Source organism: Scyliorhinus torazame, chromosome 2 (assembly GCF_047496885.1).
Source record: "Scyliorhinus torazame isolate Kashiwa2021f chromosome 2, sScyTor2.1, whole genome shotgun sequence".
Classification (NCBI taxonomy): Eukaryota; Metazoa; Chordata; class Chondrichthyes; order Carcharhiniformes; family Scyliorhinidae; genus Scyliorhinus; species Scyliorhinus torazame.
This window is the reverse complement of record NC_092708.1, coordinates 380,839,867-380,981,924: the sequence shown is the minus strand read 5'-3', so window position 1 is coordinate 380,981,924 and position 142,058 is coordinate 380,839,867. Positions and strand designations below refer to the sequence as shown.

General features: G+C 50.3%; 2 protein-coding genes across 3 annotated transcripts in view; both read left to right on the top strand.

Annotated features, from left to right (window-relative positions):
- Positions 1–19,039, top strand: part of LOC140405135 (serine palmitoyltransferase 2-like) — a 150,808-nt gene extending 131,769 nt beyond the window's left edge. Inside the window, exons 11-12 of the mRNA XM_072493586.1 lie at positions 730–859; positions 12,172–19,039. Coding sequence (XP_072349687.1) covers positions 730–859; positions 12,172–12,288 — 247 coding nt within the window. The 3' untranslated portion in view covers positions 12,289–19,039. The remainder of the gene's footprint in view (positions 1–729; positions 860–12,171) is intronic.
- A 27,605-nt stretch (positions 19,040–46,644) lies between these two features.
- On the top strand, positions 46,645–139,663 carry ism2a (isthmin 2a). Of its 2 annotated transcripts, XM_072493583.1 has the most exons (6): positions 46,645–48,215; positions 76,049–76,300; positions 83,795–84,110; positions 119,783–119,923; positions 122,460–122,537; positions 123,941–139,663. In XM_072493583.1, the coding sequence occupies exons 1-6, from the start codon at positions 48,090–48,092 to the stop codon at positions 124,456–124,458; spliced, it is 1,431 nt and encodes a 476-aa protein (XP_072349684.1). In that variant the 5' UTR covers positions 46,645–48,089; the 3' UTR covers positions 124,459–139,663. The 2 variants fall into 2 exon arrangements, with proteins under 2 accessions (XP_072349684.1, XP_072349685.1); XM_072493584.1 differs by lacking the exon at positions 122,460–122,537.
- The last annotated feature ends 2,395 nt before the right edge of the window (positions 139,664–142,058 follow it).

Genomic DNA, 142,058 nt, shown 5'->3' with positions numbered 1-142,058 from the left:
GTGGATAACACAATTGCTTCACAGCTCCAGGGTCCCAGGTTCGATTCCTGGCTTGGGTCACTGTCTGTGCGGAGTCTGCACATCCTCCCCGTGTGTGCGTGGGTTTCCTCCGGGTGCTCCGGTTTCCTCCCACAGTCCAAAGATGTGCAGGTTAGGTGGATTGGCCATGATAGATTGCCCTTAGTGTCCAAAATTGCCCTTCGTGTTGGTGGGTTACTGGGTAATGGGGATAGGGTGGAGGTGTTGACCTTGGGTAGGGTGCTCTTTCCAAGAGCCGGTGCAGACTCGATGGGCCAAATGGCCTCCTTCTGCACTGTAAATTCTATTCTAATCTATTTACTGGCCATGATAACCAAATTTGGTCTATCCTGTTAGGTGGTTTGTTCGCGAAAGAAAAACTGTTATTTGGGGCAGAGGAAGCTTTATTGTGTGATTCCTATTACAGTTTTTAGTCCCTTCATGGGTGTCATCAAGTTCTTTGCAAGTATCCTAAAAAACTATCTCAACGTTGGACCTCCTATGATGTCAGCACCTTAGTGGTTCTTGTGCTATATTTTTTTAAAAGGCTGCTGCAAAGGAGGTAACCGCTTCAGAAAAATAAGCTAATTTATAGCAGTTTTGCTTTTAACATCTCCTTACTCTCTGCACCCCTCCACAGACCCACAACCTTGCTGCTCGCTCCCTGTTTTATTGTGACTCACTTTTTAAATATATATATTATTTCTGCAGTGCTTTTGGTCGGGAAATGTTAAAAAGAAACGTTGGTGTTGTGGTGGTTGGATTTCCCGCTACTCCCATCATCGAATCCCGAGCCAGGTTTTGTGTATCTGCTGCTCACACCAGAGAGATGTTGGATACAGTAAGTATTTTTTTCCCCCAATTTTAAAAGCTGTTCTTTTTCCTTACAGGGTAGGTGGGATTAATGGGCGGCACAGTGGTTAGCACCACTGCCTAAGGGCGGCGAGGACCCGGGTCCGATCCCAGCCCCGGGTAACTGTCCATGTGGAGTTTGCACATTCTCCCCGTGTCTGCGGGGTCTCGCCCCCACATTCAATCCCGGCCCCGGGTCACTCCGCGTGGAGTTTGCACATTCTCCCTGTGTCTGCGTGGGTCTCACCCCACAACCTAAAGATGTGCAGGGTAGGTGGATTGGCCATGCTAAATCGCCCCTTAATTAGAAAAAAAATGAATTGGGTACTCTAAATGTAATTTTTTTTAAAACAAAAGGAGAGGTGGGGATAAAATAAATTTAATATAAATTGAGTACCCAATTCATTTTTTCCAATTAAGGGACAATTTAGCATGGCCAATCCACCTAGCCTGCACATCTTTTGGGTTGTGGGGGTGAAACCCACGCAAACACGGGGAGAATGTGCAAACACCACACGGACAGTGACCCAGAGCTGGGATCGAACCTGGGACCTCAATGCCATGAGACAGCAGTGCTAACCACTGCGCCACCGTGCTGACCTAGGTGAGGATAAAATTATGTATTTACACTCTCTTGCTTGTTCTGGATGAGGTTCATCACTGAAATGGCCACATCATTGCAAAATGTTCATTAAAATATCATTGAACCACTGGCATTGAAATAATAACAGCAGTCTTTTGGAACAGCCAGCCACTTAAATTGGGGTTGTAATGAATATTCCATCATTGCATCATATTGCATCATGAGGGCAGCACGGTAGCATAGTGATTAGCACAATTGCTTCACAGCTCCAGGGTCCCAGGTTCGATTCCCGGCTTGGGTCACTGTCTGTGCGGAGTCTGCACGTTCTCCCCGTGTGTGCGTGGGTTTCCTCCGGGTGTTCCGGTTTCCTCCCACAGTCCAAAGATGTGCAGGTTAGGTGGATTGACCATGCTAAATTGCCCTTCGTGTCCAAAATTGCCCTCCGTGTTGGGTGGTGTTACTGGATTCTGGGGATAGGGTGGAGGTGTGTGGTTGGGCAGGGTGCTCTTTCCAAGAGCTGGTGCAGACTCGATGGGCCGAATGGCCTTCTGCACTGTAAATTCTATGAAAAAGTTCTGTGCTTGAACTCATTGACTTTCACTGATTAACATTGAAATGCCAGAACGCTATTGTAAATTTTTTTGCTGTCACACATGTTTGGGAGATAACCTTGTATACCAAACATTAAAGGCAGTAATTATTATTTTTGTTAAATGTCATTAAAGAGCATAATTGGAACTTACGGGAGGGATATGGGGGGAGCAAAAAAGCTACATTGGGATGGGGCGGGGGGGGGGGGGGGGGGGGTGGGGGGAAGGGTTGCTGCTGCACTGGCCGAAAGAGAACGGGACACAGAAGAGGTGGCTGGGGCGGGGGTCCCCCAGCTGGGGGACTGGAGAGTGAGGGAGACGCGGACAAGGGACTGGCCCAGAAAAGGAGATGTCTAGTTGGCGCGCTGAGGGGGGGGGGGTCCCCCAATCCGGCTGATAACGTGGAACGTGAGGGGCCTGAATGGGCCGGGGAAGCGGGCTCGAGTGTTCGCGCACTTGAAGGGACTGAAGGCAGATGTGGCAATGCTCCAAGAGACACACCTGAAGGTGGCGGACCAGGTCAGGTTAAGAAAGGGATGGGTGGGACAGGTATTTCACTCTGGATTGGACGCAAAAAATAGAGGGGTGGCAATTCTGGTGGGAAAGCATGTGTCATTTGAGGCCAAGACTATCGTAGCGGATAATGGAGGGAGATAAGTGATGGTGAGTGGTAGGTTGCAAGGGACGTGGGTGGTGTTGGTAAATATATACGCCCCAAACTGGGATGATGCTGGATTCATGAAGCGCATGTTGGGGTGCATTCCGGACCTGGAGGTAGGAGGACTAATAATGGGAGGGGATTTCAATACGGTACTGGACCGCTCCAGATCAAGGACGGGAAGGAGGCCGGCGGCGGCCAAGGTACTTAGGGGGTTTATGGATCAGATGGGGGGAGTGGACCCATGGAGGTTTGCAAGACCGCAGGCCAGGGAATTTTCTTTTTTCTCCCATGTGCATAAGGCTTACTCCCGGATAGATTTCTTTGTTCTGGGCAGGGCGCTCATCCCGAGAGTGGGGGGGGGACTGAGTATTCGGCCATAGCCGTTTCGGACCGTGCCCCGCACTGGGTGGCACTGGAGCTGGGAGAGGAGAGGGACCAACGCCCGCTGTGGCGGCTGGATGTGGGACTGCTGGCCGATGAGGTGGTGTGTGGGAAGGTGAGGGGGTGTATTGAAAGGTACTTGGAGGCCAACGACAACGGGGAGGTGCGAGTGGGGGTGGTATGGGAGGCGTTGAAGGCGGTGATCAGGGGAGAGCTGATCTCCATCAGGGCTCATAGGGAGAAGATAGAGGGAATGGAAAGGGAGAGGCTAGTGGGGGAGATCTTGCGGGTGGACAGGAGATACGCAGAGGCCCCGGAGAAAAGATTACTTGGGGAAAGGCGACGGCTCCAGACGGAGTTTGACCTGCTGACCACGGGCAAGGCAGAGGCACAGTGGAGGAAGGTGCAAGGGGCGACTTACGAGTACGGGGAAAAGGCTAGTCGGATGCTGGCGCACCAGCTCCGTAAGAGGGCGGCAGCGAGGGAAATAGGGGGAATCAAAGATGGAAGGGGAGCCACGGTTCGAAGGGCAATGGAAATAAATAAGGTATTTAAGGACTTCTATGAAGAGCTGTACAGATACCAGCCCCCAGGGGGGGGAAGGGGGGATGAGGCGATTCCTGGACCAGCTGGGGTTCCCGAGGGTGGAGGAGCAGGAGGCGGTTGGTTTGGGGGCACCAATTGGGTTGGAGGAGTTGAGTAAGGGTTTGGGGAGCATGCAGGCGGGGAAGGCCCCGGGGCCGGATGGGTTCCCGGTGGAATTCTATAGAAAATATGTGGACCTCCTGGCCCCGCTATTAGTGAGGACCTTCAATGAGGCAAGAGAGGAGGGAACCCTGCCCCAGACAATGTCGGAGGCGACAATCTCCCTGATTCTAAAGCGAGACAAGGATCCACAGCAATGTGGATCGTACAGGCCGATTTCGCTCCTCCAATGTGGATGCTAAGCTATTGGCGAAGGTACTGGCCACTAGGATTGAGGACTGTGTCCCGGGGGTGATTCACGAAGACCAAACGGGATTCGTAAAGGGCAGGCAGTTAAATACCAATGTGCGGCGGCTCTTAAACGTGATAACGATGACATTGGAGGAGGGAGAGGCGGAGATAGTGGCAGCTATGGGCGCGGAAAAAGCCTTTGAGCGAGTAGAGTGGGAGTACCTCTGGGAGGTATTGTGCAGGTTTGGGTTCGGGGGAGGGTTTATTAGATGGGTTAAGCTCCTTTACAGCGCCCCGGTGGCGAGCGTAGTGACAAACCGGCGGAGGTCGGAGTACTTTCGGCTGTACCGAGGGACGAGACAGGGGTGCCCCCTGTCCCCCCTCTTGTTTGCATTGGCGATCGAACCCTTGGCCATATCACTTAGGGAGTCTCAGAAATGGAGGGGGATAGTCCGCGGGGGAGAGGAGCATCGGGTATCGCTATATGCGGATGACCTGCTGCTATACGTGGCGGACCCAATGGAGGGGATGGTGGAGGCCATGCAGACTCTGAAGGAGTTTGGAGAGTTCTCGGGCTACAAGCTTAATGTAGAGAAGAGTGAGCTTTTTGTATTACAGGCAGGGGACCAAGAAAGAGGGATAGGGGACCTACCGCTGAGGAGGGCGGAGAGGAGTTTTTGGTATCTGGGGATCCAGATAGCCAGAAGTTGGGGGGCCCTACATAAACTGAATTTGACGAGGGTGGTGGAGCAAATGGAGGAGGATTTTGAAAGATGGGACATGCTCCCGCTCTCGTTGGCGGGTAGGGTGCAGTCGGTCAAAATGGTGGTCCTTTCGAGGTTTTTGTTCGTGTTTCAGTGCCTCCCCATCGTGATCACCAAGGGCTTTTTCAAGAGAGTAGGTAGGAGTATCATGGGGTATGTGTGGGCAAATAAGACCCCGAGGGTTAGGAGAGGGTTCTTGGAACGCAACAGGGACCGAGGAGGGTTGGCTTTGCCAAACCTAGAGAGTTACTACTGGGCAGCAAATGTGGCGATGGTCCGTAAGTGGGTTATGGAGGGAGAGGGGGCGGCATGGAAGAGGATGGAGATGGCGTCCTGTAAAGGGACGAACCTGGGGGCGTTGGTAACGGCACCGCTGCCGCTCTCGCCGATAAAATACACCACAAGCCCGGTGGTGGCAGCAACACTAAAGATCTGGGGCCAGTGGAGAAGACACAGGGGTGCAATGGGAGCATCGGTGTGGTCCCCGATCAGGGGCAACCACCGGTTTGTCCCGGGGAAGATGGACGGGGGGTTCCAAGGCTGGCATCGGGTGGGGATAAGAAGAATGGGGGACCTGTTCATTGACGGGACATTTGCGAGCCTGGGGGCACTGGAGGAGAAATTTGAGTTACCCGCGGGAAATGCATTTAGATGTATGCAGGTGAGGGCTTTTGTGAGGCGACAGGTGAGGGAATTTCCGTTGCTCCCGGCACAAGAAGTTTCAAGATAGGGTGATCTCGGGTGTATGGGTCGGGGAGGGCAAGGTGTCGGAAATATACCAAGAGATGAAAGAAGAGGGGGAAGCGCTAGTAGAAGAACTGAAAGGTAAATGGGAGGTGGAGCTGGGGGAGGAGATTGAGGAAGGGCTATGGGCCGACGCCCTGGGTAGGGTTAATACCACCTCCTCGTGTGCCAGGCTCAGTCTGATACAATTTAAGGTGGTTCACAGAGCACATCTGACGAGGGCGAGGCCGAGTAGGTTCTTTGGGGTAGAGGATAGATGTGAAAGATGTTCAGGGAGCCCGGCGAACCATGTCCATATGTTTTGGTCATGCCCGGCATTGGAGGGGTTCTGGAGAGGAGTGGCGGGAGCAATATCTCGGGTGGTGAAAATCCGCGTCAAGCCAAGCTGGGGGCTAGCAATATTTGGAGTGGTGGATGAGCCGTGAGTGCAGGAGGCGAAAGAGACCGGAATTCTGGCCTTTGCGTCCCTAGTAGCCCGGCGAAGGGTCTTGCTATTGTGGAAGGAGGCGAAGCCCCCTAGCCTGGAGGCCTGGATTAACGACATGGCGGGGTTCATAAAATTGGAGAGAATTAAGTTCGCTTTGAGAGGGTCTGCACAGGGGTTCTACAGGCAGTGGCAACCGTTCCTAGAATATCTCGCGGAGCGTTAGAAGAAGGTCGTTCAGCAGTAGCAGCAACCCTGGGGGGAGGGGGGAACGAGAGACTGTTTTGAGGGGATGGATGAGCGGGAGATAGCATGGAGGGTGGGGGGAAACGGTACGCGCGGCCAAGAGCCAGTGTATAAAGCTATGTAAATATACCATCTTGCCATGTATATATCTTGCTCAGGGAGAATTTGCGTTATTTTGTTACGGGGGGGATGGGTGATTGTTCGTAAGGGGAAAACAATTGTGTTGTTAAAAAACCTCAATAAAAAATATTTATAAAAATTTTTTTTAAAAAAGAGCATAATTGGAAATTAACAATGTGCTATAGTTAGCTTTGCCACATCTCAAACTATACCTTTTAATCGCCTATTATAAGTCGTGTTGAGAACATATTTCACAGCGTTTTATCTCTTTGCTAAATGGGTACGATGAATTTTCCGTAATATTGCAGGCAAGAGTTTTGAGAAGGTTAAATACTCAATTTGTTCTCTCTAGTAGTTTCCATGCGCTAAATATGGCTTGAAGCCACCCTTCTAATTTTGATCATAAAATCATAATATAAAGTTCCACAGTTTGTGAGAATTTTAGCTTATAAATTTTCTTTTACTATCTCAGGACATCTTAGGACATCTTAAGGCATTAAACAACTGGAATAGTTTTGAGGTATGGTTGCTGTCGTAATGTAGGAAGCATGGCTACCAATTTGTCCACAGCAAGCTCCCACAAGTAGTAATGTGATGATGACCAGATAATTTGCTTTCTTCTTGAACTTGTACTGGGTGAAGGATAAATGTTGGCCGGGGTACTGGGGAGCTCCCCTCCTCTTTGGAATAATGGTCAGGTAGCCTTTACCTGAGATCAGATGAGGTCTTGGTTCGAGGTCTCATCAGAAAGATGGCATATCCAGCCGTGAAGCAGTTCTGCACTGTATTATCAGCATGGACTTTGTGCTCAAATCTCTGGATGAGCACTTGAAGCTACAACCTTCAGATTCAGCTGAGAATGTTGCCCATTGAGCAGAGCTAATACTAAACATTAATATTGCTATTACCCTGTTCAGAGTAGGGTACCTGTTTATATGCATTCCTGAATTGTAAACTTTACTGTTCACCGAGTTAGAACTGCAGAATTACTCTGGTGGCAACATAAAGCTTCAAAGCTGGATCATGTTACAAAGATTGCTCGGTCATCGACAGAGTTGGATCCAAGGCCCAGAGTTGGACCCTACAAGAGAGCACGAAGGACCCAAAGTTGGAGTAAGGGACTGGGGAGAGGCAGAATGAAGAACGGAAGCAGTCGGTGAGCCTTATTAGGAGAGAGAAAGCAAGAGAATTTGGAGAACTCCAGATGAGCATTGGGGAGAGCTGATTAATCGCTAGATTACTCAAGTGGGCTTGGGAATTGAAAGCCAGTCCAGGTAATTTGAGTAAGATGCCCAAGGGGGGGTGAGAAAAGTTAGAACTCCTGGAGGTCTATAAATTGGAGATCAGGAGGGGCACGGTCATGCAGTGATTTCAACGCTTGAGATTTTAAAATTTCAGATGCTGGGGAACAAGAGCCAATATTAGATCGACAAGCTCAGGGATGACCAATGAGCAGGACACTATCATTTGCCAGTATTATACAAAAGCTCTTGTTAACCCGTTGCATTCTGATGCTTGTGATGTTACCCGTGTTCCTTTTCCTCAATCATGGAATATTGTTAAAGTTCCTGTTCATTGGCGTTTCCTTTCTGGATGACTCCCAATCTTTTTTGGTGTTACCAGTAAGCTTACATTAACACTGCAATGAGGTTACTGTGAAAAGCCCCTAGTCACCACACTCCAGTGCCTGTTTGGGTACACAGAGGGAGAATTCAGAATATCCAATTCACTTAACAGCACGTTTTTCAGGACTTGTGGGAGGAAACCGGAGCACCCGGAGGAAACCCACGCAGACACTGGGAGAACGTGCAGACTCCGCACAGACAGTGACCCAAGCCGGGAATCGAACCTGGGTCCCTGGCGCTGTGAAGCAACACTGCTAACCACTGTGCTACTATGCCGGTGTGCTGATGTGAAATGACGTTTATAGAACCAAAATGCTGAGCTACATGAGCTGTACTTTTTAAGTGCTGATGAAAGGGTTAAAATATGAGCATGTTTTTTAGCAGTGACCTTGAAATGCTTATCTAATGAAACACTTATCAGCTTTCTAATTCTGAGATTTTTGGCCAAAGATGAAAGTCAAATATCAAACCATCTAATTCCCTAAGGACCAAGTACCTTAACGACATTGAAAATATATTAGTAGTATTCATACAACTGTGCACTCCTAAATAATATCCTCTTTGTAGTTTCTGCAATCATACGGTGCTTTATTTTAAATTAGAAAACCCCTTATATCCTGAAGTATATCTTTTTTTTTAAACTCTTCACATTTTATCTAAACAAAATAACAAAATCAATACCACATGGCCATGGCAATTTAATCGGAAAGAAGTCTCCTGTTACACTGTTTAAATTTGTGGTTTTAAGCATTAGCGGTAGGGTTTCAAAATTCATCTAATGAACTCCATATAATTGTCAAAAGATGTCATGATGCTATGTTCAGTCAGCATGCACATACGGAGAATAGTTCACTCAATCACTTATACACTGGTTTTATTCAGGAAAGTACAGGGTATTGATATACTGGGGTTTGCTTTCCCCCTGGTTATGCTACACCATTCCCCACTGAGGTCATTATCCAGTTGTGAGTACGGACGGGCCTCTCTTATTGAAATATCGCTTCAGATGGGAGGATGGGAACTATTCTGTACATTTCGCTGCATCTCATTTGATTTTCAAGCAAACAGCCCATTATGAGATAATTATGCATCACCAGAGTCTCAGATTTTGGTGCAATTGGAATACTTTGGAATTCTCGCAAAATGCCGATAAAGGGGTACATTTGGTAAACCCTAACAGGAAAGCAAGATAATCGATTCAGACATGAATGATCCCACGCCAAATTCAGGAAAGTTTGGCTTGGAGACAGGAGATTGAGGAAAAAATTCAATTACAAGACGTTGTGCTGTAGCTCTGTTTTATTGATCCAGAAAGACCCCTGCATGACCACTGAGTGAATAATATAGCATGGTGAAGAGCAATGGTGGTAATGACCAAAAATAAGTGAGTACAGATGCCCCATTGACCTGATGACATGAGAAGTTGAGGCTTGTTTAAACTGAACATGGGTTACGTACTGAGTGTTTGAAAAAGCCCATGTTCTGCCAAAGTATTCAATGTTGGATCAATCCAAAAAGTATATACTACATTCCAGAAATATGACTCTGGAAAGTGTTTTCACCATCAACTCTTTTGAGGAGCAGGTCACTGATGCAAAACATGGATATTTGGAAAGCGGTTATTGGAAAAATCAGTGTGTATTCCAACCTACTGCTAAATATTGTTGCATGTGAAGAAAGTGCTAAAGGAACCGTGTTGAGTTTCTTGGACAGGGCTGGCCCAGTTTCTGGTTTTGAGTATGTTATGGGCCGGGGTTTAGAGAACCCCAAAGTGTATCATGGAGTTCACCTGACCCACAACTTTTAATAGATTGTGGTATGGGGAGCACACAGCCCACTCTACAGGTGTGGTACAGCAGAAATGGAAAAGTATTTTTTAAAGCAAAACTATGTTTATTCTATGAACTCAAGTTAACCTTTTTAAAACATAGTGAACATCTTAGCAACCATTAATTCAAATACAACCCCCAAAGAATACAACACTAAGTAATCCTTTAAGCTTTCCTTTTAACATCCATAAGACTTAAAACACCTTTTACCAGAAGCACATCAGGTTAAAGTCACTACTGTTATTAGTTTTAAATCACCAGGATCGATTTACAGTCTTTAGATTACAGAGAGAGACTCTAATACACCTTCTGGATGTGACTGCAGCTATCCAGCTCTGGAAAAAAACTAAAACACACCCTGCAGCAAAGTCTAAAACGAAAGTAAAAAGCTGACACAGCCCAGCTCCACCCAATCTCTGACATCACTGCAGTAATAAACACCCATTTCTTAAAGGTACTCTCACATGACAAGTAGCTGATGCTCTGGGCCCACTATTCCTCCCAACATGGTATCAAGTCCCGCAGCAAATCTGGCAGATCCTTACCCAGCTAATTTCCGAGCAAGAAGTGCACATTGGCAGCTCCACAAAACACGGGCTTTGCAAATGCTTTAGAAACTGATTAACCACTTGCTTTGGAGTTGCTAGGTATTTCAGGTTAAGCATTGATTTGAACACGTGAGGTATTATGCAGCTGTTACTAATATTTGTTTGAAATGACTGTCCAACCACCAAATTGCATGGGAGTCATTTATAATGAGTGCAAAGACCTTATAGTTGCCAGCGTTCCCATTTTGATCTTTTCAACAGTTCTGTACTTTGTGTAAGTGAAGGGGTCTCAGTTTAAATATTTGGTTGCAGATTTAACACCAGAATTATCCACTGCATTTTGTTTGACTCTTATGTTTTATGCTGCTTCCTTTTAATGTTATATTTAATTTTGTGTCGCTCTGTGATAATGCATCCGACTACTTCACCTGTTATTTTTGGAATCTAGTGCCAGTTATGTGAACAAATCGAAGGACCAGGTGAACATCCCTATGAAATCATATTAAAATTTTATTGTTAATTTCTGGTAGTTTAAACTAATGTGAGGTCAAGTTGAGGCCTAAATTCTCCTCTTCCTAGAACATATCTGCAGTAACTCTACTGTTGAGTATTATACCCTTCGAAGCCATTGTCTATTTGCTTTGAAGTTGAACCAAAGGTTCATTAAATGAATACTGTATTCACAGCCTATTAATCTGTTCAAAGCTGCCCCGTGGTCATTTTCCATTAATAATCCTGTGGTGCTCACCCATTAATAATTATATTTTTAAACAAAGCCCATTGGAAAATGTAATGGCTTTCATATTTACTTTGGAATTGGTTTGCAGCACACGACTTGCTGTGCCCACCCACTGTGCCAATCATTGGAATACTAACTTTTTCTTTTGTTCAGCTGCATGATCCAAACACTGAGGGTTCAAATTTAGTACCGATTGAGTCACCTGCAACATTTGATGAAGTTTTCTTCAGATTGAAATATTGGACATTTTCCATTTTTATTTAGGGAGGGATCTGAGCATTTCATACACCTAATGAGTTGCATTTAGTTGATCCCTTTTGTGCTTACTACTGTGACCCAGTTCAAAACCCACTAAGCGATTCTCTCTAAATTGAGCGCAACTTTTTCAAATTTCAGTTCTAGTGTTCCATCATTGCCTTTTGAGTTAATTTGATCTCGCTTTGAAGCAGTCTGCTATTTTTGAGCAGACTGGGCTTTGAAGTGTCTTTAAATTATCGGTCATTATTTTCCCTCCGCTGTGCTGCTAACCTTGTGATCTGCAAGCTCTCGGGCTCCTGCCAGACACGCCTCTGCTGTTGTAACATCGTTCCAGCTGCTCGCCGTTACTGTGGTGCTTTTTGACATGCCCAAAAATCAGAGCTCGGAATGTCAACCAGCGCAGACGTTTTACACTGCAAACAAACCTCACTGTAGATAAATGTAGTGACATCCAAAGCAGGATAGGTTTCCTTTGTGCCCTAACCAATGTTTATCCCTCATCTAATTTCACTTAAAATATTGCTCATCACCATTGCTGTTTATTGGAGCTTGCTGTGTAAATTGGGCGTCACATTTACAATATTGAGCGAGCTATGATGCAATAGGTGCTGCAAGCTTTTTAACCATGTTAGTGTCTCAATCAAAGCAAAGGGGCCTGCTTTTTAGAGCATTTTTGGAAGTGGGGGCTCTGGTCTGATATGAATAACCTGGTCAGTGGCCATCTCTATTGCATTTCTTTTTTAAAACTGACAACTGATCAGGAAAATTTGGGTTTGAGCATTTGATTGCACATTTATAATGTTTTACCTCTCTTTCTCTCTCTCTCTCTCTTCTCCCCCCCCCCCCGGGCCAGGTTTTAAAAGTAATAGGAGAAGTTGGTGACCTCCTGCAGTTGAAATACTCTCGACACAAGTTGGACCCTTTAATTGACCGTCCATTTGATGAAACCACCTATGAAGAAGAGGACTGAGCTCTATCGCAGTTGGACAAATGTTTACAAGTCCAAGTCTCTCCTTTCTGTTCATTACCAGTCTGCTTCTTTTGTGCTTCAAATCTTCAGACAAGTTATTTTGTATTTTTAAAACCCAAATTGAACTTGGAGGCGTTGAAAAAGTGCTCATTCACTAAAGCCATTTATGTTGCATTGACTGGAGCTAGGTTCGTGGGTTATCAACATCACCCTTACTTGCTGAACTCAATGTGGATTTGCAGCACTTGATCCAAGTTTCTCCTCTTGAACCCTGTCCGCTATAAGCTACGGCCCAAATCGAGTCAGTATCTTGGCAAGATGGGATCTCTGCTCACGACCGTGAAAGCACTCGTGCTGGATCCTTTTTTGCGTGGTTTGAACGACTTGCTACTTCCTCTCCACACCCTCATTCTTCCTTCCCTCCAAACATGGGCGTCAATGTGTTTGTTTTGAGTACACACTTGTTGCCTACTCTGGTCATAATGATCTTTCCAAATGTGGCCCTATACTCGACACAATCAAAATCTTCAAAAAGGTGAGGTGGGAGGGTGGCATTTTAAACTTGTTTTGACTAACCTGCAATGAGTTTTTGTTTGCGTGCAATTGAAGAGACCAATTAATACTCCTGAGGCTAAAGTTGGTGTTGGCCAGTCCTGAATTACTTGTTAATTCACTTTCTTGAAAATAATACTGATTTAAAGCTATCTTGGGTTGTTTTGCTTTTGCCTAATATCAATGACGGTGCTCTCTATTCGCAACTTCACAAAAGCTGCATTTTTTTAAAAAGTAGATCCACTTTTATATGCAATTTATCATTCAAAAGAAGTGAAGTTGGATAAAACGGTCAAATACGAAGGTAGTACTAGATAAGCTTTTGTAAATTTTGAATGAACTATTGCAGGAAAATAGTATCTGGAGTTTGTTAAAAGTCGAAGCTTTATATTTCAAACAATAGGAACTTTGGATTTTTTGTTTGAATTACGGAGGCAATTTGTATCTGTTTAGAAATTTTGTTTTGGAGATGTTAACGTAATTTACCCGCACACTGAATCTCAAGTTACACCCAAAACTGAAATCACCCAGTTAACACCATCTCCTGAACTGTGAGACCCTAAATAACGTAGACTTATTTTTTGCACGTTCCTTCCCCTCTGCTCCCTAAGATGGGCTCACCAGTGACCACTGAGGTGCTAGAACACCTTTGGCTGAAACAGGAGTGGATTTGCATGTGTGTGTTAACATTCCCTTCGTTAATGTGTCCAGATGTAAAGATTATGCAGTTAAACTTATTTATTGTTGAGTTCCCTGACTAACAGAAAGTCAACATATTTCCTCTTCTGTCACCTGTTTGAATATTTGTGTTTTGCATCCATTTGTTTCACGTTCGGGGAGGGGAAAGGTGCAATATTCCCCCTGTATAAGATACTATCGAGTAAAGATGAGGTGGAAGAGGACAGACTTCCCGTGTTTGCTTTTAAGTTGATAATTGTCCAGGGCTAGAACTGAAAATTTAATCCATGTATGGTTTTAGAGGCGGATTGTGATGGGCTTACTGAAGTCATACACTGGTATGTTTCTAAGCGTGCTGGTCAACCCTGGTTTTGGCCTGTAGGGGATTGTGGCAAAATGAAAAATATCAAGAAATGCTGGAATAGAGGGCTGAGATGCCCTCCAATACGGCATGCATCCAGACCAGTGCCCCTCATTGCACTCTGCATGTTATGTAATTAGTTCTCTGACCCCCTCCTGACAAGGTGGTCTTCCTGACTCCATTCATTAATTTGTGACAGGTGGGTTCCCAGTAATTTGATAGTTAAATGTGCTGTGTGGTCTGTGTGGCACTGATTCTGTATTGCTGTCCAGTGACCCCCTTCCTGGAACATGGATTTTGGGTGAGGACAGGATCAGGAACGTGCAAACCGCTCGCCTCACGTACTGGCTATTAAGGGGCACACTTTTTGGGTTGGTGTCTTGGGTGAGGTACCAGAGGGCAACTGTTGCCTGTGAAGCTAAACCCCAACACAATATCAGTCTATGCCTCCAGAATGCAAGAGCAAACTAAAGGGGAGCAAAAATGATAATTGAATCCAAAGAATAGTCAGATAGTTGGCTGGACCAGGCCTTTGGGAGTGGGGTGGGGGTTAGAAAAAAGATATATCATTTTGTACCCTTTCTCCCTAATGTAAGACTGAATGAGCACTTTTGCTTGTCCTGAAGAGGACGAGCTTTGTCAATTATCAGAACGCTAGATCCATTGTCATATTCTTTATTTTTGTTCCAGAGCATCAATTTGAAGTCATTCCACATTCATTCTTTTTTCCTAACTCCAAACCAGTTTGAACATATTACAAATGTCACCTATTCAAGTTTGAGGGATGAGCTTCTCTGTGGAACACGAGTAAATTTTTGTACTAAATTGCACCATCAAGAATGGATTTTTTGTTGTTGTTTACTGGGCTCCTTTTCTGCTTAAATTGATTAGAGTGCCAGATCATTGTAGGCAACTGCAGCCCTTAGTTTCTCTAGGGCAATGTTGTTCGGTTGAAATGTAGCTTGAATTTGGTTCTTGTTTCTAGCCACGTTTGTGGGCTGTCACCGAGGCGTCTTGTGTAATATATTCTAAATGGTGCTTTTTATTTTTGCGTAACCCTGGATCAATCTGTTTACAGTTAAATTAATTGCACGATTATGTTCTCAAACTGTCATTCCAGGTTAGTGTTCTGTCTTTTTCTCCCTTCTCCCTTTTGCTAAGAGGATGTGCAGTTGTAGTTATTGGACTTTTCTTCCTTCTTGCCTTTTTGCTCAGTTAATGACCAGACTAATGCCGTAAGCAAAGTACTATTATACGAAGTAACTGTCTGGAGTTATTCTACTCTACAGCAGCCTTATTATATAAATAAATCCTACATGCTCACTCTCTCCCTTCTCCACACATGGTCCCAACCACTGATGCACTTTCTCCTTCAGCCTTGCCTGTCGCCTTCTCCATTGCCCCTTGCATACAGCCTTTTGGTTACCTTCTGTAGGGTGGTGCTGGTTTCGCTTCTCTTCCCTCCTTCTCTGAGGGAAAAGAAAACTGCTTTTCAGTGGAAGTTTGCTGTGCAGCATAAACTTTCCATTGATTTGAAATGTAATCTCTGGTAGACATTCCAAAAGGAGAAATCTGTTTGCAGTTCATCTGCACCAAAGCTTTTCTGCTTAGTTCTAACTTTTTAGAAGTTTGGTGCAATTGATGCTTATTAACTGATCTCCTTTTAAGATTAAACTGTGTATAGATGTCCTTTCTGTTTAAGCACATCACAGTTGAGCGCTCCGCTGAATGTCCGTTCACACTAAGGTGCAGTGCAGGCTCGCCAACGTTTCCTATGTGTAAAGTATATTTTTAAAATAAATAGCCATGATTCAACAAACAACTAAATATTAAAAAAGCATTTATTTTCCACCTTAAACTTCCCTGATAACATTTACTTGCAGTTGAAGTCCCATTTAACTCTACTTCCAGATTTCTAGCTGGTAAAATTTAAAATTAAGTATTTGAAAGGGCGTGTGCTGTCAGGGCATACATCTCAGCTTGAGCTTCAAACCTGCTATACACATACTTTTTGGAAAGTAAATATCCGAGATTAAGGTGGGAGAAGAAAGAATATTTTCTCGGTGGATGCTTTGAGTAGTTGGTTTAAGAAAATGATGCCTGTGGGAGTCTGAAGGCTGGAGTTCAGTTGTCGGTATCCAGGTGATTCCATAAACGCAATGAACAAATGCAAGCAGCAGAAAGAAATGCCCGCTTATTGTTTTACAGACAGGAGTAGAATGTTCTTGCTATGCTGCTTGACAGTGCAAGCTAACCCTGGGTAACAGATGGGTGGTTATTGGTAGCGGTGTTTGAATATTGGGGAGGAGTGTTGCAACATTCTCCCGTTATTCTACGTGTCCGTGTAATAAAAGCAAGCTTTCATCTTATCGTAAATCTTTAATCCTTTTGATATATTAACATATTTGTGAACTATATTTTGCAACTTGATGAAATCACATTTGAAAGTTGAATGTGTCGTAAACAATCTTTTTACTACGATATTTTTTATATTTGTACATCCACGACTAATTTTTTCTTCGAATTTTAAGCTCAAGTGCAGTTATTTTTAGCTGTGTGATCAGGATGCTGCCAATTCTAGACAAGTCAGTAGTTGTACTTTTCCAGCTGACAGTCGAGGCAGTTATGAAAGACCATACAGAGTCCCTTACACAAGCCCCTAACGAGTTGAAGCTATGCAGACTTTTTTTTATATATACAATAAAACTTTTCATAATGGCTGTTGTTTTTTTAAAAAGTTACTTTCCTTGATGGGAAATGTCATTTTTTTAAAAAAAGGATTTGGATAAATTGCTGGAAGCCGATTAATGTATGATGTTGCCTGCGTCGACCACACCTCCTATAGGTGCGTGAGCTCTTTTCAGCAAACGAGCACCTTTTGTTTATTTCCTGAAGGTGACGCAGTGCACTTGTTCAGCGCCGTAAGAGAGGGCGCTCCAAATCTCAGCCGTGCCGTAATGAAGAGGGAGGAGAAAAATGGGTGTGTGTTCACCTCGTGCTGACCAGTTAACGCAGTGGCGAGGTCGTACCCACTTTCTCTGCCAACGAATGGTAATGGTCTGAGGCATCCACAGATGGGGAGGAAATGATCAGGAAGTTTCAAGGTTTCAAAATTTCACAAGCTGGTTTATCATTGTGACTGTAACTTCGAAAGGAACTGAATGCATTTAAACATGGGTTCAAAACATTGCCTTTTGAAACAGCAACCATAAACTCACTCTCCAGGTTTTGGCAACAAGAGGCCTGTTGTAACCCCTGCAGGGAAATCCCAAGAATCCAAGACCTCTTTTTTTCCGGAGCTTTTCGCTCACTTTTATAAATTACTGTTCACATCGGTGGTCAATGCAGTGTCTTCTCTTCGATTATTGAAAGTAAAAAAAGATCATTTTGAATTAAAATTGTGTTGGAAAATGAGGATTGTACAGGATTACCTACTTCAGGTACGAAGACTTCTCGACCTTGTTTAAAAAAGAAAAGGAAGCGCTTTTTGCAGGGAGGACAAGGGAAGGCACTCCTAGGTGATGTGCAGTCAGGAACGGTTTGTGGAGGGAAAGTGTTGGCTGCATTTTGGAAGAGTAAGAAGTGTGAACAGCAGTGCCACCTTGCTAAGTAGCACGTTAAGTTTTACTTGGAACAGGAGGAGGAAGATAAGAACTTGAATACAAGTCTGCTTTGTCGTACTGAAACTTCAGATATCAAACTCTCTTCCGTACAGCGAACACAACGGTTTAGTTATTGTTGGCTTTAGAAGGTTGATGCTAACTTTTGTAGCATCGGGTGTTGATGTTTGGGCAGTGTGGATCATAATTAGGCAAACCAAGCCAAGTAGTGTTGCAGACGTGTCTGTGTAACTCACCCGATGCTGCATTCCAGTATTGCTGAAGTAAGGCCAGATGTAGTATTTCCAATGAAGATGTTGGCTTTGCTGCAAATGTTGCCCAAATGTTATTAAGATCATAAGCCTGTGTAGCATTGGAATTCTATTTTTTTGTGCGACTTGATGTTCACAGTTCTCCCTTGGTCCCAGACTAGCACCAGGGTTTGTAAATCTTTCCTTTTTATGATGTGGTAGGTGCCGTGTTGATCTGTAGATGCAGTTCCGCATCGTTTAAGGCTGATCAATCTTTGAACTTATTATGAGAAATTAAAACCTCCATTTGATAAAGCAGCTTTATATTCTTATGAACATACTGTAAATCAAAAGCAGAGCCACCTTTTTATTCAAATGGGTTAATGCTACACATTTTGTATTTGGCACCCTGATGTCTGTGGCTTCAGAGCAAAAACTATTTTATGTGACAATTGTCAATCCAATAAAGATCAAGGGACGTGCTCTTGTGATTTATAATTTTCAGACTACACCATGTAAACACAGGTCTCTCAGCTATGTGCAGACACCCAAGCACAATCACGTTGAAGACACTTGGCTTAGTGATAAAATTGTGGCAAAGTTGCTTCCTATGTTTTTAGAAATGTGTACAAAATCGAGGGATTCTCGTGCCTTGTATCTGCATTTTTCGCAATGATTTAGTTAATGACTGCATAATATTTTTGTATTTGTATGAATTTTAACCCAGAATGACTCTGTTACATTGATGTTTGTAATCGAGGTCTCCCAATTATGCCTAGAGTACAAGAAAATCCCATATTTGTAGAGATTTCTGAAACCCTAGTGAGTGACTACCCATTGTTTGTTGGTGGGGTAGTGACAGCCATGGGTGTAAATGAAATTTGCTTTTGCCCTTTAAAAATACTGTCTGACTTTGCACATTTCAGCAATCGAATGTTTCAATTAAGTTTGCTTCTCCAATTTCAATGATCTAAGTACCAATAGTGGAATACCAATTGCAGTGCATTATAAATGCAATTAATATCACTTACTATTGCTGTTTCTGTACATATCCTGATCTTTTGTACCTGAGATGTTATAAATGTACTTTTTTGATGGGACTCCCTAAATGCAGTAATGTTTTATATTGGAATCTTGTTGGCCTTTTAACCCGAATGTGGTTTTACATATGTCATTGGTTGATGAAAGTGTAATTTATTCATGCATTGTGTTCGAAATCTGATGCATGTTGAAAACACTGGAGAATCAATAACTGTTTGGAAAAATGTCAACTGAAATGTATAATATTCTAAATAAAGTCTTTCAATACATTTTGGATCAGTGTGTCGTTACGCGAGATAGATTCTGACCATACTTCCTCTTCATTTCCATTGTAGCATTTTCCAATCCAGAATGTTCTGTTCCTGCCATTGGCACTACTGAAGTCACGATAGAATCTAGCAAAAAGCCATTGATTCGCCTTGCAGTAAATAACTTCTGTTTTTCAAATTGTACGTTTACCGTACGTAACGGATTTGCTGCGCTCGATGTAGTTTTTGCAGCAGCAGTCTGGAGGTACTGGCGGTTTGCATGCTGCAAATGACTTTACATTAGCACACCTTATTTTTCATTGTAGTGTGATAACCTGCTCTGTTGTGAAATGAGAGCAGCTGTTCCTCATGTTTGCTTAGGCCAGCAGCATTAGCGCATCAGTCCATCAGCTTGCTATGGGTCTCCCGTGGATTTATCCTCTTCCCCTGCCCCCAATCTCCATTCTCAGTAAACTTGATTATTTTGCTGCTTGTTTCCTCCCCAACTCGCCTTTCCCCAGCTTTGTCGAGCCACTTGCCGCTCTGATGGAAGGTGATCAAACTGTTTTATTAAAATTGCTGCCAGCCTTGCTGAGTGCTCCTGGCATTTTCTCCTTTTTTTAAAAAAATCTTCCAGCAATGCGACAGTGCCTTCCTGTCTTAACTGGCGTGTCAAACCACCTGCAAGAAAGAAGCACAATCTGAGGATGGTGTGAGCCTTTCTATTGTGCAGGACTTGTCCACATCATTTCAATGAATTAAAAATACACATCCCTGGCAAGGCCAGCGATTACTTCCCGGCACTACCTGTCCTTGAAGATGGCAGCGAGCACTTTGAATATAAGAGCCAACCGTGCCTGAAGTCACATTGGCCAGACCGAGTGAGGGCGGTAGATTTTCTTCCCCGATGGATATTAAGTGAACCAGAAGGACTTTTGTGACGGTTAAGTAGTTTCTTAGTCACCATTAGCTTTTTTCTAATTCCAGATTTACTTAACATGACTGACTGAATTTAAATCCCCCGGGCTGCCTGAGTGGGATTTGAGCTCGTGTCTTCAGATCATCAGTTCAGTAATAAAACTTACTGTATCCCTATAATCTTCCAGCTCTCACAGAGGTTCTTGGTGCACGATGCGAACCAAATATTGAACAAGCACGGTTTAGTCAGCCTAATTTCCGTATCTCTGTATCTTGAGTATATTGTTGTTGGCACGGTTGAAAGAGGTTTATTAAAGGTGTATTTGTGAATTCCATAAGCACTTGGGAGCCGGAGCAGTGCAGGCGGAGAGAAAGTTCTACCACATTTCTGGAATATTTATCGTAGAATCATTGAATAGTTACAGCATCGAAGGAGACTATTTGGCTCATTGTGTTCATGCCAGCACTCTAAGAACAAGACGGCTAGTCTCGCGCGCCCCCCCCCCCAAACCCACATTTATTTTTCTCTCTTTAGATAATTACCCAATTCTTTTCCTTCCCCTTTGGAGAAACCAGAATAAGGGGTCGCTCATTTAAGACAAGTGAGAAATATTTTGATGGTCGTGTGTCTCTGGATCGCTCTCCCTGAAAAAGCAGAGTCTCTGAATATTTTTAAGGCAGAGCCAGAGATAGATTTTTGTTAAGCTTGGGGGGGGGGGGGGGGGGGGTGAAAAGTTCAGGGGTAGGGACACAAATGTGGAGCTGAGGTTATAATCACAGCTATGATCTTATTGAATGGTAGAGCAGGCTCAAGGGGCCAAGTGGCCTCCTCCTTCTCCTAATTAGTATGTTCATCATCCCTCTACTGGATCTGCCACCACCACACTTCCATGCAGTGCACTCCAGATCCCTGAGCACGCTGCTGTTCTTCTCGTGTCGTCGTTTGTTCCTTTGCCAATCGCCTTTAATTTGGTGTCCTCTGGTTCCTGACCCTTCTGTCAAAGGACACAGTTTTGCTCTCCTGTCCAAACCCCCGGGCAGCACAGTAGCCTTGTGGATAGCACAATTGCTTCACAGCTCCAGGGTCCCAGGTTCGATTCCTGGCTTGGGTCACTGTCTGTGCGGAGTCTGCACATCCTCCCCGTGTGTCCGTGGGTTTCCTCCGGGTGCTCCGGTTTCCTCCCACAGTCCAAAGATGTGCGGGTTAGGTGGATTGGCAGTGCTAAATTGTCCCTTAGTGCCCAAAATTGCCCTTGGTGTTGGGTGGGGTTACTGGGTTATGGGGATAGGGTGGAGGTGTTGACCTTGGGTAGGGTGCTCTTTCCAAGAGCCGGTGCAGACTCGATGGGCTGAATGGCCTCCTTCTGCACTGTAAATTCTATGATTCTATGTTTTTGAGAACCTCTTATATCTGGTTGGCTTTGTCTGTGGAGAAGCTGGGGTTGTCCTATCTATTCAGTTCCTCGTCTCTGGAAACATTCTGGTAAATCTTTCCTGTGCCCGCTAAAGCATTTGCATCCTTCCTGCCTTGCTGAGAATTTGCCACGTTTAGGCTGAACCAGTCTAAATAGGTTGCGTTTATGTATCAATACACTCTGCTCACCGACGCGCCATGTTATATTGGATTGAAACACTAAATGCTGCTGTGAAACATGGCTAGCCTGATCACTGGACACCTCAAACCCTTTACAGCCAATGAAGCCATCTTGAAGTAGCAGTAACTGTTGTAATGTGGGATTATCTGGTAAAAGGCGTTGAAAGAATCATGTTGATTGATGCTACCGTGACTCATTCCAAGTTCAATTAAATGAATGGGGTTTTGAGACTTCTTAAAAATGAAGCAAAATACCGATTCACATTCGTAATGGGTTTTTTTCTACCAAGGAGTGATTACACTTGGCAATACACTTGGTTTGGCAACCCAGAGATGGACAGTCGCCTTGACAATAGCACCAACGTACAGAATGGTTTTAATTTTCTTTATTCGGAGTGCTAGAATGTTTATTCTGGAAAGTGGAATCTAGAAGCTGCCTCACTTGGGGAGTTGAGGCAGCTTGAATTGGCAGACCTTTCTGACACGCTACCCCGTTAATTGGGTGACATTAGCTCCTGCCGAATTGTAGCTCATGAATAAAAATTATTTTCTGCACACCTCCCACCAAAGTGCAACCCAAGCTCAATCCTGGTCATAGAGGTTTACAGCATGGAAACAGGCCCTTCAGCCCAACTTGTCCATGCCACCCAGTTTTTACCACTAAGCTAGTCCCAATTGCCCGCATTTGGCCCACATCCCTCTACACCCATTTTACCCATATAACTGTCTCAATGCTTTTTGAAAGACAAAATTGTACCTGCCTCTACTACCTCTGGCAGCTCATTCCAGACACCCACCACCCTCAGTGTGGGAAACATTACCCCTCTGGACCCTTTTGTATAACTCTAGATTTCCACAATGGCACACTTCACACACCGGTTACGCGAGAGCAAGTGGACCAGGCGCCTAGGTTAATGGCTATTCGTCCTCCTGCTCTGCTCAATGAAATTCAGGTTTTTCTGTTGCATCCATATCATTGCTACAGGACGTGACTCACGGGAGCTCCTGGTGTCTGTCTAGATCCTATCAAACAAAGTTTTATTTGGAGAGGCCAGGGAGGAATCACCTGATTGACGTTGTAATGTCCCAACGCAAGTCGCCACCAGCAATTCCTACAAGTTACTTTCCCATCTTCCATATTGTACAGCGTTTAATATTGGTCAATTAGGGACAGCACGGTAGCATTGTGGATAGTACAATTGCTTCACAGCTCCAGGGTCCCAGGTTCAATTCCGGCTTGGGTCACTGTCTGTGCGGAGTCTGCACCTCCTCCCCGTGTGTGCGTGGGTTTCCTCCGGGTGCTCCGGTTTCCTCCCACAGTCCAAAGATGTGCAGGTTAGGTGGATTTGGCCATGATAAATTGCCCTTAGTGTCCAAAATTGCCCTTCGTGTTGGGTCGGGTTACTGGGATAGGGTGGAGGTGTTGACCTTGGGTAGGTTGCTCATTCCAAGAGCTGGAGCAGACTCGACGGGTCGAATGGCCTCCTTCTGCACTGTAAATTCGGGGCTGGCTTAGCACACTAGGCTAAATCGCTGCCTTTTAAAGCAGACCAAAGCAGGCCAGCAGCACGGTTCAATTCCCGTACCAGCCTCCCCGAAAAGGCGCCGGAATGTGGCGACTAGGGGCTTTTCACAGTAACTTCATTGAAGCCTATTTGTGACAATAAGCAATTTTCTTTTCATTTTCAAATTCTATAATCTATGATGATTTAAGCCTGATTTTTTTTATTTATTTTTTGCTGAAGTTCACTCAGCCTCTGGCATCCAATCAGTAGTTTAAAACAAGATAGAGTAAATGCAATCAGAAGTGAAACAGATTTTGTTAATCGTGTGGAAATGGTTTCAAATGAAACAATTGGGCATCCATTCGAGAAACAATGTCATTGCATTGTGTGTGTTTTCATTTGAGGTGAGTGCAGCTCCAACAGGTAGATTGTGGGTAGGTGCAGTTAACCTACCAAATATGTCAAAATTAGTGTATTAGAAATGAACACCAACCTCTGCCAATGCAAGATGGCCACTGGTCTGTGCATACATGCTGGTGCATAACTCATGCCATCATGCAAATAAGAAGTGACGTCTGTATGCCCTTGCATGACTTCCTTGAGAAATGCTCAGTTGATGTGCTGAATAATAGTGAACTAGGGAGATCCGGTTTCCTCCCACAGCCCAAAGCTGAGCAGGTTAGGTGGATTGACCATGCTAAATGGCCCATCGAGTCTGCACCGGCCCTTGGAAAGAGCACCTTACTTAATCTCACGCCTCCACCCTTCTGCACTGTAAATTCTATGACATAGAGCCTTGACAATGCATTGGCTTTTGAGCAGCAGTCGGGACAGAAATGCTCAATGCCTGACCTTCAGTGTCGACTCGCTTTGCTTTTACATGTTAATACGAGTTCGTCACGTTGGGTTTCTCAAATTTACATGTGGCCAACTCCACATGATCTTCACAGCACATCATGTAGTTCAAAGCGATCTTTGTGAAATCCCGACACGATCCCCAAAGGTCATCCACCTGGAAGGTTAGCCATTTTCTCTCCATGTAGGTGCGGCCTGACGTGCATGTTTTCCCATTTTTATTTTTGTTTCAATAGCCAATGAACTTTCAGCAAATGTCAGCACCTGTTCGTGATGCAAAGCGACGCCAGCAGCACGGATTCAATTCCCGTACCGGCTGAGGTTATTCATGAAGGCTGCTCCTTCTCAACCTTCCCCCTCGCCTGAGGTGTGGTGACCCTCGGGTTAAATCACTACGTCAGCTCTCCCCCTCAAAAGGGGAAAGCAGCCTGTGGCCATCTGGGACCATGGCGACTTTACCTTTACCTGTAATAATGAAATGTGAGCCTGGCTGGCCTTGTTCATGATTATGTAGTGAGGTCTGAAAATACCCAAATATTTGAGACAAAGATGAACCCCACAGGTTTACTGGTCCGCCTACACGTCCATCTCCAGTTGTGTCTGAAGAGGAATGCGCAACCACGTGAATGTGGGCTATTCTGGCACTTTTTACAGAACAATTCCCTAGTTTTGTGATCCCGAAAGTATAGGTGATTAAGGCTGTGGAATGGGCCTTTACCCTCATAGTTTGGTGCTACCCATCCTTCTTCCCCACCCCACCCATCTTTACATGAAGACGTAGCCTAATACCAGCAGCAGCTAGATTGAGATGGCCTGACCCAGCATTGTTACAGTTGGCAATACACAAATGGCTTCCATTCCCTTTGTGATTCATGCCCAGCTGCCAGAGGTGAAAGGGCAATGCACTAACCTTAACGCCCTCGAGCAGATGTGTCCTAAGAGACCAAGAGTGGTGAGATCAAGGGTCCTTTTAAAAAAAATAATAAAATAGTAGATGAAGCTACTAGAATCCTCACAGGGATAAGTGGAGCAGGGATATTATGGGCCATCAGGAAATGGCAGATGAATTCTTCATGTCAGACTTCACTTAAGACCAGACAAATTCCAGATTTTTATTTGAAACGTGTATGACCAAACTGAATTAAATGTCTGTATATACAGGCAGCAGAAGCCCTAGAGTCCTCTTAAAGGGAAAGGAAGCCAGTTCACACCCCAATTAATGCTTTAGTATTTAATTAAGGACTCGTGGTTGTAGCTGGAATGCTAAATAGTTAAATCTGCCAGTTACTGAGATCGCAAAAGTCAGAAACGTAACGGATCACCACAGTGTTGGATAAAGAAAGCCAGTCTGCCTATTGGACCATATTCGGCCTCACATCTTAACCCACCTTGCGTCTGCCAGGATACACTAAGCAAGTAAGTAAATCGATGCACAAGAATGATCCAAACGCAATACGCACAGATTTTCCGGAGACGTTTGAAAATTCTGAGGTTTGCAATACACAAAACTATAATTGGGCCAATTGGCTAATTTTCATGTACTGGTTTGAGCACCTGTAAGCGGTCAGTGGTGATGGTCAATTAAAAAAAAAAATGGTTCCCTCTGAGGAGGACTGAGTAATGTTGTCCAGGCAACCACCCTGCACTGTTCAAAAATTATCTGGGGTGTATATCAAGTGGGTTTTGATAGTGAGAGGGTCAGTAACCAGAGGACAGATTGGAGGACAGACAAAAGGAGAGTGGAAGCAAGGAGATTTTTTTTTTTTTTGAATGCAGTTGTCTGATGATCTGGAATGCATCCAGGCAATAATAGGTTCAATAGTCACTAGATGCCAAACTGCATGGCGAGGTGCTAAGCAAAAGGTCTGATATGCATACCAGCAATGTGGCTGGTTGAGCCAAGCATAGGCAGGCAAACCTTAATATAAGATATGTTAAAAGGAAGAGAATTTTATTTGTTCATGAGATGTGAGCTCCACTGGCTGGGTCAGCATTTATTGCCCATCCCTAATTGCCCTTGAGCTGAGTGGCTTGCTAAGGCATTTCAGGGGGCAGTTCAGAGTCCGCCACATTGCTGTGGGTCTGGAGGCCAGACCGGGTAAGGACAGCAGATATCCTTCCCTAAAGGACATCAGTGAACCAGATGGAGTTTTGAACAACGATCAGCAATGATTTCATAAGTCATGGTTAGATTTTTTTTTTTTTTTTATTGAATTGCGTCCTCCGAGCCGCGGCCTGGGTCTCTGGATTACTAGTCCAGTGACAATGCCACTATGCCACCACCTCCCCTTAAATTCAGACATGACAATGGGATGTTTATTGTGGAAAAGGTAGGGGGAGAGAAGGACCTGGCATTGACTATTAACCAGATCCAGTCTCTCAGACCTGTACCAAGTAAGTGCAAGTTCTTTCATTAGCTGGATGCATCCAATTCCAAAAGCTTGATCGGTCATTCATGTGAACTTGTACTGCCCGATGATGGGGAGTTTGGGCACTTTCAAAAGGACACTGGAGCTTTAGCGAGGGTTCAAACAGCAACAAAGGCGGATTGCAGGCGCACATATTCGCTGGATTGAACCTGATTTAAATGGGGAAAAGAACGTGGGACAGGAGAGAGAAAAGAGAAGCTGGGAAAAGGCTGGAAACCACAGTGAGCAAGTTGATCAGTGTCTGCAGAGAGAACAGTTTGTCGATGGTTTAGGTTCATTCCGTTCATTAGATCAGGAGGGTTCCCCAAATGGGTGCAAGCCGTTCTCAGCGCAGATACCAACCAGCTTGCTCTTGTGTGGTTTAAAAATGCTGGAGACACAGGTTAACGTTTGAAGCCCGAATATAGAACATACAGTGCAGAAGGAGGCCATTCGTGCCATCAAGTCTGCACCGACCCACTTTAAGCCCTCACTTACACCCTACCCCCGTAACCAAATAACCCTTCCTTTTTTTAATGAATTTAGAGTACCCAATTCATTTTTTCCAATTAAGGGGCAATTTAGCGTGGCCAATCCACCTAGCCTGCACATCTTTTGGGTTGTGGGGGCGAAACCAACGCAAACACGGGGAGAATGTGCAAACACGGCAAATGGTATGTTGACCTTCATCATAAAGACAACACGGTAGCTTGGTGGTTAGCACAGTTGCTTCACAGCTCCAGGGTCCCAGGTTCGATTCCCGGCTTGGACCACTGTCTATGTGGAGTCTGCACGTTCACCCTATGTGTGCGTGGGTTTCCTCCGGGTGCTCCGGTTTGCTCCCACAATCCAAAGATGTGCGGGTTCGGTGGATTGCCCAGGCTAAATTGCCCTTAGTATCCAAAAAGGTTAATTGGGGTTACTGGGTTAAGGGGATGGGGTGGGGTGGGGGAGGTATGTGCTTGAGTGGGATGCAGACTCGATGGGCCGAATGGCCTCCTTCTGCACTGTAAATTCTATGAAAAATTCTATAAGGGGAGTTGACTTAAAGAAACCTTGCTGCAATTGTATAGAGCCTTGGTGAGGCTGCGTCTGGAGTATTGTGTACAGTTTTTGTCTCCTTACCTAAGGAAAGATATACTTGCCACACAGGGAGTGCAATGGAGGTTCGCCAGACTCATCCCTGAGTTAGTCTTGTGAGGAGAGATTGAGGAAATTGGGCCTGTATTTTGCCAGAGTTTCAAAGAATGAGAGGTGCTTCCATTGTCTGAGCCGGGGAGGATGGATGCGAGGTTCTGGGATGGGAAGAGAAAGTGGTGAAAGAGGTGAAGGATCTGTTTCTGGAGGGGAGATTCGCAAGTTCAGAGGGGTTTGAGGGTGAAGTGTGGGCTGTAGCGTGAGGAGGGTTTTAGCTATGTGCAGGTGCAGAGTTTTGCAAGAAGGACCTTTTCGAGTTTTTCAGTGGCGCCGTCCTCCTCGATACTGGAGGAGGTGCTGTCGGTGGTTGGGGGGGTGGGGTGGGGGGGGGGGGTTGTTTTATGGAGGAGGATAAGGAGTCTATGGAAGGGATTAAGGCTAAGTGGGAGGTGGAGTTGGGAATGGGCTGTGAAAAGGATTATGGTGCGAAGTGCTGCGAAGGGTCAATGCCTCGACTTTGTGTTCGAGGCTGGGTTCGATTCAGCTAAAAGTGGTGTACAGGGCGCACTTAACAAAGGCGAGGATGAGCCGGCTGTTTGAGGGGGTGGAGGATAGTTGCGAGCGGTGTGCGAGGGGCCCAGCCAATCATGTCCATATGTTCTGGTCCTGCACGAAGTTGGAGAGATATTGGGGGCAGTGTTCAGCACCGTGCCTGAGGTTCTGCATATGGAATTGAAGCCAGGTCCCCTGGAGGCCCTATTCGGGGCGTCGGACATCAGGTACTGTTTATGTTAAAATGTTGAAATTGTTGAATAAAAATATATTTTTTTAAAAGAAATCTGAAGACAGAAAGTAAGACTTTCTCCAGATTTTTTTTAAAAATTAACAAAATGAGCATTCATCCTATGGAAAGAGAGACTGGGAAGTAATAACAGAAAATAAAGATATAGCAGATGAATTGAACAGGTATTTTGCATCGGCCTTCACTATATAAGATCTTAGAAATAGCTGTGAACCAGGAAATGGAAGAGACCCAAGAAAATTACAATCACCAGGAAAGTGGTGCTGAGCAAACTGTTGGAATTGCGGATCGCCAAGTCCATGGCTCCTGATGGATTTCATCCTTGGCTCTTAAGTGGTCAGTGAGATAGTTGATGCGTTGGTATTAATTTTCCAAAATTCACTCGATTCGGGGAAGGCTCCATTAGATTGGAAAATATCTCATGTAACCCCTTTATTCAAAAAAGGGAGTCAAAGCAGGAAAGTGCAGTGAGCTTAATAATAATCTTTATTATTGCCACAAGGAGGTGTACATTAACACTGCAATGAAGTTACTGTGAAAAGCTCTGAGTCGCCACACTCCGCACCTGTTTGGGTACACCGAGGGAGAATTCAGAATGTCCAATTCACTTAACAGCACATCTTTCGGGACTTGTGGGAGGAAACCGGAGCACCCACAGAGTGAACGTGCAGTCTCCGCACAGACAGTAATCCAAGCTGGGAATCAAACCCGGGTCCCCTGTGAAGCAACAGTGCTAACCACTGGGTACCATGCCGCCCATCCGTCATAAGGAAATATATTAAAGACATTATAACAGGGCGCTTAGGTAAATCCAAGATAATCGGGCAGAGTTAACATGGTTTTGTGAAAGGGAAATCCTGTTTGAGTTCTTTGAAGGAGTCACATGTGCTGTGGATAAAGGGGATGTCCTGTACTTAGATTTCCAGAAGGCATTTGACAAGTTGCCATATCAAAGGCTATCATGGAAAATAAAACCTCATGGTGTAGGAGATGACATATTGGCATGGATTAAAGATTGGCTAGTCAGCAGAGAAACCGAGAGTAGCGTAATTGGGTCCTTTTCTGGTTGGCGGGATGTAATGAAGGTGTGCCACAGGGATCAGTGCTGGGACCTCAACTTCTTATAATTTATATAAATGACTGGGATAAAGGGACAGAAGGCATGATTGCTGAGTTTGCTGATGACCCAACAAGATAAATAGGTAGGAAAGTAAGTTGTGAGGAAAAGGCTACAAAAGGATATAGATATGTTAGGTGAGTGGGCAGAAATCTAGCAAATGGAGTATAATTTGGGAAAATATAAAATTGGCCATTTTGACAGGAAGAATAAAAAAGAAGCATGTTATCTAAATGAACATACTTTTTTTTTTAGTTCTTTTCATTTTTTTTGTAAATTTATAGTACCCAATTCATTTTTCCAATTAAGGGGCGATTTAGCGTGGCCAATCCACCTACTCTGCACATCTTTTGGGTTGTGGGGGCGAAACCCACGCAAACACGGGGAGAACGTGCAAACTCCACACGGACAGTGACCCAGAGCCGGGATCGAACCTGGGACCTTGGTGGCCTGAGACAGCAGTGCTAACCATCGCACCACTGTGCTTCCTCCCTAAATGAATGTTTGTATTATCTAAATGCTGAGAGATTGCAGATCTCTGAGATGCAGAGGGGTCTGAGTGTCCTCGTGCATGAATCGCTAAAGGTTAGTGTGCAGGTACAGCAAGTAATTAGGAAAGTTAATCGTAGGGCAGCACGGTGGCACAGTGGGTTAGCCCTGCTGCCTTACGACGCCGAGGTCCCAGGTTCGATCCCGACTCTGGGTCACTGTCCGTGTGGAGTTTGCACATTCTCCCCGTGTTTGCGTGGGTTTCGCCCCCATAATCCAAAAAATGTGCTGACTAGGTGGATTGGCCACGCTAAATTGCCCCTTAATTGGAAAAAGTTAATTGGGTACTCCAAATTTATTTTTAAAAAAGGAAAGTTAATCAAATGTTCTTGTTTATTGTATGGGAGGAATTGAATGCAAAGGTAGTGAGGTTAAGCTTCAGTTGTACAGGGCATTGGCGAGGGCATATCTGGGGTGCTGTATTGGTCCCCTTATTGAAGGAAGGATGTAAATGTATTGCAATCAGTTCAGAGAAGGTTTACCAGACTAAGACTTGGAATGGGCAGGTTGTCTTGTGACGCAAGGTTGGACAGGCTAGGCTTGTATCTGCTGGAGTTTAGAAGAGTAAGAGGCGACTTTATTGAAACATAAGATCCTGAGGGATATTGACAGGGTGAATGTGGAGAGAATGTTTCCACTTGTGAGAGAATCTAGAACTAGGGGGTCACTGTTTAAAAATGATGGGGAGAATCTTTTCCCTCCGAGGGCCATGGGTCTTTGGAACTCTACCTCAGAAGGAGGCAGAATCTTTGAATACTTTTAAGGCCGACTGGATAGATTCTTGATAAACAAGGGGGTGAAAGGTTATCGGGGGTCGGCAGGAATGTGGGGTTGAAGTTACAATCAGGTCAGCCGTGATCTTATTGAGTGGAGGAGCAGGCTAGAGGGGCCGGGTGGCCTGTCCCTGCACCTAGTTTGTATATTTGTGTGTAATCTCTCAAAAAGATGTTCAATTCATTCCAATAAACTACTGCCTGCAATGTTTATACTGTGTTCTTTAAAAAATGCTTAATAAAATAAACTATGTTCTGTTGTTTATTAATAAACACCATCTGGGTGAAAAGGGCATTCAAAATAAAAATAGAGTTCACGGTTTAAAAGGAAAATAAATTCTTGGGAATGCTTAACAGTGGGAATAAAACACTTTCGGGCCACGTCCCCGGACATTTAGCTTTCTTTCAAATTGAATTTTCTGATTTAGTTGTCATTATGAAGGAATGTGTCTTTTCTTAAGAAGACATTTGGTGAAGAAAAATGGGGCGGTATGTGGCACAGTGGTTAGCACTGCAGCATCGCAGCACCAGGGACCCAGATTCAATTCTGACCTCGGGTGACTGTGTGAGGTCTGCACTTTCTCTGTGTGGGTTTCCTTCCACAGTCCAAAGATGCACAGGTTAGATGGATTGATCATGCTAAATTGCCCCTTAGTGTCCAGATATGTGTAGATTAGGTTATGCGGTTGCAGGGAAAGTAATAATCTTAATTAGTGTCACAAGTAAGCTTATTAACACTGCAATGAAGTTAATGTGAAAATCCCCTAGTCGCCACACTCCGGTGCCTGTTTGGATACACCGAGGGAGAATTCAGAATGTCCAAATCACCTAACGAGCACGTCTTTCGGGACTTCTGGGCAAGAAGGCAGCACTGTGGTTAGCACAGTTGCTTAATTTCACTTGGTTCATTTCAATCTTGTATCCCCTCCTTCTTTATTTTCCTTGTCACCTTCTTGCTCCTTCCTCCCCTCCCCCCCCCCCCCCCCTTCCAAATCTCTTGCCCCAGTGTTGAATTCTTTTTTTTTTAGGTGTCCGGCTGTGGCTTAACCCTTTCTGCACCATTTCAGAGATGCTGTTTTGCCTTCCAGGAGCCCCTCGTGAAAAGATTTGTCTTGGGCGTGGGGTGCATTTGTGCCCATTCCTTCAACCCCACCGCCAACCGGGCAATTAAACAGGCTGTACAGGCCCATACCTGGTCCCCTGACTTTCCTAAGGGAAGATCCACACAGCCCCACTCGTACAGAAACAGAGCACGTTAGTCTGAATGCGGAATCACAGAATTATTAGAAGGCGGAAGGGGGCTATTTGGCCCATCGTGTCTGCACTAGCTCTCCAAACGAGCATCACGACTTAGTGCCATTCGCCTGCCTTTTCCCCATAACCCTGCCCTCTTGAATGCATAGCCTGCCTTACTGATCAATGCTGCCGCTAAATTCTGCTGAGGCCTCTCTGGTGCCTCAGGCGCCTCGTTTGTCTATGAAACTGCACCTAACTGACTCATGAGCTCCGTGGGTTCAAAAATCCCACACTAATGACTTGAGCAGATACTCTAAGCGTCTCGACTCTCGCCCTGGGCAAGTGACGCTCCATCAGATGTGCAATATTAAACCGGGGACTCATCTGCCCTTTCTGGTGGGTGTAAATGATGTGAGACACTTTTCAAATGAAAGCTAGGAAGTTCCCATCGTGTTCTGGGCTCGACCAATAATAAAACAAAGGAGCTAGTCACTATCTCACAGTTGTTTGTGGGAGCATTCTGTGTGCAAATTGAGTCATGCTTGCATTACAACGGTGACTAAACTTCAAAAGTACTCCATTGGCTGTGAGGTATTTGGAGACATGACCTGAATATCTCTCCAGTGCTCTATAAATGCTTCCTTTGCTTGTTGTTTTAATTGTAAGATAGTTTTCTGCCATTTGATCTCTTCTAGAATACTAATATTTTTTTCCCTTATTCATTTATGGGATGTGTGTGTCCTTGGTTTGGCCAGCGTTGATTGTCTATTAACTGAGTAACTTGCTCAGTAGGCTATTTCAGAGAGCGTTTTAAGAGTCAATCAGTTGGGTTTTTACAACAATGGACTTTGGATATAGTTTAGACTCTGCGCGGTGGGATTTACTCCCAGGTCCCCCCGGGCATTGCCCCGGATTCCTATCCCAGTGAAAATGTCACGATGCCAGTACCGCCCCTAGTGATGGCTGACCCTCCAAAGTAAAATCACTTTTACTTTCTCCAATGACACCATTTACTTTAAGTTGAACTTTTACAGAAATAACCGTGAGAAAAGAGAGAGGAAAAAGGACAATATTAACCCATCGATTGAGATGAAATTCAAAAATAGTAAGCCCAGCCAGCTCAATACATACACGTGTATATATACACGCACACCTAACCTGCACATCTTTGGACTGTGGGAGGAAACCGGAGCACCCGGAGGAAACCAACGACGAGACGGGGAGAACGTGCAGACTCCGCACAGACAGTGTCACAGCTGGGAATCGAACCTGGGACCCTGGAGCTGTGAAGCAACTGTGCTAACCACTGTGCTACCGTGCTATACACAAGCACACACCAATACATACCGACAGATATATACCCACACATATATGTACACATACCCACAGATATATGTATATACATATGCCCAAACACGCATATATACATACACACATATATATAAATATATATATATACGCATGCACACACGTCTCTTGGGCAGTTCCTCAGGATTGAGGGTGATTTGCCTCTGTGCCGATTCGAGGAGTTCGGAGATGGCTGATGGGTCCATTCTACAGATTCTACCACATGTGGAGTAGGTAATGCTTGAAGGGTTAGGACGGTATTTTACTTGGAAGTTTGAGTGCTCCCTCCAATGTCTTGAGTTCACTTCTGCGCATTCCCGATAAAATCACTAGATGCGTTTGGTGACTTGCCAAATAAACCTTCTCCATTTTGATCGGTCACAAACCAGGGGTTGCCATGAACATTTGACCTCTTCAGGATATCCCCAAAGCGTTTCGGCTCTCCTCCAAGAACACAAATAGAAGCAGGAATTGGCCACCAGGCCCTTCCAGGCTCCAAGGGGGGGGGGTCTCAGGCCTTGAACGAACGCTGAGTAGAACAATTACCTTTAGAGTTGGGTGTCAGACATGTTAATAACATGATCCACCCAGTAGAGCTGTTATTGCATGATTATTGCCTCAAGACTGGACAGATTGGCTTGAGAGACGCTGCTGCTGTTGGACCTCCTGTTCCTGCTACTGAATTTGGGGGAAATTGACAAGGCACCACTGGTGGTATATATTCCACCCACACGTGTACATATATATATATATAAAAATATCAAGGGGCAGCATGATGGCACAGTGGTTAGCACTGCTGCCTCACGGCACCGAGGACCCTGGTTCGATCCCAGCCACAGGTCTCACCCCCACAACCCAAAAGATTTGCAGGGTAGGTGGATTAGCCATGCTAAATTGCCTCTGAATTGGGGGAGGGGGGGGGGGAAAGAATTTGGTGCTCAAAATTTTTTTTAAATAATAAAAATGTACATAGATACCACACATATATACACAGCCAAAGCTCGGAGTGTGGACAGGGGACAGGGGCAAACCCTAATCCAGCTCCTTGCCCGCTCCAAAAACCAATTCAAATTGAATCCAATGTATGGTCCCCACAAGAGAGACATACCAGATCAAAGCATTATACCTAATCTCCCGCTCATCTTCGTCACAAGGCCGTGAAGCGATTGACTATGGTGACAATTACATTGACACAGTAACATACACACACAGGTTCACAATTGTATATCCATACACACTGTTACTCTGACCAGGAATGAGCCCTATACATCTTTATAAAATAGTTATTTTCTCGTTCCTCTTTTTGATGGCTCTTTCCTGCACAGAAAGGACAAAGCTTTCCCAGACATTTCTCCCTATTCCCAAACATTTGCATTCTTCTAATTTCTCCCACAGTCTCTTGGGATCTATTCCCAGAACTCACATCTGCTCCGTACTCTCTGACCTGTGCTATCCTCTCTTCACCATGTTATCCTGATGTCTCTGCTCCTCACCTCCCACCACCACTATCTGTCCCTTACTCTCTACCCCCTGTCCCTTGCCCTCTCTACCATTGTCCCTCTCTGCCCCCTGTCCCCCCATTCTCTCTGCCCCGATCCCAATTCTCTCTGCCCTCCCCCTGTCCCTCACTCTCTCTGCCCTCCCCCTGTCCCTCACTCTCTCTGCCCTCCCCCTGTCCCTCACTCTCTCTGCCCTCCCCTGTCCCTCACTCTCTCTGCCCTCCCCCTGTCCCTCAATCTCTCTTCCCCTGTCCCTCACTCTCTCTGCCCTCCCCCTGTCCCTCACTCTCTCTGCCCTCCCCCTGTCCCTCACTCTCTCTGCCCTCCCCCTGTCCCTCACTCTCTCTGCCCTCCCCTGTCCCTCACTCTCTCTGCCCTCCCCCTGTCCCTCAATCTCTCTTCCCCTGCTCCTCACACTCTCTGTCCTCCCCCTGTCCCTCACTCTCTCTGCCCTCCCCCTGTCCCTCAATCTCTCTTCCCCTGTCCCTCACTCTCTCTGCCCTCCCCGTCCCTCAAACTCCCTGCCCTCCCCTGTCCTTCAATCTCTCTTCCCCTGTCCCTCACTCTCTCTGCCCTCCCCCTGACCCTCACTCTCTCTGCCCTCCCCTGTCCCTCACTCTCTGCCCTCCCCCTGCCCCTCACTCTCTCTGCCCTCCCCCTGTCCCTCACTCTCTCTGCCCTCCCCCTGTCCCTCACTCTCTCTGCCATCCCCCTGTCCCTCACTCTCTCTGCCCTCCCCTGTCCCTCACTCTCTCTGCCCTCCCCCTGTCCCTCAATCTCTCTTCCCCTGTCCCTCACTCTCTCTGCCCTCCCCCTGTCCCTCACTCTCTCTGCCCTCCCCCTGTCCCTCACTCTCTCTGCCCTCCCCTGTCCCTCACTCTCTGCCCTCCCCCTGTCCCTCACTCTCTCTGCCCTCCCCGTCCCTCACACTCTCTGCCCTCCCCCTGTCCCTCACTCTCTCTGCCGTCCCCCTGTCCCTCAATCTCTCTTCCCCTGTCCCTCACTCTCTCTGCCCTCCCCGTCCCTCTCACTCTCTGCCCTCCCCTGTCCCTCAATCTCTCTTCCCCTGTCCCTCACTCTCTCTGCCCCCGTCCCTCACACTCTCTGCCATCCCCCTGTCCCTCACTCTCTCTGCTCCCTGTCCCTCACTCTCTCTGCTCTCCCCGTCCCTCACACTCTCTGCCCTACCCCTGTCCCTCACTCTCTCTTCCCCTGTCCCTCACTCTCTCTGCCCTCCCCGTCCCTCACACTCACTGCCCTCCCCTGTCCCTCAATCTCTCTTCCCCTGTCCCTCACTCTCTCTGCTCCCTGTCCCTCACTCTCTCTGCTCCCTGTCCCTCACTCTCTCTGCTCCCTGTCCCTCACTCTCTCTGCTCCCCGTCCCTCACACTCTCTGCTCCCTTTCCCTCACACGCTCTGCTCCCTCTCCCCCACTCTCTCTGCTCCCTCTCCCTCACTCTCTCTGCTCCCCGTCCCTCACTCTCTCTGCTCCCTGTCCCTCACACTCTCTGCTCCCTGTCCCTCACTCTCTCTGCTCCCTCTCCCTCACTCTCTCTGCTCCCTCACCTTCACTCTCGCTGCTCCCTCTCCCTCACTCTCTCTGCTCCCTGTCCCTCACTCTCTCTGCTCCCCATCCCTCACTCTCTCTGCACCCTGTCCCTCACTCTCTCTGCTCCCTGTCCCTCACTCGCTCTGTTCCCCGTCCCTCACTCGCTCTGCTCCCTCTCCCTCACTCTCTCTGCTCCCCGTCCCTCACTCTCTCTGCTCCCTGTCCCTCACTCTCTCTGCCCTCCCCCTGTCCCTCAATCTCTCTTCCCCTGTCCCTCACTCTCTCTGCCCTCCCCCTGTCCTCACTCTCTCTGCCCTCCCCCTGTCCCTCACTCTCTCTGCCCTCCCCCTGTCCCTCACTCTCTCTGCCCTCCCCTGTCCCTCACACTCTCTGCCCTCCCCCTGTCCCTCAATCTCTCTTCCCCTGTCCCTCACTCTCTCTGCCCTGCCCCTGTCCCTCACTCTCTCTGCCCTCCCCGTCCCTCACACTCTCTGCCCTCCCCCTGTCCCTCACTCTCTCTGCCCTCCCCTGTCCCTCAATCTCTCTTCCCCTGTCCCTCACTCTCTCTGCCCTCCCCCTGACCCTCACTCTCTCTGCCCTCCCCCTGTCCCTCACTCTCTCTGCCCTCCCCCTGTCCCTCATTCTCTCTGCCCTCCCCTGTCCCTCACTCTCTCTGCCCTCCCCCTGTCCCTCAATCTCTCTTCCCCTGTCCCTCACTCTCTCTGCCCTGCCCCTGTCCCTCACTCTCTCTGCCCTCCCCGTCCCTCACAATCTCTGCCCTCCCCCTGTCCCTCACTCTCTCTGCCCTCCCCCTGTCCCTCAATCTCTCTTCCCCTGTCCCTCACTCTCTCTGCCCTCCCCGTCCCTCACACTCTCTGCCATCCCCCTGTCCCTCACTCTCTCTGCTCCCTGTCCCTCACTCTCTCTGCCCTCCCCGTCCCTCACACTCTCTGCCCTCCCCCTGTCCCTCACTCTCTCTTCCCCTGTCCCTCACTCTCTCTGCCCTCCCCGTCCCTCACACTCTCTGCCCTCCCCTGTCCCTCAATCTCTCTTCCCCTGTCCCTCACTCTCTCTGCTCCCTGTCCCTCACTCGCTCTGTTCCCTGTCCCTCACTCTCTCTGCTCCCTGTCCCTCACTCTCTCTGCTCCCCGTCCCTCACACTCTCTGCTCCCTTTCCCTCACTCTCTCTGCTCCCTGTCCCTCACACTCTCTGCTCCCTCTCCCTCACTCTCTCTGCCTCCTTTCCCTCACTCTCTCTGCTCCCTGTCCCTCACTCTCTCTTCCCCCTGTCCCTCACTCTCTCTGCTCCCTCTCCCTCACTCTCTCTACTCCCTCTCCCTCACTCTCTCTGCTCCCTCTCCCTCACTCTCTCTGCTCCCTGTCCCTCACTCTCTCTGCTCCCTCTCCCTCACTCGCTCTGCTCCCTTTCCCTCACTCTCTCTGCTCCCTCTCCCTCGCTCTCTCTGCTCCCTCTCCCTCACTCGCTCTGCTCCCCGTCCCTCACTCTCTCTGCTCCCCGTCCCTCACTCTCTCTGCTCCCCGTCTCTCACTCACTCTGTTCCCCGTCCCTCACACGCTCTGCTCCCTCTCCCCCACTCTCTCTGCTCCCTCTCCCTCACTCTCTCTGCTCCCCGTCCCTCACTCTCTCTGCTCCCTGTCCCTCACACTCTCTGCTCCCTCTCCCTCACTTTCTCTGCTCCCTCTCCCTCACTCTCTCTGCTCCCTCACCCTCACTCTCGCTGCTCCCTCTCCCTCACTCTCTCTGCTCCCTGTCCCTCACTCTCTCTGCTCCCCATCCCTCACTCTCTCTGCTCCCTGTCCCTCACTCTCTCTGCTCCCTGTCCCTCACTCGCTCTGTTCCACGTCCCTCACCCGCTCTGCTCCCTCTTCCTCACTCTCTCTGCTCCCCGTCCCTCACTCTCTCTGCTCCCTGTCCCTCACTCTCTCTGCCCTCCCCCTGTCCCTCAATCTCTCTTCCCCTGTCCCTCACTCTCTCTGCCCTCCCCCGGTCCCTCACTCTCTCTGCCCTCCCCCTGTCCCTCACTCTCTCTGCCCTCCCCCTGTCCCTCACTCTCTCTGCCCTCCCCCTGTCCCTCACTCTCTCTGCCCTCCCCCTGTCCCTCAATCTCTCTTCCCTGTCCCTCACTCTCTCTGCCCTCCCCCTGTCCCTCACTCTCTCTGCCCTCCCCGTCCCTCACACTCTCTGCCCTCCCCCTGTCCCTCAATCTCTCTTCCCCTGTCCCTCACTCTCTCTTCCCCTGTCCCTCACTCTCTCTGCCCTCCCCGTTCCTCACACTCTCTGCCCTCCCCTGTCCCTCAATCTCTCTTCCCTGTCCCTCACTCTCTCTGCCCTCCCCCTGACCCTCACTCTCTCTGCCCTCCCCTGTCCCTCACTCTCTCTGCCCTCCCCCTGTCCCTCACTCTCTCTGCCCTCCCCCTGTCCCTCACTCTCTCTGCCCTCCCCCTGTCCCTCACTCTCTCTGCCCTCCCCCTGTCCCTCACTCTCTCTGCCCTCCCCTGTCCCTCAATCTCTCTTCCCCTGTCCCTCACTCTCTCTGCCCTCCCCGTCCCTCACACTCTCTGCCATCCCCCTGTCCCTCACTCTCTCAGCTCCCTGTCCCTCACTCTGTCTGCCCTCCCCGTCCCTCACACTCTCTGCCCTCCCCCTGTCCCTCACTCTCTCTTCCCCTGTCCCTCACTCTCTCTGCCCTCCCCGTCCCTCACACTCTCTGCCCTCCCCTGTCCCTCAATCTCTCTTCCCCTTTCCATCACTCTCTCTGCTCCCTGTCCCTCACTCTCTCTGCTCCCTGTCCCTCACTCTCTCTGCTCCCTGTCCCTCACTCTCTCTGCTCCCCGTCCCTCACACTCTCTGCTCCCCGTCCCTCACACTCTCTGCTCCCTCTCCCTCACTCTCTCTGCTCCCTGTCCCTCACTCTCTCTGCTCCCCGTCCCTCACACTCTCTGCTCCCTTTCCCTCACTCTCTTTGCTCCCTGTCCCTCACTCTCTCTGCTCCCTCTCCCTCACTCTCTCTGCTCCCTTTCCCTCACTCTCTCTGCTCCCTGTCCCTCACTCTCTCTGCTCCCTGTCCCTCACTCTCTCTGCTCCCTCTCCCTCACTCTCTCTACTCCCTCTCCCTCACTCTCTCTGCTCCCTCTCCCTCACTCTCTCTGCTCCCTCTCCCTCACTCTCTCTGCTCCCTCTCCCTCGCTCTCTCTGCTCCCTCTCCCTCACTCGCTCTGCTCCCCGTCCCTCACTCTCTCTGCTCCCCGTCCCTCACTCTCTCTGCTCCCCGTCTCTCACTCGCTCTGTTCCCCGTCCCTCACACGCTCTGCTCCCTCTCCCCCACTCTCTCTGCTCCCTCTCCCTCACTCTCTCTGCTCCCCGTCCCTCACTCTCTCTGCTCCCTGTCCCTCACACTCTCTGCTCCCTCTCCCTCACTCTCTCTGCTCCCTCTCCCTCACTCTCTCTGCTCCCTCACCCTCACTCTCGCTGCTCCCTCTCCCTCACTCTCTCTGCTCCCTGTCCCTCACTCTCTCTGCTCCCCATCCCTCACTCTCTCTGCTCCCTGTCCCTCACTCTCTCTGCTCCCTGTCCCTCACTCGCTCTGTTCCCCATCCCGCACTCGCTCTGCTCCCTCTTCCTCACTCTGTCTGCTCCCCGTCCCTCACTCTCTCTGCTCCCTGTCCCTCACACTCTCTGCTCCCTGTCCCTCACTCTCTCTGCTCCCTGTCCCTCACACTCTCTGCTCCCTCTCCCTCACTCTCTCTGCTCCCTGTCCCTCACTCTCGCTGCTCCCTCTCCCTCACTCTCTCTGCTCCCTGTACCTCACTCTCGCTGCTCCTTCTCCCTCAGTCTCTCTGCTCCCTGTCCCTCACTCTCTCTGCTCCCTCTCCCTCACTCTGTCTGCTCCCCGTCCCTCACTCTCTCTGCTCCCTGTCCCTCACATTCTCTGCTCCCTCTCCCTCACTCTCTCTGCTCCCTCTCCCTCACTGTCCCTGCTCCCTCACCCTCACTCTCGCTGCGCCCTCTCCCTCACTCTCTCGGCCCCCTCTCCCTCACTCTCTCTGCCCTCCCCTGTCCCTCACTCTCTCTGCTCCCTGTCCCTCACTCTCTCTGCTCCCTGTCCCTCACACTCTCTGCTCCCTCTCCCTCACTCTCTCTGCTCCCTCACCCTCACTCTCGCTGCTCCCGGTCCCTCACTTCTCTGCTCCCTCTCCCTCACTCTCTCTGCTCCCTCTCCCTCACTCTCTCTGCTTCCTCTCCCTCACTCTCTCTGCTCCCTCTCCCTCACTCTCTCTGCTCCCTGTCTCTCACTCTCTCTGCTCCCTCTCCCTCACTCTCTCTGCTCCCCGTCCCTCACTCTCTCTGCTCCCTCTCCCTCACTCTCTCTGCTCCCTCTCCCTCACTCTCTCTGCTCCCTCTCCCTCACTCTCTCTGCTCCCTCTCCCTCACTCTCTCTGCTCCCTCTCCCTCACTCTCTCTGCTCCCTGTCCCTCACCCTCTCTGCTCCCCGTCTCTCACTCTCTCTGTTCCCCGTCCCTCACCCTCTCTGCTCCCTGTCCCTCACCCTCCCTGCTCCCTGTCCCTCGCCCTCTCTGCTCCCTCTCCCTCGCCCTCTCTGCTCCCTCTCCCTCACCCTCTCTGCTCCCTGTCCCTCACCCTCTCTGCCCCCTGTCCCTCACCCTCTCTGCTCCCTCTCCCTCACACTCTCTGCTCCCTGTCCCTCGCCCTCTCTGATCCCTCTCCCTCACCCTCTCTGGCCCCTCTCCCTCACTCTCTCTGCCCCCTCTCCCTCACTCTCTCTGCCCCCTCTCCCTCACTCTCTGCTCCCTCTCCCTCACTCTCTCTGCTCCCGGTCCCTCACTCTCTCTGCTCCCTGTCCCTCACTCTCTCTGCTCCCTGTCCCTCACTCTCTCTGCCCCTTCTCCCTCACTCTCTCTGCTCCCTGTCCCTCACTCTCGCTGCTCCCGGTCCCTCACTGGCTCTGCTCCCTCTCCCTCACTCTCTCTGCTCCCTCTCCCTCACCCTCTCTGCTCCCTCTCCCTCAATGTCTCTGCTCCCTCTCCCTCACTCTCTCTGCTCACTCTCCCTCACTCTCCCTGCTCCCTCTCCCTCACCCTCTCTGCCCCCTCTCCCTCACCCTCTCTGCCCCCTCTCCCTCACCCTCTCTGCTCCCTCTCCCCCACCCTCTCTGCTCCCTCTCCCTCACCCTCTCTGCTCCCTCTCCCTCACCCTCTCTGCCCCCTCTCCCTCACCCTCTCTGCCCCCTGTCACTCACCCTCTCTGCTCCCTGCACCTCACCCTCTCTGCCCCCTGTCACTCACCCTCTCTGCTCCCTGCACCTCACTCTTTCTGCCCCCTGTCCCTCACCCTCTCTGCTCCCTCTCCCTCACCCTCTCTGCTCCCTGTCCCTCACCCTCCCTGCTCCCTGTCCCTCGCCCTCTCTGCTCCCTCTCCCTCGCCCTCTCTGCTCCCTGTCCCTCACCCTCTTTGCCCCCTGTCCCTCACCCTCTCTGCTCCCTGTCCCTCACTCTCTCTGCTCCCTGTCCCTCGCCCTCTCTGATCCCTCTCCCTCACCCTCTCTGGCCTCTCTCCCTCACTCTCTCTGCCCCCTCTCCCTCACTCTCTCTGCCCCCTCTCCCTCACTCTCTCTGCTCCCTCTCCCTCACTCTCTCTGCTCCCTCACTCTCTCTGCTCCCTCTCCCTCACTCTCTCTGCCCCCTCTCCCTCACTCTCTCTGCCCCCTCTCCCTCACTCTCTCTGCTCCCTCTCCCTCACTCTCTCTGCTCCCTGTCCCTCACTCTCTCTACTCCCTCACTCTCTCTGTCCCCTCCCTCACTCTCTCTGCCCCCTCTCCCTCACCCTCTCTGCTCCCTCTCCGTCACCCTCTCTGCTCCCTCTCCCTCACCCTCTCTGCTCCCTCTCCCTCACCCTCTCTGCTCCCTCTCCCTCACCCTCTCTGCCCCCTCTCCCTCACTCTCTCTGCTCCCTCACCCTCACTCTCGCTGCTCCCGGTCCCTCACTTCTCTGCTCCCTCTCCCTCACTCTCTCTGCTCCCTCTCCCTCACTCTCTCTGCTTCCTCTCCCTCACTCTCTCTGCTCCCTCTCCCTCACTCTCTCTGCTCCCTGTCTCTCACTCTCTCTGCTCCCTCTCCCTCACTCTCTCTGCTCCCCGTCCCTCACTCTCTCTGCTCCCTCTCCCTCACTCTCTCTGCTCCCTCTCCCTCACTCTCTCTGCTCCCTCTCCCTCACTCTCTCTGCTCCCTCTCCCTCACTCTCTCTGCTCCCTCTCCCTCACTCTCTCTGCTCCCTGTCCCTCACCCTCTCTGCTCCCCGTCTCTCACTCTCTCTGTTCCCCGTCCCTCACCCTCTCTGCTCCCTGTCCCTCACCCTCCCTGCTCCCTGTCCCTCGCCCTCTCTGCTCCCTCTCCCTCGCCCTCTCTGCTCCCTCTCCCTCACCCTCTCTGCTCCCTGTCCCTCACCCTCTCTGCCCCCTGTCCCTCACCCTCTCTGCTCCCTCTCCCTCACACTCTCTGCTCCCTGTCCCTCGCCCTCTCTGATCCCTCTCCCTCACCCTCTCTGGCCCCTCTCCCTCACTCTCTCTGCCCCCTCTCCCTCACTCTCTGCTCCCTCTCCCTCACTCTCTCTGCTCCCGGTCCCTCACTCTCTCTGCTCCCTGTCCCTCACTCTCTCTGCTCCCTGTCCCTCACTCTCTCTGCCCCTTCTCCCTCACTCTCTCTGCTCCCTGTCCCTCACTCTCGCTGCTCCCGGTCCCTCACTGGCTCTGCTCCCTCTCCCTCACTCTCTCTGCTCCCTCTCCCTCACCCTCTCTGCTCCCTCTCCCTCAATGTCTCTGCTCCCTCTCCCTCACTCTCTCTGCTCACTCTCCCTCACTCTCCCTGCTCCCTCTCCCTCACCCTCTCTGCCCCTCTCCCTCACCCTCTCTGCCCCCTCTCCCTCACCCTCTCTGCTCCCTCTCCCTCACCCTCTCTGCTCCCTCTCCCTCACCCTCTCTGCTCCCTCTCCCCCACCCTCTCTGCTCCCTCTCCCTCACCCTCTCTGCTCCCTCTCCCTCACCCTCTCTGCCCCCTCTCCCTCACCCTCTCTGCCCCCTGTCACTCACCCTCTCTGCTCCCTGCACCTCACTCTTTCTGCCCCCTGTCCCTCACCCTCTCTGCTCCCTCTCCCTCACCCTCTCTGCTCCCTGTCCCTCACCCTCCCTGCTCCCTGTCCCTCACCCTCCCTGCTCCCTGTCCCTCGCCCTCTCTGCTCCCTCTCCCTCGCCCTCTCTGCTCCCTGTCCCTCACCCTCTTTGCCCCCTGTCCCTCACCCTCTCTGCTCCCTGTCCCTCACTCTCTCTGCTCCCTGTCCCTCACACTCTCTGCTCCCTGTCCCACACCCTCCCTGCTCCCTGTCCCTCGCCCTCTCTGATCCCTCTCCCTCACCCTCTCTGGCCCATCTCCCTCACTCTCTCTGCCCCCTCTCCCTCACTCTCTCTGCCCCCTCTCCCTCACTCTCTCTGCTCCCTCTCCCTCACTCTCTCTGCTCCCTCACTCTCTCTGCTCCCTCTCCCTCACTCTCTCTGCCCCCTCTCCCTCACTCTCTCTGCCCCCTCTCCCTCACTCTCTCTGCTCCCTCTCCCTCACTCTCTCTGCTCCCTGTCCCTCACTCTCTCTGCTCCCTCACTCTCTCTGCCCCCTCCCTCACTCTCTCTGCCCCCTCTCCCTCACCCTCTCTGCTCCCTCTCCGTCACCCTCTCTGCTCCCTCTCCCTCACCCTCTCTGCTCCCTCTCCCTCACCCTCTCTGCTCCCTCTCCCTCACCCTCTCTGCCCCCTCTCCCTCACCCTCTCTGCCCCCTCTCCCTCACCCTCTCTGCCCCCTCTCCCTCACCCTCTCTGCCCCCTGTCCCTCACCCTCTCTGCCCTCCCCCTGTCCCTCATTTTTTCTGTTTTAGGAGAATTGTGCCTGCTTTGGTTACTTTTCTACCTAAGCAGAATTTCCCACGTTCCTCTCATCAATGCTTTTGATTGATTCCTCTCTCCCTGATCTTGATCTTTACAGGGTGGCACAGTGGTTAGCACTGCTACATCACAGCTCCAGGGACCCAGGTTCAATTCCATCGTTGGGTGACTGTCTATGTTCAATTTCCACGTCCTCCCCGTGTCTGTGTGGGTTTCCTCCGGGTGCTCCGGTTTCCTCCCACAGTCCAAAGTTGTGCCGGTTAGGTGGGGGTTATGGGGATAGGGCATGGGAGTGGTCCTAGGTAGGATGCTCTTTCAGAGGGTCGGTGCAGACTCGATGGGCCAAATGGCCTCCTGTGCTGTCGGGATTCTATGGATTTAGCTGCGTCTTTCAAGTGTCTTGTTCCATCTCTTGTCTGGAGGAAAGAACACATTTTTATTGCATCTTTCACAAGCTCAAGGCCCCCAAAAGCACTTCATTACGTGCGATGCCAACCAGCGCGCAGTAAGCTCCCAACAGCGGGATATGTGACCAATTAAAGAGCTCAAATGATACTGGTTGATGAATAAATTGTTGGCCAGCCCTCCCTTTGAGATAGTGACATTCACATTCGGGTGAACTACATGATTTTTCCTGTCTTATTTGACTGATTCGAGGAGTTGATTTCTCTGTGTCGGCTGTGTAAGAGTCATTCCTGCAGCTCCTCACACCTTTCTGCCAATGTACAAATGCTTCCAGTGCTTTGTTATATTCCTCATGTATTATTGTATTTTACTCGTTTGATATTGTCAATTCCAAATCACTCTCTGGCTCTTTCTGCTCTGTGTGTTTTCTTCCCTCTCATTCTGATGTGTGTGTCCCTCTCCCCATTCTTGCCTCTTTGTTTCTCCACCTGGTACCTCCTCCTCTGTGAATGGGCCTTCCCCCTCACTACTGGCAGTGCGTGTGTGTGTTTTCTCTGTCCTTTTGTCTCACTGTCTCTGTGTCTATTCAGTGTCTCCATGCCTGGATTTGATGAAGACAGAATCACCGAACGGGGACAGTGCAAGAGTGGGGGTGGGGGGGGTGGCATTCGGCCCATCGTCTCTGCACAAGCTCTCTGAATGAGCAATACCTCTACCTATAGGCTGTAACCCTGCACATTCTGCCTTTTCATAGAATCATAGAATTTACAGTGCGAAAGGGGCAGCACGGTAGCCTTCACAGCGCCAGGGTCCCAGGTTCGATTCCCCGCTGTGTCACTGGCTGTGCGGAGTCTGCACGTCCTCCCCGTGTCTGCGTGGGTTTCCTCCGGGTGCTCCGGTTTCCTCCCACAGCCCAAAGACGTGCAGGTTAGGTGGATTGGCCATGCTAAATTGTCCTTAGTGTCCAAAAAGGTTAGGTGGGGTTATTGGGTTACGGGGATAGGGTGGAAGTGAGGGCTTAATGTGGGTCAGTGCAGACTCGATGGGCCGAATGGCCTCCTTCTGCACTGTAAATTCCAAGATGAAACCGGAGCACCCGGAGGGAAACTCACGAAGACACGGGGAGGATGTGCAGACGCCGCACAGACAGTGACCCAAGCCGGGAATCGAACCCGAGATCCTGGAGCTGTGAAGCAACAGTGCTAACCACTGTGCTACCGTGCCCCCCCCCCCCCCCGTTTTCAGATAACTGTCTCATTCCCTTTTTGAACACCTCGATTGAACCTGCCTCCACCACCCCCAAGACATCACAGTGCAGCCAGACTCTGTTATTGTAAATCCATCGGAAAAAATAGCCCAGTGAAGACCCTAGTCAAACAGTGGCAAGCTCATCTTCCTCTGAGTGCCTCTCTCTGTTTGTTCTGCTCTTGTTTTGATTGCTCCACCCCCCACCCCCTCCTAGCTGACCTGTTGTGGTGTCCTCTCTCTTGTCTCTCCCTCCTTCACCTCCAAACCTCCCTGATTCTGATGGTCGCCTAACCCCTTTCTCCAAATATACTCACTGCACATTACTCCTGCTTCCTTACCTCAACATTGCTCCGTCTCTCTCTCCCCTGACCCAAATACCTGGTGGCAACCCCCCCCCCCCCCCCCCCCCGGGCTCCCAGTCCGATCGTTCTCCTTGTGTTAATTCTGACCTTAAGCCATTTACCTCTCTCTCTCTCTCTAATTCTCAATCTGCTCACTGTTTGCCAGCCTCCTCCTTGTGCGACTCGCCTTCCAGTTTATCTGAACTTTGCTGCGGCTCCCCCCTCGCCCTGGGGGATTATCTCCCTCCTACACCCTTGACCCCTCTCCCCCTCGCTCCTGAGGGATTGATTCTCTCTCCCACTCCAGACTCCACCCACACGCCACTAAAGCTATTACGTCTTGGTGCTTTGGGCTTTTATTCAACAGTCGAACGGAGCCACAGGGAAGAGAGGAAAACGGCACCCGGGCAGAGGGATAGAGAGAGAGAGAGAAATAGAGAGAGGGGTCGAGAGAAATAGAGAGAGGGATCGAGAGAGAAAGAGAGAGAACTAGAGAGGGAAATAAATATAGAGGGAGAGAGAAATAGAGAGAGAGATAGAGAGGAGAAAGAGAGAAATAGAGAGGGAAATAAATATATATAGAGAGAGAACAAGAGAAATAAAGAGGGAGAGAAATATAAAGAAAGAAATAGAGACGGGGAGAAATATAGAGAGAGAAATAGCGAGGGGGAGAGAGAAAGACAAATAAAGAGTAAGGGCGAGAAAGGGAGGAATAGAGAGGGGGAGACATATGTAGAGAGAAAGGGAGAAATAGAGAGGGAGAGAATTAAAGACAGAAAGAGGAAATGGGGGCGAAATAGAGAGAGGGAGGAATAGAGGGGGGAGACATATGTAGAGAGAAAGAGGGAGAAATAGAGAGGGAGAGAATTATAGACAAAGTGGAAATGGGGGCGAAATAGAGAGACAGGGAGGAATAGAGCTGGGGATCCTGAAGACTGAGAGAAGATTGCCAGAGCACAGGGAGAGGAGTCTGGACTGGGCTCCGGACAGCAGTAGTTTGAAAACTAAATTGTTCCCAGTGCAGACTGTAACCGAGCAGAGGCTCCCAGTGCAGACTGTAACCCAGCAGAGGCTCCCAGTGCAGACTGTAACCCAGCAGAGGCTCCCAGTGCAGACTGTAACCCAGCAGAGTCTCCCAGTGCAGACTGTAACCCAGCAGAGGCTCCCAGTGCAGACTGTAACCGAGCAGAGGCTCCCAGTGCAGACTGTAACCCAGCAGAGGCTCCCAGTGCAGACTGTAACCCAGCAGAGTCTCCCAGTGCAGACTGTAACCCAGCAGAGGCTCCCAGTGCAGACTGTAACCCAGCAGAGGCTCCCAGTGCAGACTGTAACCCAGCAGAGGCTCCCAGTGCCGACTGTAACCCAGCAGAGGCTCCCAGTGCAGACTGTAACCCAGCAGAGGCTCCCAGTGCAGACTGTAACCCAGCAGAGGCTCCCAGTGCAGACTGTAACCCAGCAGGGGCTCCCAGTGCAGACTGTAACCCAGCAGAGGCTCCCAGTGCAGACTGTAACCCAGCAGAGGCTCCCAGTGCAGACTGTAACCCAGCAGAGGCTCCCAGTGCAGACTGTAACCCCAGCAGAGGCTCCCAGTGGAGACTGTAACCCCAGCAGAGGCTCCCAGTGCAGACTGTAACCCAGCAGAGGCTCCCAGTGCAGACTGTAACCCAGCAGAGGCTCCCAGTGCAGACTGTAACCCAGCAGAGTCTCCCAGTGCAGACTGTAACCCCAGCAGAGGCTCCCAGTGGAGACTGTAACCCAGCAGAGTCTCCCAGTGGAGACTCTGCTCTCAGTTCCTGCTGAACACACTCCGACACAGGGCGAGGTGATGCAGCTCCTCAGGCGAACAGTCCCGCTCCTGTCCCTCGTTTTTCTGACCACTTTCTTCGTCTTACTCCGGGGAGTTCCAACTGCCAAACTGGAGCCCAGGAGGGGACAGAGTGCAGAGCCAGAGGTGAGTGCTCCTTCTTCATTACCTTCATTGGTTTGGGTTTGTTTCACAGCCCAGAGGAGAGGGAGAGAGAGACTGCTGGAAGTGCGAATGGAAGAGGTGAAATGACCATTGAAAGCTGGGATGTGTGAAGTTGGGGGGGGGGGGGGGGGGGGTGGTCAGTATATTTGGTGTGTACGGGTCTGTCTCCCCTCCAGGGGGGGGGGGGGGGGTTAGACCGTCACTGTGGCGGCTTTAACCTACTTGAAGTGAGAATTAGAGGTTACAGAAATGCAGCGACGTGTGACCTTTTTTCTAAAACTAACAACAGCTGCAGATCTGGTGGACACGTTGCTTCCTTTATCCAGGTGACACTGACTCAGGGGACCCAGGCAGGGACAGAGAGCAATGTTTGACACTCCCTGTGCTCCAGCCAGAGGGGCTTGCGGGGGGGGGGGGGTATATTTTGGGGTGAGTTTTTTTGACACTGGTTTCCCCTTGAATTTTCTCCACGTGTTTTTTATTTAATTAGTAAGGGCTCGAATGTCCCCGGATTGTGCGGATAGATATTTACATTCCCCCTTCCTGCCAACTCCGGAGTGAGCTCTGTGCCATCCTGGAAAGTTATTAAAATCAGAGGGATGTGAGTTGCCCACACTCACTCTGCACAGACCCCACTCCTGTCGACACTGAGGGGCTGCTTTGTGGCCGGAACTACTCAAACTCCCGACTATTAGTGCAGTTCAAACTCTCTCCTGTCTGCCGCTGCTTCTGCACCCCAGACTGTTATTTATTGTGCCTCTGTGTGTGTGCGTGTGTATCTGTGTGTGTCCGTATATCTGTGTGTCTGTGTGCGTGTGTGTATACATTTGTATGTGTGTGTCTTTGTGCGTGTGTATATATGTGTGTGTATACATTTGTATGTGTGTATATCTGTGTAACTGTGTATATCTGTGTGTGAATCTGTGTGTCTATATGTGTGTATTTTTGTGTGTGTATCTGTGTGTGTATTTATGTGTGTCTGGGTGTGTGTGTCTATGTGCGTGTGTGTATATTATTTATATATATATGTGTGTTGGAGCGGGAGAAGATCCAGCTCCAGGAATTGCAAAGGAAACATTTGCGTTTCATTCACAAGAGATTGTCTGACATTCCTGATGGTGAGGCTGGTTAATAAAGATGCTGACATTGGGACTCTGGTTAATAGGGATCTGGATAATGGGACTCTGGTTAGTAAGGATCGGATAGTGAGACTCTGATTAATAGGGATCAGGATAGTGAGACTCTGCTTAATAGGGATCTGGATAATGGGACTCTGGTTAATAAGGATTGGATAGTGAAACTCTGGTTAATAGGGATCTGGATAGTGGGACTCTGGTTAGTAAGGATGCTGACATTGGGACTCTGGTTAATAATAATAGGGATCTGGATTGTGGGACTCTGGTTAATAGGGATCCGGATAGTGAGACTCTGGTTAATAGGGATCTGGATAGTGTGACTCTGGTTAATAGGGAACCAGACAGTGGGACTGGTTAATAGGGATCCGGATAGTGTGACTCTGGTTAATAGGGATCAAGACAGTGAGACTCTGGTTAATAGGGATCCGGACAGTGAGACTCTGGTTAATAGGTATCCGAATAGTGGGACACTGGTTAATAGGGATTCGGATAGTGGGACTTTGGTCAATAGGGGTTCTGATAGTGAGACTCTGGTTAATAGGGATCTGGATAGTGTGACTCTGGTTAATAGGGATCCAGACAGTAGGATTCTGGTTAATAGGGATCTGGAAAGTGTGACTCTGATTAATAGGGGTTCTGATAGTGGGACTCTGGTTAGTAAGGACGCTGACATTGGTACTCTGCTTAATAATAATAGGGATCTGGATAGTGGGACTCTGATTAATAGGGATCCGGATAGTGGGACTCTGGTTAATAGGGATTCTGATAGTGAGACTCTGATTAATAGGGATCAGGATAGTGAGACTCTGCTTAATAGGGATCTGGATAGTGGGACTCTGGTTAATAAGGATTGGATAGTGAAATTCTGGTTAATAGGGATCTGGATAGTGGGACTCTGGTTAGTAAGGATGCTGGCATTGGGACTCTGGTTAATAATAATAGGGATCTGGATTGTGGGATTCTGGTTAATAGGGATCCGGATAGTGAGACTCTGGTTAATAGGGATCTGGATAGTGTGACTCTGGTTAATAGGGAACCAGACAGTGGGACTGGTTAATAGGGATCTGGAAAGTGTGACTCTGATTAATAGGGGTTCTGATAGTGGGACTCTGGTTAGTAAGGACGCTGACATTGGTACTCTGCTTAATAATAATAGGGATCTGGATAGTGGGACTCTGATTAATAGGGATCCGGATAGTGGGACTCTAGTTATTAGGGATTCTGATAGTGAGACTCTGATTAATAGGGATCAGGATAGTGAGACTCTGCTTAATAGGGATCTGGATAGTGGGACTCTGATTAATAGGGATCCGGATAGTGGGACTCTGGTTAATAGGGATTCTGATAGTGAGACTCTGATTAATAGGGATCAGGATAGTGAGACTCTGCTTAATAGGGATCTGGATAGTGGGACTCTGGTTAATAAGGATTGGATAGTGAAATTCTGGTTAATAGGGATCTGGATAGTGGGACTCTGGTTAGTAAGGATGCTGGCATTGGGACTCTGGTTAATAATAATAGGGATCTGGATTGTGGGATTCTGGTTAATAGGGATCCGGATAGTGAGACTCTGGTTAATAGGGATCTGGATAGTGTGACTCTGGTTAATAGGGAACCAGACAGTGGGACTGGTTAATAGGGATCTGGAAAGTGTGACTCTGATTAATAGGGGTTCTGATAGTGGGACTCTGGTTAGTAAGGATGCTGACATTGGTACTCTGCTTAATAATAATAGGGATCTGGATAGTGCGACTCTGATTAATAGGGATCCGGATAGTGGGACTCTAGTTATTAGGGATTCTGATAGTGAGACTCTGATTAATAGGGATCAGGATAGTGAGACTCTGCTTAATAGGGATCTGGATAGTGGGACTCTGATTAATAGGGATCCGGATAGTGGGACTCTAGTTATTAGGGATTCTGATAGTGAGACTCTGATTAATAGGGATCAGGATAGTGAGACTCTGCTTAATAGGGATCTGGATAGTGGGACTCTGGTTAATAAGGATTGGATAGTGAAACTCTGGTTAATAGGGATCTGGATAGTGGGACTCTGGTTAGTAAGGATGCTGACATTGGGACTCTGCTTAATAATAATAGGGATCTGGATAGTGGGACTCTGATTAATAGGGATCTGGATAGTGGGACTCTGGTTAGTAAGGATGCTGACATTGGGACTCTGGTTAATAATAATAGGGATCTGGATTGTGGGACTCTGGTTAATAGGGATCCGGATAGTGAGACTCTGGTTAATAGGGATCTGGATAGTGTGACTCTGGTTAATAGGGAACCAGACAGTGGGACTGGTTAATAGGGATCCGGATAGTGTGACTCTGGTTAATAGGGATCAAGACAGTGAGACTCTGGTTAATAGGGATCCGGACAGTGAGACTCTGGTTAATAGGTATCCGAATAGTGGGTCACTGGTTAATAGGGATTCAGATAGTGGGACTTTGGTCAATAGGGGTTCTGATAGTGAGACTCTGGTTAATAGGGATCTGGATAGTGTGACTCTGGTTAGTAGGGATCCAGACAGTAGGACTCTGGTTAATAGGGATCTGGAAAGTGTGACTCTGATTAATAGGGGTTCTGATAGTGGGACTCTGGTTAGTAAGGATGCTGACATTGGTACTCTGCTTAATAATAATAGGGATCTGGATAGTGGGACTCTGATTAATAGGGATCCGGATAGTGGGACTCTGGTTAATAGGGATTCTGATAGTGAGACTCTGATTAATAGGGATCAGGATAGTGAGACTCTGCTTAATAGGGATCTGGATAGTGGGACTCTGGTTAATAAGGATTGGATAGTGAAACTCTGGTTAATAGGGATCTGGATAGTGGGACTCTGGTTAGTAAGGATGCTGACATTGGGACTCTGGTTAATAATAATAGGGATCTGGATTGTGGGACTCTGGTTAATAGGGATCCGGATAGTGAGACTCTGGTTAATAGGGATCTGGATAGTGTGACTCTGGTTAATAGGGAACCAGACAGTGGGACTGGTTAATAGGGATCCGGATAGTGTGACTCTGGTTAATAGGGATCAAGACAGTGAGACTCTGGTTAATAGGGATCCGGACAGTGAGACTCTGGTTAATAGGTATCCGAATAGTGGGACACTGGTTAATAGGGATTCGGATAGTGGGACTTTGGTCAATAGGGGTTCTGATAGTGAGACTCTGGTTAATAGGGATCTGGATAGTGTGACTCTGGTTAGTAGGGATCCAGACAGTAGGACTCTGGTTAATAGGGATCTGGAAAGTGTGACTCTGATTAATAGGGGTTCTGATAGTGGGACTCTGGTTAGTAAGGATGCTGACATTGGTACTCTGCTTAATAATAATAGGGATCTGGATAGTGGGACTCTGATTAATAGGGATCCGGATAGTGGGACTCTAGTTAATAGGGATTCTGATAGTGAGACTCTGATTAATAGGGATCAGGATAGTGAGACTCTGCTTAATAGGGATTCTGATAGTGAGACTCTGATTAATAGGGATCAGGATAGTGAGACTCTGCTTAATAGGGATCTGGATAGTGGGACTCTGGTTAATAAGGATTGGATAGTGAAACTCTGGTTAATAGGGATCTGGATAGTGGGACTCTGGTTAATAGGGATCCAGACAGTAGGACTCTGGTTAATAGGGATCTGGAAAGTGTGACTCTGATTAATAGGGGTTCTGATAGTGGGACTCTGGTTAGTAAGGATGCTGACATTGGTACTCTGCTTAATAATAATAGGGATCTGGATAGTGGGACTCTGATTAATAGGATTCCAGATAGTGGGACTCTGGTTAATAGGGATTCTGATAGTGAGACTCTGGTTAATAGGGATCCAGATAGTGAGACTCTGGTTAATAGGGATCAGGATAGTGAGACTCTGGTTAATAGGGATCCGGATAGTGGGACTCTGATTAATAAGGATCGGATAGTGAGACTCTGGTTAATAGGGATCTGGATAGTGGGACTCTGGTTAATAGGGATCTGGATAGTTGGACTCTGGTTAGTAAGGATGCTGACATTGGCACTCTGGTTAATAATAATAGGGATCTGGATAGTGAGACTCTGGCTAACAGGGATCTGGATAGTGGGACTCTGGTTACTAGGGATCCAGTCAGTGAGACTCTGGTTAATAGGGATCCGGATAGTGTGACTCTTATTAATAAGGATCCGGATCGTGATACTCTGGTTAATAGGCATCCAGATAGTGGGACTCTGTTTAACAGGGATCAGGGTAGTGAGACTCTGCTTAATAGGGATCTGGATAGTGGGACACTGGTTAGTAAGGATGCTGACATTGCGACTCTGGTTAATAGGGATCTGGATAGTGGGACACTGGTTAGTAAGGATGCTGACATTGGGACTCTGATTAATAATGATAATAGGGATCTGGATAGTGGGACTCTGGTTTATAGGGATCCGGATAGTGTGACTCTGATTAATTAGGATCCCAGCAGTGAGACTCTGATTAATAAGGATCCGGATAGTGAGACTCTGGTTAATAGGGATCAGGATAGTGAGACTCTGGTTAATAGGGATCTGGACTGTGGGACTCTGGTTAATAGGGATCCGGACAGTGGGACACTGGTTAATAGGGATTCGGACAGTGGGACCCTGGTTAATAGTGATCTGGATAGTGGGACTCTGGTTAATAGGGATTCTGATAGTGAGACTCTGGCTAAAAGGGATCTGGATAGTCTAACTCTGGTTAATAGGGATCTGGATAATGGGACTCTGGTTAATAGGGATCCGGATAGTGGGACTCTGGTTAATAGGGATTCTGATAGTGAGACTCTGGTTAATAGGGATCCGATAGTGTGACTCTGATTAATAGGGATCCGAATAGTGAGACTCTGGTTAATAGGGATCCGGAGAGTGGGACTCTGTCTAATAAGGATCTGGATAGTGAGACTTTGGTTAATAGGGATCTGGATAGTGGGACTCTGGTTAATAGGAATCCAGATAGCGAGACTCTGGTTAATAGGAATCTGGATAGTGGGACTCTGGGTTTCTTCCGGGTGTGCTGGTTTCCTCCCACAGTCCAAAGATGTGCAGATTGGTCATGCTAAATTGCCCCTTATTGTCCAAAAGCTTAGATGGGGTTACTGGGTTTTGGGGATAGAGTGGAGGCATGGGCTTGGGTAGGGTGCTCTTTCCTGGGGCCGGTGCAGATGTGATCGGCCAGGTGGCCTCCTTCTACAATGTGTATTTCATGGATTCTATGAATCCAAAATAAACAACTTCACATTTTCCTACATTATACTCCATTTTCCAACATTTTTCCCACTTATTTAACCTATCAATATCCCTTTGCAAACTGTTTGTATCCCCTCACGGCTTGCCTCTCCACCTATTTTTGTGTTGTCTGCAAATTTGACTATAGACCATTCACTTCCTTCCTCCAAGCCATTAATGTATGTGGTAAACTGTTGCAGTCACAGTATTACTCCCTGGGGAACCCCACTGGTTCCAGGCCACCAACCTGAAAGATAACCCTTATTCCCACTCACTGTTTACTGCCCATTAGCCAATTCTCTATCCATGCCAATGTACTATCTCCAACACCATGGACTCTTATCTTATGACTTAACTTTTTGTGAGGTACCTTGTCGACACATCTACTGGTTCCCCTCTATCCACTCCGGTTGAGACTTCCTCGAAAGACTCCAATGAATTAGTCAGACACGATTTACTTTTCATGAAGCCATGCTGACTCTGCTTTCTTAGATTATCATTTTCCAAATGTGCTGCTATTACTTCCTCAATGGTTGATTCCAACATTTCCAACAATAGATGTGAGGCTAATTAGCATATAGTCAGCTGCTTTGCACCTCCCTCCCTTTTCGAATAGGACTGCCACATTGGCAGTTTTCCAGTCCTCCAATACTTCTCCATAATCCTCGGCTTTGCTTTTGAAAATTACACCAATGCATCCACTATCTCTGTAGCTACTTCCTTTAGGATCCTAGGATGCAAGCCCTCAGGGTCAGGAGACCTATCTGCCTTTGGTGGTGGGACTCTGGTTGATAAGCTGTTAGGGTCGCTCAGGGAGCCCGGCGAACCATGCCCATATGATTTGGTGCTCAGGGAGCCCAGCGAACCATGTCCATATGTTTTGGTGCTCAGGGAGGTTGGCGAACCATGTCCATATGTTTTGGTCATGCCCGGCACTGGAGGGGTTCTGGAGAGGAGTGGCGGGAGCAATATCTCAGGTGGTGAAAGTCCGGGTCAAGCCAAGCTGGGGGCTAGCAATATTTGGAGTAGTGGACGAACCGAGAGTGCAGGAGGCGAAAGAGGCCGGCATTCTGGCCTTTGCGTCCCTAGTAGCCCGGCGAAGGATCTTGCTAATGTGGAAGGAGGCGAAGCCCCCCAGCCTGGATAAATGATATGGCTGGGTTCATAAAGTTGGAGAGGATTAAGTTCGCCTTGAGAGGGTCTGCGCAGGGGTTCTACAGGCGGTGGCAGCCGTTCCTAGACTATCTCGCGGAGCGTGAGAGGAAGGTCGGTCAGCAGCAGCAGCAACCCTGGGGGGGGGAGTGGGGGGACTGCGTGGGAGGGTGGATGAGCAAGAGATAACATGAAGGGTTGGGGAAACTGGCACGTACGGGTGAGGGCCAGTGTACAAAGCTGTGTAAATATATAATTTTGCCATGTATATATCTTGCTCTGCGCGATTTCTCGGGTTTTTTTTGTTACGAGGGGGGGGGTTATTGTTTGTAAGGGAGAAAAGTTGTGTTAAAAAACTTTAATAAATATATTTTTTTAAGAAAAGATAAGCTGCTAGGGTCTACGACAGGTGGTGAGGGAACCAACAAGAGGGAAAACATACTAAACCTCACCCACCTGCCTGCCATAGATGCATCTGTCCATGAGAGTATCGGTAGGAGTGGCCACCACACAGTCCTTGTAGAGACTAAGTCCCACCTTCACATTGAGGGTACTCTCCATCGTGTCGTGTGGCACTACCGTCGTGCTAAATGGGATAGATTCAGAACAGATCTAGCCTCTCAAGACTGGGCATCCATGAGGCTCTGTGGACCATCAGCAGCAGGACTGCACTCAGCCCCAATCTGTAACCTCATGGCCCGGCACATCCCCCACTCTACCATTACCACCAAGCCAGGGAATCAACTCTGGTTCAATGAAGACTGCAGGAAGGCATGCCAGGAACATCACCAGGCATACCAAAAAATGACCAGTTTTCAGAGTTCTGCTTTTCCCAATCCCGCACCCTTTCACAGGAATGTGTTTCCAAAGCTCTCCGAGTCCTCCTTCAAAATGGCGCGATGAAGTGTCCACCTTCTGACCATCACCTCCTCAAGGGGCAATTAAGGATGAGCGACAGAAATACTGTCCGGGCCAGCGATACCCCCGTGCCGTGAACAAATATATATATTTTAAATCAGAGGAACTTTACGACGCAGGACCCATGTCTTACCGGCCCTGAGGCATTGCGGAATTTTGTACAACTTTGATTCTTCACGTGGATGAAAGATTTGCAGGATGCCTCAAAGAACTTTACAGCCAGTGAAGATTTGAAGTGTCGTCACTTGTTGACATGCAGGAAACGCAGCAACTAATCTGTACATGGCCAGCTCCCACAACCTGCAGTGAAATGAATGGCCAATTAAACCGTGTTGGTGATGTTGTTTTAAGAACGGTATTGGCCGGGCCACTGGGCAATCTCCACTCTTTGAATAAGTACCATGGGATCATGTCCACCAATCTGAGAAGATAGATGGTGGGGGGGGGGGGGGGGGGGGGGGGAAGAGGCCTGATTAATGTGGTACCCAAACACCAGCAGCTAGAAGGATATACTTGCATCAGGAGGAGTTCAGGAAAGGTTCACAAGGCTAATTTCCTGAGGTGAAGGGGTTGCCTAAAAAGGAGCACAGTTTCAAGGTAAGGGGTTTCTCATTAAGACGAAGATGAGGAGGAATTTCCTCACTCTAATGGCCGTTAATCTTTGGAGTTCTCTTGCCCAGAGAGGAGTGGGTCATTGAATATATCCACGGTTGGGGTTGACAGATTTTTGATTGACAAGGAAGTCGAGGGTTCCTGGGGGAATGAGGCAGGAAAATGGAATTGAATCCGCAATCAGATCAGCGGTGATCTTACTTGAATGGAAGAGCAGATGTGATGGGCCGAGTGGCCTACTCCTGCTCCTATTTCTTATGGTCTTCGACAGGAAGGGACAGCAGGCTGTTTAACTGTGGAAAGCAATGCTTTGGCATGCTCATGCGCAACAACGACATTCCTGAACCTCCCAGCAGGGGTCAGCAGTCAGCAGTCGGCAGCAGCACCTCCCTTAGTGAAAGATGCTGTGCAGTCAATTGAAAACAAATCAAGATCACTTGCCTCAGTCACAGACTGACAATGGGATCTCGTACCTTGCTGGCCTTCAAGGGGTTGATTTACCAAAGGGTCTATCGGGGAAAGTATTAACATTTCCTTAAGAATGATGGGTTCAGTGCAAAATAGTTGTGTAAATGACCTCCAGAGTCCCACAGGCCCACGCGCTTTCTGAGGTAGACGTAGATGGGCAGCAGGGTAGCACAGTGGGTAGCACAATTGCTTCACAGCTCCAGGGTCCCAGGTTCGATTCCGGCTTGGGTCACTGTCTGTGCGGAGTCTGCACATCCTCCCCGTGTGTGCGTGGGTTTCCTCCGGGTGCTCCGGTTTCCTCCCACAGTCCAAAGATGTGCAGGTTAGGTGGATTGGCCATGATAAATTGCCCTTGGTGTCCAAAATTGCCCTTAGTGTTGGGTGGGGTTACTGGGTTATGGGGATAAGGTGGAGGTGTTGACCTTGGGTAGGGTGCTCTTTCCAAGAGCCGGTGCAGACTCGATGGGCCGAATGGCCTCCTTCTGCACTGTAAATTCTATGATAACCTATGGTCCCATTTGCAGTATTTGAAGACTTGTGCTCCAGAATTTGCCGCACCCCTAGCCAAGCTGCTCCAGTACAGCTACAACACTGACATCTGGAAATGGCCTCGGTACATACTGTCCACAAAAAGCAGGACAAATCTAAGTATTTGTAGTATTTGCAGGGGTGTTCTATAGAAGGTCTTAGGGAGAGAAGTAGCTGGTGGAGTGGGCTACACTTCAACGATAAGTTGTTATTTAAAAAGTGCTCCTGAGGATGTGAAAGGTTCTGTAAAATGAGGAGTTTGTTCTTTCACTCTTTTCCTTTACCTGCGAATGGGCGGATCATTAGCTCGTTATTTCCGCATTGGTGTACGTTTGCTGAGGGATATTCTCAGTGGTGGCTGCACTGTTCCCCTCTGGGAGTGGAGCAAGTTTGGACAATGGGAATGAGTCCACAAGAGTGAGTCGCATTGACAGCTGCTGCTCTGAAGGTGGAGCACTCTCTCTCAATGGGGAGATGGTGGCGCAGTGGTATTTTACTGGGCTGGGGACACAAGTCCATTTTAAAAATTGTTCATGGGCTGTGAGCGTCGCTGGATAGGCTAGCATTTTATTACCATACCAATGGGGCAGCAGGGTGGCACAGTGGTTAGCACTGCTGCCTCACAGTTCCAGGGACCTGGTTCGATTCCGCCTTGGGTGACTATCTGTGTGGAGTTTGCACGTTCTCCCCGATAGGGTGCTCTTTTGGACGGTCAGTGCCAACCCGATGGGCTGAATGGTCTCCTTCTGCGGTGCAGGGATTCCATGGATTCTAATTGCCCTCGAGAAGGTGGTGGTGAGCTGCCTTCTTGAACCACCGCAGCCCATGTTTTGTAGGTACATCCACTGTGCTGTCAGGAAGAGAGATCCAGGATTTTGACCCAGCAAGGGTGAAGAATCGACAATATAATTCCAAGTCATGATGGTGTGTTACACAGAGACCAAATTGCAGGTGCTGGTGTTCCAATTCATCTGCTATCCTTGTCCTTCTAAGCGGCTTTGCTGTCAAAGGAGCCTTGGTGTGTTGCTGCAGGACACCTTGTCGATGCTGCCACTGTGTGTCGGTGGAGGGAGTGCAAGTTAATTGTGGTGCCAATCAAGGAGGCTACCTTGTCCTGGATAGCATCGAGCCACTTGAGTGTTTTTGGGGCTAGACTTGCCCAGGTACGGGGACTTGTGCTTTGTTGGTGATGATGTGGAATCACCTGATGAAGGAGCTTGCTCCGAAAGCTAGTGACATCGAAACAAACCTGTTGGACTTTAACCTGGTGTTGTAAGACTTCTTATTGTTGGTGATGGACAAGCTTTGAGGAGTTGCTCGCTGCAGAGTTTCCAGCCTCTAACCTGCTCTTGCAGCCAGAGTATTTATATGCCTCATCCAGTTCAATTTCTGGTTCATGGTAACTCCCAGGATTCGGTGAGTGGGGCATTCAACAATGGGAATGCCATTGAATTGTGGAGATGGTCACCACCTATCACTTGCGTGGCATGAATGTTACTTGCCATTTATCAGCCCAAGCCTGGATATTGTCCAAGTCTTGCTGCATTTTGCACTGATACTCTCTGAGGAGTTGTGAAGGCTGCTGAACATTATACAGTCACCAGCAAACATCCCCACTTCTGACCTTATGATGGAGGGACGATCATTGATGAAGCAGCTGAAGATGGTTGGGGCCGAGGACACTACCCTGAGGAACTCCTGCAGGGATGTCCTGGAGCTGAGAGGATTGACCTCCAACCACCAGAACCATCTTCCTTTGGCCGTGGCATAAGTCCAGCCACCCAGCGGAGGGGTTCCCCCTGATTCCCATTGACTCCAGTTTTGCTCGGGCTCCTTGATGCCACACTCGGTCAAATGCTGCCTTGATGTCCAGGGCAGTCACTCTCCCCTCACCTCTGGCAATCAGCACTTTTGTCCATGTTTGAACCAAGGCTGTAATGAGGTCAGGAGCTGAGGGGCTCTTGCGGAATCCAAATTGAGCTTCCGCGAGCGGGTTATTGCTGAGTAAGTGCCGCTTAATAGTACTGTGAATGACTCCTTCCATCTCTTCACTGATGACCGAGAGTGGACCGATAGGGCAGTAACTGACCGGGTTAGATTTGTCCTGCTTTTTGTGGACAGTATGTACCGAGGCCATTTCCAGATACCAGTGTTGTAGCTGCACTGGGGCAGCTTGGCTAGGGGTGCGGCAAATTCTGGAGCACAAGTCTTCAGTACCATTGCTGGAATGTTGTCAGAGCCAATCGCCTTTGCCTTCAGCCGTGTCTTGGTATCACGTGGAGTGAATCGTATTGGCTGAAGACTGACATCTGTGATGCTGGGGACCTCCGGAGGAGACCGAGCTGGGTCATCCACTTGGCACCTCTGGCTGAAGATTGTTGTGAATTATTCAACCTTGTCTTTTGCACAGATGTGCTGGGCTCCTCCATTATCGGATATGGGGATATTTGTGGCACCTTGACCTCCAGTGAGTTGTTTAATTGTCCACCACCATTCACAGCTGGACGTGGCTGGACTGCAGAGCTTAGATCTGATGCGTTCCTTGTGGGATCGCTTATCTCTGTCTATCATGTGCTGCTTCTGCTGTTTGGCGGACAAGGGGCGGAACCCCCCCCCCCAACGCCGGGTGGGAGAATCGCCCAGGTGCCGCTCGAGTCCCGCCACGTCGTCCCGACGCCCGCACGCGATTCTCCCCCCCCCCCCCCCCCCAAACCGGCGCGGCGCGAATCACGGCTGGCTGCTGGGAGGATCGCTGCTTGCCGTTGGTAATGGGCGAGCGGGCGACTTCCGGTTGCGAGTTATGCGGAGCTAAGCTGCACGATTCGGCAGCTCCCGCGATTACAGACTTTCGGGCTCGCTAGAGGGGCCCCAACGGAATTTCTTTAGCAGACAGCCCGTGGGGAAGAGAAGAGAGAGGTCCCCTACCAACTTTTATGGACTGGACCCAAAGTGCAACGGCCAAAAAAGCGGCATTGGAGCAGCGGGGGAAGCGAGGGAAAAAAAGCAAAATGGCGGCGGCCGGGGACAAAGAGGAGATGCAGGAATTCATCAAGCACTGCTTCGAGGAGCTGCGTAAGGAGATGCTGGCGCCTATGCTGCCGGCAATTGAAGGACTAGGGATAACCCAGAAGGCCCACGAGGTGAAGATCCAGGAGGTCCAGAAAAGAGTGAGTGAGAATGAGGACGAGCTCTTGGGCCTGGCGGTGAGAGTGGAGCGGCACGAGGCGCTACACAAGAAGTGGGCGTGAAGACTCAAAGACCTGGAGAACAGGTCGAGGAGAAATAATCTGAGGATCCTGGGTCTCCCAGAAGGAGTGGAGGGGGCCGATGCTGTGGCATACGCGGGCACGATGATCGGGGCGATGATGGGCGCGGAGGCTATCATCACAGGGGAGGCTATCATCACGTAGACCTGTTGGCCCCGCTACTAGTGAGGACCTTTAACGAGGCAAGAGAGGAGGGGACCCTTCCCCCGACAATGTCGGAGGCAACAATTTCCTTGATTCTAAAGCGAGACAAGGACCCACTGCAATGTGGATCGTACAGGCAGATCTCGCTCCTCAATGTGGACGCTAAGTTATTGGCAAAAGTGCTGGCCACGAGGATTGAGGACTGTGTCCCGGGGGTGATTCATGAGGACCAGACGGGATTCGTAAAGGGCAGGCAATTAAACACTAATGTGCGGCGGCTCTTAAACGTGGTAATGATGCCATCGGAGGAGGGAGAGGCGGAGATAGTGGCAGCTATGGACGCGGAAAAGGCCTTTGACCGAGTAGAGTGGGAGTACCTCTGGGAGGTGTTGCATAGGTTTGGGTTCGGGGGAGGGTTTATCAGCTGGGTTAAGCTCCTTTACAGAGACCCGGTGGCGAGTGTAGTGACGAACCGGCGGAGGTCGGAGTACTTTTGGCTGTACCGAGGAACGAGGCAGGGGTCCCCCCTGTTGTTTGCATTGGCGATCGAACCCTTGGCCATATCACTGAGGGAGTCTAATAAATGGAGGGGGGTGGTCCGAGGGGGCGAAGAGCATCGGGTGTCGCTATACGCGGATGACCTGTTGCTGTACATGGCGGACCCAATGGAGGGGATGGTGGAGGTCATGCAGACTCTGAGGGAGTTTGGGGAGTTCTCGGGCTATAAGCTCAATGTAGGGAAGAGTGAGCTTTTTGTATTACAGGCAGGGGACCAAGAAAGAGGGATAGGGGACCTGCCGCTGAGGAGGGCGGAGGGGAGCTTTCGGTATCTGGGGATCCAGATAGCCAGGAGTTGGGGGGCCCTACATAAACTGAATCTGACGAGGTTGATGGACCAAATGGAGGAGGACTTCAAAAGATGGGACATGTTACCGCTCTCGCTGGCGGGTAGAGTGCAGTCGGTCAAAATGGTGGTCCTTCCGAGGTTTCTGTTTGTGTTTCAGTGCCTTCCCATCGTGATCACCAAGGGCTTTTTCAAGAGAGTAGGTAGGAGTATTATGGGGTTTGTGTGGGCGAATAAGACCCCGAGGGTAAGGAGAGGGTGCCTGGAACGCAGTAGGGACCGAGGAGAGTTGGCGCTGCCAAACCTAGGGAGCTACTACTGGGCAGCAAATGTGGCGATGATCCGTAAGTGGGTTATGGAGGGAGAGGGGGCGGCATGGAAGAGGATGGAGATGGCGTCCTGTAAAGGAACGAGCTGGGGGGCGTTGGAGACGGCACCGCTGCCGTTCTCGCCATCAAAGTATACCACGAGCCCGGTGGCGGCGGCAACGTTAAAGATCTGGGGCCAGTGGAGACGGCACAGGGGTGCAGTGGGAGCCTCAGTGTGGTCCCCGATCAGGGGTAACCACCGGTTTGTCCCGGGGAAGATGGTCGGGGGGTTCCAGGGCTGGCATCGGGTGGGGATTAGAAGACCCGGACTTTAACCACCTGAGATATTGCTCCCGCCACTCCTCTCCAATATTTGGAGTAGTGGACGAACCGGGAGTGCAGGAGGCGAAAGAGGCCGGCATTCTGGCCTTTGCGTCCCTGGTAGCCCGGCGAAGGATCTTGCTAATGTGGAAGGAGGCGAAGCCCCCCCAGCCTGGAGGCCTGGATAAACGACATGGCTGGGTTCATAAAGCTGGAGAGGATTAAGTTCGCCTTGAGAGGGTCTGCGCAGGGGTTCTACAGGCAGTAGCAACCGTTCCTAGACTATCTCGCGGAGGGTTAGAGGAAGGTCGGTCAGCAGCAGCAGCAACCCTGGGGGCGGGGGGGGGGGGGGGGGTGGGGGGCATAGGGGATTGCTTGGGGGGGTGGATGAGCAGGAGATAACATGAAGGGTGGGGGAAACTGGCACGTGCGGGCGAGAGCCAGTGTATAAAGCTATATAAATATACCATTTTGCCATGTATATATCTTGCTGAGTGCGATTTTGTGTTATTTTGTTACGCGGGGGGGGTTTATTGTTTGTAAGGGGAAAAAATTGTGTTGGTAAAAAACTTTAATAAATATATATATTTTTTTAAAAAGGTAATAGCGAGCGACGATTCTCCAGCCCAAATGGGCCGAGCGGCCTGCCCAACACGACAGGTTCCCGCCGGCGCCATCCACACCTGGTCGCTGCCAGCGGGAACAGCGCAGGAATGCTTGGGTGGCGTCCTGTGGGGGGGTTGACGGGACGAGGGGGGTTCCTGCACCGGGGGGGGGGCACAAAAGGGGTCTGGCCTGCAATCGGTGCCAACCGATCGGCGGACCGGCCTCTCTGAAGGAGGACCTCCTTTTCTCCGCCGCCCCGCAAGATCCACCCGCCACCTTCTTGCGGGGCGGGCGCGGGGAGGACGGCAACCACGCATTCGCGGGTGACATAATTTACGCGGCGCCGGTCGCGTCATTTACGTGGCGCCGCTTTCACGCGGCGCCAAGGCCCGGCGCGCGTAAATGACGTGGCTCTGCTCCTAGCCCCCCGGGGGTGGGAGAATAGGGGGCTGGGAATGGCCTCTGACGCCGGAGTGAAACACTCCGGTTTTCACTCCGGCGTCGGGACTTAGTCTCCCGATGGGAGAATTGCGCCCAAGTAGTCCTGTGTTGTAGCTTCGCCAGGTTGACACCTCGGGCGAAATTCTCCGTAATCGGCGCGGTGTCCGCCGACCGGCGCCAAAAACGGCGCAAATCAGTCCGGCATCGCACCGCCCCAAAGGTGCGGAATCCTCCGCATCTTGACCGGCCGAGCCCTAACCTTGAGGGGCTAGGCCCGCGCCGGACTGATTTCCGCCCCGCCAGCTGGCGGAAAAGGCCTTTGGTGCCCCGCCAGCTGGCGCGGAAATGACATTGCCGGGCGGCGCATGCGCGGGAGCGTCAGCGGCCGCTCACGGCATCCCTGCGCAGTGGAGGGTGTCTCTTCCGCCTCCGCATGGTGGAGACCGCGGCGAAGGCGGAAGGAAAAGAGTGCCCCCACGGCACAGGCCCGCCCGCGGATCGGTGGGCCCCGATCGCGGGCCAGGCCACCGTGGGGGCACCCCCCGGGGCCAGATCACCCCACCCCCCCCAGGACCCCGGAGCCCGCCCGTGCCGCCTTGTCCCGCCGGTAAGAGAGGTGGTTTAATTCACGCTGGCGGGACAGGCATTCTAGCAGCAGGACTTCGGCCCATTTGGGCCGGAGAATCGCTGGGGGGGTGGGGTGCCGCCAACCGGCGTGGCGCAATTCCCGCACCCACCGAATATCCGGTGCCGGAGAATTCGGCAACCGGCGGAGGTTCGGAGAATCTCGCCCCTCATTTTTCGGAATGCCTGATGTTCCTCTTGGCACGCTCTCCTGCACTCTTCAACGACTGTTAATCCCCAGCTGGGCGATCAGTTCAGGACAATTAGTGATGGGCACCAAACAGTGACACCCACAGCCTGCCAAAATAAATATTTAAACAAATATTGCATTAGCTTTTAACTAGAGTCGCACCAAGAAAGGTTTTCAATATTTTTGCCAGAAAGTAATTTAACTGGTCTCCTCGTTGAGTGGTTGGATGTATTCTTGGAGGATGTATCATATGACTGTCCTAATAAGAGCAGGAGTAGGCCATCTGGCCCCTCGAGCCTGCTCCACCATTCAATGAGATCATGGCTGATCTTTTGTGGACTCGCCTCCACTTTCCAGCCCGAACACCATAACCCTAAATCCCTTTATTCTTAAAAAAACTATCTATCTTTATCTTAAAAACATTTAATGAAGGAGCCTCTACTGCTTCACTGGGCAAGGAATTCCATAGATTCACAACCCTTTGGGTGAAGAAGTTCCTCCTAAACTCAGTCCTAAATCTACTTCCCCTTATTTTGAGGCTATGCCCCCTAGTTCTGCTTTCACCCGCCAGTGGAAACAACCTGCCCGCATTTATCCTATCTAGTTCCCTTCCATAATCTTATATGTTTCTATAAGATCCCCCCTCATCCTTCTAAATTCCAACAAGTACAGTCCCAGTCTACTCAACCTCTCCTCGTAATCCAACCCTTCAGCTCTGGGATTAACCTAGTGAATCTCCTCTGCACACCCTCCAGTGCCAGTACGTCCTTTCTCAAGTAAGGAGACCAAAACTGAACACAATACTCTAGGTATGGCCTCACGAACACCTTATACAATTGCAGCATAACCTCCCTAGTCTTAAACTCCATCCCTCTAGCAATGAAGGACAAAATTCCATTTGCCGCTTTAATCACCTGTTGCACCTGTAAACCAACTTTTTGCAACTCATGCACTAGCACACCCAGGTCTCTCTGCACAGCAGCATGTTTTAATATTTTATCATTTAAATAATAATCCCTTTTGCTGTTATTCCTACCAAAATGGATAATCTCACATTTGTCAACATTGTATTCCATCTGCCAGACCCTAGCCCATTCACTTAGCCTATCCAAATCCCTCTGCAGACTTCCAGTAACCTCTGAACTTTTTGCTTTACCACTTATCTTAGTGTCGTCTGCAAACTTGGACACATTGCCCTTGGTCCCCAACTCCAAATCATCTATGTAAATTGTGAACAGTTGTGGGCCCAACACTGATCCCTGAGGGACACCACTAGCTACTGATTGCCAACCAGAGAAACACCCATTAATCCCCACTCTTTGCTTTCTATTAATTAACCAATCCTCTATCCATGCTACTACTTTCCCCTTAATGCCATGCATCTTTATCTTATGCAGTAACCTTTTGTGTGGCACCTTGTCAAAGGCTTTCTGGAAATCCAGATATACCACATCCATTGGCTCCCCGTTATCTACTGCACTGTTAATGTCCTCAAAAAATTCCACTAAATTAGTTAGGCACGACCTGCCCTTTATGAACCCATGCTGCGTCTGCCCAATGGGACAATTTCTATCCAGATGCCTCGCTATTTCTTCCTTGATGATAGATTCCAGCATCTTCCCTACTACCGAAGTTAAGCTCACTGGCCTATAATTACCCGCTTTCTGCCTACCTCCTTTTTTAAACAGTGGTGTCAGGTTTGCTAATTTCCAATCCGCCGGGACCACCCCAGAGTCTGGTGAATTTTTGTAAATTATCACTAGTGCATTTGCAATTTCCCTAGCCATCTCTTTTAGCACTCTGGGATGCATTCCATCAGGTCCAGGAGACTTGTCTACCTTTAGCCCCATTAGCTTGCCCATCACTACCTCCTTGGTGATAACAATCCTCTCAAGGTCCTCACCTGTCATAGCCTCATTTCCATCAGTCACTGGCATGTTATTTGTGTCTTCCACTGTGAAGACCGACCCAAAAAACCTGTTCAGTTCCTCAGCCATTTCCTCATCTCCCATTATTAAATCTCCCTTCTCATCCTCTAAAGGACCAATATTTACCTTAGCCACTCTTTTTTGTTTTATATATTTGTAGAAACTTTTACTATCTGTTTTTATATTCTGAGCAAGTTTACTCTCATAATCTATCTTACTCTTCTTTATAGCTTTTTTAGTAGCTTTCTGTTGCCCCCTAAAGATTTCCCAGTCCTCTAGTCTCCCACTGATCTTTGCTACTTTGTATGTTTTTTCCTTCAATTTGATACTCTCCCTTATTTCCTTAAATATCCACGGTCGATTTTCCCTCTTTTTACCGTCCTTCCTTTTTGTTGGTATAAACCTTTGCTGAGCACTGTGAAAAATCACTTGGAAGGTTCTCCACTGGTCCTCAACTGTTTCACCATAAAGTCTTTGCTCCCAGTCTACCTTAGCTAGTTCTTCTCTCATCCCATTGTAATCTCCTTTGTTTAAGCACAAAACACTAGTGCTTGATTTTACCTTCTCACCCTCCATCTGTATTTTAAATTCCACCATATTGTGATCGCTCCTTCTGAGAGGATCCCTAACTATGAGATCCTGAATCAATCCTGTCTCAATACACAGGACCAGATCTAGGTTCCCTCGTAGGTTCCATTACATACTGATCTAGGAAACTATCGCGGATACATTCTATAAACTCCTCCTCAAGGCTGCCTTGACCGACCTGGTTAAACCAATCGACATGTAGATTAAAATCCCCCATGATAACTGCTGTACCATTTCGACATGCATCAGTTATTTCTTTGTTTATTGCCTGCCCCACCATAATGTTACTATTTGGTGGCCTATAGACTACTCCTATCAGTGACTTTTTCGCCTTACTATTCCTGATTTCCACCCAAATGAATTCAACCTTATCCTCCATAGCACCGATGTCATCCCTTACTGTTGCCCGGATGTCATCCTTAAATAACAGAGCTACACCACCTCCCTTGCCATCCACTCTGTCCTTCCGAATAGTTTGATACCCTTGGATATTTAACTCCCAGTCGTGACCATCCTTTAACCATGTTTCAGTAATGGCCACTAAATCAGTCATTCACGATGATTTGCGCCATCAACTCATTTACCTTATTCCGAATACTACGAGCATTCAGGTAAAGTACACTTATGTTGGCTTTTTTACCTCTGTTCTGAATCTTAACACCTCGATCAGTAACCTCTCCTAAGTTATATTTCCTCTTAACCTTTCTCCTAATTTTCCTTGTCGTTGAACCCATATCTTCATGTAACAACCTGCCGCGTCGCTTACCATTAATGTTTTCACTACCCGTTTTATTCCTTTTAGTATTCCTGGTCCTATTCACTGAGCTCCCCTCAGTCACTGTACCTTGTACTGTCGCCCTTTTTGATTTTTGACTATGGCTTCTCTGCCTTACACTTTCCCCCTTACTGCCTTTTGTTTCTGTCCTGTTTTACTACCTTCCAACTTCCTGCATCGGTTCCCATCCCCCTGCCACATTAGTTTAAACTCTCCCCAACAGCTCCTGGCTTTAACCACCTCGCTTGGTTAATAATAATCTTTATTAGTGTCACAAGTAGGCTTACATTAAAACTGCAATGAAGTTACTGTGAAAATCCCCTAATTGCCACACTCCGGCACCTGTTCGGGTACACTGAGGGAGAATTCAGGATCCAATTCACCGAACAAGCTTATCTTTCATGGAAACCGGAGCACCCGGAGGAAACTCACACAGACACGGGGAGAACGTGCAGACTCCGCACAGACAGTGACCCAAGCCGGGAATCGAACCTGGGACCGTGGTGCTGTGAAGTAACGGTGCTAACCACTGTGATACCCCGTTCTCCTCCCCCCCCCCCACCCCTGTCACCCTCAATTTTGCAATCTGTTTATAACTAATTAATTTTTTTAAATTCTGAAAGTGAAAGCAAGGAAAAATAATTTTTTAATGCCATAATGATTCAGCTGTCATCGTTGCTGTGTCCATTGTGCCTGTGCGCGTACTGACTGATACTTCCACCTGAGCCTAACCTTGCCACATAGCCCAAGTATTCCATTGCCAAGTATTTTTCCAATTCCCTTTTGAACATTACTACTGAATTTGCTTTGACCTCCACTTCAGGCAGCGCATTCCAGATCACAGCAACTCGCTGCCTTTATATTAAAAAAAAGACATTTTTGTGGGCAGCAAGGTGGCGCAGTGGTTAGCACTGCTGCCTCACGGCGCCGAGGTCCCAGGTTCCATTCCGGCCCCGGGTCACTGTCCATGTGGAGTTTGCACATTCTCCCCGTGTCTGCGTGGATCTCACTCACACAACCCAAAGATGTGCAGGGTAGGTGGATTGGCCGCGCTAAGTTGCCCCTGAAATTGGAAAAAAAAGAATTGGGTACTCTAAATTTATAAAATAAAAGACATCTTCACTCCTCTCCTTTCTGGCCCTTTTGCCGGTTATTTTGAAAGATGTTTCGCAGAACTGACATCAAAAAGATAGCTTTACCACATCCTGCATTGTAGATGATATATCTACGCTATGCCCACCACAAAATAAAATCCACCGCTGAAATGCTTTGAAAACATGACTTTATTTAGTGGATGAGGACGCCTACGTTCACTGGAGTTTCAAAGAATGAGCGGGGATCTCGTTGAAATGTGTAAGATTCTGAGGAGGGTAGATGTGGAGAGGTTGCTTCATCAGGCGGGAGAGCTTGGAACTAGAGAACACAATCTCCAGATAAAGGCTCGATCATTTGGGAATGAGATGAGGAGTAATCTCTTCGCTCCGAGGGTTGCGAATCTTCGGAATTCTCTACCCCACACAGCAAGTAGGAACATTGGAGGAGAAGTCAGCCTTTCACCCCCGTGTGCCTGCTCTACCATTCGGAAAGAGCACGGCTGGTGTGGCTATGGTTGCGGGAGGGCCATCTTTGAGTATGATCGAGGCAGCGATCGATAGATCCTGAGATTCTTAAGGGAGTCGAAGGATAATAGGGACAGGGCGGGAAAGCGGAGTTGAGGCAGAAGACGAGCTATAATCCGAGTGAATTGGTCGCAATGAAGGAATGGTAATGCTATGCTCGCCCGCTGTGAATCGGAGCACGGGAAACCGCAAAAGGATATAAAAAGCAAGAAAGAAAAATCATGTACCTCAGGCAGTGAGAGAACAGAAACACTTACTCTGTGGGTTGGGAAGGTTTCCTTTGCCACTGGAATTTGGTGAATTATTCCTCGGCAGGGATGTCGTTCTCCGAGCTCTCAAAAGCAACCTCTTCTCTTTTGTTGTTCTTCAAAGAAAATTGATTTGCTTGAGTACCTCGCAGTCTTCCCTTCTTTAAACAGCGCCGCCCTGGTGGAGGCAGCTCCTCCTCCACGGAGTGATTCCTTTTCCCTTCCTCTGATTTTCCTGGGCCTCTTCTCCCCCCCCCCCCCCCCCCCACCCCGGTTTCGAGTCCCATCCTAGGACCTGACGGCCAAGAAAAGTGTGCTCACAACATGGCCAAACAGGATGATCACCAACCTGAAAATCCTTCCAATGCACAGCAATGATGAGAGTGGGGGAGAATCCTGCTTAACCATGTTATAGGAAAGAGTGTTGGCGCCTCTACCACCACTACCCCTAGCTCCAGACTACAACATGCATGTAAAAGTGCATGTTGCCCTAGCAACGCAGACTCCCTGAGTGATCTGTAACACCACCACCACCAAACTCTTCAATGCCCCTCAGTTCCATGTCTCAACTTGCCTCCTCTGGTCTTCTATACCCAGTTTATAATACAGGCCCCCCCCCCCCCCCTCAATTTCATCCATCAATGGCAGAGAGCAATTTGCCATCCCTGCCTTTGCACCCTTCGTGAGCCGAGATACCTCTCTCACCTTCCCTGCAGGAAACAAAACGCTCCTCCAAATCTACCTCTTCAATCACACCTTAAATCGTCTCTGCACTAGGAACGGGCCAATCAGCCCTGTAATTAAATCCTAGCTGATCCCCACCTGAACCGCTTTGGTTCCATTTCCGTTAATACCCTTGTTTAATAGAAATCTGTCGATCTTAGTTTTTCAACTGACTGAGCCATTTTTTGAGTTACAGATTTCCACTATTCTGTGTGAAGAAATGCTTCCTGACATTCATTACCCCTGAACGGCCCAGCCCAAATGCTCTTGACTCACCCACCGGGGGCAATTACTTGTCCACCTAACTTATCAAATCATTTAATAAACTTGAACACCTCCGTTTGATCATTACTTAATCTACTAGTTGCAAGTGGTAGTCGATGCACCCTGTTCTCATGATTTTCCCCTTTTAACTTCCACTTGATGTCTATTTGCCTTGAGACATATTCATGTAAACAAAAGGGTCAATTATTGCTGAAAATAGAGACATGCCGCTGAAGCTTTTCATCTTACACTCATCAGGATAAATGTAAGAATACTAAATTCCAAACAATGACAATAATTCGTTTGAAATTTGGCATTCTTGCATTTGTCCCGATGTGTGCGAGTTTAAAAAAAACCTTGGCAACAAGTCTCTCCTTCCTGCTCTGTAAGTTGCTGTTGAGAAAGGAGAAGGCGAGCCGCATGCTGGCGCACCAGCTGCGGAGGCAGGCTGCGTCCGGGGAAGTAGTGAAGATCCGGACTGGGGCTGGGGTTTTGGTGTCAGAGCCAGGCAAGATAAAGAGGCATTTAGAGAGTATTACCAGGGACTTTATGAGGCAGACCCAGGAGGAGAGGAGACGGACATGGGGTGGTTTCTGGACGAGCTGGAATTTCCCCAGGTGGAGGAAGCAAAGAGGCAGGCGTTGGAGGAACCCCTGGGGCTGAGGGAGGTGCTGGATAGTATCAGGGGTATGAAGTCGGGGAAGGCCCCTGGGCCGGATGGGTACCCGGCAGAATTTTATAAGGAATTTGCGGCGGACCTGGCACCACATCTGTAAGGAGCGTTTAATGAAGCGCTGGAGAAGAGGGATTTGCCGGAGACGATGATGCAGGCAGTAATCACACTAATCCCAAATAAAGGGAAGGATCCGGTGGAATGTGGGTCGTATAGACCCTTATCACTATTGAACACGGATGTGAAATTATTGGCTAAGTTGTTGGCGGGGAGGATGGAGGATTGTGTCCCGGGGGTGGTTGCAGAAGATCAACCAGGCTTCGTGAAGGGCAGGCAGCTCGCGAGTAATATAAGACGGCTGTTGAATGTGGTGATGAATCCGTCGTGAGCTCTGGTACCGGAGGTGGTGGTGTCCATGGACGCGGAGAAAGCATTTGATCGGGTGGACTGGCGGTACGTGTTCGAAGTTTTGGGAAGGTTTGGGTTTGGGCCGAGATTTGTGGCATGGGTGCGGTTGCTGTATGTGGCGCTAAGAGCGAGGGTGAGGACGAATGATGCGAGCTCACGAAGCTTTGACTTACACAGGGGTATGAGGCAGGGGTGCCCGCTGTCGCCGCTGCAGTTTGCGCTGCCCATACAGCCATTGGCGATGGCTCTCATGGAGTCGGCAGAGTGGCAGGGGATAATGAGGGGACAGAGGGGGCATCGGTGGTCGCTCTATGCCGATGACCTCTTGCTGTATGTTTCGGATCCGTTGGAGAGTATGGGAAGGATTATGGGCCTGTTGGGGAGGTTTAGAGGGTTCTCGGGATACAAACTGAATGTAGGGAAAAGCGAGGTATTCCCGGTGAATGAGCTGGCAAAGCGGGCTAATTTAGGGGGGATGCCATTTACGGTAGCGAGGGATCGGTTTAGGTACTTGGGGATTCAGGTAGCGAGGGAATGGACGGGGCTCCATAAATGGAACTTAACAAAGCTGGTGGAGGAGGCCAGGGAGAATCTTAAGAGGTGGGATACACTGCACTTAACGTTGGAGGGGAGTGTCCAAGTGGTGAAAATGAATCTTCAGCCGAGATTCTTGTTTATCTTTCAGGCTCTCCCGATCTTTATACCAAAGGCCTTTTTTCGGAAAGTGGACACAATCATCTCTGACTTTGTATGGGCGGGGAAGGTGCCGAGGGTGGGGAGGACCCTGCGACAGAGGCAGAGGCAGCAGGGGGGGTTAGCGTTGCCAAACTTGCTTCATTATTATTGGGCGGCGAATGTGGACAAGGTGCGGCAGTGGTGGGAAGGAGAAGGGGTAGAGTGGGTTAGGATGGAGGAGGAATCTTGTAAGGGGTCTAATTTGAGGGCTATGGTGACGGCAGCATTGCCAATGGCTCCGAGTAGGTATTCAGGGAGCCCAGTGGTGTAGTCCATGGTGAAGATATGGAATCAGCTGAGGAGGCATTTTAGGGTGGAAGGGATGTCGGTGCTAACGCCGCTGTGCGAGAATCATGGGTTTGAGCCGGGGGGGATGGATAGTATATACAGGAGGTGGGCTGGTCAAGGTGAGGGATTTGTATTTGGAGGAAGGGTTCACCAGTCTGGAGGAGCTAAGGGAGAGGGTAGAGCTGCCGAGGGGTTTCGAGTTCAGGTAGCTACAGGTTAGGGACTTTGCACGAAAGGTCTGGAAGGGGTTCCCTAGATTGCCGGGATACACCCTGCTGGAGCGACTGCATTTCCGGATGTGGAAGGGGAAGGAAGAATTGGGGATATATATAAGTGGCTGGGGGAGCAGGGAGGCGAGCGGGTGGTGAAGATCAAGGAGAAATGGGAAGCGGATTTGGGACTGGAGATCAATTGGGGAGTATGGAGTGAGGCACTGCGAAGGGTAAACGGGACCTCCACTTGTGCAAGGATGAGCCTGATACAGTTTAAGGTGGTGCACAGGGTGCATATGACTCGGGCGAGAATGAGTGCGTTCTTTCAGGGGGTAGCAGATGAGTGTGAGAGGTGTGGGCGGGGGCCAGCGAATCAGGCGCACATTATTTGGGGTTGTGAAAAATTGGGAAGATTCTGGGCGGGTGTGTTCGCGGTCTTAGCCAGGATAGTGGGGGAGGGAGTGGACCCGGACCCTTTGGTGGCGATATTTGGGGGTTCAGAGAAGCCGGAGATCAAGTCTTGGCCTTCGCCTCTCTGATTGCACGGCGGTGAATTTTGCTGGAGTGGCGGTCGGCATCGCCACCGGGGGCAGCAGCGTGGTTGGGTGACCTGTACGACTTCCTGCGGTTAGAGAAGATAAAGTATGAGTTAAGGGGCTCAGCAGGGGAGTCTGAGAAAAGGGAGGGATGTTTGTGACCGTGTTTGAGGAGCTGTTCGTCGCGGTGGGGGGGGGGGGGGGGGTGAAAAAGGAGAAAAATCTGTACAAACTGTATAAGAGTGTTTCCCGGGGGGTTTATTTGCTGTAACATACTTTGATACAAGTTTGAATAAAATGCGTTTTATTTAAAAAGAGAAAGGAGAAGATAGGTTCAAATATCCTTCTGTTTTCATTCAGGAATCCATATTTCTGTTTCAAAGGTAGATCGATTTCAATTTAAATCGGACAACATTTTGTTAAAACTATTATCAATAAATGTTTTGAGAGAAACCACCGCACTCTCGATGTTACAGTCTAACTGGTCAAAAATATAAAAATGGAAAGAGAGTCAACCACCTTACGCTTGGTTTAAAATAACATTTAGGGGGCGGCATGGCGCGTGCAGTGGTTAGCACTGCTGCCTCACGGCGGCGAGGACCCAGGTTCGAACCCGGCCCCGGGTCACTGTCCGTGTGGAGTTTGCACATTCTCCCCATGTTTGCGTGGGTTTCGCCCCCCACAACCCAAAGATGTGCAGGCTAGGTGGATTGACCACGTTAAGTTGCCCCTTAATTGGAACAAAAAAGAATTGGGCACTCTAAATTTAAAAAAAAAGACATTTACAAATATGTTCCAAACCACGCGCATTTCTTTCACCAAAAAGCAATTAAACTTTGATTGACCCCGGGGTCTGTTCAAAGCCACAAAATAGATGAGGTAACCCCAGCATAGCTCCGTCTCAGCAGCAGAATAATACATTGTGCGTCACACAGTAAGGCACTGCTGCTGTTTTAAGAGGAACCGTGTCTGGCTGGGAGTAATTCCACGAGAGTAACTCCAGCAGTCAATAAATTCAATCCTTGCAGAGCTGAGTGAGTTAAGGTTTTCATTTGCACTGTTGGGGGATGAAGGTGTGCTTGTTTAGATTTTGGTGTTTTTCTGTTGGTCAATCGTGTGGGGATTGTTTGATGTTGGAGTATGTTTGTATGAACGGGGGGGGGGGGGGAACAATAGGTGGGAGACTATCCGGTGTCAGAGATGGGGGCCACCAAGCTAGCTGGGCGGACTAGCTCACAGAAGCGCAGTGGGGGGTGTGCATATGTTTGGTTTATCAAAGGGGTTGGGTTACAGAATGTTGTTACTAGGGGAGGGGAGGAGGGGGGAAATATTCTGCTGACGAGGGAGGGACTTGGGCTAAGGGACAGAGAGGAGGGCGGAGGCTGCCTGGGGGCGGGCCAGTGGAGGTGCGGAGCATGGGCTGGAGGCGGGCCCAAAAAAGGGGATGGCTGGTCGGCGAAGGGGGAGGGCAATGAGCCCCCCAACTAGGCTGATCACCTGGAATGTTCGAGGGTTAAATGGACAGGTCAAGAGGGCATGTGTGTTCGCGCATGTTAGGGACTGGAGGCGGACGTGGTAATGTTGCAGGAGACACACCTTAGAGTAACTGACCAGATTAGATGGGGAGAAATTTCTTCACCCAGAGGTGGGTCGTTTCTGTGGAATTCGTTACCACAGGAAGTAGTTGAGGCCAAAACAGTGCATGTTTTCAAGAAACAGTTAGATATAGCACTTAGGGCGAAGGGGATCAAAGGATATGGGGGAAAGCAGGGTTAGGCTATTGAGTTGGATGATCAGCCATGATCATAATGAATGGTGGAGCAGGCTCGAAGGGCCGAATGGCCTCCTCCTGCTCCTATCTTCTATGTTCCTATTGGCACAATAAGAGTCAACACTTTCAACAGCTGGAGGAATGGGTTGACAGTAAATTGAATCAACAGACTACATCTTCTATTTCACAAAAGGACGCACGCTCTTTTTCCGACTGCCACCCTGGTCTCAATTTTCCTTTCCATTCCAAAGGTCAAAAGCCATTCAATGACAAGGTCAACTCAAACGCCAGAGCCGATGCGGGAAAATAACAAGCTGGAGAGTTGGAAGCAGAGCAGCCAGCAACGTCACAAGCGCCGGTGGTCACCCCAACGGGCCCAAGGAACCCAGGCACAGCCGGAATTTGGCACCAACCTGGAGGAGGTGGACCCTTTCGTCCTGGACCTGAAGAATTTCCCTGACCTGACGAACGCCGATCTTAACACTCAGAACCCAAACATTCAGGTGAGAGAAGAAGCGATTGCTGTACCCGGCCTTGTACGCGTGGCAAAGCCTGGGGACAAGAGATGGCCCATCAAGCCTCTCCTTTTCACAGGCCATGGCCACCTGTCATAATGTAGACTTTGCCTCACCATTCAATCTCCTGAGAGAATGATCTGAATAAGCAACACCCACACGTTATTGAACAAACTTGTATTTTACGTTTATTTTAGCAGTTCAACAAGGGGTTGTGTGCAGTGTAATGAGGTTATCCACTCCGGTTGCAATATAGGAAGGCAGGTTACGACTTGGATTGTAAATTGAGAGAGGTGGATACTCAGCGAGACCTTGGTGTCCTCGTGCATCAGTAAGCGCGCGGGTACAGCAGGCAGTAAAGGTGGCAAATGGTATGTTGGCCTTCATAGCGAGAGGGTTTGAGTATAGGGATAGGGATGTTTTACTGCAATTGTATAACGTATTGTAGCAGTGGCTGTTTAACACAGGGCTAAATAGCTGGCTTTGAAAGCAGACCAAGGCAGGCCAGCAGAACGGTTCAATTCCCGTAACAGCCTCCCCGAACAGGCGCCGGAATGTGGCGACTAGGGGCTTTTCACAGTAACTTCATTGAAGCCTACTTGTGACAATAAGCGATTTTCATTCATTCATTCATTCATTGGTGAGGCCACACCTGGAATGTTGGCCGTGATTTAACAGAAATGGGCCGTTTCGAGCCCGTTTAGCCAGGTGATTCCCGTCGCTTGCAGTGCCGAGGAAGACCCCGCTGTCGAACGGCACTCAGCTTCATATTGGGGTCTCGGCGAGGAAGGTCCCACCGAGGCCCCATTTCAGAAGAGATCGGGGCTCCATTTAAAAAGACTGAGGCACTGACTCGGTCACAGTGAGAAAGGAAAGATTATATAATTCTGCCATAGATACAGGCACGAGATAACAGATGACAGCAAATCTTGCAGCTGAAGGTTTTGAGCAGTTTATACATCAGTCAGTGAATCATCCGGACAGACAAATGAACCGTTGCCCTGACAACCCTTTCACATCCACACTGATAACCTTTGACTTGATGAGCCCTGGCCTGATCACCCTTTTTTTTAATAAACATTTTATTGAGGTATTTATTGTTTTATAACAGTAACAGAAGAAACAGTGTACATACAATTATAAACATAGTGCAAAAGCCACCTTCCTCTCTCACAGGTCCCACCTTTTCTAGCCTCCTACTCTACACTAAACTACCCCCACAGCCCCCTCCCCCTTTCTGCTGACGGTTAATCCTCCCTGAAGAAGTCGACGATCGGCTGCCACCGCCGGACGAACCCTAACAGCGACCCTCTCAGGGCGAACTTGATTTTCTCCAGACAGAGAAAGCTAGCCATGTCAGTTAGCCAGGTCTCCGACTTCGGGGGCTTTGAGTCCCTCCAAGCTAATAGTGTCCGTCTCCGGGCTACCAGGGAGGCAAAGGCCAGAACGTCTGCCTCTTTCTCCTCCTGGATTCCCGATCTTCCGACACCCCGAAAATCGCCACCTCTGGACTCGGTGCCTCCCTTGTTTTCAACACTTTGGACATGACGTCCGCAAATCCCTGCCAGAATCCCCTAAGCTTCAGGCATACCCAGAACATATGGACATGGTTCGCTGCTCCTCCCGCACACCTTGGGCACCTGTCTTCCAGCCCAAAGAACCTGTCATGTGGGCCCAGTGAACAACCTTAAACTGTATCAGGCTGAGCCTGGCACATGTTGTGGACGCGTTGACTCTACTCAATGCATCCGCCCAGAAAGCGCCCTCTATCTCTCCTCCTAACTCCTCTTTGGCCTGATAACCCTTAAGATGCTCCAGCAGCCCTGGTAACACATCCCTGGTAACCCCTTGTCCCTTCTACATTCTGAATGCTACCCTGTGCACGTTGGTACTGCCCCAAGATCCTGTAATTCTACATTATTTATGTTCTGAATCATGGTAAATGATAGGGGCCATTATACCAGAGGTTCTCAAACTTTCCAGCCTGACTCCACCTAAAAACTCATCAGAATTAGTGGAATCTGTAGCAGCTATACATATTTTGCTAATAAATGTATGTGCAATATGTTTTTAAAATGAAATAGAAGTAAATTATTAACTGGTGCCAGAAGTGAAAGCATCAATATTTTCATATTATAAACATTGATACTTACGAGAGGGCAGGTTTCCAAAATATCCTATAAAATCATCGTAATCTTGGAACTAATATTTATCTTAAATCTACGTTGATCAAAATCAACAGTAACATAAATCTTATAAAACACCATTGTTGCTGTTTGCACTTACAATTCCTCGTGCACGCACTGGCGAGCTGGTCTAATTGTGTAACGTCACATGAAGGGTCTGGGCTGTTCTCTAAAGTGGCCTCGACCATGGCATTGCATTGTGGACCAGCCCGCAGACCACTCGGAGGGACCTCACTCGGAGGGACCTCACTCGGTGTGGTGGGGCAGTGGGTGCAGGGGGGCAGTGGGTGCGGTGGGGCAGTGGGGGCAGTGGGTGGGGCAGTGGGTGCGGTGGGGCAGTAGGTGCGGGGGGCAGTGGGTGCGGGGGGCAGTGGGTGCGGGGGGCAGTGGGGGCAGTGGGTGGGGCAGTGGGTGCGGTGGGGCAGTGGGTGCGGTGGGGCAGTGGGTGCGGTGGGGCAGTGAGTGCGGTGGGGCAGTGAGTGCGGTGGGGCAGTGGGTGCGGTGGGGCAGTGGGTGCGGGGGGCAGTGGGGGCAGTGGGTGGGGCAGTGGGTGCGGTGGGGCAGTGGGTGCGGTGGGGCAGTGGGTGCGGTGGGGCAGTGGGTGCGGTGGGGCAGTGGGTGCGGTGGGGTAGTGGGTGCGGTGGGGCAGTGGGTGCGGTGGGGCAGTGGGTGCGGTGGGGCAGTGGGTGCGGTGGGGCAGTGGGTGCGGTGGGGCAGTGGGTGCGGTGGGGCAGTGGGTGCGGTGGGGCAGTGGGTGCGGTGGGGCAGTGGGTGCGGTGGGGCAGTGGGTGCGGTGGGGCAGTGGGTGCGGTGGGGCAGTGGGTGGGGCAGTGGGTGCGGTGGGGCAGTGGGTGCGGTGGGGCAGTGGGTGCGTCATGGGGAAGTCTGGGTAGAAAACTGTCTGAAAGGATTAAGAACTGAGACTAAATCTGCTTGACAGGTGTGTCATAATATGCACTCATGCACATCATGAGGTGAAAGCAGGCAGTGACAGACACCCAGGTGAGCCAATCAACATACAGAACAGAACACAACCAATCACCAGACAGAACACCAGAGGGGGGCTTCCAACTATAAAACACACGAGGCATCAGCACTCCGCCTCTTTCCACTGGTGATAACTGTAGTGACAGTCAGGGTGTACAAATCATTCAACACCTTCTACACGTGGATCAGGGCTAGCCTGGTCTAGATAGTTAGAGTTTTTAGAGTAGTAGAGAGTCAACCCACAGTCAGCTGTGTGCAGTGTTACAGAAGTTCAATAAATCGTATTGAACCAACGCCTACGTTTGGTGTATGCTTTATCGTTTATCTGCAGCGTGTTGCAGTCCGTGTTACCCCAGGGTGAATAACACGACAAGGTGATGCCGATGGCAAATGTGCTGGCATGGATCCGCTCATTTACATCCTAATTCGTACATCGAAGTGGGGACTGGGACAAGTATACAGAGCACAAATGTAGTGATGGGAAAATTATGTGTCGGTGAAATTTAAAGGGATTTGAACCATTAGACCACACCTGCAAATATGGTGGTATAATCATGGTGGGCATAGCTGACATTGGGGGTGCAGGCGGCTGGCCTCGGGTGTGGGCGTGGCTGGCCTTGGGTGTGGACGTGGTTGACCTTGGGTGTAGACGTGGCTGGGTGGGGGTGTGGCTGGCCTCGGGTGTGGGCGTGGCTGGCCTTGGGTGTGGGCGTGGCTGGGTGGGGGTGTGGCTGGCCTCGGGTGTGGGCGTGGCTGGCCTTGGGTGTGGGCGTGGCTGGCCTTGAGTGTGGGTGTGGCTGGGTGTGGGCGTGGCTGGCCTTGGGTGTGGGCGTGGCTGGCCTTGGGTGTGGGCGTGGCTGGGTGAGGGCGTGGCTGACTTTGGGTGTGGGCGTGGCTGGGTGGGGGCATGGCTGGGTGTGGGCGTGGCTGGGTGGGGCGTGGCAGACCTTGGGTGTGGGCATGGCTGGGTGTGGGCGTGGCTGGGTGGGGCGTGGCTGACCTTGGGTGTGGGCGTGGCTGGGTGAGGGCATGGCTGACCTTGGGTGTGGGCGTGGCAGACCTTGGGTGTGGGTGTGGCTGGGTGGGGGCATGGTTGGGTGTGGGCGTGGCTGGGTGTGGGCGTGGCTGGCCTTGGGTGTAGGCATGGCTGACCTTGGGTGTGGGCATGGCTGGGTGAGGGCATGGCTGGCCTCGGGTGTGGGCGTGGCAGACCTTGGGTGTGGGCGTGGCTGGGTGGGGGCATGGCTGACCTTGGGTGTGGGCGTGGCAGACCTTGGGTGTGGGCGTGGCTGGGTGGGGGCATGGCTGACCTTGGGTGTGGGCGTGGCAGACCTTGGGTGTGAGCGTGGCTGGGTGGGGGCATGGCTGACCTTGGGTGTGGGCGTGGCAGACCTTTGGTGTGAGCGTGGCTGGGTGGGGGCATGGCTGACAATGGGTGTGGGCGTGGCTGACCTTAGGTGTGGGCATGGCTGGGTGGGGGCAAGCATGGTTGACCTTGGGGGCGGGCATTTGCTATACCTCAGTATAGCAAAAATAATTTTCCTTCTTGTAATTCAAATGTAATTATCTGTGCCCCCAGAAAACCAACCAGCTAACAAATTCCATTCACCTGGAAAAGGCAGCAGGCAGTGTGGAGAAACGTATGAGTAACTTCAGATTGGGCAATCCCACATCATTTAAATGGACCCTCGCTGTTCGAAGGAACAATTTCTGTCTCTTGTCCCCCCCCCCCCCCCCCACCCCCCACCCCCAATCCCACCAAGTCCCTTGAAATGGTCGTCAAAGACTCACGGTGGACATTGTATCTCGTCAGATAAACCCTGAATAATAATAAACAGACACAAAGAAGATATGTTCCAATGGGACAATGAACGATGATGGTTTATTAGCTGCTGGGGCCCTTTTGGGTGGTTATGTCCCTGGAGGTTAGCGAGCCCAGAGTTTAAAAATAATAAAAAGTAAGGATGGAAAAATATTTGTTTTTACCAGAATCTCGATGGCCTCAGGGAAATCAATGAGGTATTTATGATGCATTTTCCCTCAGGAGGTTGAATGAGGGGTAAGGAGAGACTCCACAGGGGGATACTTGTCTAGCCAATGGTTGTCATGACATCACAAGGTGGAGGTAGATATCTGATACCCATCTCCTCTACATTTTCCCTTGTGCATTAGGACCCTGTTATGGGCCAGGGCTTAGAAACTGCAAAGTGTATTACGAAGCTCACCTGACCTATAAGTTTTATGTTGAATTTGGCTAGGATGAGAACAAGAGCCTTCACTTCAGGTGTGATTCATCAGACTTCCTGGGCGTTTTTATCAAAACAAAGTTTATTACAAGAATTTAGTTAAACTATATAAATCACTTGGCAAGAATTTGTCATCAATTGCAAACATGAAAAAACACAACAGCTACAGTAATCTATGTATATATCACTTAATGAACCCCCCCTTAGCTGTTCCAATTCAATACAAAATCCAATAAACCAAAACCCCTTTCCAGGGCGTGGCCCAGCACACTGTCATCTCACTTGAATGGGACTGGTCCTTTCCCTGAGATTCTGGTCCAGTTTCCAACCAGCAGATTCAAAACTCCTTCAGGAAAGCAACTCTAGCTTTAAGGTTACCGAGGCAGTTCGCCACACCCAGTGTGCTTTTAGTTCACTGGAAAAGCTTTAAAATAAAACAGAGAAAACAGGGAAGCTTCCTGCAGCTTAACACAGTGCTTTCCAAAACTGCTGCTGCTTCTGCAGTCCGAACGACCAAACCAGAAATGAAACCAAAACACAACCCCCCCCCCCCCTTACCTGACAGCCACAGCCCAACTCCACCCACAAATGACATTACTGAAGTCGTGCGACAAGCCATGTAGTAAAACAAAACCATTCTTAAAGGGATACTCACATGTCAACTCACATATCATTTGAGTCAGCTTAACCTGAACTTCTCTCAAACCTACCAACTGCGTAGCTAAACTGAGCCTTTCACTGACCAGTCACAGAGCCTTTCACTGACCAGTCACAGCAGACCATCTCCATACACCGGACACCTGGTGTGGCTCCTTGGCATCTTTCCTCTCGCTTAGAGTGACTGGCCCCTCTTTGTATGGGCGGGGAAGTCGGGGAGGACTCTGCTACAGAGGCAGAGGCAGCAGGAGAAGCTGGCGTTGCCGAACTTGCTTCATTATTATTGGACGGCGAATTCGGACAATGTGTGGTGGTGGTGGGAAGGAGAAGGGGTAGAGTGGGTTAGGATGGAGGAGGAATATTGTAAGAGGGCTATGGTGACGGCAGCGTTGCCAATGGCTCCGAGTAGGTATTCAAGGAGCCCAGTGGTGCAGTCCACAGTGAAGATATGGAATCAGCTGAGGAGGCATTTTAGGGTGGAAGGGATGTCTATGGTAACACCGCTGTGCGAGAATCATGGGTTGAGTCCGGGATACACCCTGCTGGAGCGAGTGGAAGGGGAGGGAAGAATTGGGGATATATATGAGTGGCTGGGGGAGCAGGGAGGCGAGCGGGTGGTGAAGGTCAAGGAGAAATGGGAAACGGACTTCGGAATGGAGAATTCCATTGGGGAGTATGGAGTGAGGCACTGCATAGGGTAAATGGGACCTCCTCTTGTGGAAGGATGCACAGAGTGCATATGACTCGGGCGAGAATGGGTGGGTTCTTTCAGGGGGTAGCAGATGAGTGTGAGAGGTGTGGGCGGGGGCCAGCGAATCACACGCACATGTTTTGGGGTTGCGAAAAATTGGGAAGATTCTGGGCGGGAGTATTTGCGGTCTTAGCCAGGATAGTGGAGGAGGAGGTGGGTCCGGACCCTTTGGGGTTTCAGAGAAGCCGGAGATCATGTTTGTAATAAAATACATTTTTTAAAAAAGAGTGACTGGGCTTCCAGATGTTTAATGGACCCTGTCGGAGATAAACAGCTACAATGCACTGTACAAATGGGCATAAGCTTTTGAACTGTGTCTCAAACCTACATGATAGCATTAAATCATTTCAGTATAGACGATTAGGGAGTGATGTAATTGAGATCTTTAAGATCATTAAAGGAGTTGTGACTATTTCCTTTGGAGCCTAGAATAAAGGGGTATTATAAAGCAGACACTTGATTTACTGTGCCAATTTCCTGACAAGTAAATAGGTTAAAAATACCCCCTACATGTCCGCAATGCCAAATTTGACATGAATGTGGTAGCATTGCTCAGAGAGGGCAACCTTGAAATTAGTGCTGGACAGTTCAAGGGTGGAATTGAGGAACTGGTAATCTGTTAGATAACCTGAGACATGGCTTATCTGCTCGTCAGGTCACGATTGAGGTGGTGGATGATCCTCAGGCGGAAATTGAGATGGATCTTCTGAAGGGCAACCGAAACGACTGGTCCATCACCTCTGCCGAATGGCTGTCCCACAAAGACATCTTCTGGCCTTTGTTTTGGGAGTATCCAGACTCGACTGAAGTCGGCAGCTTGGATTCCTCCAATGGAATGGATGACGATGACGAAGATGATTATTCTGTGGAGTACGAGGGAGAAGACACGTTCCTCAGCACTTTGGATGGAGCCTGGGATCGGAACTGGCCTTTACAGAAGAGCTGGCCCTCCAAGGAGAAGTTTAGCTATGGTGAGTCTGTTATAAGGTGAGAGGTCCTTTTGATTTTCTGGGCATCTGACGGTCATCATATCAAGGTGAGGGGTATGAGACCAGGGGCAGCACGGTGGTGCATTGGTTAGCACTGCTGCCTCACGGCACCGAGGATCCAGGTTCGATCCCGGCTCTGGGTCACTGTCCGTGTGGAGTTTGCACATTCTCCCTGTGTCTGCGTGGGCCTCACTCCCCACAACCAAAAGATGTGCCGGGTAGGTGGATTGGCCACGCTAAATTGCCCCTTAATTGGAAAAAAGAATTGGGTACTCTAAATTTAAATTTTTTTAAAAGGTGAATGGGGCTAAATCACAAAGATGACAATTTATCACCGAGATTTGCATTTCCTCTTCCCACTTCCCTCTCTGAGCAATGCTACCACATTCATGTCAAATTTGGCATTGCGGACATGTAGGGGGTATTTTTAACCTATTTACTTGTCAGGACATTGGCACAGTAAATCAAGTGTCTGCTTTATCATAGATTATCATAGAATTTACAGTGCAGAAGGTTTATAATCCTCTTGCTCTTATTTTCCATTGGAGGCAATCCAAACCAATCCTGCCAATTTTGGAAATATTGGGTTTAAAATGATCCCATTGCAATCTTAAAATCTATTGAGGTTAGCTGGCCAGATTGGGAATTTCGTGTCAGTACCTGGGCACATTGTCCAGAGGGTCGAACAACTGGCATCCCTGAGCTCTTATAGGGATCCAATCCTTCAGTTTTGGGGTGCCGTCCAGGACTTTGGAGCTCCGCCCCCCCTCCCCTCCCCCCAGCTTACCCCCCAATGCTGCAATTGATCACCACCACCCCCTCCTGACCCTTCCGGGCATTCCCTACCCTGCCCTGGGGACTGACCTTGGGAACAGTCCCGGGACTTTTGTTGCAGACAAAGCACTGCAGTACCTCTTCTAGCCACTGCAGCACTGCACCTGGATGGGTTGGAGTGCTAACAGCTCTTGTGGGTGGGACTTCCTTCCAAGGGCGGCTGGAGATCCTGCCCACTGCCAATTAATGCTCAGTTGAGTGTTAAATGGCAGTGGGCATCCGAGAGTCGGCAGGGGCACGTTACACACTGAGTCTCAAGAAGGTGACTGCCGAGTGCTTGCCATCCTTAAAATTCTACCCGAGGAATCTTTGTTTCTACCTAATTGCATTCCTGGGAGTTCTGTGTTTCTCCCCTCAAAGAACAAAGAAAAGTACAGCACAGGAACAGGCCCTTCGGCCCTCCAAGCCTGTGCCGACCATGCTGCCCAACTAAACTACAATCTTCTCCACTTCCTGGGTCCGTATCCCTCTATTCCCATCCTATTCATGTATTTGTCAAGATGCCCCCTAAACGTCACTATCGTCGCTGCTTCCACCACCTCCTCCAGCAGCGAGTTCCAGGCACCCACTACCCTCTGTGTAAAACACTTGCCTCGTGCATCTACTCTAAACCTTGCCCCTCGCACCTTAAACCTATGCCCCCTAGTAATTGACCCCTCATTGATAGACAATGGTGTTTGATGTGTTTCATAGTCTTTTTTTTAATTTGAAAGTTTGTTTATTCATGCTTTACACATTAACAATCAAAAAACACAAGTATGCAAGTATCACAAAGAAAGATCAAGTTAATAATTTAAACACTATACCGAAACCTCCTAACAACCGACGGTGTCTAGATCTTTAAAAAGGAAATAAACAGTTACCATCTCAGGTAGAATCCCTGATGGTGATTTTAATTTTCTCCACGCGCAAGAAGGCATTAGGTTCCCCAACCAGCCTGAGGCACTGGGTGGGATGGGAGGCCTCCAGCCGAGGAGGATCCGCCTCACTGAGGCAACATCTGCCTCTACCCCAGAGTGAACTGCTGGTGAGTCCAAAACCCCAAATATGGCCACCAGCGAACATGGGAGGAAATCCAAACGGAGTATCTCCGACATGGTGCTAAAAAGGGAAGCCCAGAAGTTGCCGAGTCTGGGGCAGCACATGTGCGTAGGGTCAGCTGTGGCAAGCGAACAGCATTCACATCTGTTCTCGACAGTCGGGGGAAAACCCCCACTCATCCTCGCCTTATTCAAGTACGACCTATGGAGCACCTTGAACTTAATTAGGCTAAAGCAGGCACATAGAGGATGTGGCGTTTACCCTGTGAGTATAGGAACCAGTTTATTCTCCCATTACGCCCTCAATAGTCATTCTTTTAAAATCATTTACGGGATGTCTTATGGTCTTATGTGGGCTTCACTGGCTAGGCCAGCATTTATTGCCCATCCCTAATTGCCCTTGAGTAGGTGGTGGTGAGCTGCTGCCTTGAATCGCTGCAGTCCATGTGGTGTAGGTACACCCAGAGTGACATTAGGGAGGGAGTTCCAAATTTTGACTGAACGACAGTGAAGGAATGACTGATATATTTCCAAGTCAGGGTGGTGGGTGACTTGGAGAGAAACGTCCAGGTGATGGGGTTCCCAGGTATCTGCTGCTCTTGTCCTTCTAGATGGTAGCGGTCCTGGGTTTGGAAGGTGTTGCCTAAGGAACCTTGATGAGTCACTGTAGTGCATCTTGTAGATGGTGCACACAGCTGCCACTGTGCGTCGGTGGTGGAGGTTTTGAATGTTTGTGGAAGGGGGAGCAATCAAGCTTTGTCCTGGATGGTGTTGAGCTTCTTGAGTGTTGTTGGAGCTGCATTCATCCAGGCCAGTGGAGAGTATTCCATTACACTTCTGACTTGTGCCTTGCAGATGGTGGACAGGCTTTGGGGGGTCAGGAGGTGAGTTACTCGCCGCAGAATTCCCAGCCTCTGACCTGCTTTTGCAGCCACAGTATTTATATAGCTCGTCCAGTTCAGCTTGTGGTCAGTGATAACCCCCAGGATGTTGAGTTGCTCTGAATTGTTGTTTGTTCCTTGGTGATTATGTTATGGGTCTCACTGACTCAGTAATTTGATGTGTCTTTAGGCCATACTGATGGCTACGTCTGCCCAGATTTTACTTGTAGATAACTCGTAACAGGTTTGTTGGTAATGAGATCATTTCCAGTGATTTAAACAAATTTATTAGATTACCCAACTCTTTTTTTTTCAATTAAGGGACAGTTTAGCGCGGACAATCCACCTACCCTGCACATCTTTTTGGGTCGTGGGGGCCGTGTGGAGACACGGGAAGAATGTGCAAACTCCACACAGGTGGTGACCCGGGGCCGGAATCGAACCCGGGTCCTCAGCGCCGTGAGGCAGTAGTGCTAAGCACTGCGCACCCGTGCCACCCCGTTTCCAGTGATTTAAGAAAGATTTGTTTCTGTTCAGTGCTGTTTTCTCTTCAGTATTGTAAACATTTTTTTAAAAATAAATAAATTTAGAGTACCCAATTCATTTTTTCCAATTAAGGGGCAGTTTAGCCCGGCCAATCCACCTATCCTGCACATCTCTGGGTTGTGGAGGCGAAACCCACACAGACATGGGGAGAATGTGCAAACTCCACACGGACAGTGACCCAGGGCCGGGATTCGAACCTGGGACCTTGGTGCCGTGAGGCAGCAGGGCTAACCCACTGTACCACCATGCTGCCCTGCCAGTATTATAAACATTACAGGTTCAGCACATCCAATTGTCAGGATATCCCTGAATTCCCACAGGTTATCAGTGGTGTCAGGTTTAACTTGTTTCATGTTCCTTGTGACATGGACAATAAAGGTATTGTTTTAGCCCTGTATCCAAACTGTACTGCTCGGGCAGTCTGGTTCAAACCGGTTGCTTAATTGTAACATTACAGGCTCTCGTCCTCCATCGGGTCTTCTATTTAGTCCTCTTGTCGTCTCCACATTCTTCCTCGCTGCTTGTCCCCAGCCATTCCAGTCAGCAGCAGGAACTTCCCATGCATCGATTCCTGTCACCTTGCAGTCTCACTATATGCAGACATCCTGTGTCACCGGTATGGCCGACCTGTTGGTCTCACGCCAATAGTGAGCTCACCATTGAGCCATGTCTTTGGGAATGGGGCAATCATCCATTCAGCTCACATGAATTGCCTGCTCGATAGATTGCCCGCTCTCCATCCCTGCTCCTCCTATTCCACCCCACCTACTGTGGATAGATCCTTGACGATTGAAAGGGCAAGGCAGTGAGATTAACCGGATAGTTCTGTCAAGGTGCCACCACAGTCTCAGTGGGGTGAAGAGAGTCCTACAGTGCTGTCAGATTCCAAGTTGAACCGAGACGTTTGGAAGGAAGTTGAGGGTTTAGGGAAGGGTTTTATTCCTGGGATGGTGGGACTGACGTATGGGGAGAGATTGAGTCAGTTAGGATTGTATTCGCTGGAGTTTAGAAGAATGATTGGGGGGGGGGGGGGGGGGGGGGTGATCTCATAGAAACCTATGGAATTCTAACAGGACCAGACAGGGTAGATGTAGGAAGGATGTTCCCGATGGCGGGGGATTCCAGAAGCAGGGGTCACAGTCTAAGGATACGGGATAAACCGTTTAGGATAGTGACGAGGAGAACTTTCTTCGCACAGAGAGTGATAAGCCTGTGGAATTCACTACCACAGAAAGCAGTTGAGGCCAAAACATCTGTTTTCAAGATGTTGGGAACACTGAATGTACTCTTCCAGATGTTGAGCCTCCTTTTCTGCACAGGTCTGTGTAACAATCACACAATCCCAGTTCTGACAGTGTGTCTGTTGGTATCTGAATCACCAGGTTGTCTGGTCAATTCCTACTGTGGAGATTTGAGCTCAATGAATCCCAGGCTGACTCGCCAGTGAAGGAATGAGGGAGTGTTGCATGGTCAGGGCTGCCATCTTTTGAATGAGATAATAAAGTGATGCCTTATCTGCTCTGTCAGGTTGCTATGAAAGATCCCCGGTTCTGTTTCCAGGACGGGCAGGAGGGAGTTCCCCCTCAGTGCTCTGGCCAATATTTACCCCTCCATCAATTTCAAAATCAGATTGCCTGCTCGTTCTCGTATTGCTTTTTCTGGGAGCTTCCTGTGCGAATGTAGACTGTCGAGCCTCCCACATTGCAGCAGGGACTACACGTCGGAATTCCATCATTGGCTGCAAAGCGCTACGAGACATCCTGGGGTTGTCAGAGGCGCTATATAAAGCAAGTCTTTTTAAAATAGATTTAGAGTACCCAATTCATTTTTTTTCCAATTAAGGGGCAATTTAGCACAGCCCTGTGCACCTACCCTGCACATCTTTGGGTTGTGGGGGCAAAACCCACGCAGACACGGGGAGAATGTGCAAACTCCACACGGACAGTGACCCAGAGCCGGGATCGAGCCTGGGACCTCGGCGCCGTGAGGCAGCAGGGCTAACCACTGCGCCACCAGTCCCCACACACGCACAGGCAGGCACATGGAGACACACAGAGATTCACACAAACAAACACACAGAGACTCACACACAGAGACTCACACACGGACAGACACACACTGACACAGTGGTATGACTAATAATCCAGAGACCACTTCCGGTTGCGGCTATGTCTAGGTAGGTCGCACGTTCGGCAGCTCCGCCGGGAACGGACTTTGGGGCTCTCCAGAGGGGCCCCAACGGCAATTGTTCGACGGCTTCCAGTGTGGGAAGGTGACAGCAAGGTTCCCCCAACATTACATGGATTGGACCAGGAGTGGAGCGGTCAAAAAAGTGATCCTGGTGCAGCGGAATGTGCGAGGGAGGAAAAGCAAGATGGCGGCGGGTGGAGACCAAGCAGCGTGGGCGCAGTGGTCGCAGGAGCAGCAGGAATTCCTTAAATGCTGCTTTGTGGAGCTGAGGACAGAAATGCTGGCGCCAATGAAGGCGGCGATTGAGAAGCTTATGGAGACCCAGAAGGCCCAAGGGGCGGCGATCCGGGAGGTGCGTCAAAAAGCCTCGGAGAACGAGGACGAGATCTTGGGCCTGGCGGTGAAGGTGGAGGCGCACGAGGCGCTGCACAAGAGGTGGCAGGAAAAATTTGAGGACCAGGAGAATAGGTCGAGGAGGAAGAATCTTCGGATTCTGGGTCTCCCTGAAGGAATGGAGGGGCCCGATGCCGGGGCATATATGAGCATGATGCTCAATTCGCTGATGGGCGCGGGAGCTTTCCCGAGGCCCCTGGAGCTGGGTGGGGCTCATCGGGTCCTGGCAAGGAGACCCAAAGCCAACAAGCCGCCAAGGGCTGTAGTGGTGAGGTTCCACCGCTTTAGACAGAGTGTGTGTCCTGAGATGGGCCAAAAAAGAGCGGAGCAGCAGGTGGGAGAACACGGAGATCCAGATTTATCAGGACTGGAGTGCGGAGGTGGCTAAGAAGATGGCTAGTTTTAACCGGGCGAAGGTGGTTCTCCATCGGAAGGGGGTGAAGTTCGGGATGCAGCAGCCAGCGCGATTGTGGGTCACGTTCCAAGATCGGCACCACTATTTTGAAATGCCTGATGAGGCATGGAACTTTATCCAGGCTGAAAAGTTGGATTCAATCTGAGGGTTTGTCGTGGGGGGGCGTGTTTACTGCGTTTGGGGAATGTTCTTTCTGTTTGGTGCTGGGCGGGGATGGGTGAATGGATTTGATGTGGGGGCTGTGGGAGAGTGTGGGCGTCGGTGTTGGAGGGGCAGGGCCCAGCGGAGGAAGAGGAGGGCTGGAGGCCTGGGAATGGGGAGTTGGGGTAAGGTCGCAAAAAGGAGCTGCGCCAGAGTGGGTGGGGCCGGCTCAGACGGAAAGCAGGGGCTTTTTCCCGTGCTAGGGAAGGATGGGGGCGGGGCCGGGAAGGGAAGGGCAGTGCTGGAGAGGAGTGCACTGACTGCCAAGGGGTGGGGGGATTCTCACACTGGGGGGGTCGATGGAATGGCGGGAGAGGCCGGGGTCAGCAGGAGTCAGCTGACTTACGGGAGTGTCATGGGGGAGCAAAATGGCTAGATGGGGATCTAGCGGGGGGGAGGAGTGGAGGGGGGGGAACTGGGTTGCTGCTGCATTGGCCAAAGGGCAGCTGGAAGTAGGAGAGGTGGTCGGGGGGGGGGAGGGGGAGACACATCTGAAGGTGGCAGATCAGGTTAGGCTGAGAAAGGGATGGGTAGGGCAGGTCTTTCATTCAGGGCTGGATGCGAAGAACAGAGGGGTTGCAATACTGGTGGGGAAGCGGGTGTCGTTCGAGGAACTGAATATTGTAGCGGATAATGGAGGTCGATATGTGATATTGGGTGGTAAGTTGCAGGGGGTGCGGGTGGTACTGGTGAACGTATATGCCCCGAATTGGGATGATGCCGGATTTATAAAACGCATGCTGGGTCGGATTCCGGATCTGGAGGTAGGAAGCTTGATAATGGGGGGGGGGACTTCAACACGGTGCTGGACCCAGCACTGGACCGTTCTAGGTCCAGGACGGGTAAGAGGCCGGCTGCGGCCAGGGTGCTCAGGGTGTTTATGGACCAGATGGGGGGAGTGGAACCATGGAGGTTTGCCAGGCCGCAGGCCGGGGAACTTTCCTCCTTTTCCCACGTCCATAGAGCCTACTCCCGGATAGATTTTTTTCATTTTGAGTAGGGCGCTAATCCCGAAAGTGGAGGGAACGGAATATTCGTCCATAGCCATCTCGGACCACGCCCCGCATTGGGTGGAGCTGGAGTTGGGGGAGGAGAGGGACCAGCGCCCGCTGTGGCGCCTCGATGTGGGACTGTTGGCGGATGAGGGGGTGTGCGGGTGGGTGCGGGAGTGTATTGAAAGATACTTGGAAGCCAACGACAACGGGGAGGTGCAGGTGGGGGTAGTCTGGGAGGCGTTGAAGGCGGTGGTCAGGGGAGAACTAATCTCCATTAGGGCCCACAGGGAGAAGAGAGTGAGGTGGGAGAGGGAGAGGTTGGTGGGGGAGATTTTAAGGGTGGACAGGAGTTATGCAGAGGCCCCCGAGGAGGGGCTACTTAGGGAGCGACGGAACCTCCAGACGGAATTCGACCTGATGACCAAGGGGAAAGCAGAGGCACAGTGGAGAACAGCGCAAGGGGCGGTTTATGAGTATGGGGAGAAGGCGAGTCGGATGCTGGCACATCAGCTTCGTAAGAGGGAGGCAGCGAGGGAGATTGGTGGAGTTAGGGATAGAGGGGGGAATACGGTGCGGAGTGCGGTGAGAATAAACAAGGTATTTAGGAACTTCTATGGGGATCTGTACAGGTCTGAGCCCCCAGCGGGGAGGAGGGGATGCGACGATTCCTAGATCAGCTGAGGTTCCCGAGGGTGGAGGAGGAGCAGGTGGCTGGTTTGGGGGCGCCGATTGGGCTGGAGGAGCTGGTTAAAGGATTGGGGAACATGCAGGCGGGGAAGGCCCCGGGGCCGGATGGGTTCCCGGTTGAATTTTACAGGAAATACGTGGACCTGCTGGCCCGTTGCTAGTGAGGACTTTTAATAAGGCGAGGGAGGGGGGGACCTTGCCCCCGACAATGTCCAGGGCGCTGATTTCTTTGATCTTGAAGCAGGACAAGGATCCATTGCAATGTGGGTCGTATAGACCGATCTCGCTCCTCAATGTTGACGCTAAGTTGCTGGCGAAGGTGCTGGCTACGAGAATTGAGGATTGTGTCCCGGGGGTGATTCATGAGGACCAGACAGGAGGCAGCTAAATACAAATGTGTGGAGGCTCCTCAATGTGATTATGATGCCCTCGGTGGAGGGGGAAGCGGAGGTAGTGGCAGCTATGGATGCGGAGAAGGCCTTTGATCGGGTGGAGTGGGAGTATCTTTGGGAAGTGTTGCGGAGGTTTGGGTTCGGGGAGGGGTTCATCAGTTGGGTCAGACTGCTATATAGAGCCCCGGTAGCGAGTGTGGCGTCGAACCGGTAGAGGTCGGAGTACTTTGGGCTGTACCGGGGGACGAGGCAGGCATGCCCCTTATCCCCCTTGTTGCACTGGCAATTGAGCCGCTGGCCATGGCACTGAGGGAGTCCAGGAAATGGAGGGGATTGGTTCGGGGGGGGGGGGGGAGAGGAACACCGGGTGTCGTTGTATGCCGATGACCTGTTGTTGTATGTTGCGGATCCAGTGGAGGGGATGGCGGAGGTCATGCGGATCCTTAGGGAGTTTGGGGACTTTTCGGGGTATAAACTCAACGTAGGGAAGAGCGAGCTCTTTGTGGTGCACTCAGGGGACCAGGGAAGGGGGATAGACGAGCTACCGCTGAAGAAGGCGGAAAGGAGCTTTCGGTACTTGGGGATCCAAGTAGCTAGGAGTTGGGGGGCCCGGCACAAGCTTAATTTGACGCGGTTGGTGGAGCAGATGGAGGAGGATTTTAAAAGATGGGATATGCTGCCACTCTCACTGGCGGGTAGGGTGCAGTCGGTCAAAATGACGGTCCTTCCGAGGTTTCTCTTTGTGTTCCAGTGCCTTCCCATTTTGATCCACAAGGCCTTTTTCAAACGGCCTCCCCGAACCCAAACCTCCGCAACACTTCCCAAAGATACTCCCACTCCACCCGATCAAAGGCCTTCTCCGCATCCATAGCTGCCACTACCTCCGCTTCCCCCTCCACCGAGGGCATCATAATCACATTGAGGAGCCTCCGCACATTTGTATTTAGCTGCCTCCTGTCTGGTCCTCATGAATCACCCCTGGGACACAATCCTCAATTCACTTACCAGGAGCATCATGGGATTTGTGTGGGCGAATAAGACCCGAGGGTGAAGAGGGTATTTCTGGAGCGTAGCAGGGATAGGGGGGGGCTGGCGCTGCCGAATCTGTGTGGCTATTATTGGGCAGCCAATGTGGCGATGATCCGTAAGTGGGTAATGGAGGGGGAGGGGGGCGATATGGAAGAGGTTCGAGGGCGCTGGTGACGGCACCGCTGCCGCTCTCGCCGACAAGGTACACCACGAGTCCGGTGGTGGTGGCGACGCTGAAGTTCTGGGGGCAGTGGAGGCGACACGGGCAAGGTGGGGGCCTCAGTTTGGTCTCCGATTCGGGAGAACCATCGGTTCGTCCCGGGAAGGATGGATGGGGGCTTTTGGAGCTGGCATCGGGCAGGGATTAGAAGAATGGGGGACCTGTTCATTGATGGGACGTTTGCGAGCCTAGCGGCGCTGGAGAAGTTTGGGCTACCCCCGGGAAATGCTTTCAGGTGTATGTAAGTGAGGGCGTTTGTGAGGCGGCAGGTGAGGGAATTCCTGCTGCTTCCGGCACGTGGGATTCAGGACGGGGTGATTTCGGGTGTATGGGTTGGAGAAGGCAAGGTTTCGGCGATTTATCAGGAGCTGCAGGAAGAGGAGGAGGCCTCGGTGGAGGAGCTATAGGGCAAGTGGGAGGAGGAGCTTGGGGAGGAGATAGATGAGGGTCTGTGGGCTGATGCCCTGAACTCTTCCTCCTCTTGCGCCAGGCTCAGCCTAATACAGTTCAAGGTTACTCACAGAGCGCATATGACAGGGGCGAGGTTGAGTAGGTTCTTTGGAGTGGAGGACAAATGTGGGAGGTGCTCGGGGAGTCCGGCAAATCACGTCCATATGTTCTGGTTGTGCCCGGCGCTGGATGGGTTTTGCGAGGACTATGTCCAAGGTGGTGAACGCCCGGGTCAAGCCGAGCTGGGGATTGGCATTATTTGGGGTATCGGATGAGCCGGGAGTGCAGGAGGCGAAAGAGGCCGGTATTCTGGCCTTTGCGTCCCTGGTAGCCCGGCGGAGGATTTTGCTACTATGGAAAGATGCGAAGCCCCCTAGTGTGGAAGCTTGGACCAACGACATGGCAGGGTTCATCAAGCTGGAGAGGATAAAGTTTGCCTTGTGAGGGTCTGTGCAAGGGTTCTTCAGGCGGTGGCAACCGTTCCTAGACTATCTCGCGGAGCGTCAGGAGGAGGTCAGCAGCAGCAGCCCAGGGGCGGGGGGGGGGGGGGGGGGGGGGGGGGGGTTCTCTTGGGGTGGTGTTTGGGTTGAGGTGGGGGGGGGGGGTTTCCCTATTTGTGCTTTTTCCTGTTATATGGGGGGTTACTGTATATGGGGGAAATCCAATGTATAATTTCTACTTGTTGTGTTCTTGTTGCTTTCTTTTTGTTGGGGGGGGCTTTGTTGAAAATTTGTTGAAAAACTTGAATAAATATATATTAAAAAAATAATAATAATCCAGAGGCCCAGGGTAATGCTCTGGGGACCTGGCTTCAAATCCCACTGCGGCAGATGGTGAAAAATGAATTCAATAAAAATCTGGAATTAAAAGTGCAATGATGACCAATTAAACCATTGTCAATTGTTGTAAAAACCCATCTGATTCACTAATGTCCAGTAGGGAAGGAAATCTGCCGTCCTTACCCGGTCTGGCCTACCTGTGACTCCAGACCCACAGCAATGTGATTGACTCAGAATTAGCCGACGGATGGGCAATAGAATCATAGAATTTACAGTGCAGAAGGAGGCAATTTAGCGTGGCCAATCCACCTAGCCTGCACATCTTTGGGTCGTGGGGGCGAAACCCACGCAAACACGGGGAGAATGTGCAAACTCCACACGGACAGTGACCCAGAGCCGGGATCGGACCTGGGACCCTAGCGCTGGGAGGCAGCAGGGCTAAGGACTGCGTCACCGTGCTGCCTCCGATTTCCGCCAGTTCTAATCACACTTCTGCGTTGTTCAAATGCATGGAACCCCTCTCATATTTGTTGCCACAGTCTATCAAACAGTGCAACACTTGAAGCCACTTTTCAAGTGTAGAGCGGACAGTGAGTGTTGCAGGTTCCTCAGAAGGTCCTCAGCCAGCTGAGTGTTAGATCCAATCACAGTTAGTGACCAGTGATAGTGATGGCCCAGCGGGATCTTCCGAATGCCCAAAATGGCGTCAGAAGGCAGGGGATTAAAGAACATACAGGTCCAAGTGCAATCCACAAGGCCGTGGGTTCATGAGGGAGATAAGGGTGTCGGAGAGAGAGGGAGGGAGTTAGGATGTCGGAGAGAGAGAGAGAGAGAGGGAGGGAGCTGGGGTGTCGGAGAGAGAGGGAGGGAGCTGGGGTGTCGGAGAGAGAGAGAGAGAGGGAGGGAGCTGGGGTGTCGGAGAGAGAGAGAGGGAGCTGGGGTGTCGGAGAGAGAGAAAGAGAGAGGGAGGGAGCTGGGGTGTCGGAGAGAGAGAGAGAGAGAGGGAGCTGGGGTGTCGGTGAGAGGGAGGGAGCTGGGGTGTCGGAGAGAGAGGGAGAGAGAGAGGGAGGGAGCTGGGGTGTCGGGGAGAGAGAGAGAGAGAGGGAGGGAGCTGGGGTGTCGGGGAGAGAGAGAGAGGGAGCTGAGGTGTCGGAGAGAGGGAGGGAGCTGGGGTGTCGGAGAAGAGAGAGAGGGAGCTGGGGTGTCGGAGAGAGGGAGTCAGGGTGTCGGAGAGAAGGAGGTAGCTGGGGTGTCAGAGAGAGAGGGAGCTGGGGTGTCGGAGAGAGAGAGAGCTGGGGTGTCGGAGAGAGAGAGGGAGCTGGAGTGTCGGAGAAGAGAGGGAGGTAGCTGGGGTGTCGGAGAGAGGGAGCGGGGGTGTCGGAGAGAGGGAGTCAGGGTGTCGGAGAGAGGGAGGTAGCTGGGGTGTCGGAGAGAGGGAGGGAGCTGGGGTGTCGGAGAGAGAGAGGGAGCTGGGGTGTCGGAGAGAGAGAGGGAGCTGGGGTGTCGGAGAGAGAGGGAGCTGGGGTGTCGGAGAGAGAGAGGGAGCTGGGGTGTCGGAGAAGAGAGAGAGGGGGCTGGGGTGTCGGAGAGAGGGAGTCAGGGTGTCGGAGAGAGGGAGGTGGCTGGGGAGTCGGAGAGAGGGAGGTAGCTGGGGTGTCGGAGAGAGAGGGAGCTGGGGTGCCGGAGAGAGAGAGGGAGCTGGGGTGTCAGAGAGAGAGAGAGAGAGAGGGAGCTGGGGTGTCGGAGAACGAGAGAGGGGGGAGCTGGGGTGTCGGAGAGAGAGAGAGAGGGAGCTGGGGTGTCGGAGAGCGAGAGAGGGGGGAGCTGGGGTATTGGAGAGAGAGGAAGGGAGCTGGAGTGTTGGAGAGAGAGAGAGAGAGAGAGGGAGCTGGGGTGTCGGAGAGAGAGAGGGAGCTGGGGTGTCGGAGAGAGAGAGAGAGAGAGAGGGAGCTGGGGTGTCGGAGAGAGAGAGGGAGCTGGGGTGTCGGAGAGAGAGAGAGGGAGCTGGGGTGTCGGAGAGAGAGAGGGAGGTAGCTGGGGTGTCGGAGAGAGAGAGAGGGAGCTGGGGTGTCGGAGAGAGAGAGAGGGAGCTGGGGTGTCGGAGAGAGAGAGGGAGGTAGCTGGGGTGTCGGAGAGAGAGAGAGGGAGCTGGGGTGTCGGAGAGAGAGAAAGAGAGAGGGAGGGAGCTGGGGTGTCGGAGAGAGAGAGAGAGGGAGCTGGGGTGTCGGAGAGAGAGAGGGAGGTAGCTGGGGTGTCGGAGAGAGAGAGAGGGAGCTGGGGTGTCGGAGAGAGAGAGAGGGAGCTCGGGTGTCAGAGAGAGAGAGAGAGGGAGCTGGGGTGTCGGAGAGAGGGAGGTAGCTGGGGTGTCGGAGAAGAGAGAGAGAGAGCAGGGTTGTGGGGGAGAGGGAGCTGGGGTGTCAGAGAGAGAGAGAGAGAGCTGGGGTGTTGGGGAGAGCGAGAGACGGAGCTGGGGTGTCGGAGAAGAGAGAGAGAGAGCTGGAGTGTTGGTGAGAGCGAGAGAGGGAGCTGGTGTGTCAGAGAGAGAGGGGGTTAGGGTGTCGGAGAGAGAGTCAGGTTATCGGAGAGAGAGGGTCAGGGTGTCGGAGAGAGAGAGTCAGGGTGTCGGAGAGAGAGAGGGAGTTAGGGTGTCGGAGAGAGAGAGTCAGGGTGTCGGAGAGAGAGAGTTAGGGTGTCGGAGAGAGAGAGGGAGTTAGGGTGGGGGAGAGAGAGAGTCAGGGTGTCGGAGAGAGAGAGGGAGTTAGGGTGGCGGAGAGAGAGTCAGGTTATCGGAGAGAGAGGGTCAGGGTGTCGGAGAGAGAGAGTCAGGGTGTCGGAGAGAGAGAGGGAGTTAGGGTGTCGGAGAGAGAGAGTCAGGGTGTCGGAGAGAGAGAGTTAGGGTGTCGGAGAGAGAGAGGGAGTTAGGGTGGGGGAGAGAGAGAGTTAGGGTGTCGGAGAATGAGAGGGAGTTAGGGTGTCGGAGAGAGAGAGTCAGGGTGTCGGAGAGAGAGAGTCAGGGTGTCGGAGAGAGAGAGTCAGGGTGTCGGAGAGAGAGAGTCAGGGTGTCGGAGAGAGAGAGTCAGGGTGTCGGAGAGAGAGAGTCAGGTTATCGGAGAGAGAGAGTCAGGGTGGCGGAGAGAGAGAGTCAGGGTGTCGGAGAGAGAGAGTCAGGGTGTCGGAGAGAGAGAGTCAGGGTGTCGGAGAGAGAGAGTCAGGTTATCGGAGAGAGAGAGTCAGGGTGGCGGAGAGAGAGAGTCAGGGTGTCGGAGAGAGAGAGTCAGGGTGTCGGAGAGAGAGAGTCAGGGTGTCGGAGAGAGAGTCAGGGTGTCGGAGAGAGAGAGTCAGGGTGTCGGAGAGAGAGAGTCAGGGTGTCGGAGAGAGAGAGTCAGGGTGTCGGAGAGAGAGAGTCAGGGTGTCGGAGAGAGAGAAGGAGTTAGGGTGGCGGAGAGAGAGAGTCATGTTATCGGAGAGAGAGAGTCAGGGTGTCGGAGAGAGAGAGTCAGGGTGTCGGAGAGAGAGAGTTAGGGTGTCGGAGAGAGAGAGTCAGGGTGTCGGAGAGAGAGAGTCAGGGTGTCGGAGAGAGAGAGGGAGTTAGGGTGGCGGAGAGAGAGAGTCATGTTATCGGTGAGAGAGAGTCAGGTTATCGGAGAGAGAGAGTCAGGGTGTCGGAGAGAGAGAGGGAGTTAGGGTGGCGGAGAGAGAGAGTTAGGGTGTCGGAGAGAGAGAGTTAGGGTGTCGGAGAGAGAGAGTCTGGGTGTCGGAGAGAGAGAGTTAGGGTGGCGGAGAGAGAGAGTCAGGGTGTCGGAGAGAGAGAGTTAGGGTGTCGGAGAGAGAGAGTCAGGGTGTCGGAGAGAGAGAGTCTGGGTGTCGGAAAGAGAGAGTCAGGGTGTCGGAGAGAGAGAGTCAGGGTGTCGGAGAGAGAGAGTCAGGGTGTCGGAGAGAGAGAAGGAGTTAGGGTGGCGGAGAGAGAGAGTCAGGTTATCGGAGAGAGAGAGTCAGGTTATCGGAGAGAGAGAGTCAGGGTGTCGGAGAGAGAGAGGGAGTTAGGGTGGCGGAGAGAGAGAGTTAGGGTGGCGGAGAGAGAGAGTCAGGTTATCGGAGAGAGAGAGTCAGGGTGTCGGAGAGTGAGAGGGAGTTAGGGTGGCGGAGAGAGAGATTCAGGGTGTCGGAGAGAGAGAGTCAGGGTGTCGGAGAGAGAGAGTCAGGGTGTCGGAGAGAGAGAGTCAGGGTGTCGGAGAGAGAGAAGGAGTTAGGGTGGCGGAGAGAGAGAGTCATGTTATCGGAGAGAGAGAGTCAGGGTGTCGGAGAGAGAGAGTCAGGGTGTCGGAGAGAGAGAGTCAGGGTGTCGGAGAGAGAGAGTCTGGGTGTCGGAGAGAGAGAGTCAGGGTGTCGGAGAGAGAGAAGGAGTTAGGGTGGCGGAGAGAGAGAGTCATGTTATCGGAGAGAGAGAGTCAGGGTGTCGGAGAGAGAGAGTCAGGGTGTCGGAGAGAGAGAGTCAGGGTGTCGGAGAGAGAGAAGGAGTTAGGGTGGCGGAGAGAGAGAGTCAGGGTGTCGGAGAGAGAGAGTCAGAGTGTCGGAGAGAGAGAGTCAGGGTGTCGGAGAGAGAGAGTCAGGGTGTCGGAGAGAGAGAAGGAGTTAGGGTGGCGGAGAGAGAGTCATGTTATCGGAGAGAGAGAGTCAGGGTGTCGGAGAGAGAGAGTCAGGGTGTCGGAGAGAGAGAGGGAGTTAGGGTGTCGGAGAGAGAGAATCAGGTTATCGGAGAGAGAGAGTCAGGGTGTCGGAGAGAGAGAGTCAGGGTGTCGGAGAGAGAGAGTTAGGGTGTCGGAGAGAGAGAGTTAGGGTGTCGGAGAGAGAGAGTTAGGGTGTCGGAGAGAGAGAGTCAGGGTGTCGGAGAGAGAGAGTCAGGGTGTCGGAGAGAGAGAGTCAGGGTGTCGGAGAGAGAGAGTCAGGGTGTCGGAGAGAGAGAGTCAGGGTGTCGGAGAGAGAGTCAGGTTATCGGAGAGAGAGAGTCAGGGTGTCGGAGAGAGAGAGGTTATCGGAGAGAGTCAGGGTGTCGGAGAGAGAGAGTCAGGGTGTCGGAGAGAGAGTGTCAGGGTGTCGGAGAGAGAGAGTTAGGGTGTCGGAGAGAGAGAGGGGGTTAGGGTGTCGGAGAGAGAGTGTCAGGGTGTCGGAGAGAGAGAGTTAGGTTACCGGAGAGAGAGAGTCTGGGTATCGGAGAGAGAGAGTCAGGGTGTCGGAGAGAGAGAGTCAGGTTATCGGAGAGAGAGAGTCAGGGTGTCGGAGAGAGAGAGTCAGGGTGTCGGAGAGAGAGAGTCAGGGTGTCGGAGAGAGAGAGTCAGGGTGTCGGAGAGAGAGTTAGGGTGTCGGAGAGAGAGAGTTAGGGTGTCGGAGAGAGAGAGTTAGGGTGGCAGAGAGAGAGAGGGAGTTAGGGTGGCGGAGAGAGAGAGTCAGGGTGTCGGAGAGAGAGAGAGAGCTGGGGTGTCGGAGAGAGAGAGAGAGCTGGGGTGTCGGAGAGAGAGGGGGTTAGGGTGTCGGAGAGAGAGTCAGGTTGTCGGAGAGAGAGAGTCAGGTTGTCGGAGAGAGAGTGTCAGGGTGTCGGAGAGAGAGAGTCAGGGTGTCGGAGAGTGAGAGAGAGCTGGGGTGTCAGAGAGAGCTGGGGTGTCGGAGAGAGAGGGGGTTAGGGTGTCGGAGAGAGAGTCAGGGTGTCGGAGAGAGAGTCAGGTTGTCGGAGAGAGAGTGTCAGGGTGTCGGAGAGTGAGAGGGAGTTAGGGTGGCGGAGACAGAGAGTCAGGGTGTCGGAGAGAGAGAGTCAGGGTGTCGGAGAGAGAGTCAGGGTGTCGGAGAGAGAGAGTCAGGGTGTCGGAGAGAGAGAGTCAGGTTGTCGGAGAGAGAGTGTCAGGGTGTCGGAGAGAGAGAGTCAGGGTGTCGGAGAGTGAGAGGGAGTTAGGGTGTCGGAGACAGAGAGTCAGGGTGTCGGAGAGAGAGAGTCAGGGTGTCGGAGAGAGAGTTAGGGTGTCGGAGAGAGAGAGTTAGGGTGTCGGAGAGAGAGAGTTAGGGTGGCAGAGAGAGAGAGGGAGTTAGGGTGGCGGAGAGAGAGAGTCAGGGTGTCGGAGAGAGAGAGAGAGCTGGGGTGTCGGAGAGAGAGAGAGAGCTGGGGTGTCGGAGAGAGAGGGGGTTAGGGTGTCGGAGAGAGAGTCAGGTTGTCGGAGAGAGAGAGTCAGGTTGTCGGAGAGAGAGTGTCAGGGTGTCGGAGAGAGAGAGTCAGGGTGTCGGAGAGTGAGAGAGAGCTGGGGTGTCAGAGAGAGCTGGGGTGTCGGAGAGAGAGGGGGTTAGGGTGTCGGAGAGAGAGTCAGGGTGTCGGAGAGAGAGTCAGGTTGTCGGAGAGAGAGTGTCAGGGTGTCGGAGAGTGAGAGGGAGTTAGGGTGGCGGAGACAGAGAGTCAGGGTGTCGGAGAGAGAGAGTCAGGGTGTCGGAGAGAGAGTCAGGGTGTCGGAGAGAGAGAGTCAGGGTGTCGGAGAGAGAGAGTCAGGTTGTCGGAGAGAGAGTGTCAGGGTGTCGGAGAGAGAGAGTCAGGGTGTCGGAGAGTGAGAGGGAGTTAGGGTGTCGGAGACAGAGAGTCAGGGTGTCGGAGAGAGAGAGTCAGGGTGTCGGAGAGAGAGAGTCAGGGTGTCGGAGAGAGAGAGGGTGGTTAGGGTGTCGGAGAGAGAGAGTCAGGTTATCGGGGAGAGAGAGAGTCAGGGTGTCGGAGAGAGAGAGTCAGGGTGTCGGAGAGAGAGAGGGGGGTTAGGGTGTCGCAGAGAGAGAGTCAGGTTATCGGGGAGAGAGAGAGTCAGGGTGTCGGAGAGAGAGAGTCAGGGTGTCGGAGAGAGAGAGTCAGGGTGTCGGAGAGAGAGAGTCAGGGTGTCGGAGAGAGAGAGTCAGGGTGTCGGAGAGAGAGAGTCAGGGTGTCGGAGAGAGAGAGTCAGGGTGTCGGAGAGAGAGAGTCAGGGTGTCGGAGAGAGAGTCAGGTTATCGGGGAGAGAGAGAGTCAGGGTGTCGGAGAGAGAGAGTCAGGGTGTCGGAGAGAGAGAGTCAGGGTGTCGGAGAGAGAGAGTCAGGGTGTCGGAGAGAGAGAGAGAGTCAGGGTGTCGGAGAGAGAGAGTCAGGGTGTCGGAGAGAGAGAGTCAGGGTGTCGGAGAGAGAGTTAGGGTGTCGGACAGAGAGAGTTAGGGTGTCGGAGAGAGAGAGTCAGGGTGTCGGAGAGAGAGTTAGGGTGTCGGAGAGAGAGAGTCAGGGTGTCGGAGAGAGAGAATCAGGTTATCGGAGAGAGAGAGTCAGGGTGTCGGAGAGAGAGAGTTAGGGTGTCGGAGAGAGAGTTAGGGTGTCGGAGAGAGAGAGTTAGGGTGTCGGAGAGAGAGAGTCAGGGTGTCGGAGAGAGAGAGTCAGGGTGTCGGAGAGAGAGAGTCAGGGTGTCGGAGAGAGAGTTAGGGTGTCGGAGAGAGAGTCAGGGTGTCGGAGAGAGAGAGTTAGGGTGTCGGAGAGAGAGAGTTAGGGTGGCGGAGAGAGAGAGTCAGGGTGTCGGAGAGAGAGAGTCAGGGTGTCGGAGAGAGAGAGTCAGGGTGTCGGAGAGAGAGTTAGGGTGTCGGAGAGAGAGAGTTAGGGTGTCGGAGAGAGAGAGTTAGGGTGGCAGAGAGAGAGAGGGAGTTAGGGTGGCGGAGAGAGAGAGTCAGGGTGTCGGAGAGAGAGAGAGAGCTGGGGTGTCGGAGAGAGAGAGAGAGCTGGGGTGTCGGAGAGAGAGGGGGTTAGGGTGTCGGAGAGAGAGTCAGGTTGTCGGAGAGAGAGAGTCAGGTTGTCGGAGAGAGAGTGTCAGGGTGTCGGAGAGAGTCAGGGTGTCGGAGAGTGAGAGAGAGCTGGGGTGTCAGAGAGAGCTGGGGTGTCGGAGAGAGAGGGGGTTAGGGTGTCGGAGAGAGAGTCAGGGTGTCGGAGAGAGAGTCAGGTTGTCGGAGAGAGAGTGTCAGGGTGTCGGAGAGTGAGAGGGAGTTAGGGTGGCGGAGACAGAGAGTCAGGGTGTCGGAGAGAGAGAGTCAGGGTGTCGGAGAGAGAGTCAGGGTGTCGGAGAGAGAGAGTCAGGGTGTCGGAGAGAGAGAGTCAGGTTGTCGGAGAGAGAGTGTCAGGGTGTCGGAGAGAGAGAGTCAGGGTGTCGGAGAGTGAGAGGGAGTTAGGGTGTCGGAGACAGAGAGTCAGGGTGTCGGAGAGAGAGAGTCAGGGTGTCGGAGAGAGAGAGTCAGGGTGTCGGAGAGAGAGAGGGGGGTTAGGGTGTCGGAGAGAGAGAGTCAGGTTATCGGGGAGAGAGAGAGTCAGGGTGTCGGAGAGAGAGAGTCAGGGTGTCGGAGAGAGAGAGGGGGGTTAGGGTGTCGCAGAGAGAGAGTCAGGTTATCGGGGAGAGAGAGAGTCAGGGTGTCGGAGAGAGAGAGTCAGGGTGTCGGAGAGAGAGAGTCAGGGTGTCGGAGAGAGAGAGTCAGGGTGTCGGAGAGAGAGAGTCAGGGTGTCGGAGAGAGAGAGTCAGGGTGTCGGAGAGAGAGAGTCAGGGTGTCGGAGAGAGAGAGTCAGGGTGTCGGAGAGAGAGTCAGGTTATCGGGGAGAGAGAGAGTCAGGGTGTCGGAGAGAGAGAGTCAGGGTGTCGGAGAGAGAGAGTCAGGGTGTCGGAGAGAGAGAGAGAGTCAGGGTGTCGGAGAGAGAGAGTCAGGGTGTCGGAGAGAGAGAGTCAGGGTGTCGGAGAGAGAGTTAGGGTGTCGGACAGAGAGAGTTAGGGTGTCGGAGAGAGAGAGTCAGGGTGTCGGAGAGAGAGTTATGGTGTCGGAGAGAGAGAGTCAGGGTGTCGGAGAGAGAAAATCAGGTTATCGGAGAGAGAGAGTCAGGGTGTCGGAGAGAGAGAGTTAGGGTGTCGGAGAGAGAGTTAGGGTGTCGGAGAGAGAGAGTTAGGGTGTCGGAGAGAGAGAGTCAGGGTGTCGGAGAGAGTCAGGGTGTCGGAGAGAGAGAGTCAGGGTGTCGGAGAGAGAGTTAGGGTGTCGGAGAGAGAGTCAGGGTGTCGGAGAGAGAGAGTTAGGGTGTCGGAGAGAGAGAGTTAGGGTGGCGGAGAGAGAGAGTCAGGGTGTCGGAGAGAGAGAGAGAGCTGGGGTGTCGGAGAGAGAGAGAGAGCTGGGGTGTCCGAGAGAGAGGGGGTTAGGGTGTCGGAGAGAGAGTCAGGTTGTCGGAGAGAGAGAGTCAGGGTGTCGGAGAGAGAGAGTCAGGGTGTCGGAGAGAGAGAGTCAGGGTGTCGGAGAGAGAGTTAGGGTGTCGGAGAGAGAGAGTCAGGGTGTCGGAGAGAGAGAGTCAGGGTGTCGGAGAGAGAGAGTCAGGGTGTCGGAGAGAGAGAGTCAGGGTGTCGGAGAGAGAGAGTCAGGGTGTCGGAGAGAGAGAGTCAGGGTGTCGGAGAGAGAGAGTCAGGGTGTCGGAGAGAGAGAGTCAGGGTGTCGGAGAGAGAGAGTCAGGGTGTCGGAGAGAGAGAGTCAGGGTGTCGGAGAGAGAGAGTCAGGGTGTCGGGGAGAGAGAGTCAGGGTGTCGGAGAGAGAGAGTCAGGGTGTCGGAGAGAGAGAGTCAGGGTGTCGGAGAGAGAGAGTCAGGGTGTGGGAGAGAGCGTCAGGGTGTCGGAGAGAGAGAGTCAGGGTGGCGGAGAGAGAGAGTCAGGTTATCGGAGAGAGAGAGTCAGGGTGTCGGAGAGAGAGAGTCAGGGTGTCGGAGAGAGAGAGTCAGGGTGTCGGAGAGAGAGAGTCAGGGTGTCGGAGAGAGAGTTAGGGTGTCGGAGAGAGAGAGTCAGGGTGTCGGAGAGAGAGAGTCAGGGTGTCGGAGAGAGAGAGAGAGTCAGGGTGTCGGAGAGAGAGAGTCAGGGTGTCGGAGAGAGAGAGTCAGGGTGTCGGAGAGAGAGTCAGGGTGTCGGAGAGAGAGAGTCAGGGTGTCGGAGAGAGAGAGTCAGGGTGTCGGAGAGAGAGAGTCAGGGTGTCGGAGAGAGAGTCAGGGTGTCGGAGAGAGAGTCAGGGTGTCGGAGAGAGAGAGTCAGGGTGTCGGAGAGAGAGAGTCAGGGTGTCGGAGAGAGAGAGTCAGGGTGTCGGAGAGAGAGTCAGGGTGTCGGAGAGAGAGAGTCAGGGTGTCGGAGAGAGAGAGTCTGGGTGTCGGAGAGAGAGAGTCAGGGTGTCGGAGAGAGAGTGTCAGGGTGTCGGAGAGAGAGAGGGAGTTAGGGTGTCGGAGAGAGAGAGTCAGGGTGTCGGAGACAGAGAGTTAGGGTGTCGGAGAGAGAGAGTCAGGGTGTCGGAGAGAGAGAGTTAGGGTGTCGGAGAGAGAGAGTCAGGGTGTCGGAGAGAGAGAGTCAGGGTGTCGGAGAGAGAGAGTTAGGGTGTCGGAGAGAGAGAGTCAGGGTGTCGGAGAGAGAGAGTCAGGGTGTCGGAGAGAGAGAGTTAGGGTGGCGGAGAGAGAGAGTCAGGGTGTCGGAGAGAGAGAGTCAGGGTGTCGGAGAGAGAGAGGGAGTTAGGGTGGCGGAGAGAGAGAGTCAGGTTATCGGAGAGAGAGAGTCAGGGTGTCGGAGAGAGAGAGTCAGGGTGTCGGAGAGAGAGAGTCAGGGTGTCGGAGAGAGAGAGTCAGGGTGTCGGAGAGAGAGTCAGGTTATCGGGGAGAGAGAGAGTCAGGGTGTCGGAGAGAGAGAGTCAGGGTGTCGGAGAGAGAGAGTCAGGGTGTCGGAGAGAGAGAGTCAGGGTGTCGGAGAGAGAGAGTCAGGGTGTCGGAGAGAGAGAGTCAGGGTGTCGGAGAGAGAGAGTCAGGGTGTCGGAGAGAGAGAGTCAGGGTGTCGGAGAGAGAGTTAGGGTGTCGGAGAGAGAGAGTTAGGGTGTCGGAGAGAGAGAGTCAGGGTGTCGGAGAGAGAGTTAGGGTGTCGGAGAGAGAGAGTCAGGGTGTCGGAGAGAGAGAATCAGGTTATCGGAGAGAGAGAGTCAGGGTGTCGGAGAGAGAGAGTTAGGGTGTCGGAGAGAGAGTTAGGGTGTCGGAGAGAGAGAGTTAGGGTGTCGGAGAGAGAGAGTCAGGGTGTCGGAGAGAGAGAGTCAGGGTGTCGGAGAGAGAGAGTCAGGGTGTCGGAGAGAGAGAGTCAGGGTGTCGGAGAGAGAGTTAGGGTGTCGGAGAGAGAGTCAGGGTGTCGGAGAGAGAGAGTTAGGGTGTCGGAGAGAGAGAGTTAGGGTGGCGGAGAGAGAGAGTCAGGGTGTCGGAGAGAGAGAGAGAGCTGGGGTGTCGGAGAGAGAGAGAGAGCTGGGGTGTCCGAGAGAGAGGGGGTTAGGGTGTCGGAGAGAGAGTCAGGTTGTCGGAGAGAGAGAGTCAGGGTGTCGGAGAGAGAGAGTCAGGGTGTCGGAGAGAGAGAGTCAGGGTGTCGGAGAGAGAGTTAGGGTGTCGGAGAGAGAGAGTCAGGGTGTCGGAGAGAGAGAGTCAGGGTGTCGGAGAGAGAGAGTCAGGGTGTCGGAGAGAGAGAGTCAGGGTGTCGGAGAGAGAGAGTCAGGGTGTCGGAGAGAGAGAGTCAGGGTGTCGGAGAGAGAGAGTCAGGGTGTCGGAGAGAGAGAGTCAGGGTGTCGGAGAGAGAGAGTCAGGGTGTCGGAGAGAGAGAGTCAGGGTGTCGGGGAGAGAGAGTCAGGGTGTCGGAGAGAGAGAGTCAGGGTGTCGGAGAGAGAGAGTCAGGGTGTCGGAGAGAGAGAGTCAGGGTGTCGGAGAGAGCGTCAGGGTGTCGGAGAGAGAGAGTCAGGGTGGCGGAGAGAGAGAGTCAGGTTATCGGAGAGAGAGAGTCAGGGTGTCGGAGAGAGAGAGTCAGGGTGTCGGAGAGAGAGAGTCAGGGTGTCGGAGAGAGAGAGTCAGGGTGTCGGAGAGAGAGTTAGGGTGTCGGAGAGAGAGAGTCAGGGTGTCGGAGAGAGAGAGTCAGGGTGTCGGAGAGAGAGAGAGAGTCAGGGTGTCGGAGAGAGAGAGTCAGGGTGTCGGAGAGAGAGAGTCAGGGTGTCGGAGAGAGAGTCAGGGTGTCGGAGAGAGAGAGTCAGGGTGTCGGAGAGAGAGAGTCAGGGTGTCGGAGAGAGAGAGTCAGGGTGTCGGAGAGAGAGTCAGGGTGTCGGAGAGAGAGTCAGGGTGTCGGAGAGAGAGAGTCAGGGTGTCGGAGAGAGAGAGTCAGGGTGTCGGAGAGAGAGAGTCAGGGTGTCGGAGAGAGAGTCAGGGTGTCGGAGAGAGAGAGTCAGGGTGTCGGAGAGAGAGAGTCTGGGTGTCGGAGAGAGAGAGTCAGGGTGTCGGAGAGAGAGTGTCAGGGTGTCGGAGAGAGAGAGGGAGTTAGGGTGTCGGAGAGAGAGAGTCAGGGTGTCGGAGACAGAGAGTTAGGGTGTCGGAGAGAGAGAGTCAGGGTGTCGGAGAGAGAGAGTTAGGGTGTCGGAGAGAGAGAGTCAGGGTGTCGGAGAGAGAGAGTCAGGGTGTCGGAGAGAGAGAGTTAGGGTGTCGGAGAGAGAGAGTCAGGGTGTCGGAGAGAGAGAGTCAGGGTGTCGGAGAGAGAGAGTTAGGGTGGCGGAGAGAGAGAGTCAGGGTGTCGGAGAGAGAGAGTCAGGGTGTCGGAGAGAGAGAGGGAGTTAGGGTGGCGGAGAGAGAGAGTCAGGTTATCGGAGAGAGAGAGTCAGGGTGTCGGAGAGAGAGAGTTAGGGTGGCGGAGAGAGAGAGTCAGGGTGTCGGAGAGAGAGAGTCAGGGTGTCGGAGAGAGAGAGTTAGGGTGGCGGAGAGAGAGAGAGTCAGGGTGTCGGAGAGAGTCAGGGTGTCGGAGAGAGAGAGGGAGTTAGGGTGGCGGAGAGAGAGAGTCAGGGTGTCGGAGAGAGAGAGGGAGTTAGGGTGGCGGAGAGAGAGAGTCAGGTTATCGGAGAGAGAGAGTCAGGGTGGCGGAGAGAGAGAGTCAGGGTGTCGGAGAGAGAGAGTCAGGGTGTCGGAGAGAGAGAGTCAGGGTGTCGGAGAGAGAGTGTTAGGGTGTCGGAGAGAGAGAGTTAGGGTGTCGGAGAGAGAGAGTTAGGGTGTCGGAGAGAGAGAGTCAGGGTGTCGGAGAGAGAGAGGGAGTTAGGGTGGCGGAGAGAGAGAGTCAGGTTATCGGAGAGAGAGAGTCAGGGTGTCGGAGAGAGAGAGTCAGGGTGTCGGAGAGAGAGAGTCAGGGTGTCGGAGAGAGAGAGTCAGGGTGTCGGAGAGAGAGAGTCAGGGTGTCGGAGAGAGAGAGTCAGGGTGTCGGAGAGAGAGAGTCAGGGTGTCGGAGAGTGAGAGGGAGTTAGGGTGTCGGAGAGAGAGAGTCAGGGTGTCGGAGAGAGAGAGGGAGTTAGGGTGGCGGAGAGAGAGAGTCAGGTTATCGGAGAGAGAGAGTCAGGGTGTCGGAGAGAGAGAGTCAGGGTGTCGGAGAGAGAGTGTCAGGGTGTCGGAGAGTGAGAGGGAGTTAGGGTGTCGGAGAGAGAGAGTCAGGGTGTCGGAGAGAGAGAGGGAGTTAGGGTGGCGGAGAGAGAGAGTCAGGTTATCGGAGAGAGAGAGTCAGGGTGTCGGAGAGAGAGAGTCTGGGTGTCGGAGAGAGAGAGTCAGGGTGTCGGAGAGAGAGAGGGAGTTAGGGTGGCGGAGAGAGAGAGTCATGTTATCGGAGAGAGAGAGTCAGGGTGTCGGAGAGAGAGAGAGTCAGGGTGTCGGAGAGAGAGAGTCAGGGTGTCGGAGAGAGAGTGTCAGGGTGTCGGAGAGAGAGAGGGAGTTAGGGTGGCGGAGAGAGAGAGTCAGGTTATCGGAGAGAGAGAGTCAGGGTGGCGGAGAGAGAGAGTCAGGGTGTCGGAGAGAGAGTTAGGGTGTCGGAGAGAGAGTCAGGGTGTCGGAGAGAGAGAGTTAGGGTGTCGGAGAGAGAGAGTCAGGGTGTCGGAGAGAGAGAGGGAGTCAGGGTGTCGGAGAGAGAGAGTCAGGGTGTCGGAGAGAGAGAGGGAGTTAGGGTGGCGGAGAGAGAGAGTCATGTTATCGGAGAGAGAGAGTTAGGGTGTCGGAGAGAGAGAGAGTCAGGGTGTCGGAGAGAGAGAGGGAGCTGGGGTGTTGGAGAGAGAGAGAGAGGGAGCTGGGGCGTCAGAGAGAGAGAGAGAGAGGGAGCTGGGGTGTCGGAGAGAGAGAGAGAGGGAGCTGGGGTGTCGGAGAGAGAGAGAGAGGGAGCTGGGGTGTCGGCGAGCGAGAGAGGGGGGAGCTGGGGTATTGGAGAGAGAGGGAGGGAGCTGGAGTGTTGGAGAGAGAGAGGGAGGGAGCTGGGGTGTCGGAGAGAGAGAGAGAGGGAGCTGGGGTGTCGGAGAGCGAGAGAGGGAGGGAGCTGGGTGTCGGAGAGAGAGAGGGAGCTGGGGTGTCGGAGAGAGAGAGAGGGAGCTGGGGTGTCGGAGAGCGAGAGAGCTGGGGTGTCGGAGAGAGAGAGAGGGAAGGAGCTGGGTGTCGGAGAGAGAGAGAGGGAGCTGGGGTCGGAGAGCGAGTGAGGGAGCTGGGGTGTCGGAGAGCGAGTGAGCTGGGGTGTCGGAGAGAGAGAGAGAGGGAGCTGGGGTGTCGGAGAGCGAGAGAGCTGGGGTGTTGGAGAGAGAGAGAGGGAAGGAGCTGGGTGTCGGAGAGAGAGAGAGGGAGCTGGGGTCGGAGAGCGAGTGAGGGAGCTGGGGTGTCGGAGAGCGAGTGAGCTGGGGTGTCGGAGAGAGAGAGAGAGGGAGCTGGGGTGTCGGAGAGAGAGAGAGAGGGAGCTGGGGTGTCGGAGAGAGAGAGAGAGGGAGCTGGGGTGTCGGAGAGAGAGAGAGAGAGGGAGCTGGGGTGTCCGAGAGAGGGAGGGAGCTGGGGTGTCGGAGAGAGAGAGAGAGAGGGAGCTGGGGTGTCAGAGAGAGAGAGGGAGCTGGGGTGTCCATCCCGAATTAGGGAGACCCAAAGAGAGTTAATCCAGAGCTATTTAGTGTCCCTGCGTGCCGTGCCAGCTGCGTGCCAGAGGAGCTCCCTCTCTCTCTCTGGCCCCAAATACACACTTGCCTTTCCCGCAGCTCCTCTCGGCCTGCAGGTTAATTGCTGCTCACTTCAAAGACTTGGCATGAACTCTCAACAAATTCTTCAATTGGCTGCTGAGAAGCTGTCAGTAAAACCCAGCTGCCTGCGTTTACTGAGCTTGTTAATCAACTCTCTCCAGCCTGTGAGTAAGCCAGATGTGGAGAATTTCCAGAAACCTTGCCCACACACAGACTTGGTGACTAACCTTTTACAAGACAAATCTAGTCAACAAAGCATCGATGTCACGGGAAGTTTGTTGAAGACACGTCTTCTAAATTAAGGGGCAATTAAGCGTGGCCAGTTCACCTACCCTGTGCATCTTTCTGGGTTGTGGGGGTGAGACCCACGCAGACACAGGGAGAATGTGCAAACTCCACACGGACAGTGACTCGGGGCCGGGATCGAACCCGGGTCCTTGGCGCCGTGAGGCAGCAGTGCTAACCACTGCGCCGCCGTGCCACCCCTTCCTGCGGCAGTTCGTCCGAGAATAAAACACGTTTTGGGAAGACAGGCGTGTTCCATCGTGGAATGCACAATGCATTCTCCGCATTTAAGGCGGTGCTGTAGTCGTGTGGCTCGGCGAGCCGCACTCGCGTCTCTATAAGCCGAAAGGTTGTGGGTTTGTGCCCCGCTTTAGGTTCTTGAGCACTAACACCCCAGCATAGCACCTACCCCCTTAGGTGAATTAAAATATCCCATGGCATCAGATCGGGTAACTGATCAGGTAACTTCTCCCAGACGCCCTGACCAGTATTTATCCCTCAATTAACAACACAAAAATAAGATTATCTGCCCATTATCACTTTGCTGTTTGTGGGAGCTTGCTGTGCATTCATTGGCTGCCGCCTTTCCTAAACAACCACAGTGACTGCAATTGCCTTGAGCCATCTGGTGGTTGTGACACTCACTTCAAAAATGTAAGTTGTTATTTTCTAAGGTTGCAAATTCTTATTGTGGTCACGCAAACACCAGCCGATTTCAGCGTCAGTGCGGTTGAAGTGGGCCCTGTAAGAATATTTCAAACATCCTAAGGTTGTGAAAGCACCCCATCTGGAGCACTGTGTACAGTTCTGGTCTCCTTCTTTAAGAAAGGATACAAATGCATTTGAAGCAGTTCAGGGAAGGGTCACTCGACTGATTGGGGGCAGAGCGGGGGTACCTTACGAGGAAAGATTGGACAGGGTGGGTTGTATCCATTAGAAAAGTGTGAGCTGACCTTATTGAGACAATTAAGATCCTAAAGGAACTTGACAGGGTGGATACTGAGAGAATGTATTCCCTTGTGGGAGAGATTAGAAAAATAAGGAGCAGGATTCTCCGACCCCGCGCCGGGTCAGAGAATCCCGCCCCCGCCGGCTGCCGGATTCTTAGGCGCCGGGGTTTTGGCGGGGGCGGGAATCGCGCCGCGCCGGTCGGACAAGAGTTTACCAATTTGAAATCGCCCTGCACTGCATCTGGATAAATAACTCCTGAGGTTAAGGTGGTGGAATTTTCCAAAGAGTAAAGGAGGGAGAGGATTGCAGGTTCAGCCATCCATAGGTCACACGTTTCGCAAAGGCGTCAGTGATTTTAGTTTCTATTCACACCTTTGACTGTCATAATCCAGGCAGGCTAGCTAAACTTCAGTTTGCCAATGTGTAACAATGTTATTGTAATATAGTCTGTGTGCGGGATTCATGCCCCCCGCCATTGGCTGTCGGTGGGATCTTCCAGTCCTACCAATGACTATGGAGTTTTGTGTGACTCGTCCATCCCGCCGCTGGGGGATCCACTGCGGGGGGTCACCTTTGGCCGGACCGGGAGATCCTGCCAGTGGGAAGCGTCATTAGAACTCCACCCTATATCTTGAGGATTTCCCAGTCCTAGTATATTATTGAGACTGTATTGTTGTGAAAATATGGCTCATAATTCAGGAGTTTTAGAATATAACTTTAGGTTTTGGTGTTAGGAATTAAAGTTTTAACTGTGGAAAAAAGATGTGCAATTCCAACAAGCTTGGAGTTAATTACGGTTGAAACCTTGCCTGTGTTTATCTTACAAGATCAGAGTTGATAGGGATATAAAACTTAAACAAGGGTGACTCATTTCTGGGCCTTCTGGGTCTGCATTCTCTGTTTTCGCGACTATGTCCCCAAGCCGGCGTCAGAACTGTGGACTTTCACGCCCGACAAACTGGCGTGAAAGGGCCACATATTCCCAGCCCTGCAGAGGGCTAGCAGAGACCCAGCGTAAAACTAGCAGCTTTTGCTGTGGATACGGGCCCCCCGCACCTCCGGGTCAGAGGCCGCGCATGCGCACGGCGGCGGCCTCCAGCGACCACGCCGTGATCCACGGCGACCTCGGACTGCAGAGCTGGACATTGAAAATAGACCCACCCTCCCCATCGGCCGCGCGCCCGACCCTGACCGCCCGCCCAAACATTGCCCGGCCACGTATGAGGCCCCCCTGCACTCCGATCGGCCCGCCCCCGACCAGGGCGGCCGCGGACTGAGTCCGCAGCCGCCACGCTAGTTTCCCGACTGGCCGGTCGGGGGTGGAGAATGGCGGAGCGGGCCTCTGGCAATGGCCCCAGGTAGGTGCTCCGAGTACGACACTTTTCGGGACCTGCAGAATCAGGGAACCGGCGCCGGCCCGAATTCTGTGTGGGGAAATGGATTCTCCCCCGCCGGCGCCAGCTGAGATTTCGGTGACGGGGTGCGGAGAATCCAACCCAAGGTTCTATCATTATCGTCACAAAAGAGGCTAAAAGCTAGAAATTCTGGGAAAGAGCATCAGAAAACTCTATTAGAGATGAAAATTATTCATATGGGTCAGAGAATCAAAGAGTTGTGTTGAAGATAAAATAATGCATTTGCATTTGCTCTTTGAATCGCCCTAAAGCATACAATGTTGCCATCGAGATGATGATTCAGGGTGAAGCCTTGGATTAAGTTATCTGTGTGTTTGCTGACAGAAGCACGTAGTTCAGTTTTGGAACAGGCAGAGGCAGTCCTAGTCTTAACTTTGGGCTTCAGTTCACAGAGTTGGGAGAGTCAAATGAGTGCTGAATTTGGTGCATTTTGAGTGCTATAGTAAGAGTTTGGTGACCGAGGGAGTATAAGGCTTCATTTTTATCTAAAGTTTAGTCTTTCTTTTATTTAGTTCATTAACTTAAAAGTTGCTGTTTGGTTTAGAAGAAGGTGAATTTTCAATCAGCTTTAAACAAGCTTCTACTTGTAGGCACTTGCAGCTGGAGCTTGTTAATTAGTTAATTGGATTAGGCCAGTTTTCAGAGGCTAGATTCACAGTGTAAAAGTGATCCCCTACAGTGCAGACTTTGTTTGCACTGAGTGCTGAATTTTGGTGCATTTTGAGTGCTATAGTAAGAGTTTGGTGACCGAGGGAGTATAAGGCTTCATTTTTATCTAAAGTTTAGTCTTTCTTTTATTTAGTTCATTAACTTAAAAGTTGCTGTTTGGTTTAGAAGAAGGTGAATTTTCAATCAGCTTTAAACAAGCTTCTACTTGTAGGCACTTGCAGCTGGAGCTTGTTAATTAGTTAATTGGATTAGGCCAGTTTTCAGAGGCTAGATTCACAGTATAAAAGTGATCCCCTACACTTTGTTTGCACTGAGTGCTGAATTTGGTGCATTTTGAGTGCTATAGTAAGAGTTTGGTGACCGAGGGAGTATAAGGCTTCATTTTTATCTAAAGTTTAGTCTTTCTTTTATTTAGTTCATTAACTTAAAAGTTGCTGTTTGGTTTAGAAGAAGGTGAATTTTCAATCAGCTTTAAACAAGCTTCTACTTGTAGGCACTTGCAGCTGGAGCTTGTTAATTAGTTAATTGGATTAGGCCAGTTTTCAGAGGCTAGATTCACAGTATAAAAGTGATCCCCTACAGTGCAGACTTTGTTTGCACTGAGTGCTGAATTTGGTGCATTTTGAGTGCAATAGTAAGAGTTTGGTGACCGAGGGAGTTAGGTGAGGAGGGAGTAAGGTGCTCCTTTCATTTTGTTTCCTACATTTCCGCAAAGAGTGAGAAGAGAGCCAGGAGTTTACAGAAAGTGTAGCTGACTGGGAGCAGAGTCGAAGGGCGGAGATCTAGTTAGTCCACAGGGCAGCTATATTCTGTCAGGTAAGAGGGGATGGAGGCTAGGCCAGTTGCATGCTCCTCCTGTAGGATGTGGGTGGTGAGGGATACCACCGGTGTCCCCGCTGACTATACCTGCAGGAAGTGCACCCAACTTCAGCTCCTCAAAGACCGTGTTATGGAACTGAAGCTGAAGCTGGATGAACTTCGGATCATCCGGGAGGCAGAGGGGGGGATTGAGAAGAGTTACAGGGAGGTAACCACACCTAAGGCACAGGACAAGAATAGCTGGGTTACAGTCAGGGGGAAAAAAAACAAACAGGCAGACAGTGCAGGGATCCCTCGTGGCCGTTCCCCTTCAAAACAAGTATACCGTTTTGGATGCTGTTGGGGTGGGGATGACCTACCGGGGGAAGGCCCTAGCGGCCAGGTCTCTGGCACTAAGTCTGGCTCTGGGGCTCAGAAGGGAAGGGGGGAGAATAGAAAAGCAATAGTTGTAGGAGATTCAATGGTCAGGGGAATAGATAGGAGATTCTGTGGTCGCGAGCGAGACTCCCGGAAGGTATGTTGCCTCCCGGGTGCCAGGGCCAGGGGTGTCTCGGATCGTGTCTTCAGGATCCTTAAGGGGGAGGGGGAGCAGCCAGAAGTCGTGGTGCACATTGGTACTAACAACATAGGTAGGAAAAAGGGTGTGGAGGTAATAAACAAGTTTAGGGAGTTAGGCTGGAAGCTAAAAGCCAGGACAGACAGAGTTGTCATCTCTGGTTTGTTGCCGGTGCCACGTGATAGCGAGGCTAGGAATAGGGAGAGAGTGCAGCTGAACACGTGGCTGCAGGAATGGTGTAGGGGGGAAGGCTTCAGGTATTTGGATAATTGGAGCGCATTCTGGGGAAGGTGGGACCTGTACAAGCAGGACGGGTTGCATCTGAACCAGAGGGGCACCAATATCCTGGGAGGGAGGTTTTCTAGTACTCTTCGGGAGGGTTTAAACTAATTTGGCAGGGGAATGGGAACCGGATTTGTAGTCCAACAACTAAGGTAGCCGATATTCAGGACGCCAAAGCGTGTAATGAGGCAGTGGGGAAGGGAGCACTGACAAAGGAGAGTACTTGCAGGCACGGAGATGGGTTGAAGTGTGTATACTTCAACGCAAGAAGCATCAGGAATAAGGTGGGTGAACTTAAGGCATGGATCGGTACTTGGGACTACGATGTGGTGGCCATCACGGAAACTTGGATAGAAGAGGGGCAGAAATGGTTGTTGGAGGTCCCTGGTTATAGATGTTTCAATAAGATTAGGGAGGGTGGTAAAAGAGGTGGGGGGGGGTGGCATTGTTAATTAGAGATAGTATAACAGCTGCAGAAAGGCAGTTCGAGGAGTATCACCCTAATGAGGTAGTATGGATTGAAGTCAGAAATAGGAAAGGAGCAGTCACCTTGTTAGGAGTTTTCTATAGGCCCCCCAATAGTAGCAGAGATGTGGAGGAACAGATTGGGAAACAGATTTTGGAAAGGTGCAGAAGTCACAGGGTAGTAGTCATGGGTGACTTTAACTTCCCAAATATTGAGTGGAAACTCTTTAGATCAAATAGTTTGGATGGGGTGGTGTTTGTGCAGTGTGTCCAGGAAGCTTTTCTAACACAGTATGTAGATTGTCCGACCAGAGGAGGGGCAATATTGGATTTAGTACTTGGTAATGAACCAGGACAAGTGATAGATTTGTTAGTGGGGGAGCATTTTGGAGATAGTGACCACAATTCTGTGACTTTCACTTTAGTAATGGAGAGGGATAGGTGCGTGCAACAGGGCAAGGTTTACAATTGGGGGAAGGGTAAATACGATGTTGTCAGACAAGAATTGAAGTGCATAAGTTGGGAACACAGGCTGTCAGGGAAGGACACAAGTGAAATGTGGAACTTGTTCAAGGAACAGGTACTACGTGTCCTTGATATGTATGTCCCTGTCAGGCAGGGAAGAGATGGTCGAGTGAGGGAACCATGGTTGACAAGAGAGGTTGAATGTCTTGTTAAGAGGAAAAAGGTGACTTATGTAAGGCTGAGGAAACAAGGTTCAGACAGGGCATTGGAGGGATACAAGATAGCCAGGAGGGAATTGAAGAAAGGGATTAGGAGAGCTAAGAGAGGGCATGAACAATCTTTGGCGGGTAGGATCAAGGAAAACCCCAAGGCCTTTTACACATATGTGAGAAATATGAGAATGACTAGAGCGAGGGTAGGTCCGATCAAGGACAGTAGCGGGAGATTGTGTATTGAATCTGAAGAGATAGGAGAGGTCTTGAACGAGTACTTTTCTTCTGTATTTACAAATGAGGGGTGATATTGTTGGAGAGGACAGTGTGAAACAGATTGGTAAGCTCGAGGAAATACTTGTTAGGAAGGAAGATGTGTTGGGCATTTTGAAAAACTTGAGGATAGACAAGTCCCCCGGGCCTGACGGGATATATCCAAGGATTCTATGGGAAGCAAGAGATGAAATTGCAGAGCCGTTGGCAATGATCTTTTCGTCCTCACTGTCAACAGGGGTGGTACCAGGGGATTGGAGAGTGGCGAATGTCGTGCCCCTGTTCAAAAAAGGGACTAGGGATAACCCTGGGAATTACAGACATAGAATTTACATCGAATTTACAGTGCAGAAGGAGGCCATTCGGCCCATCGAGTCTGCACCGGCTCTTGGAAAGAGCACCCTACCCAAGGTCAACACCTCCACCCTATCCCTATCCCCATAACCCAGTAACCCCACCCAACACTAAGAGCAATTTTGGACACTAAGGGCAATTTCTGATGGCCAATCCACCTAACCTGCACATCTTTGGACTGTGGGAGGAAACCGGAGCACCCGGAGGAAACCCACGCACACACGGGGAGGATGTGCAGACTCCGCACAGACAGTGACCCAAGCCGGAATTGAACCTGGGAACCTGGAGCTGTGAAGCAATTGTGCTTTCCACAATGCTACCGTGCTGCCCGACCAGTTAGTCTTACTTCGGTGGTAGGCAAAGTAATGGAAAGGGTACTGAAGGATAGGATTTCTGAGCATCTGGAAAGACACTGCTTGATTAGGGATAGTCAGCACGGATTTGTGAGGGGTAGGTCTTGCCTTACAAGTCTTATTGAATTCTTTGAGGAGGTGACCAAGCATGTGGATGAAGGTAAAGCAGTGGATGTAGTGTACATGGATTTTAATAAGGCATTTGATAAGGTTCCCCATGGTAGGCTTATGCAGAAAGTAAGGAGGCATGGGATAGTGGGAAATTTGGCCAGTTGGATAACGAACTGGCTAACCGATAGAAGTCAGAGAGTGGTGGTGGATGGCAAATATTCAGCCTGGATCCCAGTTACCAGTGGCGTACCGCAGGGATCAGTTCTGGGTCCTCTGCTGTTTGTGATTTTCATTAATGACTTGGATGAGGGAATTGAAGGGTGGGTCAGTAAATTTGCAGACGATACGAAGATTGGTGGAGTTGTGGATAGTAAGGAGGGCTGTTGTCGGCTGCAAAGAGACATAGATAGGATGCAGAGCTGGGCTGAGAAGTGGCAGATGGAGTTTAACCCTGAAAAGTGTGAGGTTGTCCATTTTGGTCGGACAAATATGAATGCGGAATACAGGGTTAACGGTAGAGTTCTTGGCAATGTGGAGGAGCAGAGAGATCTTGGGGTCTATGTTCATACATCTTTGAAAGTTGCCACTCAAGTGGATAGAGCTGTGAAGAAGGCCTATGGTGTGCTCGCGTTCATTAACAGAGGGATTGAATTTAAGAGCCGTGAGGTGATGATGCAGCTGTACAAAACTTTGGTAAGGCCACATTTGGAGTACTGTGTACAGTTCTGGTCTCCTCATTTTAGGAAGGATGTGGAAGCTTTGGAAAAGGTGCAAAGAAGATTTACCAGGATGTTGCCTGGAATGGAGAGTAGGTCTTACGAGGAAAGGTTGAGGGTGCTAGGCCTTTTCTCATTAGAACGGAGAAGGATGAGGGGCGACTTGATAGAGGTTTATAAGATGATCAGGGGAATAGATAGAGTAGACAGTCAGAGACTTTTTCCCCAGGTGGAACAAACCATTACAAGGGGACATAAATTTAAGGTGAAAGGTGGAAGATATAGGAGGGATATCAGAGGTAGGTTCTTTACCCAGAGAGTAGTAGGGGCATGGAACGCACTGCCTGTGGAAGTAGTTGAGTCGGAAACATTAGGGACCTTCAAGCAGCTATTGGATAGGTACATGGATTACGGTAAAATGACATAGTGTAGATTTATTTGTTCTTAAGGGCAGCACGGTAGCATTGTGGATAGCACAATTGCTTCACAGCTCCAGGGTCCCAGGTTCGATTCCGGCTTGGGTCACTGTCTGTGCGGAGTCTGCACGTCCTCCCCGTGTCTGCGTGGGTTTCCTCCGGGTGCTCCGGTTTCCTCCCACAGTCCAAAGATGTGCAGGTTAGGTGGATTGGCCATGATAAATTGCCCTTAATGTCCAAAATTGCCCTTGGTGTTGGGTGGAGGTGTTGAGTTTGGGTAGGGTGCTCTTTCCAGGAGACGGTGCAGACTCAAAGGGCCGAATGGCCTCCTTCTGCACTGTAAATTCAATGATAATCTATGATTAATCTAGGACAAAGGTTCGGCACAACATCGTGGGCCGAAGGGCCTGTTCTGTGCTGTATTTTCTATGTTCTATGTTCTTAAATGTTAATTCGGCATGTACTTCATGCAGAGAAAATACTAACTGCATCGATCACTGAATGAAATGAAGGTGTGGCTCTATCTAGTTTGGATTTCATGAGGGAAAGGCAGCTGGGAGATTTGCTCTACCTTGCAGCTCATGGAAGAAATCAACCGTGATCCTCATAGAACCTTGTTGCAGAAAGCAGTCATCAGAGTTAGCTTGGAAACCTGTGGGAAGGCAGTTCTGCCAGAAACCTGAAAAAGGAGCTGAGGTATCCACAATCCCGGGGTGTATAAAGAAAAGGTAGATGTTTATGTAACCAAATAAGCTACAGAACGGGAACGCATGACTCTTATCTCCGAGCTCCGAGGATAACTGGAACACTGAGGGCGATAAGCCCCAGGAAAAGTGAATGAACCTTCAAGATTTTTGGAAGATAGGGGAACGTTTGGGAGAAAGCAATTAGTAGAATTGAATTTAAACACAAGACGTTATGAGGTATCGTTTACGTTCGTGGTATTTTCTTTGTTTAATTTCTCTTAATGTCAAGTTTATTTGTGTTAAAAATAGTGAACTCTTCTGGCATTGGTCTGCTGGTTAATTGCTGCTTGTTCGGAGTCCTTCTTTAATTGTTAACGGTGTAAAAAAATATTGACACAAATCTTTAAGCCCTGTTTTTCAAGCTGTGTTTTCTTTCATCCTCGCCCTGCTCCTTGAGGTTCCTATGATTCTGCACAAACAAAGGGTTTGCAGCATCTCTGACGTGTGTTCCTCTTGCTTCGCAGAATATGAAGATAATGAAGACTGGAGTGCCTGGTCCCCCTGCACCGTCACATGTGGCAGTGGCAACCAGAAGCGCACCAGGTCCTGTGGTTATGCCTGCACCGCAACCGAGTCACGAACATGTGACTTGAAACGATGTCCGGGTGAGTGTCGACAAAGGAAGATCTGAATACCGCCAGCACCCATAACAAAATGAATTGCTTCCCTAAAACCAATGGGGCAGTGTTCCAGCAGCATCTGGTATCTAACATATGCAAGGGGGGGATTTCCCGATCCCGTCTCTGGGGCTATTGGATTATCCGGATGCAGCATATACAGGAAAATTAAGAGGGGAGTAGTCGACTATCCAAGTAAATTTCTATCTGTTTAAATTAATGGACAGGAAACTAATTTTTGTTCTTGGGAGGTTAATGACGTGGCAGGGCTACATATACTGGCCATCCCTTGATCTCTCGAGGGCTCTGACATCTGAGCCAATAGGGCTGGATTTTACAGGGTGCCATGGTCCCCGCACAACCACCCCTCCCACCCACCCGGCTAAAATGTCAGAGGTCGGGGGTGGAACTCCAGCTGGCCATTAATAGACTAGGGGCGAAACCCCTGGGGGCAGGATGTCCCGCATCGTAGAGCTACCAGCCAATCGGAGACCAGCAGTTCTTCTGTACGGGCAGCGTCACCGTGAGGGGTGGTCGCGTTTGGTACCGTGCTCTGCACTTCAGGAGGCCCACAGAACTGGATTGGGATTTTCAAGTGTTTGGGGGTCTCGATGGATGCCAAGCTGTGACACCCTAGCGAGAGGGATTAGGGCTGAGGTTCGTGAGGCCATGGTGGGGTGGAAGGGAACCTAGGGGTGGGGGTGGAGAGGGGTGCAGTAACTGATTAAGGGGCTTCTGATGGGCCCAAGGTCCATTAAGGATGGTCCCCCCCCCTCATCCCCCCCTGGATCTGGATTCATAGGTAGACCAGATCAGGTAGCAGGGTGACAAGTCCCCTTCCCTGAAGGATAGGAGTGAACCAGGTGGGTTTTACAACAATCCAGCCGTTGCCATACTCGTGGTGTCTGATATCGGCCCAGGTTTATTGGTTTCAGATTTCCACCTTGCCATGGTGGGAATTGAACCGATAATCTACAGGAAACAAACCTCCTCGCCTGATCTTTCGACATACATTGCTGCCAATCAGAAGTCCAAGAAAATCTTCTTTATTGTGCAATTAATGCAGAGTCCCCTCGGAGAGCAAACACCCACACAATTCAGAAAATAGAGCCATTCGCCTCTAAACTGTCCATAAACATGGAGGGGGAGAAAGAGTCCAGCAACATTAGACACACACACGCTTAAAAGATGCAACACCCCAAAACTAAACATTGAACTCCATTCCAGATCTAAGAGCTAAGAAAGATATCCAGTTTCAAGAGCCCAGGATGTTGGACAGAAGAATCATAGAATTTACAGTGCAGAATGAGGCCATTCAGCCCATCAAGTCTGCACCGGTCTTTGAACGAGCACCCTATCCAAGCCAACACCTTCACCCTATCCCCATAACCCAAACCAGTAACCCCACCCAACACTAAGGGCAATTTTGGACACTAAGAGCAATTTAGCATGGCCAATCCACCTAACCTGCACGTCTTTGGACTGTGGGAGGAAACCGGAGCACCCGGAGGAAACCCACACACACACGGGGAGAACGTGCAGACGCCGCACAGACAGTGACCCAAGCCGGGAATCGAACCTGGGACCCTGGAGCTGTGAAGCAATTGTGCTAACCACTATGCTACCGCGCTGCCCGAAAGCAGTAAGAAGATATGGGATATTGGTAGGAAATAGAACGGGTTCCATAAGAGTCTTGTTGGTCTCGGAACAATAATCCGGTTTCTCTCCCCACAGATGCTGCCAGACCTGCTGCGTTTATCCGGCATTTTCTGTTTCTATTTCAGATTTCCAGCATCCGCAGTATTTTTGCTTTCATTACGAATTGCATTGTCCATTCAGGGAGACCATGACGGAGAGGTAACGTCACTGGGGGCTCGTATTCCAGGGGAACAGCTAATGCTCTGGGGACGTGGGTTCAAATCCCACCTTGACAGCTCATGTAATTTAGAGTTCAATTAATAAATGAAATGAATGAAAATCACTTATTGTCACAAGTAGGCTTCAAACGAAGTTACTGTGAAAAGCCCCTAGTCGCCACATTCCGGCGCCTGTTCGGGGTGGCTGATACGGGAATTGAACCGTGCTGCTGGCCTGCCTTGGTCTGCTTTCAAAGCCAGCGATTTAGCCCTGTGCTAAACAGCCCCTGCTGGAGCATAAAAGGTAGTCTCAGTAATGATGACCGTAAAACTATCATGGATTGATGTAAAAACCCATCTGGTTCACCAATGTTGCTTAGGGATGGAAATCTGCCATCCTTACCCGGTCTGGCCTACATGTGACTCCAGACCCACTCAGCAACATGGCTGACTCTTAACTGCTCCCTGGAATGGCCCAGTAACCCACTCAGTTTGTAGGCAATTGGGGATGGGCAACACATGCGGGCCCAGCCCAGCGACATCCACATCCCATGAAAGAATAAATTTTAACTTAAATTCGAATTTGGAATCGCTCCATTTTCCTTGAGTAACTAAGTGTAGATTTGTTGGGCCACATTTGACCCTCACACTGTCCTCTTTTCCCAAAGGGATGGAAGATGATCTGAATGCAGCCACTGAAAAAACTCTGGCGGAGAGGGGAAATGGAACAGAGTTGTTTGACGCGGGTGCGTATGCTACACCAACAGCCCGGATGGGAGAGCATGTCGGCTGAGCTTTCTAGGAAATGTAGAAAGGACCGGAAGGGGGCAGCACGGTGGCACAGTGGGTTAGCACTGCTGCTGCATGGCGCCGAGGTCCCAGGTTCGATCCTGGCTCTGGGTCACTGTCCGTGTGGAGTTTGCACATTCTCCCCGTGTCTGCGTGGGTTTCGCCCCCACAACCCAAAAAGATGTGCAGGCTACGTGGATTGGCCACACTAAATTGCCCCTTAATTGGAAAAAATGAATTGGGTACTCTAAATTTATTTAAAAAAAAGAAAGGACCAGAAGAGGCCACTCAGCCCCTCGAGCTTGCTCCGCCATTGAGTGGCACCCTGGCCGATCTGTCCAACATGCCTGTCAGGCAGGAGTTGGGGGCGGCTGGGGGATGGGGGGGGGGGATGATTGGCGGGTGGTGTGGGAGGTCCAACATCTTGACATCTCCGGCGGTATAACTATTAGAATTTGCATAATCTCCACCGTCGGTCGAATGAGTAAACGGTGCTGAGACTGATCTCCGCGGAGAGATGGGAGCTGCAACTTTGGCCGTGGTGGAAACCTGGTGATACCCAATCACCGTGCGTTAAGCAGCATGTTTAATACCGCTTTTTACCAACGCAAGTGGATAGAAAATTCAAACCAGCTGAAAGATGAGTGCCAATGCAATCCTGCCCGATATGGAGAGTTACTAAGAGTCCGCAGCACTGAAACAGACCAACCGGTCCATGCTGGTATTTATTCTCCACCTATTTTTACCTAGCCTGACCATCATATCCTTCTATTCCCTTCTCCCTCATGTACGTATCTGGTTTCCCCTTCAAATCTAGCTGTACTACTGGTCTCAAGTCCTCCATGTGGTCGTTTTTAAAATAAATTTAGAGTATCCAATTATTTTGTTTTCCCAATTAAGGGGCAATTTAGTGTGGCCAATCCACCTACCTTGCACATCTTTGGGTTGTGGGGGCAAGACACGGGGAGAATGTGCAAACTCCACACGGACAGTGACCCGGGGCCGGGATTGAACCTGTGACCTCAGCGCCGTGAGGCAGCAATGTTAACCGCTGTGCCGCCCAAGAGCTCCGCATTCTAACCTCTCGCTGGTTTAAGGAATTTCTCCTGAATTCCTTATTGGATTTATTAACCACCTTATTTTTACGGCCTTTGGGTTATTGTTTTGCTGAGCGAGATGAGAAGGTCTGTTTGATGGGCTGTGTGGCCTTTTCCTTTGTTCTTTTATCAGTGTTTAACAATGCACGGCTCGTTAAGCTTGACTGCAATCTTTAAAACTAACAACTTTGCCAAATGCCTGCAGGGAAATCTGTTTCCATGTGAGCCCATCTTTATTGGACCCTTTTACTTTCCTTCCCCAGAAGTGGACAGCTGTGATAAATGGCTAAACTGCAAGAGCGAGTTCCTGAAGAAGTACCTGATGAAGGCCCTGACGGATTTACCCAGCTGCCCCTGCACCTACCCCGCTGAAGCGGTGTACAGCATCGTCAGCGTCCACGAAGATGGCAAGGGAAGGTTCTTCCGATGGCGGGACGCGAGCGGCCCGAAGGAGCGCCTGGATATCTACAAGCCCACCTCCAAGTCCTGTATCCGCTCCATGCTGTCCCTGGACAGCGCCACCCTGGCGGCCCAGCACTGTTGCTACGACGACCAGATGAAGCTGATAACGAGGGGGAAAGGCGCGGGGGCTCCCAATCTGATCAGCACGGAGTTCTCGCCGGAGCTCCACTACAAGGTGGATGTGTTGCCATGGATACTTTGCAAAGGGGACTGGAGCAGGTACAATGCCGTGCGTCCACCAAACAACGGCCTGAACTGTTCGGAAAACCCTTTGGAAGATGACTTTATGGCTCAACTAAAGGAAGCAAAAGAGTATTGAAAATATTAATTAAAAAATAAAGGGTCTCCTGGGGGATGAGTGAAAAAAATGGAAGTTTTCGATAATGGAAACCACCATCCCTATCCCACCTCCAATAACATTAGCCAACGTTGACATGGCAACACCAATGATGGTTAGAAACAATACCAGATTGGCTCTAACATTAAAATATATATATTTACATATAACCACTTGCTCACCAGAAGAAAATACCTTCAACTCATCAAATAAGAGGAAAAAGGAATACATTCTAATGAGGTGTATCATCATTCCATCATCGCTGAATTTTTATGGCTCCGTGTGTTACACTAATAAGAAACACATTGATTCGGTCACATCCATATTCTCTGGACAATTCAGTAAACTCAGCGGAGTTCTCACCTTCTCACCCTCTCTCCCTCTCTCTCTTTCACTGACTTGCTCTGTCGGAATCCCTGGTTCAGGATTTTCCCAGTTCCAATTCTCGCTATGGTTAAAGAGAGTCTCGGCACTCACTGTTCCAAAACAAAAATCCGAAGGTTGCAGTGGATCATCGGTGACCTCGACCTCCCTTATGGCCAACCCCGTCCCTTTCTGTCAATTCTGTGGCTTGTGTTCATTTTCAGCGAGGAAAGCGGATTCCCAACTCGATCAGCACAGAGTTCTCTCCAAGCTCCACTACAGAGTGCATGGTAGCGCTGGGAGGTCCGAGGGGGAGCTGGAAGTGTCGCTGAGCCCAGTATTTTATGGGAAGTTGAGCTACCATCCATGGATGATAATCCCTGGGAGCTTGCTGTTTGAAAATTGGCAGCTCCTTTCCTGCAGTACAACAGTGACTACGCTTTAAAAAGTACTTCATTTGCTGTAAAGCACATGGTAGTCTTTTGACGCTGATGCCAGCGTTCCATGCGATGATGACTGACTCTCCATCCATGACGATTCAGGCTTTAAGGCCTAGTTTCAGACCAGAAGTCATTAGTTACACTTTTTTGAATTGTTAGATGAGACCGGAGTGGCTGAATCACAGAAAGTAACAGAGGCCAATTGGAGATGACTCCCCCCCCCCCCCACCCACCTTCATGCCTACATATGCCGTCTGCGAGCTTCGATCTTTGATCTTATTCACCATCCAATTCTGACGCCACTGGGCCCAAAGTCAACAGCCAGAGAACTTATTTTAACTTGCTTTCTGTTCAGGTCTGCTTTCAAGAAAAATAACTTCTTATCAAAACAAGGGATCACTGCTTTCAATGTGAAGAAACTGCCGGCTGGACGAGACTTCACGCTGGCTCCTAGTCTAATCCATTCATTTCCTGCAACTGAGAGCTGTGGAATACCCCTTGTCCCCTCTTCTTACTTCAGTACACAGGCTTCTTTCTACAGCCCAGGCTATGGAAGCCAGCAGTTTTGTCTATCTTTTCTACCTGGATGATGTCATGCTCCATTGACCTTGACTGTCTCCTGGGCTTTCCAACCAAAATAAAGAAACACTGGTTCGCGGGTGTGGAGAGAAGCTTTTCCCTTTATAGGAGACGGGCCCGGCCGTGGAAACAAAATAATTTGCTCTCAATTCCATGTAATAATCAGAGTGTGCCAGACCCTTGGTAAAGGAGTAAAACGCGGGTCTCTGAGGTTCAGGGCATACCACCTGGAGGTGGGGAACTGATTATGCAGGCCGCAGTCTTCTGTGATCTCTATTCCAGTGTACAATCTTCCTGACACCAAGCATAGTCGTTCTTAAATGAGTAAAGAACAATCTAGTCCACTGTCTATCATCCCACTGGTGGCAATATGCAATAACGATGGGTTTGTTGTACAGCATTCACTGTCAAGCACTTTGGGACATCTGAGGTCAAGAAAGACGCTATATCAATGTGAATCATTTTTAATAGTCGCAATAAAGCCCTGTTGATGGTCCACAACAGACCCAGAAACGACACCTCGATAACCCCAGTGGCGGAGAGCTTTGGGAACAATAGGTCCAAAGTCATGTCTTCCTCACAAGCAAAGCTACAACCACCACACGCCATTTCTGAAATTGCTCACATGCTGTGTCACAAAATCTTTTTTTTGAAAGAAAACCATCTCATTTGCATTTTGGATAAGTCAATACTAACCCGCCCCTTGACATTCACCTGGCATTACCATCGCTGAATGCCCTACTGTCAACATCCTGGGGGTTCCACAAACATTCACTCCCTCCTCCATCAATGAACCGTGGCAGCCGTGTGTACCATCTGCAAGGTGCACTGCAGGAGCTCGCCAAGCCTCCATAGGAAGTACCTTTCAAACCTACGACCATCACCATCTAGAAGGACGCACGGGAGCCCCACCACCTGCATGTTCCCCTCCAAGTCACTCACCGTCCTGAGTTGGCTCGGGGCTTTTCACAGTAACTTCTACTTGTGACAATAAGCGATTATTATTATTAAATATATCGCCGTTCCTTCGCTGTGGCTGGGTCAAAATCCTCAAACCCCCTCCTTGACAGCACTGTGGGTGTATCTAGCGGTTCAAGAAGGCGTCTCACCACCACCTTCTCAAGGGCAATTAGAGATGGGCAATAAATGCTGGCCTGGCCAGTGAGGCCCACATCCCACAAACTGAATTTCAAAAACCTGTTTCCACCATCTCCCTGGGGGCGCGTGTTCCAAACACTGACCGCTAACTTCCTCCACATTCTCCTGTCACTTCAAAATTTCATTCAGGAAAATTAGCAGGCTCTGTGAATGAACGGAGCTTCCTTTTTTTTCTAAACCAATCTATTCGAAATCTCAGGGGCATTTATGTCCCCCTCAGATTTCGACCCTTTTTTAAATCATTAAGTGTCATGCTTTCCCCGAGCATTGAGCTCCCTAAATCCACCGAAACGTAAGAGGCAAAGGCGGCTCCAAAAGAATGTGGAAGGAGCCTAAAATGATGCCACATTGAAGGAGGCCATTCGGCCCACTGTACCTGTGCTGTCCCGTTGGTGGAGCTATCCGATTTGTCCCACCCTCTCCCCTGCTTTTTCCCCATGGATCAGCAAATGTTTTTGATTCAAGTATTTATCCAATTCTTCTTTGAAAGATGCTATTGTAAATCCAATTGGATGGTCACGAATTGGAGATAAGGGTGGCTTGATGGCCTGTCAGCTTGGCAACAGTGGTTAGAATTGAAATCTCTTGGAGCACCTGACGAGGCCGCTTGGCTCATCGAGCCACTGCTTTATCTTCATAATCTATAAATCCATTTTCAAGTCTGTGTGACCAACGTGAATACGGCTGATTTACTGACATGAATGGGCGTTTCTTACAGGGAAGACTGTAATACTTCCAGGAGGCAGGGACTGAAAGGCCAAACTGGTTTATTTTTAACTGAAAACAAAGCCGCTACCCCGGCTCACACAAAACAAACATCCCAGCCCAGGCCTATCGGGAACCGCCGCTCCGGCTCTGGGAGCTACATTTAAAGATCCCGCTAACGAGCCCCCTTGGGTGGGCCTCCACCAAGGGAACTTGTATTCTCCGAAGCCCACAGGGAGATCAATCAGCGATTTCCCCACGAGGGTTATCACAGAGATCATTACCAAGACATCATTTTAAACTCAGTGCATGGTGCCCAGGAGGTGTTCTTTTTGCACCTGAGTATAGAGGGAGACCGAGGCACAGACTGTTATTCTGCACCAGGAATTCTGAATATGTCAGCTTCCCCTGGGCTGCTGCTCTCCTGACCTCTGAGTCAGAAGGTTGGGGCGGGGCGGTTGCGAGCTCAAGTCCAGTCTATAATCTTGGATGACAGCTCAGTGCGGTACGGATAGAGTGCAGCATTGTCATTAAAACTATGCCCAAATGAAGGAGCTAGCTTCCCCTTTAAGCATTTTCATTCAGGAGTCAGAATATGAAAGGTTCAGGGAGCTTCCTGCTTTTCAAATAATAAAGTAATCTACCTCATCCCCACGGAGCCGGTGGGCTGAGTATTCTCTGTTCTATAACTTGGACGATCTTCATTGTGCATAACCTCTGAGACTCTCAATATGTATTGCACATAGATTTGATGAAGTCAGTAATCTCTTGTCATCATGGATCAACAGTAAGGAGCAAATTTGCCAATAGAGCTGGCACTCGTTTCCATTGTTCTGTATGTGAACCGCCTGAACCCCTTGATTAGATTCCAACAGTAACTCACTCCTGGGTATCTACTGTATCCACATATACACTCTTGTTCCCTCAATAATGTTTCAACCTATAGCCCACTGCTAGGTGTCCGTTATTCGCCACATAAACCATCTGAATGTCTTGATTAGATTTGAATCCATAACACATTCCCCAGTACCTATTATTCCATATATAACATATCTGAGCCCCTTGAATAGATTCCAGTTTGTAACTCACTCCTAGATATTTGTTACCTGAGCTCCCTTGTGCAATATGCTGCTGCGTCTGCCATTTCATACATATTGAAGTAACAATTAGTTACATCACATGGAAATGAAATGAGATTGGAATCCAGCGACACTGATTAATTGTTGGCTCCATTAGTTTTATATGGGTGAATGTCATTTGTGTGTGTGGGTGGGGGCGGAGATATTAATCTTTGTCCAAATCCCATTGGAAAAGTCGGTGTTTCCTTTGGCTACATCATTTGAACTTCAGCACTGCACCCGAGCTCAGCTCTACACGGGTCCCGGGACTGCCTCGAGTTCCAGCCGCCTGAGGAGGACAAGGGCCTTAGTTTCCCCTCAAAGCCACAAAAGGACTTGGGAACAGAGACGAGGACCATCGCTTTGAAAAGCAACCCTTGCTCCCCGTCCAGTCGAACAGACACCAGTTTGCGACTGAGATTGTGCCGAAAAGCTGGCGACACTGCTCCATCTCACAGAGTTTTCCTTCCCCCGACGTCAGGCTGTGATCTCCAAGCTTTTGTGCGGTTTTTCCTTTGGCAATGGGAGCCGGGATCTGAAAACCAACCGGCACTTTCGAACCACCGGCAAAGCCAGCCACCATTCCTCTTGTCATGGATCACGTCCGACTCTCTCCGTGATAAAGTCTGAAATCACACTAAACAAATGCGATCAAAATTACGTTTAAAGTCAGAGTTGTGTTCTGGCACTCACCCTTCATTTTCAATTACTGGCAATTTGGGTTTAGGAACAATACAGACAGACTGAGGGAGGAGGAGCACTTCGTTCTCTGTTCAACACATCTGTAATTATTTTAACCCCAAGTGGACCAAGAAAACGAAGAGACACAAATTATAAATGGAGGACCAAGTCCAGCTCCAGCTCCAACGGGATTTACCGCTCATATTTCCACAACGCTGAACTGTGGTGTTCCGTCATTGTTTTATGTTGAAGCTTTGTAAAGGTTGTCCTCTGATTTCCAATAGTTCCGCACTTTATTTTTAAATTGTCTGTTGCTATTGTCATGTGAGAGTACCTTTAAGAAATGGGTGTTTATCAGTGATGTCAGACTGTCTGTCAGCTTTTTACTTTTGTTTTAGGCTGTTTGCTGCAGGGTGTGTTTTGGTTTTGTTTTCAGTGTTGGAGCTGAAGCCAGACAGGGCCGGTGTACTGCTGATCTCTCTGCAATGAAAAGACTATCTCTTGATCAGTTGGTGAATTCAGAATTATAAATGTTCTCAGTAGTGAATGTAAACCTAATGTGCTTCTGTTAAAAGGTGTTTCTTTTGTCTTCTGGATGTTGTTTGGGAAGTTATTAAGGATTACTTAGTGTTGTATTTTTGGGGGGTTCTATTTGAATTTTTTTTAAAAGAAATATTTTAATTCAAATTTTTACATATTTTCAACAAACGCCCCCCCTACAAAAAAAAGAAAAACACAGAACACATATGTAAACGTCTTACAACTACATCACGAATTCCCCCAATATACAAACCCCCCATTAAGCAATAATAAACACAGTAGAAAACACAAAGTACCCCCCCCCACCCGGGTTGCTGCTGCTGCTGACCACCTCCTAACGCTCCACTAGAAAGTCTAGGAACGGTTGCCACCGCCTGAAGAACCCTTGCACAGACCCTCTCAAGGCAAATTTTACCCTCTCCAATTTAATGAACCCTGCCATGTCGCTGATCCAGGCTTCCACACTTGGGGGCCTCGCATCTTTCCACTGTAGCAGAATCCTCCACCGGGCTACCAGGGACGCAAAGGCCAGAATACCAGCCTCTTTCGCCTCCTGCACTCCCGGCTCGTCCGATACCCCAAATAGTGCTAACCCCCAGCTCGGCTTAGCCCGGGTGTTCACCACCTTAGACACCGTCCTCGCAATGCCCCTCCAGAACCCATCCAGCGCCGGGCACGCCCAGAACATGTGGGTGTGATTTGCTGGGCTCCCCGAGCACCTCACACACCTGTCTTCCACCCCAAAGAACCTGCTCAGCCTCGCCCCTGCCATATGCGCTCTGTGAAGAACCTTCAATTGTATCAGGCTAAGCCTGGCGCAAGAGGAGGAAGAATTAACCCTACCCAGGGCGTCCGCCCACGTACCCTCGTCTATCTCCTCCCCAAGCTCCTCCTCCCATTTACCCTTTAGATCCTCCACCGAGGTCTCCTCCTCCTCCTGCATCTCCTGGTAGATCGCCGAGACCCTGCCCTCTCCAACCCACACCCCCGAGAGCACCCTATCCTGGACCCTGAGTGCTGGAAGCAGCGGGAACTCCCTCACCTGCCGTTTTACAAACGCCATTACCTGCATGTACCTGAAGGCATTTCCAGGGGGAAGCCCGAATTGTTCCTCCAGCGCCCCAAGACTTGCAAACATCCCATCTAAAAACAGGTCCCCCATCCTTCTAATTCCTGCCCTGTGCCAGCTCAGGAACCCTCCATCCATTCTCCCCGGGACGAACCGATGGTTCTCCCGGATCGGGGACCAAACCAAAGCCTCTACCTCACCCCTGTGGCGCCTCCACTGCCCCCAAATTTTCAAAGTCACTGCCACCACTGGACTCGTGGTGTACATAGTCGGCGGGAGTGGCAGCGGTGCTGTCACCAGCGCTCCAGACTCGTGCCCACACAGGACGCCATCTCCAGCCTCTTCCACGCCGTCCCCTCCCCTTCCATTACCCACTTGCATATCATTGCCACATTGGCAGCCCGGTAATACCCACACAGATTAGGTAACGCTAACCCTCCTCTGTCCCTACTCCGCTCCAGAAACACCCTTCTCACCCTCGGGGTCTTTTTCGCCACACGAATCCCATGATGCTCCTACTGACCCGCTTAAAAAAGGCCTTAGGGATCAGGATGGGGAGGCATTGGAATATAAAAAGGAACCTCGGGAGCACCGTCATCTTCACCGACTGCACCCTACCCGCCAGGGAGAGTGGCAGCATATCCCACCTTTTAAACTCCTCCTCCATCTGCTCCACCAGCCTCGTCTAGTTGAGCTTGTGTAGGGCCCCCCAGCTCCTGGCCTCCTGGATCCCCAGATACCAAAAACTCCTTTTTACCCTCTTCAGAGTAAGCTCGTCTATCCCCCTTCCCTGGTCCCCTGGGTGTACCACGAAGAGCTCACTCTTTTCCATGTTGAGCTTATACCCGGAAAAGTCCCCAAACTCCCTGAGGATCCGCATCACCTCCGGCATCCCCCCCCACTGGGTCCGCCACTTACAGTAACAGGTCATCGGCATACAACGAAACCCGGTGTTCCTCCCCCCCCCCCCGCCCCCCCGGACCAGCCCCCTCCAGTTCCTGGACTCCCTTAGAGCCATAGCCAAAGGCTCAATTGCCAATGCAAACAGCAAGGGGGACAGGGGGCACCCCTGCCTCGTCCCCCGGTACAGCCTCCGACCTCCTCCGATTCGTGGCCACACTCGCCACCGGGGCTTCGTAAAGTAGCCTAACCCAACTAATGAACCCCTCCCCGAACCCAAACCTCCTCAACACTTCCCAGAGGTACCACCACTCCACCCTATCGAAGGCCTTCCCCGCGTCCATCGCCGCCGCTATCTCCGCCTCCCCTCCACTGTAGGCATCATGATTACGTTAAGGAGCCTCCACACATTGGTATTCAGCTGCCTTCCCTTAACAAAACCGGTCTGGTCCTCGTGACTCACCCCCGGGACACAGTCCTCAATTCTGGTAGCCAACACCTTCGCTAACAGCTTCGCGTCCACGTTGAGGAGAGAGATTGGCCTATACGACCCACACTGTAATGGGTCCTTGTCCCGCTTCAAGATCAGCGAGATCAGTGCCCTGGACATCGTCGGGGGTAGGGCCCCCCCTCCCTCGCCTCATTGAAAGTCCTCACTAATAGAGGGCCCAGCAGGTCCATGTCATGTACTTCCGGTATAATTCCACCGGGAACCCATCTGGTCCTGGTGCCTTCCCCGCTTGCATACTCCCCAGCCCCTTAGTCAGCTGCTCCAGCCCTACCGGTGCCCCAAGCCCAGCCACCTGCTCCTCCTCCACCCTCGGGAACCTCAGTCAATCCAAAAATCGATGCATCCCCCCCCCCACCCCCACCCCCCACCCCCCCTCCGTCGGGGGCTCAGACCCATACAGCCCCTCATAAAAGTCTCTAAATACCCCATTTATTCCCACCGCACTCCGCACCATGTTCCCCCCTTTATCCCTAACTCCCCCAATCTCCCTCGCTGCCTCCCGCTTCCGAAGCTGGTGTGCCAACATCCGGCTAGCCTTCTCCCCGTACTCATACATTGCCCCTTGCGCTTTCTTCCACTGCACCTCTGCCGTCTTGGTGGGGGTTGTATTTGAATTGATGGTTGCTAAGATACACTTTGGGGTGCTCTAAACCCTGGCCCATAACAAATTGTGGGCTCGTCCGGGATAAAAGTCTATCTATTGGATTGGCTTAGTGAACTTAAAGACAGTGAGAGGTGAGCATATTGTGGTTGCTCAGGTGAGGTATTTCAGTCTGAGTAGGGAGTCTTTTGTGGACAATGGCTCTTTCAGGGCTCAGAGGTTTTTGGGGGTGGAGACGTCACACACAGTACCTTACGGACAGAGACTAAAAGCAGACTATTAGATTCGGCAAAAACATTGGAGTTAACATTACCTGACAAAATGCCAAAAGATGAGGTAATTATGGTGGTGGCTAAGCATTTAAAGTTGCCTGAGATACAGTTTGACTCATTGGAAATGGCAAAGATCCAGTTGCGGATTAAGCAACTTGAACATGAGAAAGAATTAAAGCAGCTTGAACACGAAAGAGAGGAAAAAGAAAGAGAGAGAGCGGAAAGAGAAAGAGATAGAGAGGGGAAAAAAGAGAGAAGAAAGGAGAAAAGAAAGAATAGCCCTAGGAGAACAAAGAGAAAGGGAGATACAAATCAGGGAAAAAGATAAAGAGAGAGAGTTTGAACTTCGGAAAATGATCATGAAACATGACAGTCAGTTAAAATTGGCAGACGTGGGGGGCAGCATGGTGGCACAATGGTTAGCATTGCTGCTTACGGCGCTGAGGACCCGGGTTCTAATCTCGGCCCTGTGTCACTGTCGTGTGGAGTTTGCACATTCTCTCCATGTTTGCGTGGGTTTCACCCCCACAACCCAAAGATGTTCAAGTTAGGTGGATAGGCCACGCTAAATTGCCCCTCAATTGGAAAAAATAATTGGGTACTCAAAATTTATTTTTTTTTAAATTAAAAATTGGCAGACGTAAAGGGAAACGTACAGTTGGATGATAGTGATGCGGATAGTGAGAAAGAGCGTCAAAGTTGAAGGCCTGGTGGGGATCTATTTAAATATGTCCAAGCATCGCCAAGGTTTGACGAGAAGGAGGTGGAAGACTTTTTTATTTCATTTGAGAAGATGGCTAAAGAAATGAAATGGCCACAGGACATGTGGGTATTACTGATTCAAACAAAGCTGGTAGGTAGGGCAAGTGAAGTGTTTGCATCACTACCGGAGGAGGTATCTGGGACGTATGAGGACGTGAAAAAATCCATCTTAGGTGCATATGAACTCGTGCCTGAAGCCTACAGACAAAATTTAGAAATTTAAGGAAAGAATTTGGTCAAACATACATGGAGTTTGAAAGGATCAAACAGAGTAATTTTTATAGGTGGATAATAGACCAAACGTATGAAGCTCTCAGAGAAATTATACTTTTGGAGGAGTTTTAAAATTCAATTCCTGATGTAGTGAGAACTCATGTGGAAGAGCAGAGGGTTAAAACTGCGAGGTTAGCAGCAGAAATGGCAGATGATTATGAATTAGTTCATAAATCAAAGCCTGATCAAGAGGTGATTGAGAAGAAGGTGCCAGATCTCTTTAAAGAATTTGCTTGTGTGGGTAAAGTTTACTCATGTGTATCAGGAGGAGCAGATAAAGAAGTCACAATTTTAAGAGATACGGGAGCTAGTCAATCTTTAATGGTAAGAGCTGAGGAGTTCTGTAGTTTGGGAAGAATGTTGCCAGAAAAGGTGGTAAATGTGGAATTCAGGGTGAGAGAAGTAGTGTTCAATTATATAAGGTAAGGTTGGAAAGTCCAGTGAAGAGTGGTGAAGTGGTAGTAATAGAGAAACTATCTTGTCCAGGAATATAGTTTATCTTGGGTAATGATATAGCTGGATATAGCAGGTGAGAGTGATGCCTACTGTGGTTGATAAGCCAGTGGAAAATCAGACAACTGAAGTGTTGAAGGATGAATGTCCTGGGATTTCTCCGGATTGTATAATAACGAGGTCGCAAAGTCACAGGTTAAGACAAGAGGAGAAATCAAAGAGTGAAGATGACGTTGAAGTGCAATTATCAGAAACGATTTTTGATCAGGTGGTTGAAAAAGAACAAGAACAGGTGGAGGATGGGACGGATATTTTTAGTTCAGGAAAATTGGCGGAGTTACAACAAAAATATATAGAAATAAAACAGATGTATCAGAAAGCATACACAGAAGAGGAATCTGCGTGTATACCAGAGTGTTATTACTGTAAAAGTGATGTCTTGATGAGAAAATGGAGACCTTTACATATGCAGGCGGATGAAAAGTGGGCAGAAGTTCATCAAGTAGTATTGCCGGTAGGGTATAGAAAGGAGGTGTTGCGAGTTGCACATGAGGTACCAGTGGGAGGTCATTTGGGGATAAGGAAAACTAAGGCTAAAATCCAGAAACATTTTTATTGGCCTGGACTACATAAAGATGTAGTTAAATTTTGTCAATCATGTCACACATGTCAAGTGATAGGGAAACCTCAAGCAGTGATAAAACCAGTGCCCTTAATACCCATTCCAGCATTTGAGGAACCTTTTACAAGGGTCCTAATTGATTGCGTAGGACCGCATCCTAAAACAAAAAGTGGGAATCAATATCTTTTGACTATAATGGATGTGTCTGCTAGATTTCCAGAGGCCATTCCAGTACGTAATATTACAGCTAAAAAGATTGTGGAGGAGTTGCTTAAATTCTTTACTAGATATGGACTACCCATAGAAATACAATCTGATCAAGGATCAAATTTTACCTCCAGGTTATTCAAAGAAGTTATGGATAGCTTAGGGATAAAACAATTTAAATCAACTGCGTACCATCCAGAATCGCAGGGAGAGTTAGAAAGGTGGCATCAGACATTAAAAACAATGTTGAGGGCTTATTGGCACGATTATCCAGAGGATTGGGATAAAGGAATTCCATTCGTACTGTTTGCAATTAGGGATGCTCCTAATGAGTCAACCAAATTTAGTCCTTTTGAACTAATTTTTGGTCATGAGGTAAGAGGACCACTTAAATTGATTAAGGAAAAATTGGTGAGTGAGAAATCAGAACTTACATTATTGGATTACATGCCAAATTTTAGGGAATGATTGAATAGAGCTGGTGAATTGGCTGGACAATATTTGAAAGTTGCACAAAATGTGATGAAACGGGTAACGGACAAGAAATCCAAAGTTCGTAGTTTTGCCAGTGGAGATAAAGTTTTAGTGTTGTTACCAGTGGTAGCTGAACCTTTAAAAGCTAGGTTTTGTGGACCTTATCAGATTGAAAGGAAATTATGTGAGGTGAATTATGTGGTAAAAACACCAGATAGAAGGAACACTCACCGAGTGTGTCATGTGCTTAAAAGGTACATTGAAAGGGAAGAAGAGAAAAAGGAGGAGGTTTTAATGATTCTAACTCAAAGTGACGAACCAAATCCAGATGACTGTGAATTTGACATACCTCAAATTAAATTGGAAAATGAGGATGTTCTTAGAAATTGGGATAAATTGTTGAGCTATCTTCCAGAGGAAAAACAAACTGACCTGAAGAGTTGTTGATATCACATGGGCAAGTTTGTAGAGATAAATTGGGAAATACTAAAATGGCTAAACGTGATGTAGATGTGGGAAAGGCTGTTCTGATCAAACAACATCCATATAGACTTAACCCTTTAAAATTGGCACAGGTTAACAAAGAGATTGAGAGTATGCTTAAAAATGGCATAATTGAAGTGGGTTGCAGCCAATGGAGCTCACCCATAGTGATGGTACCAAAACCAGACGGTACCCAACGATTGTGTGTGGACTATAGAAAGGTTAATGCAGTTACAAGAACGGACTCTTATTCTATCCCACGTTTGGAGGATTGCATTGAGAAAGTGGGACAATCAGCTTTTATTTCCAAATTGGATTTACTTAGAGGTTACTGGCAGGTACCTTTATCCAAAAGGTCGAAGGAGATTTCAGCTTTTGTGACTCCAGATGGTATTTACCAATTCGAGGCTATGCCATTTAGCATGAAAAAATGCCTCAGCCATATTTCAACGGTTAACTAACAAATTTGTTTCAGGATTACCCAATTGTGCGGTATACATCGACGATCTGGTAATTTTCAGCCAGGCATAGACAGAACATTTAAAACATCTGATGGAGTTATTTGATCAACTTCAGGAGGCGGGTTTGGTGATAAACCTAGCCAAAAGTGAATTTGGAAAAGCCCAAGTCACTTTCCTTGGCCATACAATCAGACAGGGTCGAATGATCACACGGGATGTGAAACCAATAGTTATTGAGGAGTTTCCGATACCCTCAAGACAAAGGGAAATAATCCGATTTCTTGGCATGAGTGGATTTGATCGAACATTTGTGCAAATGTTTTGTAGCGTGATTGCTCCACTGATGGACTTGCTGAAGAAACGTCGGAAAATTTCAGTGGACAGCAGACTTTCAACAGGCATTTGACTGCCTGAAAGCTGTGATAACCAATGCTCCTGTGTTGGAGAATTACAGGGGACTCTGTGATCAGATTGAACTAAAGTATCTGACTTTGAAGAGACATGCCGAGGCGTAGAGAAATGGATGGATCGTGCAGAGACCTTCTTGTTCAAAGAGACTGTCGATCGAGACGGATTTCAGTTGGAGGAAAAACAAAAAATGGACACTCGTGTTGTACCTGTTAGCGTGTGTTTGTTGAAACAAAAAAGTATATTTACTGTGTGCATTTCTTAAAGGATAGTGAAAAGGTGAAAAATGAAACCATCTTGAAGTTGATGGTTTTTTTTTTCTTCGGGGGAGTTGTCATGTGAGCATACCTTTAAGAAATGGGTATTTAAGAAATGTACTTTTAAGAAATCGGTGTTTATCAGTGATGTCAGAGTGTGGGTGGAGCTGGGCTGTCTGTCAGCTTTTTACTTTCATTGTAGGCTGTTTGCTGCAGAGTGTGTTTTAGTTTTGTTTTCAGTGTTGGAGCTGAAGCCAGACAGAGCAGGTGTACTGTTGATATCTCTGCCATGAAAAGAGTATCTCTTGATCATTTGGTGAATTCAGAATTATAAATGTTCTCAGTAGTGTAAACCTAATGTGCTTCTGTTAAAAGGTGTTTCTTTTGTCTTCTGGATGTTCTTTGGGAAGTTATTAAGGTTTACTTAGTGTTGTAGTCTTTGGGGTTGTATTTGAATTGATGGTTGCTAAGATGTTCACTGTATGTTTTAAAAAGGTTAACTTGAGTTCATGGAATAAACATTGTTTTGCTTTCAAAAATACTTTTCCATTTCTACCATAGCACACCTGTAGAGTGGGCCGTGTGCTCCCCATACCACAATCTATTAAAGGTTATGGGTCAGGTGAACTGCATGATACACTTTAGGGTTCTCTAAACCCTGGCCCATAACACTATCTACATTATTGAGGGAAAGGGGAGTGTGGAGGGGACTCTGTAAACCTCACTTCCAGCCCCAGGGTCTTCTTTTTAGCACGGGTTACCCCCCCGCCCCCTTCCCCTGCCAAAACAGTATGTGGCAAATGCTTCTATTCTACTCTTGAATGCTTCTGCTAGCCCCCTCCCCAATGGCATTTGACCCCCTTCTGTGCCCAGTCGGTGTGGCTTCCGAAGAGTCAATGTTGACTTCCTTCCATTTGCAACTAAGTAGCAGCAACTGGAGGCTGGCTCCTGTGAGGAGTTTCCCTGTGGATACCTCCAGGTTCTCCCGCCTATCCAAAAGCAGAGGGACCTGATCACAAAGTCTGCCAATGGGTTCTTTCGGTGAATATAATCACCGGGGAATTTGCCCTGACTCCCTCCCACCCACCCCATTCCTTGGTGAATGTCCAGTGCAGCGTTGAGCAATAGCGATGTGACCCCTAGGCAGCCTTTGATCACTGGTCTTGGGCAAGGTAGCAGTAAGAGACACCTAGACTAAGGAAGGATCAATTCAGGCGTGGGTTCCCACACATGGTGACAAACCAATGACACAACTGATGAAAGATGAGCAGGTGAGGGAATTATGTAACGGGGGGGGGGGGCGCAGTGGTTTTGCTGGGGTGCTCCCCATTACCCTAAATGGTCAGATCTCTAGGCTCACTTGGGATAGATGCCAATAAGGTTTGGGGTAACCATAGTACCCGCCGTGCCCAGCATGGGTTACCACGCCAAGGCAAGGCGAATTAGGAGGATAGTAAAAGAATGTTGGCTCTGTGTAACTTTTTGGAGTAACTCTCGATGGATTGCTCCAGAAGTTGAGGCACTTTACTTTGGATTTTCCATTTTAATTCTGTTATATGTAAGTTGTGTCCCACTATCCTCAAGAGGATTGGTCGTGAAAAGAATGCTGCAGTTGGTTTTTATGTTTCAATGATTCTTGTGCGTAACGTAAGGACTTAATAGCTTATTGTATTTGTGAGTTTCTTGTACAGTATTTATTTTCTGCGTTTGATGCTTAAAAAAGTGAGACTTAAATATTTTACACGATTGAAGGTGCACTACTGTGAAACCACTTGTTTCTAAGAGACTTCTTGAAAGGAAAGTGTCATTTATCACCCATTTTGACTTTCAATAAAAACATCCAATATAAAGTAGGGTTGGCTCTTCTTTTGAACAGTGAGGGCTGGATTCTCCACTTCGCGGCAGCAGAATCGCGAATCGCGGGCAGGGTGGAGGATTGAGTGTCAGCCGAAAACCGAGGTTGGCGGCGGGCGGAGAACTGACCGCCATGCTCCGGGGCCTCGCCGGCGACGTCAATGCGGCCCAAGCCCCGCACACAGATGGAAGTGACCCGAGGGCGGAGACGGGCCATGGTTTGAGGGGGGGTGTGTGTCGTTCCGCCCCCCCCCCCCTCCTTCCCCCAGGCCACCCCTGTGGGAACCCTCTGCGCTGCCCCACTGCAGGGAACCAGCAGAGCACACCCCGGACAGAGGACACATGCACCTTGGCCTCTGGCACCCTCCCTGCCTCACCGCCCCTCTCTGGGTTGAGAGCCCACGGGTGACACTATCAAGAAGCCCAGTCCGCAGGATCACCAGCTGTCTCCCATCCCATCGACTGCACCCCCACTCCCATCCATCCTGCTCACCGACCGGTTATCACAACCTGTGTGTCGCACCCAGGACCAGGATCACACTGCACCTTAGCTCCCAATAGGTGCCCACCACCCCCCCCCCTCGCCCAGCCCCATCCGTGGGCCCTGCCCGCACAAATGCCACCAAACATGGGGTCAGTCGGTGGCACACGGTGACTCCCCTCCCACACCATGACCCGGTGCCACCCTGCTGGCGGGGTACCACACAGTCCACCCAAGGGGAACACCCTCAGGGCAGCGCAGGAACAGGGGCCGCAGAGTGCATCGCTGACATGGGTAGCGCCAGCTCCGGTACCCCTGCCAGCAGAGACGGGTGGTGGGGGTCAGAGGCAACCCAGTGCCAGGCACCATAGGGGCCAGGGTTGAGTGTTGGAGGCAGTGTCGGGGAATAGCTGGGGGTGGGGTGGGTGTATTTCGGAGGGGGGACATGCGGAGGCTGGAGCTGCAGCAGATCCCAGGGCCACCGTGTAGCCTGTTGGACCTGGATGGGCACAGGGGTACACACCATGCTGACATGTCTGCCCTTTTCCCCCTGCAGAGAATGTACTTTAGTATTCAGCTAGCAATGGTTGCCTTCTGCCTGGCCGCAGCAGCCCTTGCGGACGCACTGGGGCTGCAGACACAGATGCTGCTCGGGGAGGAGCCTGCACAACTGGAGCCTGCCCAGGGCAGCAGGGGCCAACCGGTAAGGCTTTTGAGCCGGCCATCCAACAGGCCGAGGAGGCGGTGCCGCGTCAGGCCACAAGTGTACAGTTGGCGCCTGTCCTTTGAGGTCCTGCCAGACCGAGTGTGTTGCCGAAGACTTCAGCTGACCACAGAGACCATGCAACACCTCTGCCAGATGGTGGTGCACCAGGAACCATGGGGTATGGGGGAGGGCACTGGAACAATATGGGTATTGTAAGAATAAAAGGGTTAACAATAAGGTAATAATACCACCAGATGGAGATAAGGAGCAGTGATATAAATATCATGTGACTTCTGGGATTCTGGGAGAAGGTTGTAAGGCATTAGAGAGTTTAGGTGCATAGCATAGAGTTCTGTTGTAAGATATATCATATTGTTTTATTTAATAACTTATTCCTTGTTGACTGGTTAGAATCTTTAATTTAGTAGTACAAATAAATCAGCTTTGATCAATAATACAACTTGATGTTCTTTGTTAACATTACGTTCTCAAAGCATTCTGATAGACCCAACAGAGAACATCACAGACACCCGTTCCCAGTGACCATCAAGATGACAGTCGCCCTGAACTACTTCAACCATGGGGTCCATCCAGGCACCAAGTGGGGACTTGTCTGAGATATCATAGACATCTGTTTATAGATGCGTCGGCACCATCACGGATGCCCTATTTGCCCAAGCAGCAGACTATAAAAACTTCAATGTGGGCCGAGCCCACCAAGTTGCCTGGACAGCGGGATCCACATTGCTGCCATGCCCCAGGTCCAGGGGGTGACCAATGGGACACATATCCCCCTACGGGTACCGGCTCATGACCTTCTTCAATTGGAAGGGCTTTTACTCCACGAACGTGCAGCTGGTGTGTGACTGCCCCCCCCTCCAAGTCACTCGCCACCATGACTTGAAAATACATTGCCATTCCGACACTGTCGCTGGGGCAACATCCTGGAACTCCCTCCCTAACAGCACAGTGGGTGTACCTACAGCTCAGGGTCTGCAGCGATTCAAGAAGGCAGCTCACCACCACCTTCAGACGGGCAATAAATGCTGTCCTAACCAGCGACGTCCACATCACGTAAATTATTTTTTAAAATTGTGCACTAGCCCCTAACGCCATCCTATGTGCTGCACCCGTGCCAACTTAACTGTGTCCACCTTTCGAGTCTTACGTGTCCTAATGGTCCGTCTAGGCCAGTCCCTAGGCA

Excerpts from the sequence above, each read along its gene's own strand:
- ism2a (XM_072493583.1), top strand. The coding sequence starts at position 48,090 with ATGCAGCTCCTCAGGCGAACAGTCCCGCTCCTGTCCCTCGTTTTTCTG. Across the intron at positions 119,924-122,459 it reads TGACTTGAAACGATGTCCGG|GGATGGAAGATGATCTGAAT; the intron begins GTGAGTGTCGAC and ends CTTTTCCCAAAG. Across the intron at positions 122,538-123,940 it reads AACAGAGTTGTTTGACGCGG|AAGTGGACAGCTGTGATAAA; the intron begins GTGCGTATGCTA and ends TTCCTTCCCCAG.